The sequence below is a fragment of the Protopterus annectens genome, chromosome 1.part1 (assembly GCF_019279795.1).
Source record: "Protopterus annectens isolate FY-2018-M chromosome 1.part1, PAN1.0, whole genome shotgun sequence".
Taxonomy (NCBI): Eukaryota; Metazoa; Chordata; order Ceratodontiformes; family Protopteridae; genus Protopterus; species Protopterus annectens.
Window position 1 is genome coordinate 1,084,118,136 of NC_056726.1, and position 144,179 is coordinate 1,084,262,314.

Sequence of the window (144,179 nt, forward strand, 5' to 3'; positions counted from 1 at the left end):
CTAGGATTCAGGTTACTGGCTAAAGCTCTTGCCACCCTTATAGTGCCTTTTTTAGGCAAGGTTCAAAGGACAAAACCACCATGGTAACAGATAAAAGCATGCAAAATCTGAAGGTAATGCTACTCAATGCTAGAAGTCTAAACCTCAAAATGCACTCTCTTGAGGCATTCCTAAAAATGGAGAACATCAATATCTGTGCAGTAAATGAGACCTGGTTCAAGGCTCCAGAGAGCACCCCTGCAATACCAGGCTACAACTCATACCACACTTTTCAGCCACCAAACCAAGAACGAAACACTAAAGGTGGAGGAGTGTCAATATTCACCAAGGATTGCCCAACACAAAGCATCTGAAATTCTCCAGGTGCAACTAAAACTAGGTAAGACTGCAATCCAAATTGCAGCTTGCTACAGATCCCCCACCATGCCCCAAGATTCTCATTACATCTTTCTAAACATACTGGAAAATATTAAGATACAACCAAGCACCCTAATACTCAGTGATTTCAACTACTCTGCTATTAACTGGGAAAACTACCAGGGTACCAACACCTTTTCCAAACAGTTCTTAGAATTCATATATTCCAACGCCCTGGATCAACTAATTCCATTGTCCCACCAGGGGTCCAATATCCTAGACATGATCATTACCAACATGGGAGATAGATGCTCCACACCAGTAATCTCCCCCTCATTGGTCAGGTCTGACCATACACAAACCACTCTTGACATCTACATCCCACCCCCACCTCCCAGTAAGGAAACCTCCATAAAAAAACTACTCCAAAGCCAACTTCATGCTACTCAAGTCAGAAGTGACAAACCTCATGACACCCATGCAGATGGGATCTGAAAGTTCGTCTTCTGAATCCTACATTAAGGCACTGTACGAGCACATCCACTCATGCATGAATAGTGCTATCCCAAATAGAACCAAGATGCTATCCTCCAAAAAAAGACGCCAATCTGGTGGTCCCCTACCATAAACAAACTATACAACAGAATGAAGAAACTGTTGCAGAAAAGAGGAAAATTCTAGGATGCAAAAAAATCCCTTACCAGCATAGTAAGAAGCTGAGATCCCTCATAATGTCCTCAAAAACTAGTTACGAAAATAAAATTGCCAAAGATTCTAAAGACAACTACAAGGCATTCTATAGTTATGTCAAGAATCTAAATAGCAATGCTCAGATCTGCACTGAGTTACAACAGAATGGCATTAAATATACTGATCCCAAGGATATTGCGAATATCCTGGCAGATCGATTTAGTGCCAACTTCAACCCCCCCACCCCCTAAAGGGCCCATCTCAATACCAAAAGATTGCCAAATTCTGGTAATCACAGCCACACAGGTAGAAACTGCACTCTCCAAAGATACAAATACAGCATCCATGGGACCAGATGATATCCTGGGCTGTGTACTACATGAACTACAAAATTAATTGGCACCTCACCTAAGTGTCATGTTTAATCATATCCTCACCTCAGGCTTTGTGCCCACTGAGTGGCACACCGGTACAGTTATCCCACTCCACAAGTGGGAATCCACCTTGGATCCCAGGAACTACCGTCCCATCAGTCTGATAAGCCTGATCTGCAAGGACATGGAATGCATTATCATGGGACTTATAAACAAAGACATTGGCAACCTTCAAACACTGGACCTCATCCAGTTTGGGTTTGTGAAAGACCGATCTTGTCTCCTGAACCTGATTGACTTCTTTGAATCAGTCTCCAGAGCTGTGGACGAGGGCAGGGTGGTCCACACAGTCTATCTGGACCTCGCCAAGGCCTTTGACACCATCCCCCACTCTGGAATCATAGATAAACCTACTAAGCTGGGCATAAATCCCTACATTACTCGATGGGTTGCCCACTGGCTTACTGACAGAACCCCGACTGTAAAAGTAGCCAACTCCAAATCCAGCTCCAGACAAGTGACAAGTGGAGTACCTCACGGTTCAGTCCTGGGACCGCTCTTGTTTGGCATCTACTTCTCTGAAGTACAGGCCAACACTAAGGGACTCTGGCTACCAAAGTTTGCAGATGACTGCAAACTGGTAACCATTATTGAATCCCCAAATGATGTGGATACTCTACAAAAGGGCCTTACAGAAACAGATGCTTGGTGCCAAAGCCACGGGCTCAAGCTTAATGCCAAGAAATGTATAGTTATCCCCTTTTGAAAAAAACATGTATCCATGAATTACCACATAGGTGGCAGTACACTAAACACTGAAATTGTGTTTAGAGACTTAGGGACACAGGTGGACAGTGGTCTCACTTTCGATAACCACATCACCACAACAGTCAGGAAATCCTTCTATATGGTACACCTCACCACTAAGGGCTTTTCATCCAGAAAAAGGAAGTCATTTTCCCACTGTACTCATCCCTCATTAGACCCGTTATAGAGTATAACACCCCGTTTGGTATGTACCTCACAAGACATCTGCAACAGCTGGAAAGGCCATATAAATACCTCACTAAAAAAATCACAAGCCTAAAGCAGGTGCCATATGCTGACCATCTAAAAAAACTCCAGCTATACTCTGTGGCATATCATCTACTCAGAGGTGATCTCTGCTTAACATGCAAGGCCATGTCAAACCCTGAGCTGTTGGACATGCTCCACTTAAAGAAATCCCAATCCCTCAGAGCCACATGCTCCAGTGATCTAAACCTGGTCATCACGATGAACAAAACATGCTGGAGGGATAGGTTCCTGACCCAGAGACTCCCCATACTCTGGAATAGACTGCCCATACATGTCAAGCAGAGCGCCTCCTTGGCCCTCTTCAAAAGAGACCTTGACGATTGGATGGAAGATAGGAAATTCACCCCGGGGATCATGTCTGTCACCCTGCTAGACAGGGGTCCAGGGAAGTAAATATTGTGGGAAGAAATATCCAGGGAATTGTTATGGCTAGGCTTGTATAAGCCCGAGGGCTGATAGCCTAGTACCAACCTTTGAACCTATGAAGAATAGACATTGTAGCTTGAACAAGCAAATCAGATAAAATCATCTAAATCTAAATCTAACTGCAAAGCTAAATTAGCATCCCTAGCTAAGGACAGTCATAAGGCTTTCTTTAGCCATGTCCAAAATCTACAAATGAACCTGAGGAAATTTCCAACCTGCTAGCTGACAAATTTGGTCAAACGTCACCCCCCCGTTCCCATCAGCTATACCCCAAAGCATACCCGATACCAGTCCTCTACCTAGTATCACCAAACAGCAGGTCATAACCATGCTCTCCAAGGCAAAAAACATAGCTTTTCTTGGACCAGATAACATTCCAGTCTGCTTACTAAACCATCTAACACAAGACCTAGTAGAATCACTTGGAACTCTGCTTATCCACAATCTGAGCACTGGAATTGAACCAGCAGAGTGGAGAACAGTAGCAATAATCCCCTTGCACAAAGGGGCCCATCAACTGACCCTGAGATCTAAAGACCCATAAGTCTAACCAGCCCTATCTACAAAGTTATGGAAAGAATTATTATGGACCTTATTAACAAGGATATAGACAAACTGCAAACTCTTGACCCAACCCAATTTGGTTTCATTAAGGGTATATCATGCTTATTAAACCGGGTGGACTTCTTTGAGAATGTCATCAAAGCCTTGGATGAAGGCAAAACAGTACATACCACCTACCATGACATAGCCAAGGCTTTTGACAAAATTTCCTACTTAGCTATCACTGAGAAACTCCCAAGCTGGGGATTAACCCCTGCATCACTTAGTTGAGTAGCCAACTGGCTCACCAACAGAAATCAGACTGTGGAAGTTGGGGATTCCACCTGTACCACTAGAACAGTTACCAGTGGTGTACCACAAGGATTTGTGATAGGCCTTCTACTATTTGTAATTTATTTCTCGGAAGTCCAGATGAAAGTAGACAGCCTGTGGCTTACCAAGTTTGCTGATGATTGCAAACTGGGTGCAATCATTGAGTCCCCACATGATGTTAACATATTACAAATGGGGCTAACACAAACAAATGACTGGTGCCAAAGTCACAGACTAAAACTAAACACAAAACAGTGCCTTATTTACCCCTTTGGCAAAGGGGAATTCCCTGCAAATTATAATATTGACAGGACACCCTTAAGCTCAAACCCTTGGTGAGAGATTTGGGAACATAGGTTGATAGCAATATAAACTTCGATCACCATGTGTCCACAGTGGTAAGAAAAGCCTTCAGCGTTGTGCACCTCATAAGTAAGGGCATCACATCCAAGACTAAGGATGTTATAACTCCTCTGTACTTGTCCCTTATCAGACCACTAATAAAGGACAATGCTCCCTTTTGCATGTACCTCACCAGATACCTGCAGCAGCTGGAGAGACCACAGATGTTTCTCACCAAGAAAATTCAGAGCCTTCAAAACGTGACCTATGTGGAAAGACTGAAAGCCCTGTCACTGTACTCTGTATCTTATAGGCTGCTGACAGGTGACTTATGCTTGGCTTACAGAGCAGTCTCTGACCCTGGCCTAATGGAAATCCTGCACGTCTGCAAGTCACATGGGACAAGAGTCACTTGTTCCAAGGATCTCAACATAGCCTGTGACATTCACAGAACATGACATAAAGATAGTTATATCTCCCAGAGATTGACACTCCTCTGAAATAAACTCCGAATTCATGTGAAGCAGAGCTCCTCAATAACCCTCTTCAAGTGCAACCTAGACAGTTGGATGGGAGTCTGCATATTCACTCTGGGGGTGGCACCTATGTCCCTCTTGGAAAGGGATAGCTGGTGCTGATCATAGACTCGCTATGTGAATAATGACCATCTAACCAAGGTCAATTAGAGAGCACAGGTATAACATGGATAGGCTTGTAAAGGCCCTAGGACCATTAGCCTAGTAACCTCCTATGTATGTGTAAGAGAAGACATAGTAGGTGCAGCTTTATGTGATGGATGCTGGGGCATTTTACAGTTTGTTCTAGGAGGGATTGACAAAGTTTTCTTTACAGCCTCAGTATAAGTTATGGGCCTAGTAGTATTTTGACTGATGCAGTGATATAGAGGTATAATGTTTACTGATAGCAGACTGATGATAGACATTTGCCTCAGTGTTTCTTAAACATTTGGATCTCTTGCAAGTTGTAGTGTCAATTGGTAGCAGCAGTGAACATTCTGTAAGCATAAGCTAGTTTCTACACTGCCTTAGAACCCCTAATGCAATCAAACTGGCCATAGATGGGTAGATAGCAGACAGATGAACTATGCTATTAGAGGGTGGAGGACTGGGGATTGTTTAGTAGTAAGTGGTTGGAGAGAGACATTCTTATAATAGATCTGTCAGTTGTTAGTGAAAAGAGAATTTGCCTATCGATACTCCTGCGTATTACTACTGCTGGTCTAACCACTGCTTCATACAGCTAAGAATCAATGACTCTTTGCTCCTTCTTTTACCAGAAGAATAACAGTAGCATTAATCCAAAGCTATTTCCTAAAACATAGGTCACAGGCTTTTTGATGATTAGCAGTCTTGTCCCAGATGCTGCAGGGACTATAGTTGTGTTGCAGTCCTCTCCTGGTAGGTACTATGGCTAAGGCATTCAGGGGGCTGTAGTTCTGTTGTAGTCTCCTTGTAGATGCCATGGCTGAGGCATTCAGGGGACTGTAGTTCTGTTGCAGTCCTCTCCTGATAGATGTTATGGCTAAGGCATTCAGGGGACTATAGTTGTGTTGTAGTCTCCTGGTAGATGCCATGGCTAAGGCATTCAGGGTACTATAGTTCTGTTGTCATCTTCTCCTGTAGATGTCAGGGCTAAGGCATTCAGGGGATTATAGTTGTTTTGTAGTTTCCTGGTACATGCAATGCCAGAGGCATTCAGGAGACTATAGTTGTGTTGTATCTCCTGGAAGATGCCATGGCTAAGGCATTCAGTGTACTATAGTTCTGTTGTTGTCTTCTCCTGGTAGATGCCATGGCTAAGGCATTCAGGGGACTGTAGTTCTGTTGTAGTCTCCTGGTAGATGCCATGGCTAAGGCATTCAAGTGACTGTAATTCTGTTGTCTGCTTCTCCTGGTAGATGCCATGGCTAATGCATTCAGGGGTCTGTAGTTCTGTTGCAGTCTTCTCCTGATAGATGTTATGGCCAAGGCATTCAGGGGACTATAGTTGTGTTGTAGTCTCCTGGTAGATGCCATAGCTGAGGCATTCAGGGGACTGTAGTTCTGTTGTCTTCTTCTCCTGGTAGATACCAAGTCTAAGACATTCAGGGGACTGTAGTTCTGTTGCAGTCCCCGGGTAGATGCCATGCATAAGGCATTCAGGGAACTGTAGTTCTGTTGTCTTCTTCTCCTGGTAGATGCCAGGGCTAAGGCATTCAGGGGACTGTAGTTCTGTTGCAGTCTTCTCCTGATAGATGTTCTGGCTAAAGCATTCAGGAGACTATAGTTGTGTTGTAGTCTCCTGGTAGATGCCATGGCTAAGGCATTCAGGAGACTATAGTTCTGTTGTTGTCTTCTCCTGATAGATGTTATGGCTAAGGCATTCAAAGAACTGTAGTTCTGTTGTAGTCTCCTGGTAGATACCAGGGCTGAGGCATTTGGGGGACTACAGTTCTGTTGTAGTCTCCTGGTAGATGCCATGGCTAATGCATTCAGGGGCTGTAGTTCTGTTGCATTATTTTCCTGATAGATGTTATGGCAAAGGCAGTCAGTGGACTGTAGTTCTGTTGCAGTCCTCTCCTGGTAGATGCCATGCCTAAGGCATTCAGGGGGACTGTAGTTCTGTTGCAGTTTTCTCTTGGTAGATGTCATGGCTAAGGCATCCAGAGTACTATAGTTGTGTTATAGTCTCCTGGTAGATGCCATGGCTGAAGCATTCAGGGGACTGCAGTTCTGTTGTAGTCTCCTGGTAGGTACCATAGCTAATGCATTCAGGGGACTGTAGTTCTGTTGCATTGGCTAAGGCATTCAGGGGACTGCATTTCTGTTGTAGTCTCCTGGTAGATGCCATGGCTAAGGCATTCAGGGGATTGTAGTTTTGTTGCATTCTTCTCCTGGTAGATGTCCTGGCTAAGGCATTCCGGGGACTATAGGTGTGTTGTAGTCTCCTGGTAGATGCCAGGGCTAAGGCAGTCAGTGGACTATAGTTTTGTTGCAGTCTTCTCCTGGTAGGTACCATGGCTAACACATTCAGCAGCTCACCATAAGAACAAGACAAGCCGCACAACAACTGAGAATTAAAATTGAAGTAGTTTCCACCAAAATGGCAAATGCACTAGTCAGGGATGCATGACTTACACCTCCCAGTCATAGATCAATGACCCTCTGCTTCTTCTCTCTGCAGGGGTAAAAACAATAATTATAATCCCAAAATGACTTCTAAGAAGCAGCTATCAGGTTTTCCGGTGAATGACAGTCTATAGGAATTGTACAAAATAATGTTATTCTGCTCCTTCTCTCACCAAGAGCAAAGCAAGATGATTTCTGAGCACTGACTGCAAGCCTTCCAGTAATTAGTGGCCTTGTCCTCATTGCTGAAGATTACAAACATAGGATGGAAAAGGGCAAAAGGGCTTAGCATTACTAGATATTGCAGTATTATGCAGGTAGAAGTATGGGAAAGGAAAGGTAACGCAAGCTTTACTAGTCAATGAAGGGTCTACCTAGCTTGATGTTATAAGGATACTTCTGTGTTTACTGATGACAGCCAATGAGAAAAGAAAGGCAGAGAATATGGAGTTTAAATGTACATAAGATGTAGGCAGATAGACACCGGCTATCGACAACATACAGGAGAAAGACTGGAAAAAATCTGTTCACAAGGTAGCCTCTAGCAAAGTCTGATTAACCTCATTTAGTAAAGCTTTGAAATTATTTCCCATTTAAGTAAAAGGCATAGTATCTAGGCTTTACTTTGAGCAAAGAAAATTAATTACGTATTTTTCCTGATCTGTTTACAGAGATAAAATTGTAATTATATGTGCACATCTCAAGTATGCAAGATAAACTTTCCTTGATTAGAGGGACTGAAAAAAATGGAAGATGAATCATCTGCTTTATTTATTTATTTTTGTCACAACCTTAGCAAGAAAGGCCAGATTAATTTGAAGGGACAGTCTGTCCTTGTGGAATTCAGATACAGAGATTACAAGATTACGACGGCCAAACTAGCTGAAAATATTGCAACTATAAAAAGTTTTCTATGAAAGACATTTCAGCTGTCTCATGGCAACTCTCTCAAAAAGGCATGTTGTGAAGGATTCAAAATCAAAATGTAATTACCAAGGAGGAACAGTATCCTTTAGATGAAGATGGACTAGGAAAAGTCATCTGATAAAGATTTGACATGTGCTACAACTGGATGAGAGTTGTAACTATTTTGGAAATTTGAAATGGAAGCAAGCTGAACTTTGATAATGGAATAACTGTCACTCCCACCAAATAATTGTGATAGATTGCAAAATCTGAGGGAAAGAAGTGGTAAAGTGATCGAATGGCCTTAGTGACTGAAAAATCTTTGCATTACTGCTGGATTGAGAAATCACTCATGACATGCCAAAAGAACTTCTCTGATTTAATTCTTGGCTGGGGTGCCTTCTATGCTGAGTCTGCATGTCCTCCCTGTATTCGTGTGGGTTTCTTCCAGGTACTCCGCTTTCCTCCCATGTTGTAAACACATGCATCTGGAGTGTTTCTCCCCAGCCCTCTGCTAAAATTGGCTTTGTTCCAAGTTGGACTTTCCTGGTAAACAAATGTTAAATAAATAAATAATAGATCTGCTGAGCCCACTTGCAAGATAGTTGGCTTTCCTCAGAATAAGCATAGGGGATAGGATTTAATTCCTCCTTCCTTGTTCAAATGCTAAACTACTGACATGCTGTTTGTCTGAACAGAGATCATATTCAGATGGAGATGGTTCTGGAATTTTTTGTAATGTTAGGAGAACTGCTCTCACCTTCAAAACATTTAGGTGAAGATTGGTCTCTGATTCTATGTCCCTTGGACCATCCGAAGGGATGAGGCATCTAAAGTTATAACTGCTGTTGGCAGTGGAAGGGTCTGCCTTCTGAAATTGCTGGAGAAGTGAACTGCTGCCACAGATGACTTTTTTCCTGCTGAGTAATTAGTATTAGAGTGCTGGGATGATCAAAATTTGGAGATCAGTACAATTTTAGTAACCACTAAAGAACCCTGATGTAGAAGCATATGCACTTTACCATGCTTATGATTAAAACCATTAGACGCAAAAATCACAGAATCAATTATGCTGATGGTGAAGAGGTGTTGGGCTGAATTTCTGCTGGTTACTTTGCTGAGATGGCTTCCAATGAATAAAATGCATTGTCAGGTTGAATGTTTGACTTCTAATAGTTTACAGATATGCCTAAGGCCAAGAAGACCTTAAGCAAGTAATTTATTGCTTGTATGAGTGACTTCCTGGTATTAGTAATGGTAAGGAGTATCTAGAAACAGGAACAAGCTCATACCCCAAAGTCATAAATAGGCTCCTTACACTGCAGTTACTTTGTGAACACCTAGGGACTGTGATTAGCCCACAGGGCAGGTTTCTGAACAGATGGTGATTGGCCCCTTCCCAGAAGCACAGAAACTTCCGCAATGGGTTGGGAGGGTGGCCTAATGGTGAAGACATTTGCCTTATAAACACAAAGTGCAGGGTTTGAGTCTCACAAGGAATAATTGGCTAGGCTTAAAATGGCTCACAAGGGCAGTTAGCTTAGTACTAATCTATGAACCTATGAATACTTTTGCAGTTTTGATGCAGAGGTAGGCATTCTAAAGTCTGTTTGCTACATTCAGTCATTTGCTTTCTGCCATGACAAAATTTACTGCACTGTCGCCATTCTGAAGAGGGTCTTTTCAATGTACTAGTTTAGGCCACAGAGATCCAAAATTAGCCTGAGGTTCTTGTCTTTCTTTGGTACAAAAAAAACCTCTCAAATAGACTACTGACTCCCTCTGGTCTGGTGGGACCTCCTGACTAGTCCTTTTTAATGAAGAGACAATATTTCTCTTCTGGAAGTTTTCTTTTTTGATAGGGTGGAATTTCTGGAAGGGCCAAGGTTTGCTTGTACAGGGGTTGAGAACAGGGTGTTATATAGTCTCTGGATATTAACTGCCTTACCTAGTCATTCTACATGATGACTAGCAATACCGAGAGATGAAGAGATAGCTACTCCCAACTGAAACCACAGGTGAACATTAGGGTAAACCACCTCAGACACAGGTTTCATTTGCTCAGAAAGGGCTCCCACTATACCTTGTTCTGCAGACCTCCCCAACCTCTGGGTCTGTGTCCATTAAAGGGCCCACATCTGCCTCTGTCTTCCCTGTCTTTGGTGTAATCAAAAGACTTACATTGGGGTTTTGTAAATTATATGAATTTGGATCCCTTCTGATTCTTAATGGAAACTCATTGAGGGGTCTCTAATTTGGCACAGGGTTATTTATTTATTATTTATTTTATTTTACATTTGTTTACCGGGAAAGTCCAACTGGACATGTGTCCTTTTTCAGTGGAGGCCCGGGGAGATAAGCTCCAAGTCATATAATAACATAGAAGGAATTCAGACAAGTATTTTACAGAACATTAGACAAGTAGAATACAATACATCATATTACAAGACATTTGGTAGTATATCACTTGTAAAAGGCTGAACAATTTACATCAAACAATTTGTATGTTTTTAATTGTTATCATGAGGTAAGCTCTCTAACACAGTTGAGAGAAGGTCATACTCAGATATGCAGAAGGCTTAGAAAAATGAGTTAGGAGAGGGATTTGAAAGTGACTTAGTACTTGGGAGTGGTCTGTCCTGGGGGAATGCAGGGGCAGTGCCAGGAGCTTGCTAGGTGATTTTTTTAGGAATGTTTTGAATTGTTTTGGTGAGGTAATGCTTACTACAGAAGTAGACAGGGTGTTCCACAGTTTAGTAGTATAGTTAGAAAAAAGGCCTTCTCCAGCTGAGTTTTTAGCTTTTGTAACTTGTAGTAGATGTTTACTGTGGAATCCGTGGGATTTAGATGCAGAGTATGACTGGATTAGATCTTTGAGGGCTGAGGTTTTGTTAGAGTGGTGGAGAATTTTATGGGCTAGATTTAACTGATTGTAGTGAAGGAGTTGTGGGAGTTCCAGCCAATCAAGTTGTTTGAGGGATAAGCAATGATGTGACTTATATGGTGATTTTGTAGCAAATGTTGCTATTTTATTGTAGCAGGCTTCAAGTTTGGTAAGGTCTGATTTGTGAAGGTTGGTTAGGGTAGGGAATGAGTTTAGGAGTGTAGATAATAGGTGGGTTGTGGCAATGGTGATTCTTTTAGCATTTGTGAGAAACTGGGTGTTTCTATATAGGATGCCTAGTTTCTTGTGGACTTTTTTGATGGTTTGATCTATATGGAGGTCAAATTTCAGACTGCTGTCAATTACTATTCCAAGTAGCTTGGTATGGGCAGTCAGAGTTATTATGGTATTGTTTTTGGAGTAAATGTTGAAAGTTGGGGGATGCATTCTTAGTGGGGTAGAAGAGTAAGAGGTTAGTTTTGTTTGGGTTAAGTATCTGCTAGGAATTGGTTAGCCAGGTTTCCACAGATAAGAAGGCATCTTGGCTGATGGTTTGGAGTATTTTGAGGGAGGCAGCTGAGCAAATCATGGTTGAGTCATCTGCATATTGAATTAAGGTTGCATGAGGGGTTGCAGAGTGTAGTTGGTTGGTAAAGAGGGAGAATAGGAGGGGTCCAAGGATGGAGCATTGAGGGACCCCTATGGTGACTGGGAGAAGGTGAGAGATGGATTGTTGCCACCGGACAGCTTGTTGCCTATTTGTTAGGTAGCTCTGAAACCAATTAATAGTCATGGTGTTACTGTTGTGGGAGGAAAGGACATTCATGAGTTTGTTACGGTTGACCATGTCAAAGGCTTTTGACAGGTCAAGGAATAAGGTTGTTTCTATGTTGGCTAACTTTGTTAGTGAAGGTCGGTAGGGCAGTTGTACTGCCTGAAGGGCGAAAACCATGTTGAGTATAGATAGCAGGTTTTGTGAGATAAGGTGTTTCATGAGCTGAGAGTGAACTATTATTTCTAGGATCTCGGATAGGGCTGAAAGAATGGCAATGGGGGTGGTAGTTTGTAAGTTCATATGAGGTGCCGCCTTTGTGAAGGGGTAGTATATGAGATATCTTCCAGATAGAGGGCACATGTGTTTCAGTTATACATCCATTTATGAGTATGGCTATGGGATAGGAGATGGCATCTGCTGCAATATATAGGTTCATAGGTAGGTTCATAGGTAGGTACTAGGCTATCGGCCCTAGGGCCTATACAAGCCCAGCCAAAAAGGTACCCTGGCTTTTGCCACCCAAGAAAATTATTTTCCTGTGCCACTATCAAGCAGAGCCACAGAAATGATCCCCGGGTGAATTTCCTATTTTCCATCCAATCATCAAGATTTTGAGATAGTCTGTGGGAAGCTTATCGGCAGCTAATTTTGTAGGTTTGAGTTTTATTAGAAGTTTTTTGATGTAGTTGTTAGATACCGGATGTAGTTTGAATTGGCTGGAGGTGTCTTGTTTGGATGTACTATAGATGGTTTCAGGTGGGGTATGGTTGGTCTTAGACTGGTTGTTGGCTAGAGTTTGAATGGATTCTGTAAAGAAGGTATTGAATTGGGTAGCTATGGTTTCATTGCTATTAGTTGTTTGAGGAGTGGGAGTAGTGATATTTCCTGGCTGTAATATGTTTTTGACTGCAGCTCAGAATTTTTGAGGATTTTTCTGATGCTTGGTTTGGATATTTAGGTAGTATTTGGATTTGTCATTTTTAATTTGTTTCTTGGCTTTATTTCATAGTTCATGGATGTTTTGTTTATTGGTACAGTGACCAGGATTTATCTCTGGCTTTAAGTAGAGATCTGGTTTCTTTGGATAGCCAGGGTGCATACCTGGCCTTGACTCTAACACTTCTAACATGGGAGTTGAGGATATCTAGAAATGTATGATTAAAAGAGTGGGCATCCTCATCTAAGGGTGTTTGTTTGAGATGTTCCCAGTGGCAGTTCTTTAGGGCAGAGATAAAGTTTTCAGGATTAAAACTTTTTTATTTCTGATTGTATGGTAGGTAGTTTGGTGTGTTGGATGGATATGATTTCAAAGGAGAAAAGTCAGGCTGTGATCATTCAGATTGTCAGGGAAATGGTCTGAGTGGGATACTAGGTGGGGTGAGTTTACTAGAATCCAGTCTAGTATAAACACATGCTAGAGACCTTGTCGGTTTGAGTGGGAGCTGTAAAGATTCATGTGAATAGTAGGACTTTTTTGAGGAGCAGAGGAGTCAGCCAATATTGAAGTCTCCCCATGATGATGGTCTCTTAGGGGAGATGAGTGGAGCACCACTGTAATAGGTTTTCAACAGTAGAACCATTGTTACCAGGTGGTATGTATCCCCCTATAATATTGGGTTTTTGCTGGAGTTAAGATTTAATTTAGCAATAATAATCTCTGCGTTATCTGACTCTGGGATAGAGAAGTCATTGAGTTGTTGTGAAAGGTGTTTTTTTGTGTAATATGGCTACTCCTCCCCCATTTTTATTTAACCTTTCTTTACGCAGGCTGTTGTAGCCTGGGGGTGTGATTTCATTACTATTAGTATGAGATTTTAGCCAGGTTTCTGTTAATGCCACTATATCTGGGGAGTAGTGGGATAGTAAAGTGTGAAGATTATGAGTTTTGTTTGTTATGTTTCTTACATTAATGTTGAGTAGGAGAAGGGATAATTTGTTTCTTTGATGGTTGCATTGTAGGTTTGGTTGGGGTGGGAGGGGTAGTGTAGACTGAGTGCTGGTGAGACCAGGATTGGGATGAATATCTCCTGCTAGACCTAGTTGTTTGAACATGTAGTGATAGAGTTTAGACAGCTTATTTAGGAGCTTAGCAAGTTTAAGTGTGTTTTGAGATGTAGTTTGATGTGGGAGCACCCTGAGGGTATAATAGTCATTGATAGTAGTGTGGAAGAGGGCTGGGGCGACTAGAAATTGAAATGAGTAATTAGGTGCATGATAGATGGAGGTATGCCAGGGAGTATGTATGATATAATGTAGGGAGGTATTGTATGCTGAGAGTGTGTATAGCAGGAGCAGCCTAAACTAGATGTGGAAGGCAGAAGGGTTTGTTTCAAGCCTGTTATTGTTGGAGGGTGAGTTTATGTAGAGGTGAGGGTGAAAGATTAAAGGGATGCAGCTATATGGGATGCAATAAGTTAAGGAGAGGGAGTTCTAGTGGTTTAATTGGTAGGTGTGTCTGTGTGTGAATGGGATTGGTAGGTGGTAGGTGGGTGTGGCTATGGTACGTATAAGTTAACGTGATGTGGGAGGTGGGTGGGAATTGGTGGTCGGGTAGGGAGCGGAGCAGGCTCAGACCACAAGACCGAAGTTAAGTCAAGCAAAAAACTATCAGTTGGGTACTAACAGACAGGTAAATGTTTGTTAGTTTCATACACTTGTTAGAGCCTGTTACCTCACTTATTTTGTCATTAGCAGGGGTTATATCAGCATTCAGCAGTACAAATACTGGAAGTAAAATAGCTAGTCAGGGTATAGTAGTAACTGAAAGCTGGGCAACTTATGCAGGTACCTAGCGACTAGCTAGTGTGCATACCACAGATAGCAGATTTTATATTTAAACAAAAGTTAGCTGTTTAGGCTGTAGAACACATACACTTTTGCACGGATTTATCATGGGAGGTAGCAGACAGAATTCTTTGCTTTCTAATAACAGGAGTCAGGTGACAGACCTTAGAGTCAAGTACAAACTTTTCAAGTACAAACTCCCAGGTCCAGCGCTTCCTGGAATTTATCAGCTCAAATGCCTTGGATCAGCTGGTAAACTCCCCTACCAGAAGTGAAAACATATTGGACCTGGTCATCACCAACATGGGCGACAGGTGTTTCACACTGGAGGTAAACCCGTCACTGGTTAGATCAGACCATAAACTAATCACTCTGGATGTCCAGACCACACCACCACCAACAACCAAGGAAACCACAATGAAAAACTTTCCTATAGCAAACTTCACCTTACTTAAGACAGAGGTGATAAGTTTCACAGCCCCCACGCTAAAGGATAACAGTGGCCAAGATGCAGGAACCTTTACAAATGCACTCTGTGAGCACCTACAAGGATGCATGGATCGTGCCATCCCTAGCAAAACCAAGACTCACTCCCCTAAGAGAAGAAAACCAGTCTGGTGGACCCCTGCCATAAACAGGCTATACAATAGAAGGAGGAAACTAGTTCAGAAAAAAAGCAAATCCCAAGAAAAAAATACATCCCTGATCAGTATCAGTAAGAAACTAAGGTCCCTTATAAAATCCTCCAAGGCTAACTTCGAAAGAAAAATAGCCAACAATTCGAAAGATAACCATAAAGTCTTCTTTAGCTATGTCAAGAATCTAAGTGGCAACTCGCTGATATGCTCTGAGCTAGTGCTAAAATAGCAGAAAATATACTGAACCCACTGATATTGCCAACATCCTGGCAGATAGATTCAGTGCAAACTTCATCCACTTCTCAACCCCAAAAGGGCCCACAACAATACCGGAAAAGTGTAGTGTCCTGGAAATCACAGACGCACAGGTGAAAACAACCCTTTCAAAAGCCAAAAGCACAGCGTCAATGGTGCCAGATGGTGTCCCAGGCTGCATCTTGCACGAACTACAGAACGAACTAACCCCTCACCTAAACACACTGTTCAACCTCAGCCTCTCCACAGGCTACGTGCCCATAGAATGGCACAGAGCAACGGTTATTCCACTCCACAAAGGAGGGGCCACAACTGACCCTAGTAACTATCGCCCCATAAGCCTGACTAGCCTGGTCTGCAAGGCTATGGAGTGCATCATCATGGAACTCATTAACAAAGACATTGGGAACCTCCAAACACTTGACCCGACGCAGTTCGGCTTTGTTAAGGGCAGATCATGCCTACTAAACCTGGTTGACTTCTTCGAGACAGTCACCAAGGCCATAGATGAGGGGAAGGTAGTTCACACAGCCTACCTTGACTGCGCCAAGTCTTTTGACACCATTCCCCACTCTGGAATTATAGAAATACTCACCAGCCTGAACATAAACCTTTACGTCACGAGATGGGTTGCCAACTGGTTTACAGACAGAACTCACACGGTAAGAATAGGTCTGACTCTAAACCAGTCACAAGTGGTGTCCCACAAACCTCGGTAGTGGGACCCCTACTGTTCAGCATATACTTCTCAGAACTACAGGCAAACACAGGAGGACTATGGCTAACCAAGTTCACCGATGACTGCAAACTGGGAGCCATAATTGACTCTCTGGCTGACATGGGCATTCTCCAAAAGGGCCTTACTGAGACAGACACCTGGTGTCAAAGCCATGGTCTCAAGCTAAATGCCAAAAAATGCATAGTCATCCCATTTGGAAAAAACAAAACACCCATGAATTACCACATAGGTGGCAGCCCCCTTAATACAGAAGAGGTAATAAGAGATCTGGGGGCCCAGGTAGATAGTAATCTCTCCTTTGACAATCATATTGCCAAAGTAGTTAAAAAATCCTTTTATGTAGCCCATCTAATTACTAAAGGGTTCCCATCTAGAAATAAAGAGGTTATAGTGCCCCTCTACTCGTCACTCATCAGACCCATCATAAAGTACAATGCCCCATTTGGGATGTACCTCACAAGACACTTCCAACAGCTGGAAAGTCCACAAAAGTACCTCACTAAGAGGATTACTAGCCTCAAACATATGTCCTATGCAGACCGACTGGAAAAACTCCAGCTGGACTCAGTTGCATATCGCTTACTCAGAGGTGATCTCTGCCTGACTTACAAAGCCATGTCCAACTCAGAATTGATAGACATGCTCCACCTAAAGAAATCCAAGTCACTGTCAGCCACTCGCTCTAGTGAGCTAAACCTCACCACAACAATAAATAGAACATGCTGGAGGGATAGATTCCTGTCACAGAGACTCCCCATACTATGGAACAAAATTCCAAACTACATTAGGCAGAGCCCCTCACTAACACTCTTCAAGAGAAACCTTGATGAGTGGATGGGTAACAGAAAATACACCCCTGGGATCACTTCATTGGCTCTTCTTGACAGAGGTTTAGTTAATTAATCAATGGGGCGGCAAATGCCGACACACTCTGGCTAGGTTTATAAATGCCCTCGGGCAGATAGCCTAGTACCTACCTATGAACCTACGAGTTTGAATTTCCCGTGGTGTTTCATTTAGTATACACTGATGGGGAACTGCAAAACAGGGAGAGAATAGTATTATTAGTTATTTAATAGTATAGATAGAGAATTTATAGCATATAGATAGGGAGGTCAGAGATTAATGATGGGTGTAGGAGAGACAGTGAGGAGATGAGTAGGAGAGAGTAAGGATGTGCAAGCGTTAGGCTTAGTACAATTTACTAGGTTGTTATTCCAATTAGCATAAAACAATTTAAACCAGTAAGCAACAGTACAACAATATTTCTCTAAATGATTCTACTATAGTATTGCAGTCTTCATTAGTACAACTCACTATAAACTCCGTAAGGGGCAGACCAGCATTAGTTAAGTAAATATTAAATGGTAGAATTGCAAGTATAGGATCATAGATTAGTACTAGGCTAACTGCCCTTGCGAAACATTTTTAAGCCTAGCCAATTATCCCCTGTGAGATGCAAACACTGTACCTTGTGTTTGTAAGGCAAACACCTTAACCATTAGGCCACCCTCCAAACCATCAGAGTTTCTGTACGTGTTTACAGCAAGCACATGTGTTTTTTACCCATAACTGTATAACAGCACAGTAATACTCATTATTCAGTGGTTGCAAATATTGAAAAAAATGGAAGGAAATAAAAAGTTTAGAATGGCCAGGATAACAACACAGTTCCAGCAAGCGTTTGCAGCATGCACATGTGTTTTTCATCCTTAACTGCGTAACAGGCACAATGTTACTTGTTATTCAACAGTAGCAATAATGAAACAGCAGGAAAATATGTTATGCCTTCCTGCTCACACTTTAGCAATTCATCTTTCACAGCTGGCCTAAATAAAAAGGAGTCATCAAAGGGGGCAGCCAGGCACCTCATGGTAATGACTGCCCATGACACTCTAATCTCTCTGGTCACTGTGTTGTGCAGAAGGCACATTAGAAGGTGACATTCGGCATATTCCCAACTGTCATCAATAGCTATTTCCTCATCTCTGCTGTTTGAGGTCTTCTCAGAGAGCCAGGAGCCCCTTCCACTAAATCTGTCTGGAAGTGGTTAATATGAGTGGCATAATTTGATTCTCTTAGATCAAATGTGCTGAAGGACTAAATATGTTTCCCCTTTCTATCCATCCTCTGGACTCTTTATTTGGTGGATAGCTAGCTGCTGACTAATAGGACAGTAACACTGGTCACTGCTGCTATCAGGGAATCTACCAAAGAACCTTTGGATCAGTGCTGCCTGTCCTTAGCAGGGTGAAGTATCTTGTCCAGCTTTCTGGGGATGGATTTGATAGAATTGGGATTCTACCATGCCCTCCTGGTGGCCAAGTCTATTAGATAGTTGGCAGGAGGAACCACCCAAAAAGTAGAGGGTGCTGAGCAACAGGACTGAAACAACATCTTCTTATCATGAGGGAGTTGATCAATGGGCCAGAGTACCCTCAGTCTCCTCAGTTCTATTATTTCACCAAAGGTGGTATCTTCTGGAAAGGACTGGCATGAACCTTCTCAGTCCTCCAAGTTGGTGTCAAAAGTGAGAGGTTCCAAAGAGTAGTTAATGAATTCTCTTTTACAAATCCTCTTTCTTAATGTATTAGGTTAGGAAAATTTGAGTCATCAGGAGATTCTAAATGATGTTATATAGGCTGCTGGAGGCTATCACCATCACTCTGACCTTGAGACATTTAATTAGGGATCTGAGGCACAGATTTATGGATATTCAAAGAAGGAGATGCCACTGTTGAAGTCTGTGTCAATGTCCTCGGAGGAGAAGCTATGATCCTCTCTATCACCTTGAACACCGACCCGCTGTCAGTTGGTACCAGCAAATACAAACCCATCATAGACTCCATTCCAAATACAGGTATGAAGAGGGAATCACTGATGCCATTGAACCAGTCAACTCTGAGGAACAAATTGGTGCCAAAGAGTCAAAGACAGAAATTTCCAGCAGAGAAAATGGCACTAAGTGGGTTGCAGCAGAAGACTGACCCAAAGACTCAGCACCAAGCTCTCACGCTCAAGATTCTTTTGATGTTGAATGCCTCAGTGTTGAGTGAATCAGAAGCATTGGGTCTGGAACCAAAGTAGATAAATCAGTCAGCTCTAAATGCACAAATTCCAGATGATGTCCTAGCTCAGGAGACACTAGTCCTGAAACACGGACAGGGGATGGAGTAAAGATGGAGTGAGATGGGCTGCTCAATCCAGCCTTGAGACAGAGTGGGATAGAATGACACCCATTTCAATTTCAGTCTTAAGGAAGGCTGTCATAAAATGTTCCCAGTTCATAGCACTTGTAATCTTGAAGGACCTGACAGACAGCAGCCACAAAGCATTCTATAGCTATGTCAAGAATCTCTCAATGGCAACACCCAGATCTGCTCTGAGTTACAGCACAACGGCAAGAAAATTACAGAACCAACTGATATTGCCAACATCCTGGCAGATAGGTTCAGTGCTAATCCCCCCCCCCCTCACCCCCTAAAGGGACCATATCTATACAGGAAGAATGCAGAGTTCCTGTAATCACATCTATGCAGGTAAAAACTGCACTCTCTATAACAAAAAACATGGCATCCATGGGACCGGACAATATCGCAGGCTGTGTTTTACATGAACCTCAGAATGAAAAAGCTCTCCACCTAAGCACCCTGTTCAATCATAATCTCATGTCAGGCTTTGTGCCCACTGAATGGTGCACAGCAACAGTTATCCCACTCCACAAAGGGGGAGCCACCACTGATCCTGGGAACTATCACCCTATTAGCCTGACAAGCCTGGTCTGTAAGGCCATGGAATATATCATCATGGAACTCATAAACAAAGACATTGGTAACCTCCAAACTTTGGACCCCACCCAGTTCAGGTTTGTGAAAGGCAGATCATGTCTTTTGAACCTGATCGACTTCTGTGAGGCAGTCACCAAAGCCATAGATGAGGGTAAGGTGGTTCACACAGCCTATCTTGATCTCGCCATGGCTTTTGACACCATCCCCCATTCTGGAATTATAGCTAAACTCACTAAACTAGGTATAAATCCCTACGTCACAAGATGGGTTGCTAGCTGGCTCACTGACAGAACTCCTACTGTAAAAGTTCCAGACTCCAAATCTGACTTCAAACCAGTGACAAGTGGAGTACCACAGGGTTTAGTCCTGGGACCTCTCCTGTTTGGTATCTACTTCTCTGAAGTACAGGCTAACACAGATGGCATCTGGCTAAAGAAGTTCACAGATGACTGCAAACTAGGAGCCATAGTTGAGTCCCCAAATGATGTGGACATCCTACAGAAGGGCCTCACTGAGACAGATGCCTGGTGTCAGAGGCATCGCCTCAAGCTCAAGGTCAAAATGTGCATTGCCATCCCCTTTGGTAAAAACTCTATACCCATGAACTACCACATAAACGTCAGTCTACTCAATGCTGAATATGTGATAAGAGACCTTAGGACCCAGGTGGACAGTGGTCTCTCTTTTGATAATCATATCACCACAGTAGTCAGCAAATCCTACTATGTGGCACACCTCATCAAAAAAGGGTTCTCATTCAGGAAAAAAGAGGTCATTGTTCCCCTCTACTCAGCACTCATTAGACCTATTATAGCGTACAACACCCCTTTTTGAATGTACCTCACAAATCATCTGCAGCAGCTGGAAAGGCCACAGGAGTACCTCACAAAGAGGATTACTGGCCTCAAACAGATGCCCTACACTGACCGTCTCAAAAAACTCCAGCTTTACTCTGTAGCATATCATCTACTCTGAGGAGATCTCTGCCTAACATATAAAGCTATGTTAAACCCAGAGCTGTTGGACATGCTACACCTGAAGAAATCCCAATTCCTCTGAGCTACATGCTCTAGGGACCTAAACCTAGTCACCACAATAAACAAGACATGCTGGAGGGATAGATTCCTGTCCCAGGGACTTCCTATACTCTGGGGCAAGCTACCCATCTATGTCAAGCAAAGTTCCTTATTAGCACTCTTCCAGAGAAATATTGATGAGTGGATGGGAAATAGGAAATACACCCTGGGGAGCACTTCTGTGGCTCTGCTTGACAGGGGCACAGTCAATTAACTTTCTTGGGTGGTGTAAGCCAGGGAACCTTGTTGGCTAGGCTTACTTAGGTCCTTGGGCCGATAGCCTAGTAGCTACCTATGAACCTAAGGGAGGGAGTAGAAGGAAGCCCTAGACACAAAACTGGGAAGCACTCTAGCCAAGGAATGTTTGCTTGCTCATGGCCTGCAGGATTTATCAAATATAACAGTGATCAGCTTCAGTTGTGGAGATCTGTGGGGCGAGGAAGCTCTTTTTGCAGAGACAGGGAGGGATGGTTTCTGTCTTGGTAATTTCGGATCTGAGAAAGGACCAGAGACATCTCATTTTGTTTTCCTTGTATCAGAACCCTCTGCCTTCTCTCTTTCCTTGACTCTCTATTTTTGTTTGTATTTTTGGGCATTTTGGATGCAGGATCTTGGGGAACAAGTCATTTTGGAATTAGTTTATTCCTGTCAATTAAAGACCAGGGGTTGAAGGCCTTACAGATCAGATAGTCTGTAGACAACTGCTCTGGCCCCAGGCACACCACACAGAGGCTGCGTGTATCCTGTAATAAAATTTTCTCTGCACTCTGAAGACCTGTAGAAGCTCTTTTCCCGCATGTTCATAACTGAACAAGATAGTAAATATTTCATATTTTAAAAAAAGAGCACATGAATGCTGCACCCACCTAACACACTTTCAAAACTCTATGACTGTATGCAATAAACACTAAGTATTATTCATTACCTAAGCCTAGATCTACAACAATAACAACAACAACATTTCGTACTATAAACACAATCTTAGAAATGTTAAAGCAGTAAATGTCAGGGTTTAAAGCCCGCACAAAATGGCTGAGAAAAAACAGAGAGAAAAAGAACCACAAATGGAGAAACAGAAACTCAAAGGCCTTGATGAGACTGAAGAATGCAATATTAGCAAAACATTATAAAAGTAGATAGAAAAATATGCCTTTTATAAAAAAAAATTGAGAACTTTGCTTAATCAACAAGGAACCATTGACAGCTGATATTGGCAACTAGATCTGAGGAATGTTAGAGCATTAGGGAATTGTGGGAGAAAACATTCTTAAAGGAGCTCAAGGCTTCAGAGACTTAGTACTGCCATTTTGGATCTGAGTGCCTAAAGATCCCGTCAGCTGAATTGGATATACAGGATGAATAGGATCAAAAGAACTTATTAATTGTTTTATCAATTAATAGCCTGATGAAGTTCTAGATTTTTATTTTTATTTATTTTATTTTACAGTTTGTTTACTGGGATAGTCCATTGCGTCAAAAAGAACCCATTTTCAATGGAGACCTGGGGAGAAAAGCTCCATGAACAGCAATATAATATGAAGACAATGCATTTATATTTATGTAATAGTATTGAAGAACGATGGCATTACACAACATGACAAAAAAATCAACGATTGCAGTGAAAATACAGTCAGAAAAGCAAAAGATAAAATTACACACACACATACACACACACACACACACACACACACTCTCACACACACACACACACACACACACACACACACACACACACACACACACACACACACACACACACACACACACACACGTCAATTAAAATAAGAAAAATCCATTGGTGCATATTCCTGTTAAATTTGTTAGAATGTGAAATAACACAGGGATGACATTACAGTTTTACATGAAATCTTAGCAGAGTTAAAGGATGATGGGGGACAAGAACTGTTAATTGTTGAATGTAAGAAGGGGGTGGGTCAGTAAGAAAAAATAGAGCAAGAGTGGGAGCAAATGAGAAAAGTGAAGATGGTGGTAGTCAGAGACGCTCAGTATGATGAAGAGAAGGGAGAAGTAAAGGAGTGAGAAATGGGGAAAAAAGAGGTGAGTCATGTGGGATGAGAGCAGGAACATTTCCAGAGCATTTTGAGATGGGAATGAAGCAGGGTTTTAAAGGTAGAGTGGTTGCTGTAGTACAAATAAGAGGTGGCAGGGCGTTCCAGAGGTGAGCTAGGGAAAAGGATAGCAGGTGTTTATCTGGAGGACGAGCAGGCTTGTGCAGTTCAAACAAATTCTGGTTATTGGATCTTATAAGTCTGTAGGGTAGGCGCATTATGAAGGAGGAGGCAAGGGAGGGGCAGATGGAGGGTTAAAAGATGAGTTTATGGGCATGAGTAAGTTGAATGTAGGTAAGATGGTTGGGAAGTTCGAGCCAATTTAGTTTGTGTAGGGCATTGCAGTGGTGGGAGGAGGAGGAGGATTTATAGCCGGTAGCAAACTTAGAAATGTTGTTATAACAGGAGGATAGCTTTGTTTTTAGAGAAGATTGAAGGATGGTAAGAAGTGGGGCACCATATAGGAGAGAAGGAATGAGGAAGGTGTTTTTTGTGCATTTAAGTCACCCATTATCAACACCAATTCATGTTGTCCTGCTTTATCTAGTAGGTCCTGCAACTGCTGTCTGAATGCACTCATTTCCTCACTATCACAACCCTGCTGTGGGGCATAGGCTAAGATTATGAATACTGTCCTATCATTACACTGGAGCCTGACTGCCATGAGTCTGTCATTAATTCTGATGATATCCTTCACTGACTTCTGAAGCCTCTGTCACACCACAATTCCTACATCATTTCTAGCATGTTCCCCCACCTGAGTAGTAGAGTCTGGATCCCAAGCCAAGTGGCTTTGTTGCACTGCCCTTCCATCTTGTCTCTTGGATACATAGGATGTCCAGCCGCCTCCATATCATCATGTCATCCACTTCTAAGCTGCGTCCTGTCAGTGAACCTACATTAAGCGTAGCAATTCTTAGTTCATGTTTGGCAGGTTTTATGTCCAGCTTTCACTCAACAGAGCTATCCCAGGTAGGGCAACTAGACACCGGCCAGCCAGTAGCCTATTGACCCAGGGCTGCTGGGCTTTTGTGGCAGGCACACACTGGCCAATAGGGGCACATATACCCCTCCCACTGTTAGCATGGGTCCCTGGCGTGGGTCAGAGAGTAGGCCGGGTCCTCAACCCACTTATCACCGATAACTACCCATGCCCATTTTTTAGTGACAGTCAACATGACCGAATCACCTAGAGCCATATTTTACACCATTGAGTGGCTAGCCCAGCCACAGTGCACAGTTTGTGATCCGTGTTCTCCTATCTTGAGGATACTGCGCACCACAATAGATGCCTAAAGCGGTTGGTCTCTTTACAACTCTTCCCCCCATTGGGCACCATGTAGAGTCTGTGCTGCTGCCCACAGCTCCATTCATTGTTGAGTTTGAGATAGAAACACTCAGCATGTTTTTTGCACATGGGAGAAACCCCACAGAGACACAGAGAGAACATGCAAACTCCAAACAGGCATTAGTCGGAGGTCAGGCTCAAACCTTGTACCTTGTGCATTGGAGGTGAATATCTTAACCACTAAGCTATCTGGTCTCTACTCGGGACAGACAGAACAGGATATGAGGACTGCCTGAGTCCACATGGGTGGAGCAATGGGAATAAAGAAGGAGAAGCCATTCTAGACTTCTGTCTGGCAAATGGCTTGATAGTAGCCAACACATGGTTCAGAAAGAGAGACAGTCACAAGATCATATACAAGAGTAGCCAACATGCAACTCAGGTAGACTTCCTCCTAGTAAGAAAAAGGCACTGGGGTAGAATCCATGATTGCAAAGTCATCCCCAGTGAAACAGTCAATTCACAGCATAAACCAGTAGTTGCCACAATCAGCTGCAAGCAGTGGTCAGAGAAGGCTCTAAGGTCAACAGAGACCAGGCTGAAGACCTGGAAATTGACTGGAGAAAAAGTACAGCAGTTCAAGGAATTACTCAGGGCTCTAGCACCCCAAGAAGAGGAGGAAATAGGTGCAGTTGTAGAAGAGTGGCAGCGCCTAAGAACAGCATGTGTTAGGACTACAGAAAAGATATGTGGCCGAGCCAGGTATGGAAATAAGGTACATAAGGAAAACTGGTGGTGGAATGCAGAAGTGCAGAAAGTAATCAAAAGAAAGAAGGAGTGCAGGAAGAAGTGGGAGATTGAAAAGACTGACCAGGCTAGGAAGGACTACTGGTGGGCTAACAAAGAAACTAAGAAAGAAGTTGCAATAGCAAAGAATAGGGCATCAGATGCACTCTATCAGCTTCTGGAAAGTGACTCAGTAAGGGGCACAAAGAAACTATACCAGGTTGCAAGGCAAAGACAGAAAGATAAAGAAGATAGTCAGACACCCTTCATAAGGGATTCCAGCAACAACCTGCTTACCAGCCCACAGGACATCAAAGGCAGATGGAAGGAGTATTTCCAGCAGCTTCTGAATGAAGAAAACCCCACAGAAGCAGTACTGCCCCAGAAACAGCCTACAATGAGAGTAGAAGAGGAGCCCAGCTTAGAAGAAGTAAGAGCAGTACTAAGGAAAATGAAGTCAGGGAAAGCAGCAGGCTCAGACGAGGTCACAGCAGATATGATAAAGATGTTGGGTGAGCTAGGGGAGAAATGGCTCCTGAGGGTACTAATTGCAGTGTGGAGGGAAAGGCGTATTCCAGATGACTGGAGAATAAGCATACTCGTGCCAGTGTACAAGAACAAAGGGGACATCCACAACTGTGGACAGCACAGAGGCATCAAACTCCTACCACATTGCATGAAAGTTCTGGAGAGGGTGATTGATAAACGGATATGCAGAATAGTAGAATGTAAGATGGAAGATGAACAGTTCGGATTCAGATCAGGATGCAGCACAATTGACCCAATGTTTGCATTGAGACAGATACTTGAGAAGAAACTAGAGAAGAGGAGAGAGTCAGACTGTGCTTTCCTAGACTTGGAGAAAGCATATGACAAGGTCCCAAGAAAGCTGATCTGGGCAGTACTGCAGTGGTTTGAAGTCCCAGAAACATTGGTAGAATTAGTACAGGCTACGTACAAGGACCTAGTGACTCAAGTACGAACAGTGTTTGGCCTCACTGAGGGGTTCCCAGTGGGAGTGGGTGTACACCAGGGTTCAGCTCTGAGCCCATTGCTGTTCATACTGGTAATGGACTACATCAGCAAACAGGTTGGTGGGGTCAGAGCAACAAAGCTGCTGTATGCAGATGATGTGGCAGTACAGGCAGACTCTGATCTAGAATCTTCAGCAAAGGATAGGAGAATGGAATGCAAATCTGAAGGCACATGGGATGAAACTAAGCACAGATAAGACAGTGGTAATGGCAGCAGATTGGGGAAATCAGAAGAAGCTGAGAATAGAGAAAGATGGGAAGATAGTGGAACAGGTAAACAGCTTCAAGTATCTGGGAGGGGTGGTTGAGGAGAAGGGTAGTCTGAATGAAGAGGTCAAAGCTAGAATCAGAGGGGCTGCAGCCAACTGGCATAGAGTATCAGGTGTAGTATATGACAGAAGAATGCCAAAGAAGCTGAAAAGTAAGGTGTACAAGACAGTGGTGCGACCAGTACTACTGTATGGTAGAGAAATCTGGGCAGTAAAGGCAGAACAGTTGAAGAAGCTAGAGGTGATGGAAATTAAGTGCCTGAGAAAGGTGGTAGGATGCACACTGCAGGACAGGCGAAGAAATGAGGACATGAGAGCAGAAGCCAAAGTAGCTCCAATTGCAGAAAATATCAAAGAAAACAGATTACAATGGTATGGGCACATGTGTAGAAAAGCAGAACACAATCTGGTGAGGGAGATTTGGGACAGACAGGAAGAAGGTAAGAGGAAGTGAGGGCGTCCAGCAAAGAGGTGGATGGATTGTGTGAAAGAAGATCTGCGACAGTCAGGCATGAGTGTTGAAGAAGGTAGGAGAGTGGCACTGAATCGAGAGAGTTGGCGACAGTTAATATGATACCCTGACCCCATGTAAATGGGAAAAAAGGGATGATGATGATGATGATGATGATGAATGAATGAGGAAGGTGTTGGAGAGTACAAGCTTAGTAGTGGGAGTGATACAGCGGTTATGGCGGTAGAGCATGCCTAGTTTCTGGTTTGTTTTCTTTCTATTGGTTAGTAGGTGGGTATCAAATTTTAACTGTTCATCAATAAGGACTCCTAGAAGCTTTGCATGGGATGCTACCTTGAGAGAGGTATTGTTTTGACTTGTAATGGAGAATGATTTCTTGTTTATAATGGTACTTTTTATTGGGTCATAGGTAGGTACTAGGCTATCAGCCCTGGGGTCTATATAAGCCTAGCCAAAAAGGTTACCTGGCTTTCGCCACCCAAGAAAGGAGAAAATAACATAATTTAAATTGTTGATGCATTGAGTGATATGTGGTGTCTATCATCCAAGGTTCAGTATAAGAGAAAACATCCTAAATTACTTTTAAGAGAGTGGAGGTGGAAGTGGTGGAGCAGATAATCATAGAGTCATCTGCATATTGAATCAGTTTAGCACTAGGAAAGTTTTGGTGGAAGTCATTTATGAAAATGTTGAACAGTAGCGGACCCAATATGGAAACTTGGGGTACGCCTGTAGATGTATTAGGGAAGGAGGAGGTGGCTTTTTTCACTTTGACAGCTTGTTCTCTTTCAGAGAGGTAACTAGAAAACCAGTTGACAGAAGAATGGGATAGGTTTAGATTAGAGAGTTTAGATAGGAGAAGGTTATGGGAGATAGTGTGAAAGGCTTGGATAAGTCTAGAAGCAGGGTGGACACTAGACAACTGGAATCCTGGGCTTTGTTGATGGTTTCGAGGAAGAAGAGGACACTGGTTGTGGTACTGTGGCCAGGTCTAAAACCATGTTGTGTGGTGGTAAGTAGGTGGTTGTCTGTGAGGTAGGGTAGAAGTTGAAGGTAGATATGCTTTTCTAGAACTTTTGAGATATGGGATAAGATAGCAATTGGCTGGAAATTGGGAGTGTTGTTGTTATTACCTCCTTTATGAAGGGGAATGATATAGGCCTTTTCCCAGACTAGGGGTACATAGTTTTCTTGACATGAGCGGTTTATTAGAATAGAGATGGGAAAGGCGACGGCATCAGCAGCAGTTTTGGGGAAGTAGGAAGGAAGGTCATCAGGGGCACGTGAGCATGGTTTCAGTTTCGGAAGGGTTTTTTTTTATGGTGGAGATAGGAATGGGTTTGATAGTGAAGGAAGGCGGTTGGGAGGTGGTAGTGTTAGGGGAGGGAGAGATAGGAGGAGGTGGAAGTGAAGCTTTGCTGGGAAAGGAAGTAGTTAGTTTGGCTATAGAATCAATAAAGGAGGAGTTAAATTGGGTGGCTAAGGGGAGGTCTGGGACATTTTGGTCAGGGCAGGGGTTGTCTGTTTTGCCAGAATTGAGGGCGGTGGAGATGCCATTCCAGAATTTTTGGGGGTTGGTCTTGTGGTTATTTTGAAGGGTGGAGAAGTTGGATTTGTGGTCGGATGCAACAAGTTTTTTTACTTTGTTGTGTAGTAGCTTATATTCAGTCAGGGTGTTATGGGTTTTATTTTTCTGGTAATGTTTCCAGGCTTTGTCACGAAGATACCTAATGGTTGTAGTGTCTTTGCTTAACCGTGGGACAGTTTTACTTTTAATTCTTTTGGTTCTGGAGGGAGCAAGGATATTTAACAGGTCTAAGAATGTAGTATTAAAGTAGGCTACTGCATTATCTATGGAGATATGAGAAATGAAAGCACTTACCAATTGTTCTGTTAATCATTATTCTGATGAAAGTGAAATGAAGTTCCATATGGAAGAAACAAAAATGCTACCTAATTATATCACAGATCATTATTCTGGTGGAGTTCCAGGTGTCACAGAGAACTAGCTTGATGACATTCCTGCTGTGAGGTGTGAAGGCACTTACTAAATCATTATTCCGATGAATGTCCAGATGTAGGGAAGGAAAGAGTTTACTCATTGTTTTCTAGATAATAAGTCTGATGAATTCCCAGGTGTGAAGAATGAACACATTAATAATAGTTCTACAGTTATTTAGTCAGGTGAAATTCTAAGTGTGAGAAATGAAAGCACATATTAATTGTTTTAATGATCACTTGTCTTTAATAATCACTTTACAACCCAATGGTTTGAATATGTTCCAGATGGGAGGAACACAAGTGCTTACAAATTGTTTTGTGTATCATTGGTCTGGTGAAGTTTCAGGTGTGAGTAACAAAAGCGTTTGTTTAATCGATCATTAGTTTGATGAAGTTCCAGGTAAGATTAACAAATATGCTTACCAATTGCTTTATAAGTAAATACTCTGTTTGCCTTTTTGAGTTTTCTTCAACCCGTATTTTTTTTCTCATTTGCAGCACAAAGTATCATAACCTTCATGAGGCTATCCAAAACTAATTTTAAGTGGCCTGGCCACAACTCCCCAGCTCTGGGTCTTTACTATGATGCCAGAAGCAGCAATTATTTTCTTGGCTTGTTGGAGCATAACATTCAAATCTGGCTATCCCCTTCTAGCATTTCAAGGACCACCTCTTGCTGTACATTGACATTTTCTCTCATCCTCGCCGTCCACGAGGAGGTCCATTGGTTGTGAACATGACTTTCATCACCCATCTTTTTGACATGGCTCATTGCCATTTCTTCATTTCTTGATTAGGTTTCATTCTAAATTCATGTCAATGACCTTCCTATATGCACAAGTATACAAGAGAAGCTATTCTAATCATGGAATAGAACTAATTTCCCACAAAACCATTACCTACAATTTCCATGACACCCTCAGTACATACTTGGACTTTCAAGTTTCCTCCAACTACTTTGCAACTGACTGACTTAACTCACCCTCAAATGGTGAACAGTTCATAAATAAGCATTTTTCTTGACCCAAGTGTTTAGAACAAGTGGCTTCATGACTGATTACATGATCACAAACTCAGTCTTTGATCTTTAAGTCAAGGCATTCTGGTACAAGTACACTTATGGGCAATGGATATTTCCCAGGCTGATCTCACCAATGGTGGAGAAAACTGATTTGACAAGGGTCATTTTCAAGAGGTGGAAGCACTTTAAGTAACTACTGAAACCAATGGAAATGTCTTCGTCTGAGCAGGCAGTGCCAGAAAAAGCAATGAAATGTAACTGCATTCTACCTACCTAGTTCTCCTATCTCTATCTCTAGTGACTCTTAGTCACTATTATTATGGGTCAAGCTCAATACCTGCTAACACTCAGATTATTGTTGTTCTAAGCTAATGTTACATACAATGTTCTTCTTTCTTTCTTTTGCACATGTATTCTATTTTGAATCTAGCTTCTTTATAATATGTCTGTAATTTTTGTATTGCATTTGTGTTTGTAATTTTGTGACTTTGTACTGTGGAACTTTTCTCCCCGGGCCTCCACTGAAAACGGGCCCAGTGGACCTCTCTGGTTATCAAACTGGAAATAAATAAAAAAATAAATAGGATCCATTTTTACAGAAAAGGTCACTGCATTGGTTAAACAGTTTCTTTAAAGCAGAACTGAAGGAGCAGATGAGTTCTGTCTGGAAGTGCTGAATACGCCAACAGAATACAAATAACACAAATGATACTACAGGAAGGTAGCCAAACACAGAAAAACACTCTGAAACTTAGCACATTCATCATTTACTGTCACAAGACTTCTTCAGAAAAAAAACAGGTTTTGTCTCTATGGAGGGCATGATAAAAGGGAGGTAACTGAGGGCTTGTTGTGGGGGTGTTAGGATAATACTTTTATTATTGATGGCCTCTAAACTGTCTCTCTACATTATGCTCTGTTTAAGTCAAAAAAAATTTCAGATACCTAGATCCACTCTTTCTGGTGCCGTTTGTTTTGTACATGTGCAATGGATCTGTCAGGGCTGGACCATGGAAGCCCTGTAAGCCTTGCAAAGATCTTCTCTCAGCAGCTTGTAGTTGACTGAATATAAAGACAGAGTCTCTGGGTGATCAGTGTAGGACAGGGTACTCATGCCCTGAATTCTCTTGGCGAGAAACCATTCATGCCCTGAATTCTCTTTGTGAGAAATGTTTCTGCATTTGCCAACTGTTGCATGTGTCATGGCAGATACTAACCAAGGGGTTATTGTATTCAATGATGGGTCTGATAAGGGCAGAGTTGAGCGGTACTGCATCTTCCTTGGACCTGGATGACATACCGTTACTTGTAAGTTGGGCAAAATAGAATTATTTTCTTACTACCTTAGCTGTGTGTTGGTCAAAGGCCAGCTTGCTGTATACATATGTTCCCAGATCCCTTACTACTGGATTGAATCTTAGAAGTGTTTTATCGATGGAGTAATTAACTTGGATTGACAGTTTCCAAAAGACCCTTATAATGCATTTTTTTGGCATTGAGTTTTAGGCCATGGATTTGGCATTAGTCATTGTCTGTGTTACACAATCTTGCAAGACGTTGGTGTCTTGGGGGTCTTGGGGAAATCTATAATAGCTCACAATTTATAGCCATCTGTGAAAATGGTGAGCTAAAGCCCTTGAACTTCAGCCATGTCTTCTGAGAGGTTGATGGCAAACAGGAGTGTGCCCTGTGCAGACCCCCCTGGAGTACTCCAATGGAGACTGATCTCTTGGAGGAGGTCTCATTGATCCTGACTTCTTGGGTCCTGTCTCTGACCCAGCTGGCAATTGAGCGAGTTATGTAGAGATTTATGCCTAACTTAGAGAGCATGTTGGGAATTCCTGAGTGGGATATTATATTGAATGCCTTTGCTAGGTCAAACTGTTTTGCCCTTGTCCATTGGCTTGGTGATCCTCTCAAAGAAGCCTAGCAGGTTAAGTACATATGATCTTCCATTCAAAAAGCCAAACTGGGATGGTTCCAGTGTCTGTAGGGTGAAAAATGTCCTTGTTAATCATTTCCATGATAATTAATTCCTTGGGTTTGCATATTAGTCTTCTTAGACTGATGGGTCTATAGTTTCCTGGGTTAATTGATGGTCCACCCTTGTGGAAGATAATGACTACTACAGTCCACCATTCACTTGGAATGTAGCTGGTTTTGAGGCTGTAACTGAAATGTTTGTTATATTTAAATGTGATTAATCAATATCCATATACTGAATGGGTGATAAGTGTAGTTATTTGTTATGATGGTATGGCTCAACGGATATTATAAGACGTGGACTCAACACTGGAAGAGAAAAGTTGGACTCAGTAAGGCTTTATAATATATATTGGGATTGTTTGATATACATCTCAATATAGAGATATAAGATCTCTAAGAAATACTGGATTCAGACTAAAGTGATGCAATATAGCCTAGGCTGATTTTGTCCAGACTTGGTGGCCAGGGGTTGATATTGTCCAATACCAAATAAATATATCTGGGTTCATATATATGAATTAGCTCATTTAGTCCATTCAATATGGATATTTCGAATCTGATAAGGAGACTTTCCTCTGATCGGGAGGACTTGGCAATTTTTGGTATTGGGATGGAGCAAATATCAGAAAATGGGACAACACCAGTTAATAAAGATGATACATTATTTATTTATTTGTTTTATTTCCAGTTTGATGACCGGGGAGGTCCACTGGGCTCAAAGAGCCGATTTTCAGTGGAGGACCAGGGAGAAAAGCTCCAATAATACATAGTACAAGCTCCATAATAAGAAGTACAATACATAGTGGAAACAGAAACAAACTAAGCAAATTTTACATACAAAATGGCAAAAACTAAACAAAAGTTAAACAGCAGCTTGGAGAAGGATGTAAAGCATATTTACATGTTTAGTGGTTGAGAACAGTAGTACAAAGTTAAATTATTATAGAGGATTAAATCATCTGAGAATGCTATAGAAGTAAAATTAGCATGGATAAGTTCTTTATGCATGAATATTAGCATGAGTTAAATTAATACCGAGGTTTAAATCCTCTGAGAGTGGTATAGCATGAAGGCAGTACATAGGGTTAATCAACAGTGTGTAAGGAAGAACAAACTTTGTGTGTTATAAAGTATTTATGTATTAAGCAGGTTAGGTAGGTGGAGTGCAATTGCATTTCCATTTTTGGGAGAGGTAAAAATGCAGCTGGATTTTGAAGTGTGAAGCATTGTTTGCTACCTTAACTAAACATATGAGATCCCTTAGAAACAATGTGTGGCATTATAAGTTATTCAAAGCCTATATGGTTAAAGGAGTCACACCCAGAGGTCTGAAAATCAGAACACAACCAATGGTGGAGGATTCCTCCTCTGGGTATGATATACACACATCAGTATCCACAGGCTCACCAGCACAAAAGATGAGGAACTCCAGGAATTTCATGGAGTTAAACCAAAAAGGAGGAGGGGGAAGAAAATATAGGAAACGTAGAGAATATGGAGGGACTATTTCGGTTGTTTGTACAGAAACAATAGCAGGAAATGTATTTAATATTTCATCCTACCCTCTCTCCTCCTTGGAACAAAGTATTCTTAATAAAGGCTTATCATATATACTTTATATATACTGCTTTGTGTCAGAAGAATATTTTGCTAAAGATGTGGTTGAATTCTGTAGAATTCTTAACTTGAAGATATTTTTCCAAGATAAAGCAACCACTGATGTTCATGACCATTTTCAATATCATAAATCCACTTTTTTCACCTCCTATGGATCACAATGTACTATTATTTCAAAATTCTACCCTTGGAGATCTTCATTTCGACTCTAGGAATAGTCAGGTAAAAGCCAGTAATGTAACCAAGCAGAGATGACTACTGTTTCTAACTTAGCAGATAATCATGAGATACTTATTTTGAGATCTGACAAAGGAGGTGCTATGGTGGTACAAAACTGGGAACAATATGATAAGGAAGCCAAGAAGCAACTGGCAGATAACAGATACTATGTGAAACTTGCATACAACCCTACTAAACATTTTCAGAAACAGATAGATGAGTTTCTATCACTAGCTGTAGAAGACGGAATCATTACCGAAAATATCAAGAAACAACTTATGATTTTGGACCCTAGTAATCAATATATATATATTTTCTACCAAAAATACATAAAAATCTGCATAACCCCCCTGGAAGACCGATAGTATCTGGAAGAGGATCTATGACTGAGCCACTCTCCCAATATTTAGCTAAATATTTAAAACCATTACTTAAGTGGGTGAGGACTCAACTGAAAAATAGTACGGAATTCTTACAGGTCATCTCTGAAATGCAAATAGAAGATGAATGGATACTCTGTACCTTAGATGTCAAAGCCCTTTATACTAATATTCCACATCAGGCTGGCATTGAAGCACTAGAATACTAGTTATATAGGTCAGAAATGTATCCACCAGGCTTTAACACTCTTCATCTTGGTCTGAATGAGCATGTACTAACTAACAATTTCTTTTTCTATCATAATACATGCTATCTACAAATTAAAGGTACAGCTATGGGGGCTTCTTTTGCTCCTATATATGCAGATATATTTGTGGCATATATAGAAGAACAAATTATATATGATAGTTCCCATAATTGTACTTAGACCAGACAGACATTTGGAAAAATATTTAGATGATTGCTGGATGGTATGGAGATCGGATGAGGGACACCTGGCAGAGTTTGTTGAATATTTGGATGAAAACAAATGGGGGATCGAATTTACAGTAAATCATCACAAAAATAGTATTACCTTCTTGGATGTGATGATAACTAGAGCTTCAGATAACACCTTAACAACAGAAGTATATTGTAACTTCCCTGAATATAATTCCCTTCTACATGCCTCCAGCTATCATCCGCCTCACATATGTAAAAATATTCATAAATCTCAATACATGAGGGTGAAATGTATATGCTCAGAGGATGACTCTTATTTGCATTTCAGAGATGACTTGACTAAAAGATTTAAAGAAAGGGCCTAAAACAGATCATATCATACAAGCCAGAAACACGGTTAATGCTATGGACAGGGATACACTCCTACAATATCAAAATAAGCAGGGTAGAACCAAAGGCCAACTTAGGCTAGTGACAACTTATGGTAGAAATATTGGGGCATTAATTTATAGTGTGCAATGTAACTGGAACATCCTTAGGGCAGATAACAGACTTTCTGAAATATTGGGAGATGAATGTCAATTTTCCTTCAGGAATGGAAAAAACTTGGCGTCCTTCTTCAATCATTATAAGCAAGGTAAATATAAACCAAAAGATAGGTTAAAAGGTATTATTGAGGGAAAAGTTGCCAAAGGATGTTTTCCATGTGGTCATTGCACACAATGCTGTAGGGTACTGCAAACTAATGGTTTTAGTAGTAAAAACACTAGTGAAGTATTTGATATCCCTTTTTTTGTAAACTGCAGCTCAGACTGGGTTATTTATCTGGCCACCTGCAAGTGCTCTGCTTTCTATGTAGGTCAAACATCAAGAGCAGTGAGACATATAATATCAGAACACTTTAGTGAAATTAAAAATAAAAGAAACACAAATGCTCTGTATAAACATACTGAAACCCACAAAACAGCACCTTTCATTTTGTTATTATTGACAGAATTTTGGGAACAAAATATAATAAATATGGATGGCATGAACTACTTAATGCGAAAGAGAAAAAAGGGATTATTAAACTGGGAAGGCTTTTTTGCCCCAGGATTAAATGAACACCTGTAATTGGTTTTCAGGCTATTGACACAGTATATAAATGGTGGATTTTAATTGTATCTTTACACTTATGAAGGCTTAGAGAAGTATAAGCCGAAACCGGTCTGTTTATATTATACACTGATGTTTTGACTGTTGGAAAATATGTAATTTTACAGCTACCACTATATGCTGGTCATTTTTTTGGAATGTGTGGGTATTTTGAGACCTTGCAGACACCTTACTTCCAGGAATCCATTCTGGACTGTAACTGAAATGTGCCTGAAATGGTCCTGATAGGTTGTGTTTTAGATTGTTCAGGAGGAAACCATGAATGTTGTTGGGACCCATGGAGGTAGTATTCTTGGCTTTATTGAGTGATGCAAGCACCTGGCCCCTGGGGTGGTATGTTGGAAGGGATTACACATGGTGAAGTTGGAGGGGGGGGGGGAGTCTGAGTTGAATTTATCATCCAGTGTAGATTTGCTATGTCACCTTGCTCAGTGACGGTGGTACTGTTCACCATCAGTTCAACACACTGTTGTGTATTATCATTAGGTTTATGGATATATAAGATCATAGGATCATAGGAGATTACTAGGCTATTGGCCCTGAAGCCCTTATACGCCTAGCCAAGAGTTTAGCCCATGTTTAGACAAGTCATCACCCAAAGTCCATGTCCAACAGGGACATAGGTGGTGTATTTTCTGTTTCCCATTCAGTTATCCAGGTTGCGCTTAAAAATGGAGAATGAGGTAAGTCCATTTGATATCGCAGACCAGACTGCGGTTGCGCATATGGGTTACTTGAGTGGAGCTTGACTTATGGATTTGCAACAGCCCCATCCAGGCGAGGTCTGAGATTGCTTTCTATGCCAGACAGAGGTCACCTCTCAGGAGTCTGTATGAAACTGAATAGAGAAATAGGGCTTTTAGCCTATGTGTATAGGGCAGATGTTTGCAGGACTGGATTCTCTGTGGTCTCTCCAGCTGCTGCATGTGCTTTACGAGGTACATGCCGAAGTGGGCATTGTACTCAATGATTGGCTTTATAAGGGAAGACCACAGGGATTTTATGACCTCTTTGTCCCTGGATGAGATACCCTTACATATGAGATGGGCCATATATAAAGCTTTCCATACAATGGAAGCAACATGGTGGTCAAAAGTCAGGTTGCTATCAACCTGGCTGCCCAAATCCCTCACTACTGATTGTGTACTTAGGACATTGTTATTAATGTGATAATATGTTGGGACATCACTCTCCCCAAAACGGATGATGATGCATTTTTTGGCATTCAGCTTGAGGCCATGTTTCTGGCACCAGTCATTTGTTTGGGTGAGACCCTCTTGGAGGACATCCACACCACTTGGGGAATTGATGACCACACCCAGCTTGCAGTAAGCTACAAACTTGGTCAGCCATAGCCCATTGGTTTTGGCCTGCACCTCAGAGAAGTATATCCCAAATAACAGAGGCCCCAAGACCAATCCCTGGGATACACCGCTCATTTCAGGTCTACTGTTTGAGGTGGCTTCCCCTATTTTGATTAGGTGGGTTCTATCAGTGAGCCAGTTTGCTACCCATGTGGTAATGTATGAATATATAGCTGAAGAATGCCTTGTGATTGTCCTTGGCATGACAGGCTATCTTGAAGTTATAGTTGGTCTTGGTGGACTAAATTGGACCTCTTCGTTTATTGTTTAGTTTATTTAAGGGAGTTGCATTTCCTGATTTTCTGGCCATGAATTTTCTTCTTTCATTACATATACCCTATTTAGGTGACAGTTCCACCAGTGGGGTTTGTTTTTTTTATTCGGACTGTGGTTTCCTGTGGTGTTCCCTAGCCGGTTTGTTTCACTGGTTTTTAGCTACGTACTTAATAGGATGTAATTTCCCTTAGAATAGTTCCTAAATGTTCATAGGTTCATAGGTTCACAGGTAAGTACTAGGCTATCTGCCCAAGGGCATTTATAAGCCTAGCCAGAATGTGTTGGCTTTCGCAACCCCCTTAGATTAGTTCCCTGTGCTTCTGTCCAGCAGAGCCATTAGTTCCCTGCGCCACTGTCCAGCAGAGTCATTAGTTCCCTGTGCCACTGTCAAGCAGAGCCACTGCAGTGATCCCCGGGGTAAATTTTCTGTTTCCCATCCACCTGTCAAGGTTTCTCTTGAAGAGTGTTAGTGAGGTGCTCTGCCTGATGTATATTGGAATCCTGTTCCAAAGCATGGTGAGTCTCTGGGATAGGAATCTATCCCTTCAGCATGTAATATTTATTGTTGTGGTGAGGTTTATATGTTTAGAGCGTGTAGCTCTCTGGGATTTGTTTTTTTTTAGGTGGAGCATGTCCATCAATTCTGGGTTGGACATGGCCTTGTATGTCAGGCAGAGATGACCTCTGAGTAAGCGGTATCTAACCGAGTACAGCTGGAGTTCCTTGAGTGGGGCTGCATAGGGCATCTGTTTGAGGCCAGTAATCCTCTTGGTGAGGTACTTTTGTGGACTTTCCGCTGTTGCAGGTGTCTTGTAAGGTACATCCCAAATGGAGCATTGTATTCTATGATGGGTCTAATGAGTGATGAGTAGAGAGACACAATAACCTCTTTTGTTCTAGATGCGAACCCTTTTGTGATTAGGTGGGCCACATAGAAGGATTTTCTAACCACCTTGGCAATATGATTATCGAAGGAGAGATTACTATCTACTTGGGTCCCCAGATCCCTTATTACATTTTCTGTATTTAGGGGACTACCGCCTATGTGGTAGTTTGCAGGTACTTTGTTTTTTCCAAAGGGGATGACTATGCACTTTTTGGCATTTAGCTTGAGGCCATGATTTTGACACCAGGTATCCATCTCAGTAACACCCATCTGGAGGGTGTCTGTATCAGCCAGAGAATCAGTTATGGCTCCTAGTTTGCAGTCATCTGTGAACTTGGTCAGCCATAGTCCTCCTATGCTTGCCTGTACCTCTGAGAAGTATATACCGAACAGGAGGGGTCCTAGGACTGAGCCCTGGGGGATGCCACTTGTAACCGGTTTAGAGTTGGACATAGAGCCTGCAACTCTCACCATGTGGGTTCTATCCATGAGCCAGCTGGCAACCCATCTCGTGACGTAGGGGTTTATGTTCAAGCTGGTGAGCTTGTCTATAATACTAGAATGGGGAATGGTGTTGAAAGCCTTTGCGAGGTCTAGGTAGGCTGTGTGGACCTCCTTTCCCTCATCTAATGCCTTGGTAACCATCTCAAAGAAGTCCACCAGGTTTAGGAGGCATGATCTTCCCTTAACAAAGCCAAACTGGGTAGGGTCCAAGGTTTGGAGGTTCCCAATGTCTCTGTTAATGAGTTTCATGATGATGCGTTCCATAGCCTTGCAGACCAGGCTAGTCAGGCTTATAGGGCGATAGTTTGTGGGGTCCGTTGTGGTTCCACCTTTGTGGAGCAGGATAACTGTTGCTGTGCGCCACTCTGTGGGTACGTAGCCTGTAGAGAGGCTGAGTTTGAACAGTGTGTTTAGGTGAGGGGTTAGTTCATTTTGGAGCTCTTGTAAGACACAGCCTGGGACCCCGTCCGGTCCCATTGAAGCTGTGTTTTTGGCTTTGGATAGAGCTGTTTTAACCTGTGCGTCTGTGATTGATGGGGCCCTACATTCTTCTGGTATGGTTATGGGCCCTTTAGGGGGTGAGAGGGAGGTGAAGTTTGCACTAAACCTGTCTGCCAGAATGTTTGCAGTATCAGTCAGTTCACTGTATTTTGTGCCATTCTGCACTAACTCAGAGCGGATCTGAGGGTTTCCACTTAGGTTCTTGACATAGCTAAAGAACGCTTTGTGGTTATCTTTGGAGTCATTGACAATTTTTCTTTCGAAACTAGCCTTGGATGATTTAATGAGGGATCATAGTTTCTTTATGATACTGATCAGGGATGTCTTTCCTTCTTGGGATTTTACTCTTTTCTGTACTAGTTTCCTCCTTCTGTTGTATAGCTTGTTTATAACAGTCCACCAGACTGGTTTCCTTTTCTTGGAGGAGTGAGTCTTGGTTTTACTTGGGATAGCATGATCCATGCATTCCTGCAGATGCTCATAGAGTGCCTTTGTAAAGGTTTCAGCAGCTTGGACAGCATTGTCCTTAAGCATGTGGGCTGTGAACCTTTCCACCTCGGTCTTAAGTAATGTGAAGTTTGCTTTTGAAAAGTTTTTCATGGTGGTTTCCTTGGTTGGGGGTGGAGGTGGAATGTGGATATCCAGAGTGATGAGAGTAGTCTGAGAGGTGAGTTCAGATGGTAGTTGGTTCCATAGTTTACCAACAGAGTTACAGAACAAGGAGTCACCTGCTGAGTTGGTAGACTTGGTTGTATTGATCAGCAGTTTATTTGAGGAGCATAGAGCCTTGAGATTATTGTAAGGGGTAATGAGGCTAGACAGTATTGGAGTGTTGCTGGGTTGATATAGGGTCTTGTGGGTTATTGTAAGTTGGTGAAACTGGAGGTGGTTAAGAAATTCTAGTCAGTCTAGTTGTTTTAGATTCAAACAGTGATCAGTTCTGAAAGAAGAGCCTGTAGCAAATCTAGCAATATTATTATAGGATGTTGCTAGTTTGTTGAGGTTGTTTTTGGAGAGATTGGTGTATATAGAAGCATAGAGTAGAGTGGAAATTAAGTGAGTTCTGGCTATAGTGGTCTTGGCTACTGGTGTAAGTAAGGGTTTGATTCTGTAAAGGGATCCTAGTTTTTTGTTAACTAATTGTACTGTGGTGTTTATGTGAGTGTCAAAGTTGAGGTTGTTGTCGATTGTCATTCCTAAGAGTTTAGTGGCTGGGTTAGGAGAACCGTTGCTGGATGTGAAAGTGAAATGTAAGGAGGTGGACTTTTGGATGGGTGTAAAAAGTAGCAGTTTAGTTTTTTGGGGGTTTAAGAGGAGGCAGCGGTGTGAGAACCATTGTTCGACAGTATTAAAAGCTTTTTGGGTAAGAGACTGAAGTTCAGATTGAGAAGTGGCAGAACAGATTATAGTAGAGTCATCTGCATAATGAATACAATTGGTGTCTGAAATAGCTGTTTGAAGATCATTAATATAAATGGAAAATAGAAGTGGGCCTAATATGGAGCCCTGTGGGACACCGAGGGAGATAGGAAGGTGATTAGATAGTTTATTTTGCCAGAGTACAGCCTGCTGTCAGTTTTCTAAGTAGGATGTGAAACAATTCATAGATAGAGGATCACGTGAAAGGGAATTAAGTATGTGTCGAAGGAGTTGGTGGTTGACCATGTCAAAAGCCTTAGATAAATCAATGAAAACTGCAGGAAAATAATATTTTTGTTGCGTTTTTTGTTAATACAGTTTGTGAAGGATAGCAGGGCTGTGGTGGTACTGTGATAAGGTCTGAATCCATGTTGACAGTTGGCAAGTAGGTTATTATGGAGTAGGTGGTTATGTAGTTGCTTATGGATGCATGTTTCCATTATTTTTGCTAGAGGGGATAGTAAAGCTATGGGGCAAAAGTTAGAGAAGTCATTCGAGTTTCCCCCTTTATGTAGTGGGATGATATGAGACATTTTCCAGATAGATGGGACAGTTCCTTCACTTATGGTTCTATTTATCAGAATGGAAATGGGATAGGCAATGGCTTTAGCTCCTTTTTGCAGGAATTCTGCTGGGAGTTTGTCAGCTGAGGGGGTAGTTGGTTTTAATTTTTGGGGAAGGGAGCAGATAAAGGAAGTAGACACGGGTTGTAAATAAAATGATAGGGGTGGGTTTGTAGTAGAAGCAGCCAGATTAGAGGTGTCAGAAGATAGATGGATAGCAAGAGTTTGTATAGTGTCTGTGAAGAAAGAATTGAAGGCATTAGCTGTTTGCGTGGGATTTTCTGGGTTAGATCCTTGTGGGTTGAGTGTGTTAGATTGGCCTGGGTAAAGAAGCTTGTTAATGCTAGTCCAAAATTTTTGTGGTTCTTTGTGGGAGGATTGCTGTAATTGGAGTTTAAAATGATTTTTGTCTAGCAGGATGGCTTTTTTTGTACTATTTTTATGTTGCCTAAAGGTTTGGTGATCTGTAGGATTCTTAGTAGTATGCCTTTTTGCTCAGGATTTGTTTCTGAGAAGGATTTTTTCCCTAGTATTTTTAGAGAGCCAGGGGGCTGGTTTAGCTTTATTTCTAATAGAGCGTATTGGGGCGTGGTGGTCCAGGATGGTTAAGAATGCGGAATTGAAGTACTTTACTGCTTCATTTAGGGGGAGATATTTTAATGGGGACCAATTACATTGTTTGAGTTCTGTTTGGAAAAGTTCTGGGTTAAAGTACTTTTTGGTGCGTACTGTTCTGAAAGTGTTAGGGAAAGTTAGGTTGGTTTTATGTCTAATAATATAGGTAAGTGAATGGTCACTTAGGTCATCTGGAAGGGTTCCTGCCGTATAAGTTTGATGAGGACTATTAGTAAGTATCCAGTCCAAGGTACTTTCTTTGTTATTGAGTCTATTTGTTCTTGTAAGGGAGTTAATAGTTTGTGAGAAGCCATAAAGGTTAATATGGGTGGTGGGGTTTGTATTACTGCAGGAATTCCAATCGATATTAAAGTCTCTTAGGACAATGGTTTCTTGTGGGAAATTACTAGAAAGCCAGTTAAGGATATACTCGAGTGCACTAATGTTATTTCCTGGGGGAATATATATACAAATGATATTTATGGCTTTACGTGTGTTTACCTGAAATTTGGAGATAATTATTTCAACATTATTGTCCAAAGGTGGGTTAAGATTAATAGTGCTAACTTGTAGCTCTGCTTTATAGAGGATTGCTACCCCTCCTCCCTTTTAGGCTGTTCGGTCTAGTCTAATAATATTGTAACCAGGTGGGGCGATTTCATTGTCTTTAATGGTAGGTTTTAACCATGTTTCAGATAAACATAGGATGTCAAATAGGTGGACATCTAGGAGGGCATGAACCTAAGCAATTTAGTTGCAAATGCTGCATATATTAAGATGTGCTATAGAGAGTGAGTTGGAAGGTTTGGTAGGTGGTAGGGTACTAGATTTGTATTGATTGCAGCTTGCAGTGGTTAGGGTAGAGTTAGGACCAGGGTTGGGATGAATGTCACCATCTAGTAGGGAGTGTAGGAGTGTAAAGTGTTTAGGCTGAGGAGGCTTGTAATAATACTCAAATAATTTTCTAGGTTTTAGGTTGGAGTACTTAATGTGTACTAGTCTGTGATATTTGGATAGTAGGTAGCTGGGTTTGCAAATTAAGTTTAGGAAGTTAGGAGAGTTATCTAATGTTGGTGTAGACGTGTGTTTTGAGGGGAAGAGAAGGGTAGAGTAAAGTGGTTGTTCATAGGAGGTTAAGAGATAGGTGCTGGTTAGAGGAAGTAAGAGTGAGACCAAGATAAATAGATGTAATTGGTATGGGATGATAAATAGAGACATTATGTTGGTTTGTGAGGTGGGAGAAATTGGGAGGTAGGTTCTATAATCAGGTTAAGAGTGTGTTAGTAGGTGTGGAATTATATGAGGGAGGGATGAGAGGCAAGGTATCAGTGGGTGTGTTGTGAGAAATGTGGATGGGAGTGATAATTATGTGATTTGTATGACTGGAGTAGGTGTAGTGGGGGTGTGTCTTTAGAGGAAATAAATGTAGGAGCACTGGGGTGGTTGGGAATTGGGGGTACGGTAGGGGAGCGGAGTGTGCCCGCAGGGCGAACGAAGCAGGTTCAGACAGGTAAGTGAGAAGTCAGCAAAAACCTAACAGTAAGCAGCTAACTGCTGGCTACCTTAGTAGAGAAGGAGTAGGTCTAGGAGGATAGGTAATAGTGGTCATGAAGGTAAGTGGTAGCAGAGAGTAAAGGTAAGAGAAAGTAGCAGGTAGAGATAGGGCAGGAAGCCAGTTCACAAGCAAGGGACAGAACATTAACTTCTTTAGATAACAGGGAAGGATGGAAGATTTAGGTGCTATCCTGGTTTAGAATGCCATCTAGTGGACAGAAAGAGTTAAACAACAGAGGCAGGTGAGCAGAGAGAAATGTTTCAAGGTTTGGGAAGACTCCTAGGGATAGTAACAGGAGAAAGCACAGGAGTGATAAAAAACTTCTAAATGCTAAGGGATAGAGAGGGGGAATGGCTGCTGTGTATCCTGGCTAAGTTATCCTATAATACATACTCTAGATATTTAGCAAGTGTTTAAAAATTACCACTTTATTTGATAACACATACTTTCTTGCCTCCTAGTGAACAGGGTTCATTAAGCAGGATGACAAGTCCTTATGCTATAGAGGAGTTGTAAGGATTTGGTTTGCAGGTAGTCCTTTCACCAGGTACGTATGTTCACAAGATATTAGTGTAGGATATAGGTTTCAAACAGAGTTTGAGATGATGGGCCAGGTACACTCAGCAGCCGGGGGTCAGATCCATGTTGTTGATGACCAGGTCCAATTTGTTGTTCCTTCTGATGGGGGGTGTTGACCAGTTGATCCAGGGCATTCAAGTTTTTAAATTCTAGGAAGTGTTGGGCAAGGGAGTTAGTACTTGAGTAGTTCACCCAGTTTATGTTTGGGTAATTGAAATCATCCAGTATTAAGGTATTTGGTAGGACCTTCATATTTCCCAGTGTCTACAGAAATTCAGAATGGGGGTCCTGGGCCATGGTGGGTGGGTGATCTGTAGCAAGCTAAAATTTGGATTGCAGTTTTGCCCATTGTTAGTTGCACATGGAAGATCTCTGATGCATTGTGCTGCACCACTAACCTGGAGGTGTGGGTATCCTTGATGAATTTGGATACACCCCGCCTGTTGTGTTTTGGTCCTGGTTCTTTGGCCGAAAGGTATGGTATGAGTTATAGCTTAGTAGTGCTGGGGTGCTCTCAGGATCCTTAAACCAGGTTTCTGTTACTGCACAGATGTCAATGTTCTCCATACTTTGGAGTGCCTCTAGTGCATGCATTTTGAGGTTCAGACTTCTGGCATTGAGTAGCATTACCCTCAGTTTTTGGTTACTTGTGCTATTTATGGTGGTGGGTTTGCCTTTTGAGCCTTGCCTAAAAAAGGCACTATGGGAGCGGCAAGATCCTTGGCCAGTATTCGAAAGCCCAGGGGTGACAGTTGCAAGCCATCTCTTGAGAAGCTGGTTTAATTGGGTTTTCTGGGTTGATTTTTACTTCAAAGGAGATAGCTTCATAATCAGACCTCAAGTATTGAGGATGTGACATGTGGGGGGGGGGGGTGCAATGCTCTCGCATGTTAGTGATTAACAGATCCATTAGGTTTAATCCTCTAATTGGACTGAGCACTATCTGTTCAAGGGTGTTTGAGTTAATAAAGTCCAGGAAGCATTCTGAGTCTGAGGCAGTGTAAGCTTACCATTCTATAGAGAGGTAGTTAAAGTCACCCATGAATAGAATGTTCGGTTGGATGGTGAGTGCCTCTAATAGGTTTAGATAAGAGTCATGAGAATCTAGGGGCATAGATGGTGACTTGTAGCTATCCATGATATGGTGAAGGACCTTGTTTATGGTGACTCGCATGAGAACGAGCTCCATGGTACCATCCGGTTTAACCAAGCTGGAGGTATGTTTGTTGCTAACTTAGATTGAGACACCTTCACCTTAGGCCCAGTCTGTGCTGTTTTTTGGTCTAAATGTGTTTAAGGATATGCAGCCTTGTACTGCTAGAGTACTTTTTAAGGCTTTAAACCAAATCTCAATCATGGCACAGATGTCTACATTCTCCAAAGTGAAGAGGGCTTGAAAGGAGTGGAGATTTTCTTTATGCTCCTTAGCACTGAGCAACAACAGCTTAAGGTTGTTTGGACCCATTTCACCATATTGATAGCTTTCTCTTTTTCACAATGCCCACAAAGGGCTTTAAGGTGGTGGATAAAGTTTTAACCAATATCCTAAAGCCTAGGGAGACAGGTGCAAGCCCGTGTTCGTACTGTGGCATTACTCTTGGTCGAGGAAGAATGCTGCTTAATGCAAGGCTCATACCTATCTGTGACACATATTCTGTGAGATTCATTAAATCTTTTCATAAAGTCCAGTGAAGTATGTCTCAGGTCATTTGCAAACACATGGATTATGATAGAATCATATTAGTACCTGGAGTGCAGTGACCTGAGTCTGTACGTGATATTGTGAATCCTGGCTTCAAATAGGCAGCTAATGGTTACTTTCTCCTTGTCTAACTTGGTGAGTGGGGCCTCTGTGTGTTGTACAATGGAGTCCACAATGTCAAGAGTATTAGGTAAAGTGCATGCTGACCTTATATGCTTTGTTCTTGGGAGACCGTTGTGTCTAGGCTTATGTGAGATGTTTGGTGTTGTTTTTGGTGTGTATTTTAGTGATTACTGAGGAGCAGTGTTGCTCTTAGGTGGATTTGGAGATCTTTAAGACTTGGGAAGGTTTCTTTTAAATACCTCAGAATAATACAATCTGTGTGTGTGGTGAGCAGCTTGTGTGACGGCTGTCATGATGGTATCCCTAAGAACCTCATTTGAATGTGAGGCAATTGTTATTTTTCATTAGGATACCCAAGTCTATCAAGCTGGCCAGAGATATTTAGAAATTACATATCCATGTTGTTCTCTCCTATACTAGGATGGACTGATTAGGAATAAGGATTATGGACTGGGCTTTAATGGGGTCTCCTCTGGTACTCTCTGGGTTAAAGGGCAAGATGATATATAGCTCTAGAATATGGTAGCAGCAGCTGGAATGTCCACAAATGTTTCTTACAAAAAAGAATACAGAATCAATATAGCTCTTCAAAGCTTTATTCTACACAATGCCACACCATTTCACAGCTTTCAGACATAATCCTAACTTAATAGGGAAATTGTACTGTCTAGATGTTTGCTACTATAAGTGGCTTAATTAAGTGGTGTCTTCTGGTTTTACTATAATCTAATATCTAGATTGTGTGGTTTTCTTGCAATTGAGCTCTAAAACCAGAATTTTTACATTTAGAGAGTTTTCTGACTGTACTCTTATGGCAGAATTGTGCTATAGCAAACCTGTCTGAGTTGGGGGCTGCTGGCTGAAAACGTATTGTATGTTTTCCTGACTGGTCTGTAGGCATCCCTGTTGTAAAACTTGTTTTTCTTATTCTATATAAGCTGTGTTTGTGCATTAAACTGTTCATTACACAGTGGCATTTATCAGAGCTCTGTATAGACACAAATTCTTACAAGTTAACAATCCCCTTGCAGTAACTATCTCTGCAACCTTCCCCAGTCCCCTAGTCTGAGTTGTGCACGGAGCAGCATGACCTTGTTGGATTGCTGCAGCTCACACTGAGTATCACACCCATTCTTTGTCTGTGTGCTCTTATCCCAGTCCAGTTAAATCTCTCCACTCTTCTCCCTCATTAAACCCATAGTAAAAAACCTTAAACCATAGATAGGCACTTTCCTGCTATCTCTGTGGCCAACCTGGTGGACATGGGCATCCTGATGCGATGTAGTAATCATCTCATGTATACTGACAACCGCTTAATCCTGAAACAAACAAAAACACAGTATGTGAGAGATGTAGTTATGCTCTGGAAATTGAGACACAACTCTCATATACTGACAAATCAAATGACAAACAAGCTGTCGGAACACACACATCATTTCCATCACTAAATAAGGTCTCAACACATAAGCCCACATATACAGAGGTGCTCACAGGTAACTTAACAAAACCTCAGAGGCTTCCTGTAACCATCAGAAACCACATGCAAACAAAACCAAGTCAGCACTAACTACTACACATAAAAATACACATCACATTGTTTCCACAAGCAAGCCCCTAAGGGAAAACACCACACATTCAAACATCTTATTCATAGGAGACTCCATTATGAGATACATGGATGCACCTCTCACCAGATTGGATAAAGTGGGGTTTAAAGTCAGTTGTCTATCATGGGCCAGGATTCACAGATCATGTAGGCACTCAGGTCACTCAACAAGTGCCTGTATTACTCAGTCATAGTCCATGAGGGTGTGAATGACCTGAGATGTACCTCCTTTGACTATATAAAGAGAGACATGATGGACTTCTCTGAATATGTGTCCCAGATGGGTATGAGACTCGCACTGATCAATATTCTACCCTCACCAAGAATGATGCCACAATACAAACAGAAAATGATTGACTTCAATAATTGGCTTAGTTACTGGTGTCATTCCAAGGGGATCCAGTATTTGTCAGCCTGAGAGGACATGATCAACAGACAAAGCTGCTTTGTTAGAGGTGGTCTGCACCTGCCACCACTAGGCTTTTGAATACTGGACAAGGCATTACCCACCCCATAGTGCCTTTTTAGGCAGTGCCAAACCAACAGACCTACCAATGTAACAAATTCTTCTCATGCTAAACTGAAGGTACTACTACTAAACGTTAGCAGCCAACAACAAACTGCACTCCCCGGAAGCTCTTCTTGCTCTGCACAGTGCTGATTTTTTTTATTTAGTTACATTTTTCATTTGTTTACTGGGAAAGTCCAACTTGGAATGAAGCCAATTTTCAGCAGAGGCCCAGGGAGAAACACTCTAGAAGCATGTCTTTGTAACATGGGAGGAAACCAGAGCACCTGGAGAAAACCCACATGAATGCAGACTCCACACAGAAGACACCCCAGCTGAGAATCGAATCAGAGAAGCTCTTGCTGTGAGATGACAACACTACCGCTGCACCACTGTGCCGTCCCAATGTCTATGCCATTACAGAGGCATGGTTCAAGGCTGTGGAAAGCACCCCAGCAGTACAAGGCTACAAAGCCTACACACATTCAGACCACCCTCTGCAAAGTAAAAAATGAAAGGGTGAGGTGTTTCTATTTACATAAAAAGCAATCACAGCTCAAGACTGGTCATGCATGATGACTTGCCTGAGCTACTACATGTCCATGTCTAGCTGACCACAGGCAAACCCCCCACCATATTATCACTAGCTGCAAGACCCCAGCCATGAACCATGAAAAACACTCTGCATGCCTGAAGGTACTAGAATCACTTACCATTCAGCCCAATACACTACTCATGGGTGATTTTAACTACCCCTCCATAAACTTGGAAACATACATGACCACTAACATGCAGGGTCGGAGATTCCTGGATATTGTCAATGCAAATGCTCTAGAAAGTACAGTTGTGTACACTTACCATAAATGTAGATGTTCAAGCGTATTCACTGTTGCAGTCCTCACATAGGGGTTATCTGGCTCCTGGTAGCCCTCAGTTAGCCCGAATACCAGAGTCCTTGGTATATGACGTCGGCCGCCGTCGGTTGTAAAACTGATGTCAGTACGTCAGGTATAAAGGGAGGCAGCCAATGCCATTTCCTCAGTTTTTCTTGCCTTAACTGTCAGGAGCCCCTAAAAGAAGGCTAACCCAGGAAAGGTAGCACCCTGGACACGTCATACAAAAAATAAAAATCTATAGTCTGTGCCTTAGGAAAAAAAGGAGGAATGGAAGGTGGGAAACCAGGACTGCAACAGTGAATACACTCAAACATCTACATTTATAGTAAGTGTACACAACTGTACTATGTTCTTCATGTTTCACTGTTGCAGTCCTCCCATATGGGTTGATTCCCAAAGTCCAGTAAAAAGACAAAGGGGGAAGGAAGGATCACAGATTAAGGGTTGGTAGGGAGGCCCTGCAAAACTGCAGAGGCAAAACCAGCTCTGGATGTAGAAAACAAAGGTAGATTGTAATGCTTTGTGAAAGCATGGGCAGAAGACCAAGTAGCTGCTTCTAGAACGTCCTTAATAGGCACACCTCTCAAAAAGGCTGCAGAGGTAGAGGCTGCTCTAGTAGAATGGGTCCTAATACCCTGAGGGGAAACCTTCCCATGCTGCAGGTAACAAAAGTGAATACAATGAGCAATTCATTTGGAGATGGTTTGTTTTGAAATAGCTTTACCCTGAGCCCTAGGAGCAACAACTAACCAATAACTGTTCAGATTTTCGAAAGGATTTAGTCCTGTCTAAGTAAAATCTCAGCTGTCTATGCACATCAAGAGAGTGCAGAATCCTTTCCCCCTTTATTTTGGGGATTGTTGAAAAATGTAGGCAGGTGAATAGACTGGTTAAGGGTTAAACTGGAAACAGCCTTAGGCATAAAGGAGGGATTGGTTCTCAGAGAAACCCGATCGAAGTGAAAAATAATGAAAGGTTCTACTGCCATTAAGGCTTGCAGCTCAGATACCCTTCTAGCTGAAGTAATAGCTAAAAGGAAAGCAGTCTTCCAGGATAGAAACTTCAAAGAAAGGCAGAGTAAGTTTTTCCAGGGCAAAATTAAGATCCCAAGCAGGAGTAGGAGCTCTTCTGGGAGGTCTAAAATTACTAGCTCCCCTCAGGAACCTGCTTCATCAAGCATGAGAAAAAATGGGTTGCTCAAAAGAACAATGAGCCGAAATTGCGGAAGCATGAATTTTGATGGAAGAAAAGGAAAGTCCACCATTAAGCAGTCCTGCTACATAGTCAAGAATGAGGGAAAGAGAAGGATGAGAAGAGTCTCCACCTTTAGCCATCATCCAAGAGCAAAACCTCTTTCATTTATCTGCATAGGATTTCCTGGTGCTAGGCCTCCTGACCACATGAACAACTTCAACCACCTGCTGGGAAAGATTTAAAGTATTAGCCAGGCAGTTAAATGCAGAGTTTGAAGATGAGGATGAAGGAACTTTCCCCCTCCCTGAACCAACAGATCTGGTACTAGGGGAAGATGCCAAGGTTGAGCCTGGGAAAGGCTACGAAGGAGGGGCCAATCCGGAGCTATCAGAATAGCCTTTGGTTTTTTGTCCCTTATCTTTAGCAGCACTCTGGGAAAAAGAGGCAGAAGAGGGAATGCATAACCAGAGATGTGTCCATGGGAAGGACAACGCATCCACCCTCCAAGCTTTGTTGTGAAACTCCCTGGTGCAGAAGGATGGAAGGAGATGATTGGTGTGAGAGGAGAAAAGATCCACTTGTGGGGTGCCCCAATGATGAGTGATGTGATGGAAAATGTCCCTGTTGCAACTCGTGAGGATCCAGAGCATGTCTGCTCAATGATCCGCCAAGGAGTTTAGCATCCCTTGAAGATACTGGGCTATGAGATGTAAGCCCATGGAAGATACTGGGCTGTGAGATGTAAGCCCATGGAAGATACTGGGCTATGAGATGTATGCCCATGGAAGATACTGGGCTATTAGATGTAAGCCCATGGAAGATACTGGGCTATTAGATGTAAGCCCATGGAAGATACTGGGCTATTAGATGTAAGCCCATGGAAGATACTGGGCTATGAGATGTAAGCCCATGGAAGATACTGGGCTGTGAGATGTAAGCCCATGGAAGATACTGGGCTGTGAGATGTAAGCCCATGGAAGATACTGGGCTGTGAGATGTAAGCCCATAGAAGATACTGGGCTATGAGATGTAAGCCAATGGAAGATACTGGGCTATGAGATGTATGCCCATGGAAGATACTGGGCTGTGAGATGTAAGCCCACGGAAGATACTGGGCTGTTAGATGTAAGCCCATGGAAGATACTGGGCTATGAGATGTAAGCCCATGGGAGATACTGGGCTATTAGATGTAAGCCCATGGAAGATACTGGGCTATGAGATGTAAGCCCATGGAAGATACTGGGCTATTAGATGTAAGCCCATGGAAGATACTGGGCTATGATATATAAGCCCATGGAAGATACTGGGCTGTGAGATGTAAGCCCATGGAAGATACTGGGCTGTGAGATGTAAGCCCATGGAAGATACTGGGCTATGAGATGTAAGCCCATGGAAGATACTGGGCTATGAGATGTAAGCCCATGGAAGATACTGGGCTATTAGATGTAAGCCCATGGAAGATACTGGGCTATTAGATGTAAGCCCATGGAAGATACTGGGCTATTAGATGTAAGCCCATGGAAGATACTGGGCTATGAGATGTAAGCCCATGGAAGATACTGGGCTGTGAGATGTAAGCCCATGGAAGATACTGGGCTGTGAGATGTAAGCCCATGGAAGATACTGGGCTATGAGATGTAAGCCCATGGAAGATACTGGGCTGTGAGATGTAAGCCCATGGAAGATACTGGGCTGTGAGATGTAAGCCCATGGAAGATACTGGGCTATGAGATGTAAGCCCATGGAAGATACTGGGCTATGAGATGTAAGCCCATGGAAGATACTGGGCTGTGAGATGTAAGCCCATGGAAGATACTGGGCTGTGAGATGTAAGCCCATGGAAGATACTGGGCTATGAGATGTAAGCCCATGGAAGATACTGGGCTATGAGATGTAAGCCCATGGAAGATACTGGGCTGTGAGATGTAAGCCCATGGAAGATACTGGGCTGTGAGATGTAAGCCCATGGAAGATACTGGGCTGTGAGATGTAAGCCCATGGAAGATACTGGGCTATGAGATGTAAGCCCATGGAAGATACTGGGCTATGAGATGTAAGCCCATGGAAGATACTGGGCTATTAGATGTAAGCCCATGGAAGATACTGGGCTGTGAGATGTAAGCCCATGGAAGATACTGGGCTGTGAGATGTAAGCCCATGGAAGATACTGGGCTGTGAGATGTAAGCCCATGGAAGATACTGGGCTATGAGATGTAAGCCCATGGAAGATACTGGGCTATTAGATGTAAGCCCATGGAAGATACTGGGCTGTTAGATGTAAGCCCATGGAAGATACTGGGCTGTGAGATGTAAGCCCATGGAAGATACTGGGCTGTTAGATGTAAGCCCATGGAAGATACTGGGCTGTGAGATGTAAGCCCATGGAAGATACTGGGCTATGAGATGTAAGCCCATGGAAGATACTGGGCTATTAGATGTAAGCCCATGGAAGATACTGGGCTATTAGATGTAAGCCCATGGAAGATACTGGGCTATGAGATGTAAGCCCATGGAAGATACTGGGCTATTAGATGTAAGCCCATGGAAGATACTGGGCTATTAGATGTAAACCCATGGAAGATACTGGGCTATTAGATGTAAGCCCATGGAAGATACTGGGCTATTAGATGTAAGCCCATGGAAGATACTGGGCTATTAGATGTAAGCCCATGGATGATACTGGGCTATTAGATGTAAGCCCATGGAAGATACTGGGCTGTGAGATGTAAGCCCATGGAAGATACTGGGCTGTGAGATGTAAGCCCATGGAAGATACTGGGCTATGAGATGTAAGCCCATGGAAGATACTGGGCTATTAGATGTAAGCCCATGGAAGATACTGGGCTGTGAGATGTAAGCCCATGGAAGATACTGGGCTATTAGATGTAAGCCCATGGAAGATACTGGGCTATTAGATGTAAGCCCATGGAAGATACTGGGCTGTGAGATGTAAGCCCATGGAAGATACTGGGCTATGAGATGTAAGCCCATGGAAGATACTGGGCTGTGAGATGTAAGCCCATGGAAGATACTGGGCTGTGAGATGTAAGCCCATGGAAGATACTGGGCTATTAGATGTAAGCCCATGGAAGATACTGGGCTATTAGATGTAAGCCCATGGAAGATACTGGGCTGTGAGATGTAAGCCTATGGAAGATACTGGGCTATTAGATGTAAGCCCATGGAAGATACTGGGCTGTGAGATGTATGCCCATGGAAGATACTGGGCTATGAGATGTAAGCCCATGGGAGATACTGGGCTATTAGATGTAAGCCCATGGAAGATACTGGGCTATGAGATGTAAGCCCATGGAAGATACTGGGCTATTAGATGTAAGCCCATGGAAGATACTGGGCTATTAGATGTAAGCCCATGGAAGATACTGGGCTGTGAGATGTAAGCCCATGGAAGATACTGGGCTGTGAGATGTAAGCCCATGGAAGATACTGGGCTGTGAGATGTAAGCCCATGGAAGATACTGGGCTATTAGATGTATGCCCATGGAAGATACTGGGCTGTGAGATGTAAGCCCATGGAAGATACTGGGCTATGAGATGTAAGCCCATGGGAGATACTGGGCTATTAGATGTAAGCCCATGGGAGATACTGGGCTATTAGATGTAAGCCCATGGAAGATACTGGGCTATTAGATGTAAGCCCATGGAAGATACTGGGCTGTGAGATGTAAGCCCATGGAAGATACTGGGCTGTGAGATGTAAGCCCATGGAAGATACTGGGCTATTAGATGTAAGCCCATGGAAGATACTGGGCTATGAGATGTAAGCCCATGGAAGATACTGGGCTGTGAGATGTAAGCCCATGGAAGATACTGGGCTATTAGATGTAAGCCCATGGAAGATACTGGGCTGTGAGATGTAAGCCTATGGAAGATACTGGGCTATGAGATGTAAGCCCATGGAAGATACTGGGCTATTAGATGTAAGCCCATGGAAGATACTGGGCTGTGAGATGTAAGCCCATGGATGCTGCTGTGGACCATTGTCTCATGCTTTGTTTGCAAAAGGGGTAAGAGTGAGCCCCCCCCCCTTGCTTGTTGATGTACCACATGACTGTGGTATTTTCTGTCCTGATCAGCAGAGTCCCAGGGTAGAGTAGGTCCTTGAAAGCCAGCAAGGCCTCCTGAACTGCCATCAATTCTTTTAAGTTTATGTGCAGATGAATCTGTTGGGTGCTCCAAGTACCCTGTATGCCCCTGCCCTCCAGATGAGCCCCCCCATGCAACATCTGAGGCATCGGTGGTGAGAGTCTGGCTGGCAGGCAGTGAGAGGAAATGCAGACCCTTGTTCTGAGAACAGGCTGTCGCCCACCAGAGGAACTCCATTTGTAGACAGGGAATCAGGAGAAGAATTAGTCTAAGTCCTGTGTGTTGACACCAAAGATTCTTGAGGTACCATTGAAGTTTTCTCATATGCAGCCTTGCATATGGGATCATCAAAATACATGAAGCCATGAACACCAGTGCTTGCAGGAATTGCCTTGCAGGGAGCTGGGTCATGTTTGCCAAGTTCATGAAGTAAGCGGAAAGATCTTCTTGCTTCTGTTGAGGGAGGAATACTATCTGGGTGGCTGTATTCAGACTCGCTCCCAGGAAAACAATCGATCTTGAAGGGACCAACTTTGACTTCTTTTCATTGAGAGTGTAACCCAAAGAGGTGAGAATGTTCTTCACAAAATCCAAATCCTTTTCTAGTTGTTTTGGGGAGTTTGCTTGAATGAGACAGTCGTCCAGGTAAGGATAAATTTTAATATTTCTCTACCTGCAAAAAGCAATGGCTGGAGCAGGCACTTTGTAAAAACTCTGGGAGCAGTAGATAAGCCAAAGGGCAGTGCAGAGAATTGAAAGTGCTGCTCCCCAGCCCTGAAGCAAAGGTACCGCCTGCATCTTTCCCTTATTGGGATATGCAGATCAGCTTCCTTGAGATCCAAAGTTACCAGCCATGAATCCTTGCCCAGCAATGGTAGTAGTTGTTGAAGGGTGAGCATCTTGAATTTGGGAATCACCGGAAAAGTGTTTAGAGTGGACAGATCCAGAATAGGGCACCAGGTGCCTCCTTTCTTGGGAACCAGAAAAAGCCTTGAATAAAAGCCTAGGCTGGTCTGATTTTGCAGGAACTGGCTCTATAGCTCCCATGGCCAGTAGAGAAGAAATTTGAGTTTCTACCTCTGCCCTGAGAGTTCTGGATATGTCTGGGTATCCTTGTAAACAGGGAATGTGTGAAAGTAAAACTTGTAACCTTGGTTTACTATATTGAGAACCTATTTGTCATCTGTGATGGCAGACCATACCTCTGCGAACCTGGCCAACCCCCCCCCCAAAGGAAACCTAGGGTCTGCAGAGGTAGGCACAAGAAGTCCGGAGTCATTGAGAATGTTTGCTTTGGGAAACTGGCTTAGAACTCCCCAATTTAGCAGAAGAAGAATTCCATTGTTTAATCCTTTGAGGAGCAGAAGCCTTCCCTCTGGAAGATCTGAAACCCCTAGGCCTAGAACTACCCTGCTTGTCAGGATCAGGAAAGACCAATTCTTGGAAGGATAATGTCTACTAAACCAAGGAGGCTGAACCTGAAGGAAATATTTTACAGCTTGCATAGATTTTGCCTTATCCTCCAACTTCTTTAGTACCTTCTCAGCCTTATTACCAAAAAGATTGTCCTTGTGCAAAGGAACATCCAGCAATTTAGATTTAACTGGTTCAGAAAGAGGCTGCTCCCTGAGCCAAACATGTCTTCTAGTTATGGAACCAGTGGTTGCTGCTCTGCAGGAAGCCTCCAAAGTGTCAAAACCACAATGAAGTGAATGCTTATTAACTAAAGTGGCAGAATTCAGTAAATCTTGTAAATCTTTGTTCTCTGTCATGGAAGGAATATCTCCAAGTTTAGCCTTAATAGCCTCCAAACTATGCTGCTGATACTTAAGCATGTGAAAAAGACAATTCATGGATCTAATGGCAAGAGTTGCAGAAGTATATACTTTTTTACCCCAATTGTCCAAGGGCCTAGGTTCCTTATCAGAAGGCACAGTTTTTAGCAAGAGTAGTCTTAACACCCTTGGGGCCTTGAGAAATAATCTCAGGATCAGCAGTAGGGTTTTTAAAAAGGAATTGATGAGATTCAGGAACCCTGTAATACCTATCAGGTTTTCTGGGGGCAGGAGGGACAGAATTAGGAGTTAAAGAATTTTCCATGACAACATCATCCACAATTTCCAAAACTGGAGGTATAGCCAGAGGCTTATGCTGTGGCAAATCTAAAAATTCCCTGATTCTTTTCTTAGACTGTGGAAAATCCTGACATTCCCATTTAAAATGCTCCCTAAGAGTATTCAAAGTATCCCCAAAGGAAAAATCTTCTGGATGGGAAGCAGAAGGGATAGAGTCCTCAGCATCAGAATCCTCAAAGCCAGAAAAAAATTGAGAATTTTCTTCTTCACCAGCAGACATACTAGAAATCTCAGAATCTGAGACAGACAAAACATCAGGAGATAATCCCCTAGCACTCTTTGAAGGGGGGGGGGTGAGAGCCCCTAATCAGGGAAAGAAGATCACCAGCCATCTTTACCAACTGGGACTGAGGTACAGGAGGGGAGGTTGATGCCTGCTTGTGAGTAGGTTTGTGGCTGGAAGGTTTACTAGCAATCTGGAAGGACTCAGAAGGTCTAGCAACCACAGAAGTCTGAGTTAAGGTAGTCAGTCTGGTTCTGGTCTCATGTTGCAAAGAACAGGCGTCAGAAGCCGGTGCCTGCAAAGCGGCTCCGGACCCATCAGAGGCGGCAATAAGCGGAGGGTCTGAAGATGAAATAGCAGCCTGCGGCATGGAAGATTCCATAAAGGTCTTGGTAGATGCTTGCGGCTGAAAATCTGCGGACTGCAGGGGCTGCAAAAGCACCTCTCTGACTACTGTTGTGCTGACAACCAATTTTGCTGGTGTGTCATCAGTATATTTAACCCTAAGCCTGTTGCGGTCTGTGTCTTTGTGTTTCCTGGGTATATCCGAAGTCGGGAGACCAGAAGATGCCATACTGACAAACTTAGGCCAGATTCTGAAATGCTTTTACAAAACCTTAGCTCTACAGCGTATGGTACACGGGTTAAAGGAAGCACAGAGAGATAGCAATTAGGGACGTTGTGCTCAAGGCCCAAACAAGTTATACAATAGGAATGGAAATCACGATGCGGAATCCATTTTCCACAGGCAAGACAGTTATTAACTTTATCTGGCATTCGTCAAAGCAAGAAAAGAGGATACCCAATGGGGTACTTATTTGAAGGCGTCTTCAACTTGGTAGTCGGAAAGTGAAACGAAGGTAAACGGCCGACTGGCACTAGTGTGAATTGCATCTGCTTTGGGCTCCACGGCAAGAAAGACTCAGGAAATGGTGTCGGCTGCCTCCCTTTATACCTGACATATTGACATCAGTTTTACAGCCGGCGGCAGCCGACGTCATATACCAAGGACTCTGGTATTCAGGCCGACTGAGGTCTACCGGGAGCTGGATAACCCATATGTGAGGACTGCAACAGTGAAACATGAAGAACATCAGTTGGTCTGCACTCCTATTAGGGGCTCAAATATCCATGACATAGTACTCACAAACATGGGGGCGGGCATCTCTCCCAGCATAATGTCCTCAATGGTAAGATCAGATTATAAATCAGCCTCCTTTGGAATAAATTTAATTGTAGACAAGCCCTAAAACTCTAAAGAATTTTTCCAAAGCAAATGACCATTTATTAAGTGATAACACATGTAATTTTAAAGCTTCCCTAATCTCAAAAACACAGAGCTCTATGCAGGAGGATACATGAATGCCCTGTACAGCCACTTATACAACTGCATAGAAACAACAATATAGGTTCATAGACCTTTTTAAGCCTAGCCATGCATCCCAAATCTCTGACAAGTTCTGGTACCCTTGATAAATGTATGCAGAGGCTTGGGAGATGAAACATTTTCCAGCCAGGGGCCTGAGAGATGAACCATTTATTAACTGCCTGTGTCCATTAGAGACATAGGTGCCAAACCAGGGATGAATTTCCTGTTCCCCATCCAGTTGTCCAAGTTACACTTTAATTGGTTTAGGGAGGAACTTTGTTTCACATGGATGGGGAGCCAGTTCCAGAGAAGGGGTAGTCTCTGGGATACATGTCTGTCTCTCCAGCAGGACCTGTTTATATTACAGGAAAGGTTTAAGTCTTTAGAATGAGTAATTCTGGTGCTGTTTGTTTTGTGGATAAGCAAAAAGTCTATCAGAGTGGAGTCTGTCAATGCCCTGTATGCCAGGCATAGATCTCTACACAAAAGCCTGTAGGAGGCAGAATACAGAGATAGGGCCTTGATGCAGTCTGCATAGGACATGTTACTTATGCCCTGTATTCTTTTGGTGGGGAACCTCTGTGGCTGTTCCAATTATTGGATATGCCTTGTTAGGTACATACCAAAGAGGCATTGTACTCAATGAGATATCTGATGAATGCCGAATACAGTAGAACAATGACTTCCTTGAACCTAGATGCTATACCTTTGTTTATAATTTGCACAACATAGAATGATTTCCTCACTACTGTAGACATGTGATGGCCCAAGACTAAATTACCGTCAATGTGTGTCCACAAGTCCCTGACTACTGGGTCAACTCTTAGTGGTGTGTTGGCAATGTGATAGTTACCAGGAGTGGATGCTATTGTGCATTTTGTGGCATTTATTTTTAGTATGTGACTCTGACACTAATTGTTTGTGTCAACCCTTTTTGGAGAACATTTGTGTTGGTGAGGGATTCAATGAGTGCTTCTAATTTACAATCATCTCCAAATGTAGTCAGCCAGTGGCCATTGAGATTTGCCTTGACTTCAGGGAAGTAAATGTCAAGAAATGAGCAGTCCCACGAATGATCCCTGAGAAACTCTGCTTGTGACTGGCCTCTTTTCAGAGTTGGACTCCTCAATTCTAACTTCCCAGGTCCTATCTGTGAGACAGATGGCTATCCACTGAGTGATGTAAGGGTTTGTACCTGACCTCTTGAGTTTTTCAACAATGTCCAAGTGAGATGTTGTTTTAAATGCCTTGGCCAGGTCAAAGTAGGCAGTGCGAACTATTTTCCTCTCATCCATAGCTTTGGTGTCCTTCTCAAAGAAGTACACATGGCTTAGTAGGTACGTCCTGCTCTTGACAAAACCAAATTGGGTTGGTTCCAGTGTCTGGAGGTTTCCTATGTCATTATTGGTCATTTTCATGATAATTCTTTCCATGGCTTTGCATATGAGACTAGTGAGACTTATGGGTATGTAGTTTCCAGAGTATGTAGATGTCCCTAAACCACGAAAAAACAAAACAAAAAAAAAAAAAACACAGCCACAGATAAAATAAGCAATTTAATACAACAATAAATAAATAAAACACTCTGGCACCTCAGCTCAAAAGCCTTCAAAGGAGTCAACTCTCTTAAACAACTTTTTTTATCTATGTAGATGTCCCACCTTTCTGCAGATGGGTGACTGTTGTTCTCCATTCACGAGGCATGAAGTCTGTTTGGAGGCTACAGTTAAATGGCAATTTCAGAGATACTGATTGGTTATATTTCCTACTATTTAGAAGGATTCCTGCAATGTTATCTGCACCCATTGATGCAGTGTTCTTGGCCTTAGAGAGCATTACGGACTTGTCCCCTATTGATAGCAGGGGAAGTCATATTTGGTGGTATTTCCTGAGGAAAGGTTGAGGGTGGGAGAGGGGTAAAATTGGATCTAAATTTGTCAGCCAGTAGGTTTGCTTACTTTTGTGGCTCAGTATAGGTGGCTCCATTAACAATTACCTGACTGATCTAAACCCAGGTCTAGCTGGAAAATGAAATCACCCTGATGAATCCCTGGCATAAATAGACTGTATAATAGAAGAAAGAAATTCCTGTCTAGAAGTAAGACAGAGAGAGAGAGTGCACAACAGAAAAAAATCCCTCATTAGTGTCAACAGCCAAATCAGGAAACTATTCAAGTCTTCAGAAGCTAAATACAAGGCTAAAATAGCCTCCCAGGCAAATGACAACCACAAAGCATTTTTAGTTATGCCCGAAATCTTAAGGGAAACACTCAATAATGTGTTGTGCTGGCTGTAGATGGCAATACCTATCCTCAGCCAGAAAGAAATACCAAACCTGCTGGCTGATAAATTCAGATCAACTTTCATCTCCCTCATCACCTTCATTCACTCCCCATGAAATGCTCCCTACCATTCCATTGCCTGGAATCACAAAAGATCTTGTCATCACTGAGCTCTCCAAAGCCAAAAACATGGCATCAATGGGCCATGATGGAATCCCAGGCTGCCTACCGAATAGCTTGAAACATGACCAAGCACACCCACTTGAATTGCTATTTAACCACAGTTTCCACATAGACTTTGTCATGGTAGAGTGGAGGACAGCAACGATCATCCCTCTGCACAAGGAGGGACCATCAAAGACCCAGGAAATGACCAACCCATAAGTCTGATCAGCTTCATATCCTGGGCTATGGAAAGGATAATCATGGAACTGATTGACAACAACACAGAAAATCTCCAGAATCTAGCCCCAACCCAGTCCAACTTTGTCAGGGGAATGTCCTGCTGCTTAGTCTGGTGGACTTCTTTGAGTAGGTCACCAAGGCTATGGATGAGGATAAGTCAGTGCATACCACCTACATTGACCTGGCCAAGGGATTTGACACAAAGCAACATTTGGCTATTATACATAAATTCACAAAACTGGGCATAAACATCTATGTCACTAGATGGATGCCAAATGGCTCCCAGATAGGACACATGTTATTAGAGTTGGAGAATCCACATCCAGCAAGAGGCCAGTCACCAGTGGAGCACCACAGGGCTCAGTGCTGGGTGCCCTCCCATTTGAGATATACTTTTCAGATGTCAAGGCAACTGCAGATGGCCTTTGGCTGAACACGTTTGCTGATAAATGCAAGTTGGGGGCAATTATCATAACTCCAAACTGCTGTATGGTAGCAGTGAAAAGGGCAATGACCATAAAATGCAAAGGTGTAAAAAATGTCTTTTCAATTGAAGCAGACTGGAGGCAAATTCAAATCATTTAATGTCACAATAAGTTATATTTTGTACCTTTGCATTTTATGGTTAATGCCCTTTTTGCTGCTAACACACAGGAATTTGGAGTTATTGGTCTGCTGAGTATTCCTGGTTTCCCATTTTGTTTTTAGGCAATCATTGACTCCCCAACTGATATTGATATCCTGCAGAAAGGACTGACACAGACTAATGATTATTGTCAGAGCCATGGCCTCAAACTAAATGTAAAGAAATGCATAATAATACCCTTTGGAAAATAAAAGATTCCCCTGCAAATTACAGCATTGATAGCATCTCCTTAAGAGCTGACCCAGAGGTGAGAGATCTGGGTACTCAGATAGATAGTAATCTGACAAATTACAGCATTTATAGCATCTCCCTAAGAGCTGCCCCAGAGGTGAGAAATCTGGGTACTCAGATAGATAGTAATCTGAGCTTTGACAACTATGTGTCCATGGTGGTGATTAAATCCTTCTATGTGGCTCAGCTTATAGGTAAGGGCATGGTATCCAGATCTAAAGATATCATATTACCACTGTACTCAGCCCTCATCAGACCAATAATTGAGTACAATTTACCCTTTGGAATGTACCTTGTCAAGCAACTACAACAACTGGAGCATCCTTAGAGGTTTTGAACCTAAAATACAGGGTATAGCCAACATGACATATGTGGACAGATTAAAAGCCCTATCACTATATTCAGTTTGCTACCAATTACTGAGGGGTGATTTATGCCTGACCTACAAGGCAGTCTCTGAGCCTGCCCTGATCAAAATGTTGCATATTTGCAAAACTAACTGAATGAGGGTTATCTGCTTCAAGGTTCTAAACGTGATCTATGACATGAATAGATCATGCTGGAGAGACAGATACATGTCCCACAGATTGCCCCTCCTCTGGAATAGACTTCCTGTTCATGTAAAGCAGAGCCCTTCCCTGACTATCTTCAAGTGCAATCTGGACCAATGGATGGAAAATCATAAATTCACTCCTGGGGTGGTGCCCATGTCCCTTAAGGATAGAAGCAGTCTGTAAACAATGTCAAAAGCCCACTTGTTGACTGTTGTTATCTTTCCTCTAGGGATAGAAAATTGGGTAAAATCTGGGTAAAACTGGCTAGGCTTGTAAGGGCTCTTGAGTCATTAGCCTAGTAATTTCCTATGAACCTTTAAACCTATGGCACTGCTAACTGCTCAGTGGGCAACACTGCTCAGACTTGCCTGATATATCTCAGACAAGAAAAGCTTGCAAACTGACTCCTATGCCCTATAGCCAATACGTAACCACACACTGATATCCCTGGGGTGCTTCAAAACCCAGACAGTCCAGGTAAACACGTTCTGCCACAAGATGGATGTTCCTGGAATTTCCGAATGTAAAAGCACAGCAAAGCAGCTCTCATATACAGACTAAACAGCAGCCAACTACCAACAACCAAGTCCCTGGGTAATTCACCCTTCTGCAAGGTGATTTGGAGCCAAACAGAGAAATGACTATTTTTGCCTCAAAATTAAATAAATGTGTTAAAATGCCCAAAAACAGTAGTGACCACTATATAAAGCAAGTACAGGCACAGTAAACCAAGAAAATATTCTTAGCTTTGCTTGGACGGCTCTAGATGCAATTGAAACACTGCGCTGAAGACTCAATCATGAGTGATGATAATGCACTGAAAACCCGATCATGAGTGATGATAATGTGCTGAAGACCTGATCATGAGTGATGATAATGCACTGAAGACTCGATCATGAGTGATAATAATGCACTGAAGACCCGATCATGAGTGATGATAATGTGCTGAAGACTCAATCATGAGTGATGATAATGCACTGAAGACCCGATCATGAGTGATGATAATGTGCTGAAGACCTGATCATGAGTGATGATAATGCGCAAGACCTATTCACACCCAAAATACTTTGTATGTGCTGAAGACCCAATCATGAGTGATGATAATGCGCTGAAGACCCGATACCACCCCTAATACTTTGTATGCGCTGAATTCCCGATCACACCTCCTAACACTTTGTATGCGCTGAAGATGCAATCACACCTCTTAACACATTTTATATGCATGGAGGTTGCCCCTTTTGCCTTTCCTCAGCTATGCTTCTATATGACAATGGCGTACCCAATAAATATAACATTTCTGGGATATGTTGCAGGTTTATGAGACCTTAAATGTACAGGCTTTCTCTACAGGTGATTCCCAGTTGTGGCTGTGAATTTAGTATTTGTACTATGTGACTGAGGTAAGCTACCAGGATGACTATGTGATTTCTTTACTGCCTCAGCATATGTTCATAGGTGTTCACTAGGCTAACGGGAGAGGGGGCTGGCATAATGGTTAAGGTATTCACCTTAAAGATACAAGGTGCAGGGTTCAATTCTCACATGGGGTAATTGGCTAGGCTTAAAATGGCCCACAGGGGCAGTTAGCCTAGTATCTATGAATTTATGAAAGGCATTTTTAAGCCTAGCCAAGCATCCCAGATCTCTGACAAGTTCTGATACCCTTTATAAATGTAAGCATGGGCCTGGAAGATGAACCATTTACAGGTTACCTGTGCCCATTAGAAACATAGGTGCCAAACCAGAGATAAATTTCCATTTCCCCATCCAATTGTCCAAGTTGCACTTGAATTGGGTTAGGGAGGAACTCTGCTTCATATGGATGGGGAGCCAGTTCTATAGATGGGGTAGTCTCTGGGATACATGCCTATCTCTCCAGCAGGTCCTATTTGTATCACAAGCAAGGTTTAAGTCTTTACAATGGGTAATTCTGGTGCTGTTTGTTTTGTGGATATGCAAGAGGTTCATCAGAGTGGGGTCTGACAATGCGATGTATGCCAGGCATGGGTCTCCCCTCAAAAGCATGTAGGAGACAGAATACAGAGATAGGGCCTTGAGGAGGTCTGCATAGGACATTTTACTTAAGCCCTGTATCCTTTTAGTGAGGAACCTCTGCGGACATTCCAATTGTCAGATATGCCTGGTTAGGTACATACCAAAGAGAGCATTGTACTCAGTGATAGGTCTGTTGAATGCCAAATACAGTGGAACAATGATTTATTTGGACTTAGATGCCGTACCTTGTTTATAAGTTGTGCAACATAGAATGATTTCCTCACCACTGTAGACACGTGATGATCAAAGTCTAGATTACTATCTATGTGTGTCCCTAAGTCTCTGACTACTGCGTCAACTCTAAGGGGTGGGCAACACTGCTCAGACTTGCCTGATATCACTCATAAAATCATCCAAGGCCAACTTTGAGAGAAAAATCACAAATGACACAAAAGACAATCACAAGGCCTTCTTTAGCTATGTTAGAAACCTGGGTGGAAACTCCCAGATATGCTCAGAGTTAGTCCAAAATGACACAAAATACACTGAACCCACTGACATTGCCAACATTCTGCCAGACAGGTTCAGTGCAAATTTCTCCTCCCCCCCCCCAAAAGGAGAAATAACTATCCCAGCAGAGTGTAGCCTCCCTAACATCTCAGATGCCCAGGTGAGAGCCGCCCTCTCTAAAGCTAAAAACACAGCATCAATGGGAACGGATGGTGTCCCGGGCTGTGTGCTACATGAACTCCAAGAGGAACTAAACCCACACATAAGGCTGCTGTTTAATCTTAGCCTTACCACAGGATACGTACCCAAAGAGTGGCGTACGGCAACAGTGGTCCCACTTCACAAAGGCGGTGCTTCTACGGACCCTGGAAATTACCGCCCCATAAGCCTGACGAGCCTGGTCTGCAAAGCTATGGAGAGAAACATTATGGAACTCATAAACAAAGACATTGGGGACCTACAGACATTGGATCCTACCCAATTTGGCTTTGTCAAGGGCAGATCCTGCCTTCTGAACTTGGTCAACTTTTTTGAAACAGTCACTAAGGCCATTGATGAGGGTAAGGCAGTTCACACAGCCTACCTTGACCTTGCAAAAGCCTTTGACACAATACCCCACTCGGGCATCATAGACAAACTCACCAGCTTAAATGTAAACCCATATGTCACAAGATGGGTTGCAAACTGGCTCAAGGACAGAACCCACAGGGTCAGAGTTGCTGGAGCTATGTCAGACTCTAAGCCAGTCACAAGCGGTGTCCCACAGGGCTCAGTCCTGGGACCCCTCTTGTTCGGCATTTATTTTTCCGAGGTACAGGCAAACATAGGAGGATTGTGGCTGACAAAGTTCGCAGATGACTGCAAACTGGGTGCCATAATTGATACTCCAGCGGACACAAACATCCTTCAGAGAGGCCTCATAGAAACGGATAATTGGTGCCAGAGCCATGGCCTTAAGCTAAACGCCAAAAAATGTATAGTCATACCCTTTGGGAAAAACAAGGTACCGACAAATTACCACATAGGCGGTAATCCATTGGCACGGAAGAGGTAATCAGGGACCTAGGGACCCAGGTTGACAGTAACCTCTCATTTGACACTCACATTGCCAAAGTGGTTAGGAAGACCTTCTATATTGCCCACCTTATCATGAAGGGTTTCACATCTAGATCAAGAGAGGTCATTGTGCCCCTGTACTCTTCTCTTATCAGGCCAATGATTGAGTACAATGCCCCATTTGGGATGTATCTCACCCGACACCTGCAGCAGTTGGAAAGACCCCAAAAGTTCCTCACCAAGAGGATAAAGGGTCTTAACCATATGTCATATGCTGCCCGACTGAAAAAACTCCAGCTCTATTCAGTCGCATACCACCTACTCAGAGGTGATCTGTGCCTGACGTACAAGGCCATGTCCAATCCTGAATTAATGGACATGCTCCACCTCAGAAAATCCAAATCCATCAGAGCCACGAGAACAAGTGACTTAAACCTCAACACAGAAATAAATAGAACGTGCTGGAGGGACAGATTCATAACCCAGAGGCTCCCTACACTCTGGAACAGAATCCCAGTCCATGTAAGGCAGAGCCCCTCACTGACTCTATTCAAGAGAAATCTCGACGAGTGGATGGGAGATCGTAGGTTTACCCCAGGGGTCATCTCTTTGTCACTACTAGACAGAGGCATAGTAAATTAAACCCTAAAAGGGCGTAGTATTCTCATCCTAAGGGGTGGTGTAAGCCACATACACTCTGGCTAGGCTTATAAATGCCCTAGGGCAGATAGCCTAGTATGAACCTATGAACCTATGAACTTAGTAATACTAGTATTGCATTTATGGAATCAGAAATGAAGAAACAATTTAGCACTCCATGTGTGAAATTAAAAAAAAAAGCTTTTCATTCATTTTAAAGTGTAGCAAACTGCCAGCTACATTTATAGCAAGCATTTGCTTCACTTTAAAATTAAAGAAGAGCTTTTTTTTGGATTTGCTTTGGCAGTCTAAACTGAAGAGCATCAGCACTGCATGTGTGTCATAAAAATGGAGCATCCTTTGGTAACATTCTGCAGTTTGTCACTTTCAGAAGAGACTTTTTTTTCTTCGTCTTCTTGTAGTTACCCTTACTTTTGGAGTATCAAATCAGGGAGCACAGCTTTTTTTTTTGTTTTTATTTCTTTCCCAAGGAAAGTGGATTGAATAAAGAACAGTCCTGGCTGCCTTGATCCTTAAATTATGAACCCCAGATGAGGGACTAGACCTTGTTTTTTGTTTGCTTTTCAACTTTGAGTTGAGGATGCAGGTGCCAATTTGGAGGTCGGCGTCAGGTTAGCTGGCTACACCTCTGTTTGATAACATTCAGACACAAATAACAGGTTGTCAAAGGATAAGATGACAGTTACTGCTTCTCTGATGCAAGGACTAGGCATGTCATTGGGACCCTTAGGTCCCTTCACCAACGAAGATACAGTTTTAACCTTGTAGATTCCCTTGGGGGGATGAACAGTCTTTGGCATCCCACCTAGGGGGAGATGGAAAGGAACATTGATGAGCTTTGTGATCATGTTTTCAAACATGGAAATGATCGGACATTGAGCAGGATTCTACCATCACAAGAATGATGCCTATATTCAAGGATAAAATAATTTAGCGTACACAAAGGGATAGTAAATTGGTGTCAGTCTAGGGGGGGATGTAAAGTGTCGGCATTGGATGCAACAGTCAATAATAACTGTCTGGTGGTCCCCTGCCATGAACAAACTGTACAATAGAAGGAAGAAACTCTTGCAAAAGAGAACAAAATCCCACAAGTGGAGGAGCTCCCTGGTCAGCCTCAGTAAGAAGCTGCGATCTCTGATAAAATCCTCCAAAGCTAGTTATGAAAACAAAATCACCACTGATTCTAAAGACAATCACAAAGCATTCTATAGCTATGCCATGAATCTCAATGGCAACACTCAGATCTGCTCTGAGTTACAGCACAATGGCACTAAATATACAGACCCAACTGATATTGCCAACATCCTGGCAGATAGGTTCAGTGCTAACTTTACCCCCTCTCACCCCCTAAAGAGCCCATCTCTATACGGGAAGAATGCAAAGTTCCTGTAATCACGGCTGCACAGGTAAAAACCACCCTCCAAAGCCAACAACACAGCATCCATGGGACCAGACAACATACCAGGCTGCGTTCTACATGGACTACAGAATGAACTCGCACCCCACCTAAGTACCATGTTCAATCATAGCCTCACCTCAGGCTTTGTGCCTGCTGAATGGTGCACAGCAAAGGTTATCCCACTCCACAAGGGGGGAGCCACCACGGACCCCAGGAACTACCGCCCAATTAGCCTGACGAGCCTGCTCTGCAAGGCCATGGAACGTATCATCATGGAACTTATAAACAAAGACATTGGTAATCTTCAAACTCTGGATCCCACCCAGTTAGGGTTTGTAAAAGGCAGATCATGTCTCCTAAACCTGATAGACTTCTTTGAAAAAGTCACCAAAGCCGTAGACAAGGGTAAGGTGGTTCACACAGCCTATCTAGATCTTGCAAAGGCTTTCCACACCATCCCCCACTCTGGAATTATAGATAAACTCACTAGACTAGGTATAAATCCCTATGTCACAAGATGGGTTGCCAACTGGCTCACTGACAGAACCCACATTGTAAAAGTAGCAGACTCCAAATCCGACTTCAGACCAGTGACAAGTGGAGTACCACAGGGTTCAGTCCTGGGTCCTCTCCTGTTTGGTATCTACTTCTCTGAAGTACAGGCTAACACAGAAGGTCTTTGGCTAACTAAGTTCACAGATGACTGCAAACTAGGAGCCATAATTGAAACTCCTAACGATGTGGATATCCTACAAAAGGGCCTCACTGAGACAGATGCCTGGTGTCAAAGCCATGGCCTCAAGCTCAATGCCAAAAAGTGCATTGTCATCCCCTTTGGTAAAACCTCTGTACCCATGAACTACAACGTAGGTGGTAGTATACTTAACACTGAAAGTGTGATAAGAGACCTTGGGACACAGGTGGACAGTAGTCTCTCCTTTGATAATCACATCGCCACAGTAGTCAGGAAATCATTCTACGTGGCACACCTCATCACAAAAGGTTTCTCATCCAGAAAAAAAGAGGTCATTGTTCCCCTCTACTCATCACTCATTAGAGCCATTATAGAGTACAATGCCCCTTTTGGTATGTACCTCACAAGACATCTACAACAACTGGAAAGGCTGCAGAAATACCTCATGAAAAGGATTACCAGCCTCAAACAGATGCCCTATGCAGACTGTCTCAAAAAACTCCAGCTTTACTCCGTCACATATCGCCTACTCAGAGGTGATCTCTGCCTAACATACAAAGCTATGTCAAACCCAGAGCTGTTGGACATGCTCCACTTAAAGAAATCCCAATCCCTCCGAGCTATATGCTCTAGGGACCTAAACCTTGTCACCACAATAAACAGAACATGCCGGAGGGATAGATTCCTGTCCCAGAGACTTCCCATACTCTGGAATAAACTACCTATCTATATCAAACAAAGCTCCTCATTAGCACTCTTCAAGAAAAATCTTGATGATTGGATGGGAAATAGGAAATTCACCCCAGGGATCACCTCTGTGGCTCTGCTCGACACTGGCACAGGAAAATCATTTTCTTGGGTGGCAAAAGCCAGGGTACCTTTTGGCTGGGCTTGTATAGGCCCCAGGGCCAATAGACTAGTACCTACCTATGAGCCTACCTATGAATCTATAAACCAACCTGCTTTGTTAGGGATGGTCTGTATCTTTCATCCTTGGTTTTCACATACTGACTAACACTTTTCTTACCCCTATAGTGACTTGTTTATGCAGAGTTTACCTGATGGACGTGCCAACATAGCAGATTCCATTGTGGATAATTTTAAGATAGTTTTGCTGAATGCCAGAAGCCTGAACATCTGAGTTTGAGTTCTTCCTTACCCTTGAAGCCATCAACATTTATGTATTTACAGAAATCTGGTTCCTTTATAGAGACTGCAGTCTCTCCACTCCAGTTTACATTGCTTGTTGTGCACTCAGATCCAATAGCCACTCTGGGGGAGCATCTGTATTTATTTGTAATCCCATTGCTTCTGACCAGATTTTACATAATACAGGTCAGAAACTGGTTGCAGTCATAGTCACACTCAGTAAAAGTATCACATTATATCCCCAATCCATGAGCCTTCCAAGCATGCAGAATGCCTTAACCATTTAAAAAAAGTTATGGATAAACCAGGTACCTTTCTTGAGAGTGAATTCAACTATCCACACATTAACTGGGGTTGGCATAATGGTAAAAGTCTCCACCTCATACACACAAGGAACAGGGTTTGATTCTGTCCTCACGTTATTGGTTAGACCCTTAAAGACAGTTAACCTGGCATTCACTTGTGAAGCTATATGTATGGCATACATGGCTAGGTTTGAAAAGGCCCTGTGGGTTGGTAGCCTGGTACACACCTATGAATAACAAATATACCTAGATATTTCTGTACTTTGTAAATGCCAATGCCCTTTATTAAATTGTTCCTCTTCTTGAACTTGTCCTCACAAATGTTTTTCCCAGTTTCACTTCCTCACTTCTTTCCCCCTTCCTAGTCAAATCTGACCATCTCACAATGACAATCTCTATGAAATACTGCTTTGTGGCCCCTAATAACTCTCTAGGCAATTTGTCTTCAGACCATTTCAATGCTAGCCAAAACACATATTCAAAATTCCCTCCAACTTCCGGGAGAGCAATACAGAATAGTCTGGGAGAGAATTTGAGGCTGCCCATCCATTTATCTGGGTTTGCCTTGAAGGTGGCAAGGATGCTACTCTGCTTCACATATAGTGGAAGGTTGTTCCAAAGGTGAGGGATACATTGTTTGTTCCAAAGGTGAGGGATACATTGTTTGTTCTAAAGGTGAGGGATACATTGTTTGTTCCAAAGGTGAGGGATACATTGTTTGTTCTAAAGGTGAGGGATACATTGTTTGTGCCAAAGGTGAGGGATACATTGTTTGTTCCAAAGGTGAGGGATACATTGGGATATGAGTCTATCATGCCAACATGTCTTATTTATCTGCTGATGAAGGTTCAGTTCCTTCAACTGAGTATTTGTGGAATTGGAGGCCAAATAGAGATGGATCTTTCATGGCATGAAAAGCTAGGTGTAGATCTCCACAGAGGAGTTTGTAAGACATTAAGTACAGAGAAAGGGCTGCCATTCTCTCATGATAACTAATATTTTTGAGGCCACTGATCATTTTACTTATGCATAGGTTCATAGGTAAGTAAGTACTCAGAGGCCTCTGAAGATGTGTGAAATGTTTAGATAAAAACATGCCAAAAGGTGCATGATATTCAATAATGGGTCTAATAAGATATGAGTAAAAGGGAATTAAGGCTTCTTTGGACCTAGTCAAGATACCTTTGGAAATTAGATATGCCAAATACAATTTCTGAATTATAGTGGAGACATGATGGTGAAACAAAAAGGAGTGATCAACAAGTGTGCCCAGATCCCTTACAACAGTGTCATATTGGAGGGGTGCATCACCTATATGGTAAGTGAAACTCTTTTGTTTACCAAAATGAACTCTGCTACATTTTCTTACATTTAATTTGAGACCATTGTCCTTGCTCTATTTGTTAACATGGTCTAAGCCACGCTGGAACATGTGTGAGTCAGCTGAAGATCGAATAGCAACACCCACTTAACAGTCAATCATTAATTAACCACAGGCCAGTAGTCCTGCCCTGAAGGACTGAGAAATATATACCAAATAGGAGAGGGACCAAATCCAAGCCCTATGGTGCACCACTGGTAACTGTTTTGGTTTCAGAAGTGGCACCTGCTACTCTAACCACATGGGTTCTGCCAGACAACCAGTTAGCTGTTCACCGCAAAATATAAGGATTGCTATTCAAATTTACAAGTCTATCAATAATGCTTGCACGTGGAATAGTGTTAAAGCCTTGGCCAGGTCAAGATAAGCTGTGTTCACTGCATAACCACTATCCACTAATTCAGTTACTTTTTCAAATACATTAATGAAGTTAAAGAGGCAGGACCTTCCTTTGAAAAAGCCACATTGATGAGGGTCCTGGTTTGAGAGATGTTTAATGTCCAGATTAATGATGTCTCAGATAATGCACTCCACAGCTTTACAACTGATGCTAGTGAGACTACTGTATCTGTAGTTAATAGGGTCATTTGGAGTCATCAAGGACTGCAGAATCATTTACTATATACTGTTCATATTGGTCATCACAAATGGCACAGCTCCATAGCAGTAAACTTAACTGAGGCTGTTGCCTACTCCTCTAAGTGTTTCTCCTTCTTGGACAGATGCACTGAGGCATCCATTCCAATCCTGTCTAAGCAAAATGGAAAGTTTAGAACTTTAGTCTGACAGTTGGTGCAGGGGGTTAAGGGTGTGAGCTGGAGTTCCTATGGTACAGGGTTTAATCTCCTCAACCTTCAATTGCATACTGTGTGAACTTGAGCAAGTCACTCAACCAGGCAGTACTTAAAGGCAAATGGAAATTTGGTCTAAACTTTTCAATGGTCCTCTAGACTGTAAGACTAGTAACTACCTATGAACTCAATAAAACCCATATGGTGGAACTTCCACATCAAAAAAGTCTATAATAAAATCAGCTGTTTTGTTATCACTAAAATTGTCCACCTCATCGTTATAGAACAGTATTTAAATCTAGTAAGTAGTCTCTTAAACTTACCTTTTGAAAGTGCAAGGACAGTTAAGAACTGTGCATTGCACCTAATTGAAAAGATAATCATAAGGATTTTTTCAGCTATATTAGGAAGGTTGGAAGTAATGAACAATATTGTACTGAACTATTCTCCAAGACTACCACCTTCTCTGACTCCAAGGGCATTGCTAATATTCTTGCAGACAAATTTTCATCCAATTTCACTCGACCCTCGTTCCTCTCCATCCCCTGTCATTCCTTCACACATTCTTCTGTTGAAATCATTCTGGACTAAGGACTTTCGGCACATTCCTAACTTAAACACATGTTTCCTTGGATCCTGAGAATGTTCCTAGAAGTCTACTGAGATATGTAGTGTCAGCTAGTAAAACTTCTCTATCAACTCGTCAACCTGTGTCCCTCCAATGGTTATGCCTCTGAGATGTGGAGAATAGTAGTTGCAGTGTCCTTACATAAAGGTTATCCCTGTACTGACCCTGGGAATTATATGCCTCTTCCTCTCATTAGTATAATTTACAAAGATAAAGAAAGTATTGTAAATCAACTAATAAGCAATGATATAAATTACCTTAAATTCTTGGATGAATATCAGTTTGGCTTTGCAAAAGACACATCATGCTTTTTCAACCTGTTTGTGTTCTTTCAGAGGGTAACTGATCTCATTGATAAAGGGCATATAGTCCACACTGCTTATCTGGTCATTAGCAAGGCCCTTGACACTATCCCCATGCTAGGATTATTAACAAACTCTCTCAAATTAACAACAACCGAACTATAACTGGATCAGGAATTGTCTGTCTGATAGAATCTATATTGTAAAGGTTGGGGATATTTGCTCTAGACTTAAATATGTTAGCAATGATGTCCCACAGGGCTCTATCCTTGGTTCCCTACCTGATTTATATTTCTGTGAAATGAAAGCCAATATCAAGGGAATATGGCTAACCAAGATTGCTAATGATTGCAGAACGTGGGTGGTTTTCAAATCCCATTTTAATGGATAAATTCTGCAGCAAGATCCAGACCAAACAAATGTTTGGTGTGGTAATCATGGCCTTACTGTCATCACCAGGGAATGTGGCAGAGAATCCTGCTGTAAATATAGTATCACTGCCTCTTATCACATAGATATCTTTCTATTTATACTGGGACTTGGGTACATATTTTGATTACAGAGTCTCTTTTGACCATTGTGTTTCCGTGGTGGTTAGAAAACCCTTCTACCTTGTAGAACTTACCTTTGTTGTATCTCTTCGGGGTCCAGAGAAGTTATAGTGTGTGCCACTTTTGTCATCTCTTGTTAGGCTTGTCATCAACTATAGCATACCCTTTGGCATATACCCCACTAAGCATCTAAACCATCTTGAGAGACTAGAGGATTTCTGCAGTTCTGGGAAGATAAACTCTGTTGACTAGAGGTTTTACTGTTTCAAGCCTTCGTTTTCCCTGATATTTTATAATGCATGCGCAGTCAGCCATTTTTGTCTTTAAGACTCCTGGAAAGATGCTTATTGTGGTATTTCACTGATCAATACTGACCAGTTTCAGGTTTCCTGAAGCTAAAACCAAACAAAGCATTTGGATTCTACTTTGCATCTGGGGAAGTACATTTGGATTACTACAATTATTTAAATCATTTTTTTGAGGATCTTATTTTGTTCTGTATTTCCTCTGAATTTGAAGTTACAGCTATTACTTGAATGCATTTTACTGTTTCCACTGCTACGTCAAGTCAGTACTGTGCTGTGCCCAAGTATTAAAAATTTTCAGGAGATTCTCTCATTGCATTTTACTATTTCTTCTACAAATTTGAAGCTACAACCAGTAGTTCATGCTCTGGGCTGCCTGTTAAACTGTGGATGACTTTGCAATCATTGATTCTGCCTTTTCCTTACTAGGAGGAAGTCTACCTTAGTTGCATGTTGACTACAGAGCTCTGGCATTTGATCTTGTGACCGTCTCCCTTTCTAAGCCAGTTGACTGCTACTATCACATAGAAGTCTTGAATGGCTTCTCCTTCTTTATTGTGGACTCAATCCATCCTCATATCCTGCTCTGCCATGATATGTGTATTCACCCACCAATTTGTGCTGTCCTCAGGCACACACTCTGGCCATTAGAGGCACATACACCCCACACCCCACCCACGGGTCCCTGGTGTAGGTCAGAGTAGGCCAGGTCCTCTACCCCACTTATCACCCATGCCTATTTTGGCAACATTAGTCAACATGACCACATCATAGTGAGCCATATTTTATACTGTCAGATGGCTAGCCCTGCCATGGCACACTGTGATCGGTGTTCTCCTATTGTGAAGATACTCCGCACCACAGTAGATGCCCAAAGCAGTTGGTCTGTACAACTCTTGCCCCTATAGGAAAGCATTCAGCATGTTTTTTCAGAGTTGGGAGGAACCCCACAGAGAGAACATGCAAACTCCAACCAAGCATTGGTTAGAGCTCAGGATCGAACTTTGCATCTTGAGCATGGGAGGCAAAGACATTAACCATTATGCCGTGTGGTTTGTGCCGTCTACTTTGATTTTTTATTTGCTTACTCCATGCACTTCCTCTGCTCTCCACACAGCAATCTGGAGTATTTTGTTTACATGATGCCTCCCTGTGGCCTCACATTGTTGTGGTGACAGAAGATGTGCATTGCTGTAGCATGTTGGTTGTGACAGTTTTTTTTTCTCAAAACCATCTGTATTATTATTATTCCTTTACTCCCAAAAATCATTTACTCTTGTTATTTATTTTCTATTCCTCTTTTTTTTGCTTTGTATATGTATTTCTACTGCCACTGAAAATTCTCTATAGTGAGGTATCAGCTCTGAAGTTTTCTTGGCATTATCTCTTTATATCAAACTGGCTGTTTCTTTTATGCTGTGAACCACCCTGATTTCAGAGCACATAGTCGGATTATTTGGCGTTCTCCCAGATATGAACTGGCAAACATTCTTATTAATAAACATTCGGAGCAGTTATCTTACACTTCGGAATCTGGTTCACTGTACTTACTGAGTTATTATGAGTTTAAGAATTACTACAGATGAAGCATAAAAACTCTAAATTGTAAGAATGATGCCAGTGAATGGGCAGGATTCACGAAGCCTCTGTGTAAGAGTTATAACTCATACACGGAGGCTGCAGTTAAACGGAGTGATGTCAGCATGCTCTGCATATTCATGAGAGCATGCTGAATCACACTTAAGGCCAACACGGTCCATGTAAGACAGTAGGGTGTGTGTCCGTAGGCCGAGCCCTGTAAGCGGACACGCCCCCAGAAGAGGAAAAGTCCCCAAAGTAAACACCCATGACAGAGTCCACGAAAATGTGAATAAACAGAACACAACACATGCCCCCACAGACTATGAACAGAAAACATATACATAAACATGTTATATATTTTTTTAAATTGTAAAAATGTTTAACCATGAGTGCGATCGTTTGCGCGGGCGTGCCAGTAGCGCAGCTACAGTTAGCAGTCAGTGGGAAAGCATATAAGAACTAAATATGCAAAATAAGCCAGGAAGCAATAGCGTAGCGGTAGAGATGATGGCTGAAGAGCAGGCATTCATGGTTTGAGCCCCCACCACACCAATTTTGTTTTTAGCAAAATAAGCAGGAAACAAGTCCCTGACAAATATGTACACATAAAACCACAATTTATGTAAAATGTAATGAAATAGCCCATTTATATTGAAGAAATGTGAGGTAACAAAAGAATAAAAAATGCCAGATGTGCCCATAGCTGAGCTACAGTTTAACAGAGTGAGTGCATCTGCCCGTAGATGAGCAGTGGTTTAACTGGTGCAAAATGAGTGCCCGTAGCTGAGCAGTGGTCTAACACACTAAATCTATGTGCCCCTAACTGAGCTGAGCGTAATATGCGTGCCAATAGCCAAATGAGGCTTAAACCAGCGTACCCCATTTGCGCGGAGCTGCGCACAGCACAAACAAGCTAACTGACGGGCAACGTTGAGCAAGCCGTATCAAAACTGCCTTTACACAGACACACCCCTCAGCATGTCTAGACAGTCATGAAAAATAAAAAGCAGTGGCCAGGTTCGAACCCAGGATACTATACACCATAGTCAAGGTACAGAACCACTAAGCCATGACAGCAGTACCTTTAAATGCAATAATAGCTAATATATAGGAATGAATACAAACTGGAGCATGACAATGCAGGTTTACTGAAGTTGATACAATTCCAAAATGGCCAATCACAGATATGTGCGGGAAAAACTGACTATATAAACCCCATAGGCGGGAATGCACAGCATAAACAATTGTAGAACTGACCTGCAGGCAGAATGACAGGAGTAGGAGAGGATAGTTGCTTTCGAGCACAGAGGTGGGGTGTTGAGGAGTCCAGGTACATGGTCTGGCTCCTAGTCCATAATCATGAGGTCTAACTCATGCAGGGCCAGGTCCTCTGGGGAGCATACAGGGCCGAGGCGTGGGACTGGTTGGCTCATGATCTCACCAGTGCCACAGGGATTCCAAGGACTGGTGAGCAGGTCCATCACCACCATGCGGACCTGAAAAGACGCAAGCAGGACCAACTGAACCTTTGGTTCCAGGAGGCCCGGCAAACACCCAATGCCCCACTACTGAGTAAGTTACATTTAATTATGTATGTAAGAAATTAAACTAGCTGATATTATGGAGATGTGTATTCCAATATTACTTCATTTATATTACAGCTGCAGGTGTCCGTTCTGCGAACCACAGAGCCTATGGCGATAGGCTGGTGCGGTTGCGCCACCAGGCAGGTCAGTAATCCACTACCAGTAACTGTAAAGAAATATAAAAGTATGACAGTCAGCAAAAGAGTGCAGTGTAGTCAGTAAGGAATAAAATGTGCAAGTAACAGTGTGAAAGTGTCTGCAAGTATTGCTTGATTACAAAAGTGTGTTTTAGCCTGTAAGTTAAACCGAAAAATGAAACTGTCTGGCATATATTCTGAAATAAAAATGCCCTACCTGTAAGAAAATAGTACACAACTTGCAGCAGGCTGAAAATATAGCTGCAGAAGATGATGAAATCACATGTGTGAAATATATCCCTGTTGAAATACTGAAACATGACAGAAGTGAGACTGCTGGAAAGGATTGTAATAACTACAGGTAAAACATGTCAATAAAGCCTAGAAGTAAGTACCATCCTGAATAGTAAAATGAAAGCAAGTGAGAGAGTGTGAGAAAGTGTCATGAATCCAGCAATACAGTAGTAATAACCCCTGAATAAAGTATACTGCAGTCATGACAGAATGAAATACATGTGAGATTCCAAACCAAACAGCGAAATCTGTTCAAAGTGTTGCTGCATCTGGAATGTGTATCCCAAAATCTGGATATGTTGCTCTCAGTCTGCAATATGCAGATAAGATGATTCTCTGATATACCAAACATTCACACTTGTCTACAGCTATAAAAAAACAAATGTAGCAGGATGATGTAGCTGAACAAAGCTAGATATGAATGTGTATGAAGAACAATAAAATGTATATTGATGTTGCAGTAACAGTCCTATCACCAAGTTGAAATAGTTATCATATAGGAAACTGTAGTTAGAACAGTAGTGTGTATATAACTGTAGCTATTAGAAATGTACAGCATATGTATTGTTATTCAAAGGTGTTAATATTATTTTCTTTACCCCACCCTATAACAACATATAACCCATTCCACATGAAAATGGTATGTGCAATCACAATTAACACCCCTGGACGTTTGTCCTGTTGGGTCATATATATTTGCATGTCCATTGATGCATCTGCCCTGTTCATATATCCACACCTGATGGCCTGTTGCCATCAATTAACCCTGCATGTTGTTGGACTGTGTATTTCTGTTCAAATTGTGCATGTGTTATGCACGCTTTTCAATGGTGTGAATATCTGGGTGTTTGGTTAATGGGAATACTAATGCATGCTGTTATAACTAATTGTGAATGGTATTATATGTCACTAACCCAAACTGTCATGACATAATGCAAAACATAGGATGACAGGGAAGGCGGGTTCCAGCGGACCCACCTCTCCCACCTCAGCTGGCGAGTGCACCTGGCACTAGTGCCGAGTCCAGACCCTCCTCCAGTGGCCTTGTGCCACCTGCGGGTGGAAGCACTGCAGGGGATGGGGCTCACCCCCCCCTCTGCAAGTGTGGCCGGAGGAGAACCACCACTCACCCTCCGTAGCGTCCGGACTGTGGTGCGTAGGGAGATTCGGGACTCTGTTTTCGAGCCCCTATGCCAGCTCGAGGCACAGGTGGCACAACTAACGGGCATGCCTGTTGCCCAGCCTACACAGCCCCCAGCATAACCCCATCCTGGGCAGTGAAGGAACAGTAGCAACTGCCTATTGGTGGGGATATCAGTTCCACTGTTGCCATCTGTGGGCTCATGGGCTCTGGATATCCAAACCTCCGTCCCCGTCGATTGTGTAACCCCCCCACCCGTGTCATACACCGCCCCTGTATGCGTCTTGTTTGTCTTGTCTGTTTATTTACCCAACCTACCTCCCCAGCTGTACCGACTTCCTTCACCTGACATACCACTCTCACCTGAAAAAAAAAAAAAAGGACACTCTGTACCCACAAAAAATTATGCCCCATACATAGCTGCCCATTCCGCACACATGTCTGCTGGACATGGAACCTACCAATTACAATTGGCTGTACAACAAGTATTGTTGTTGTCCTGATACCTCTCTCAGGGGTGGAAGGTTTCAAATGTCACACCAAATTACATACATATGCACAGCTGTTGCTGATGAAGAAATGGGCAGCTATGGGTCTTACCTACATCCCTCCTGCACATCCCAAGCTTGTTTCCCTACTGTCTTACCCTCTTTGTGACCCCTTTTTCACCACTTTCCTGTCTCCCCATTTTCTTTTCTTTCAAAGAAAATAGCGCGGGTGTGCGCCAGAGTAAGCACAGTTAAGTGGTTGTAAGCGGGTGTGCGCTTGTGTGCGCGGAGCTAACCACCAGTGCGCATGCGTGAGCTCCGCGCAAACCAGCGCTAACCCGGTTACAACTGCTTAAAAGTGCCTTAATCACTTTGATTGACAGGTCCTGTACTCAGTTCAAAAGCAAAATAAAATCCCACCGTCAGTCCCGAACCCCGGAAACATTAGTCTGTACGACCTACCACTAAGATATGACACTTATACAAAAACACTGTGCTAAAATAAATATAACATGTAATAGTAGGAATGAATGTAAAGGGAATATAGGATGTGTAGTACCCAAAGCATGTCATTTAAAATTATTGTCAAAACTACTGGATTTCCATAATAGTAGTGTGTGAACAGAAGCAGCCATGCTAGTTGGTAGCTTGTAGATAATAAGGTCAGTTAAAGTACATATATAAATGTATGTATATGTACATATATATATATAAATATATATCTATATATAGTTGTAGGAGTCATTGTGCATACACACTTGCTACAGGGAACATGAGAGAGGAATGGAGAAATGTGAATATACAACACAGCCTGAATCATGAAAGAGATACTAACCTCTACACTCACAGAACACTGTCCACAGCATAACAGCATGGTCTCCGCCCTCACAATCTGAAAGGGCAACGCCTATCCCACATACCCTTTTATAGCACTGACCTGAAATCACAGTGAGAACTGCAATCAGTACACAACTGGCTGTATGCAATTAGCAAATGCTGGCTTACAATTGGTGCAGAGGCCATCACATGGACCTATGCAGATACCTACAAAAGCATCCAGTGCTAACACTCCCCACATGCAATACATTCATTGCATTGTCTGTAAGCAGACAGAGGGAGAGTGAGAAGTGAGAGAGAGAGAGAGCAAAAAAAAAAAAATACACTGTGACTCTGTCACCCGAAGCTGTCAGCACTGACAGTAGCAGCAGCAAGCAGAAGCAGTGGTAACGCAACCAGCTGCGACAAACACAGGTAATGCAAAGTAGCAGGTTAATAGTGTGCATACTGTGAACCCTCCAAATGTGCCATAGGTCTGTATCCATAGGTATGTCCATGTGATATGTTGTGTGTACGTAGTTCCACCAAAAGGGGATGACCATACATTACATGTCAATCAGTCTTAGGCCATGATCCTGTCAGCAGTTGTCTGTGCGTTGGCCCAGCAATGGCTGTAGTGACTGCTTTGAAAGGTCAGCCAGGTTCAAAAGGCAGGATCAGCCCATCCCAAAGGCACACTGGCTGGGAACAAGTGTCTGCAGGTACCCGATATCACTGCATATGCATCCCATACTGCATAATTCCATAGCTTAGAAGACCAGGCCCATTATGCATATGATGTGGTAATTCCCAGGGTCAGTCAAGGTGCCCCCTTAGTGGTGTGGGACCACTGTTGCTGTATGCCACTGTCCAGGTACATATCCTGTAGTACGGCCAAGATAAATTATCATTGTTATATGCAGTTGTATGTCCTCTTGGAGGACCAGTAGCACACATCCAGGGATACCACGAGGTCACAATGATGCTGTGTGTTCTTCTCTGCTGAGGGTGGCCCTCGCCTGGACATGTGAGGTGATAGGGAGGTTACATCCAGCTGTGATAAATATTTCAACTGGTGGGGGAGAAGGAGGGGGGATACGTGCACCGAACATGTCTGCAAGATTGTTGCCAATATCCGTGTGTTTTGTGAATGTTAAGTAGGTGTGTATTAACACAGAGCATATCTGAGTCATGTGGTCCATATGTGTAACATAACTGAAGAAAGCCTTGTGGTCATCCATAGTGTATGTGTCCATTTCCCTCCCAGAGTAGGCCGTGGCCGTTGTTATGACAGACCGTAGCGTAGTACCAGTGCTGACCACAGATGCCTTCCCTAAATGTGAATGTGCTCTGTCCTGCAGTAGCCTCCTGCTATTGTTATACAATCTGCCTCTGTCTGGGGTCCACCGGACAGGATGCCTAACCTTTGTGCATAGGGTCTGAGTTAGAAATGTGTGTGCAAGTTCCATGCAATCTGTGGCATGTCCGTGGTAAGCATTTGCAAAGGGGTCAGCAGTGTGGCTTGTGGCTTCCACTGGCACAGTGTGCTGCATTGATACCATCTTAGTCCCAGCAAGTGAATAACTTTCTAATCACATACATATCAAAGTAGTCTACTGTGCTGGTGGTGGTGGTGGGATATGTATATCCAAGCCAAGTAACATCTGTCCACATCACAGAAGTGGATGGTGTCCCACATACAGTACCTTGGGATGAACCCCCAGAGTGAGGTTGTGCATTGCACCTGTCAGTGTGTGCTGACCGATGGGGCATGCTACTATGTTGTGTGGAATGTGGCAGGTATTGTTGCACAGGTGTTGGCTGAGCACTGATATCTGGCCATGTACCTGTGTATCCACCACGACACACACACACATGCAACATATGGGAGTAGTAGTATATCACTACACATGAGTATCATGTATAGTATGTGTGCCATATATTGCTGACATGGTCTGCTGATATCCTGTTTTTGTTCTCTTCCAGGGAGATAGCGCGACAGCGTAACACCGCCTACTCTGTGGCGGAAGATGAGGAGATCCACCAGACCCTGGTGCAGGAGTATGACATCCTGTTTTCCCGCACCAGTCAGAATCAGCAGGAGAGGGCCGCACTGTGGCAAGACCTTGTCCGTAGGGTAAATGATATTGGCACGCATAACAGGACATATGAGCAGGTACGACATCACTGCAGTGATTTAATCCGAAGTGTCCGGCAGCGTGCATCAGATATCCACAGACAACAGGTCGCCACAGGAAGTGGGGTGGCCACACATCCCCCCCTCACCAGACTGGAGGGGCTACTCCTAAGTGTTGTGGCTCCAGCCCCGGAACACCAACAGCAGTACACCTGCATTATGATGGAGGCTGGTTCCACACAGCAGCACGACATGGAGTGTGCAGGTAATATGCCATATGTACACTTGAATGATCTGTACACTGTATCATATGCAATATCAATGGCACAGTTGTGCCCACTGACATTAATCTCATCATTTCTGCAGGTCCCTCCAGGGTTACAGCAAGGCAGGCCATCCATGCTGGTGAGTGTGTTTAACATAACCTATAATAGTCCTGATAATGCTAGTAACAGTAGTGTAACTCAGTAGTGCTCTGTGTGTATACTGCAGGGTGTGCATGTGTGCATGTGTGCAGGTGTGCCTGTGCCCATGTGTGCATGTGTGCATGTGTGCAGGTGTGCCTGTGTCCACGAGTGCATCTGTGCATGTGTGCCTGTGTCCACGTGTGCATGTGTGCATGTGTGCATGTGTACACGTGACCACGTGTGCATGTGTGCATGTGCCCATGTGTGCATGTGACCACATGTGCATGTGTGCATGTGTGCATGTGTCCATGTGTGCATGGGTCCACATGTGCATGTGTGCATGTGTCCACGTGTGCATGTGTCCACGTGTGCATGTCTGCATTTGTGCATGTGTGCATGTGTGCCTGTGTGCATGTGTGCCTTGTGCATGTGTCCACGTGTGCATGTCTGCATGTGTGCCTGTGTCCATGCGTGCATGTGTGCCTGTGTCCATGTGTGCATGTGTGCAGGTGTCCATGTGTGCATGTGTGCATGTGTGTATAAGTGCATCACTGATAACAATGTCTGGAGACTGTAAACTGTGTTTCCTGTCTTCCTCCCACAGGTTCTGGGGCTGCTCTGGTGACCTGCAGCAGGGAACCTGAAACCTGTGCCACGGCTACTGGTAATGATGATATTTGTGTAATGGTACAGGAAGGTGTGTCAGGGTCTGCCATTGGTCAGCCAATTGACAGTACACAGCTGTCAACCCAATCATTGCGCACAGTCATCCTGCCTGTACATCCTTTGTCACCATTGTCCCTAGGTGATGGACAGGATACAGTGGGCATAGACCAGGATAATGTGGTATCTGTGGCACATGCGTCCCCACACAGCAGCCATGGGCAGGGTCCTCCGATGGTACCACACAGACAGTTGCCCATGGGTTCTCGTGGGAGCATCCGTGGGCGTACTGCCTCTGGCTGACGTGCCCAAAGAGGTCTGTCAACCTCAACTATGTTTCGGACTGTCATGCAGGCACAGTCACATATGGAAAGGTACACCAGACAGGGTCTGAGGGAGCGGAGAGCATGTCGCACAGCCATGACAGACAGTATGCGTGACATTGCGGATGCTATCCGTAACTTCACCGATGTCATAGACAGACGTAGTGGAGACATATTACAGCAGTTCCACAACCAGATGTCCATGAGCCAGGGCAATGGTGGGCGTTTGCGGTGTCGACGTGGCCGTATGCCGGCAGCAGCAGCAGCTGGCAGTCGGCGCGGATGACAACAGGCTCGCGCATGCCCCAATAGTGCCAGCAGCAGCCCCAGCAATGCTGGGTCTGTGCTGTCATCGGAACGCCCCAGGAGACCACGTGCACGTGGCTCTGGACAGTCCCAACAGGGACTTGTGTCCAGTCAACACACTCCCGCTTCTGATGACAGTACCCAGTCTGGCTTAGTACTGGATACGGTCCGTAGCACCCCTGCCAGGTACAGGTACTGTGTCCGTGCACACAGACACTGATCTGTATGGCCTGCCAGGTGCAGTCTGTGGCTGCCCATAAACCCCTGTATATGGCAGCCATGAGGTGGAACTGTGTGCGTGCATACACACATGCGAAATGTTAACACCTAGGGCGACCACATACACGCACACACTGCACCAACACTGCCCCACCCTGTACTGCTGCCCCTCACCAACACACATACACACACATGTCAATTGGTGGTATCAGTGGCTGACTCAGGCATACCTAATCCACACCCTGTGCATATGATGACACTGTGCCACCTCCTGCAATCTCCAACATCATTGCGGGAACAGGTAAACACATTGCTGATGCACAGGGTGACTACATAGAAGTGTATTAGTAGTATCATGTTGGTAACAGTACAGTGTGCTGCTATGACTGTGTGTTTATCCCAGCATGCCTGCTGCAGTAACTGTATGAATGTCCTGAATTGTTATCTGCACCCATAGTACATACCAAAGTATAACAGCTGCACATAATTGCATGCCGTTGGTAGGGTTGTCAACAGATAGCCGCATACATGGGTAGCACAGGGGGAAAGCTAACGCAAGTAGTGATATGCAATGGTGGACATGTACAGTAATGGTGTCAAGTTGCCCACAACGACTATGCCATGTGGATGTTCGCATGTAGATATGTGTGCAGTACCAATGTAATCCAAATCACAAATAAGTATGACATAATATCAGTTCTACCATGGGCATCTGCACTGCGTATTCCTGGGTACATGTTGATAGTGCCTACTTATTTGCATTGTTACTTACTGTTATTGTTACCCCTTCTTTGTTGTACAATGCACTACTTCCAGCCCTGTTTACTGTAGCTTTGTTTGCATGCATGTTTGCTTGGGGTTCCCTGGAACACTGCTTACACCTGCAATGTAGAGTTACAGTGCTTCTGTAGACTTCTAGTGACATCTGCATAGCGTACGATACATATGTCAACTTTACACATGACAGAACATCACTGTCTGTCCTGTACGCATGTACGTTGCCTGTGACACATTGCACACGTCTTACCTGGCATTTACCCATGTGTGCAGTCATATATGTCAGTGCTATGAAACAGTAGCGGTACACCCACACATACACACATTCAGTATGTTGTTCCCCCATTGGCCCTATGTGTTGGTACTCACCATGGCAATCACACTACTAGGGTAGCATGTGCAAAGGAAACCTGTGAATCGCCTCTATGGTCCAGTTGTGGTTTATGTGAGTCATGTGTCAATGTCACAGCTGCCACATGTATGCAGTCAGCCATCACCCTTGGTCAGGAACGTACAACACATGTGTGGGATGCCACCACACAGCCAATCTGGGGACTAGTCTCTCTGAACCCAGTAATGCCATACCCTGTCAGATGGCATGTCATATATACTACATCCTGGACAAACGTCAACCCCAATCCCTGCTGCTACTATTGATAATACCCCTGAAGATGTTCCTGAAAGTTTTGATCAGTTCTTTACTGAGAAATTTCAGGCCCTAGCTAGCCATCTACCTCCTAGCTCCCCTGGTCCTGAAAGTAGCACCCCTAGAAAACTACTTGCGTTCAGCTGCTAACCAGTCGCCACTTCACTTCTCCGTACCTTGACTGAAACAGTGAAACCCACTACACTTTCTGCTGATCAACTCCCTGCCGAGTACCTATCAAAACCAGATGATGCTATTGCTTACCCCGTCTCAAAGGTAATCAAAGGAACCATGGTAGAATCTAACTTTCCCACCATCTGGAAAATGTCATATGTAATCCCACTTCACAAAGGAGGCAGCTCTACTGAATTCTCCAGTTATAGGCCAATAGCTATACTCTCTCCACTTGCAAAGATTATGGAAACTTTCATCATAGACAATTCATGCACCACCTAATCCAAAATCGCATTATGGGCAGACACTCAGCATGGCTTACGTCCTCATCACAGCACTACTTCAGGCCTCCTAGCTTTTACTAACACCATAAACCATACTTGCAACACTAATTATATATCCTCAGCCCTCTTTTTGGATCTTTCCAAGGCATACAATATGGTTGATCACCAACTTGTACTCCACACCCTGCAAACACTGTCTAGATACTGGAGCCTTCCAATGGTTTCAATCCTACCTGCATGGTCGACAGCAGGCTGGCCTCTGGCAGAACAAACTCTCTAACCTTCTACCTAACACCCTCAGAGTACCACAAGGCTCTATACTAGGGCCCTTGCTGTTCTCCATCTTCATTAACGACCTTTATACTGTCATCCCAAAAGTCAGCTGTATCCAATATGCTGAAGACTGTACTCTGATCTGCTCAGCCACATCTCCAGTAGAGTTATGGTCAGCTACCCAGACCACCTTTAATACAATAGAAAACTGGCTTTCTGAACATCGTCTGATCCTAAATCCCAAATAAACTAAACTGTTGTTATTTCACCAACACGTAGGTCTACCACTTTCACCGTTACCATAACATCAACTGATGGCACAATAACCTCCCCTGACCCATCTCCAAAACTATTAGGTGTCATCATAGACAATAATCTCAAATGTGACCTACATGTTAACCAGATTATCAAAGCCATCAATAGAAAACTAGGGTCACTTTACAGAATTAAAGCCTTCCTAGCCACTCCAGCTAAAGGTGCCATAGCTCGCTCACACCGTGTTTCAACCCTTCTGTATGCATCCCCTCTACTCTCGAATATGAACAAGACTGTCCTTAACAAACACTCAATTTGCTACAACCACATTGCCAGGTTTGGCACTGGGCTGCCTTTTAGGGCACATCATTGCATCAATCTAAATCAGCTTGGTTGGCTTGCAATACCCAGCCTAATACAGTATAACCAACTGATTATGGCCTATAAAATCCTCTATAATGCAGACAATACTCCTGCACTTCAAATATTATCACCCCCTATAACAATCCTAGACCGCTTCGATCCTCTAACAAATTACTACTTCAGACTAGCAAGTTTAATAACACAGCCGGTGATTCTCTCTTTGCAAACCCTGTAAGTAGATCCTGTAACTCCTGTCCACCTTAGGTCAATTTAACAGTAGACTCAAACAACATTTGTCACTTAACTGGCTATGTCAATGTATCAAGCCTGGCTAACTCGAATGTGTAAACTCTGAGAACCACTTTACTGTGTAATGTTAATTTAATCCTGACTTGTACTCAGGACTAACATTAAACTGTGGAACATGTTTGACTTGCTTACTTATGTAATCTCTGTAAATAATCTGTTTGTAATATGTAATGCTAGTATTATGTAATGCTGTATCTGCTACCCTCGTAGCTTGTCTCCACGGGCCTCCCCTGGAAATGGACATGCATCCAGTCGGACTATCCCAGTCAACAAATGTAGGATAAATAAATAAATAAATAAATAAAATATATTACAGTGACTACAATACAAGTCAGACATTGACATGAACTGACAGCATGCTGAACACACCGGGGCATACGTGGGGACTCAGAATAGCAGCCTGCCTGGGCATCACACACCTCCGCAGCTGGCACACAGGCATATGTTCCGTCAGAACAGAGCACATGCCACACATGGCACGCACATCCCCTGTGCCACACACTCACAGCCTGTAGGGCTACACAACACACCTGCTACAGACGTGTCAGGTACCCGTCTTGTGTGCTGCACTGGGGTCCCGCTCAACAGGCTGTATCTGGTGAAGGTCACAGTGATATGCCTCAGGGGCACTATGGTCCACCACAGCACACATGCATACAGGTCAGTCAGAGGCATGGACAGATATGACTCACTCGTTGACCATGGCAGTATGGCTGCCTGAGACATACCTCCCTGGACTACATGATAGGGAACATAGAATGGAGCTCTCAGCATGTGGCACAGGCCAGTATGAGCCTGATGTTGGTTGCCAACATACCCTCACCAGGTATTCTACCACTATATGTGGGAAGGGTGTTGTATGTCTACATTATGCTCAGTCTCCACTGCCATTCATAGGGTATCCACTGGCTGTCAACATGTGCTTACATGCTAGGGAAGCCACAATGATGTGCAAGGGTAATCTTGCACGTGACATCCATGGCCCGATGTATAATGGCAAAGCTCCTTGGTACACACATACTGGCTTATGCTGCAGGACATGGTTTACATAGCCACCTCTGTGGGTATCACACAGGTTAGGACACTAACAGTGCTGCTACACAGCAACAGCAGTGTACACCGGAAGATGCATGCACTAGACACTGCCCTCAGCATGGTGAACTGCAATGTCTGTGCAGTACCAGATTCATGATTCATGGCTCACAGGTGTTACCCATCACTGACAGGTTATGCCCCATACCATGCCTGTCGTCCCCTACACATGTAACACACATGGATAGGGTGGTGGTATCCCAAGGTAACACAGATACACACACCTCCAGGTTGTTGGCACAGCACAAACCATCAGGGCCTACTCATGTGCAGCTAACAGTGTGTCAGACTGCCGTCTGGTTCATAGCCTGGCACACACAACCCTCCCATACACAGGAAGACCACCTATCCTCCATAACATCACTGGCAATATGACAGTCTCAAGAACTGTGTTTATATGGCCGGACTGCATCCAGCCAAACATTGTGTGTGAGCATTACTGTAGCTACAACACACTAGTTGAAGGGTTCACAGCATGTGGTCACTGAATTGCAGTGGAATGACATGTTACCACTACCACAACAGGTGGGAACATGCAGCACCTGTACATCGACTACATGTACACTATATGGCCCAGACCAGATGTGTATCCCGTGCTGTAGGTCTTTCACCATAGACACCCACACTGTATAGAGACATACCACATGCGGACCCTGCACAGTAAGACACAGTCATATTGATATACATTGCAAATACCATTTATCCACTCGAGGCATGTGTCAGACATGGTAACTACTGCAGGTCACAGGTATTTATGTGTATGTGTCACACACAGACATCATGTGTGCAATGCCATTGCTGGTATAGGCAATGGCATGCATTGTTATGTACAAACACCCACACAAGGAATACTGTGTGACACAACCACACGTGACAGTTGTGGGTTACCAAAACATGCCTATCTGTACTCTGACAATGGTAATAGACACAGTAGCAGAGCACACTATTGGCATTACTAGCCAACTAGCCCTGTTTGGCTGTGCTGATAGTGTGATGACATCCCCTGTGTTTACTGGGGGAGTATGCAGCATCTGGTGTATTGTAGTATTTGCCAAAAGGATCTGTTCTCTCACACTTGCATTTACACACACCCTACTACCCCCACACATGCACACTTGCCGGATTCATTCCCCTACCTAACTAAGTCATGACACGTAAGAGAGACGCATTAGCAAAGCGCACTATGCGGTTTACTAGATAGTTCCTCTTGTCTGGCTGTACTTATAGGGTGCTGACAACATCAGTATTTTGAAAGGGTAATGTGCATCAGGTAGTGTGATCTCCTGATTGCCAAAACTAACATGTGTTTCATATGGAAATGCACACACACAAACTCCCCTCATCCAAACACACATGTCATTTACGGGTTTCAAACTCCTACCTAACTACATTACGATACTCGGGAGAGACGCATTAGCAGAGTGCGCTATTCACATTACTGGGAGGCTTCCCTTGTCCTGCTGTACTTATAGGGTGCTGACATCATCTGTGTTTAGAAAGGGGAGTGTGCATCCTGTAGTGTGTTCTCCCAGTTGCCAAAAGGGACATTTCCCTCACACATATTTGCACACACACACACTAATCCCCCTCATCCAAACACACACACACTTGCCATTTGCACGGTCCAAACCACTACCTAACTATGTTATGACACTCGAGACGGACGCATTAGCAGAGCGTGCTATTCACATTACTGGGAGGCTTTCCTTCTCCTGCTATACTTATAGGGTGCTGACATCATCTGTGTTTAGAAAGGGGAGTGTGCATCCTGTAGTGTGTTCTCCCAGTTGCCAAAAGGGACATTTCCCTCACACATATTTGCACACACACACAAATCCCCCTCATCCAAACACACACACTTGCCATTTGCAGGATTCAAACCACTACCTAACTATGTTATGACACTCGAGACGGACGCATTAGCAGAGCGTGCTATTCGCATTACTGGGAGGCTTCCCTTCTCCTGCTGTACTTATAGGGTGCTGACATCATCTGTGTTTAGAAAGGGGAGTGTGCATCCTGTAGTGTGTTCTCCCAGTTGTCAAAAGGGACATTTCCCTCGCACATATTTGCACACACGCATTAACCCCCCCCCCTCATCCAAACACACACACACACTTGCCATTTGCAGGATTCAAACCACTACCTAACTATGTTATGACACTTGAGGTAGACGCATTAACAGAGCGCACTATCCGAAATACTGGGCATCTGTTCTGCACCTGTAGTATTTCTAGGGTGCTGACATCTTTATTTCTACAGAGGTATGTAGATGTAGTACTACCTGTCAGGTGGGGGATAGCATATATATGCATTTGCAGCCACCTACGTCAGGGTCAGATATGCACATTGCACTGGCAGGTTATGTTCTATACCATGCTTTGGGACCACAGGACCTGTAACACACAACACAACCAGTCCAGAGCACCACACCCACATCCAGGACACACACTTAGCTTCCCTGTGAACAGTGCCAGGATATGCAGGTATTCACATACACCATTCCAGTTGTTAACATCAGGTACAGGCATATTGTGTGTGAGAACTACTCAGGCCTCTACCACTTTACCCTACAGCCACTACAATTTGTGGGTCCATGTGCTATGGCAGAACCACACACCACAGCCACATGGGTGAATACATATTGCACCTTTCCATCTGCAACGTGGGTATTCACTGTTCCACACCAGAGGTAGACCACCATTGTTGATATCTGACCATACCCACCTTTCCCTGGACATCCATATCTCATCTCCACCCCCAGGCAAGGTTGTCACTGCACACAAACTGTGTTTAGCACAAGCAGACTCTACACTTGTGTAGACTGGGGTGGATGACTTCAGAGGACCCATGCTGGAGAAGTATACTGGCCACTCAGCATAATCCTTGACAATTGCATCCTATGAGCATGTGTACAGTTTGCATTGGTCGTGCTATCCCACATATACCCATGACTGCTCCACAACAAGACACCTGTCAGCTGTACACCGGCCATATATGCGCCGTTCAACAGACAGAGTGATCTAATACATTGCAGAGCTGTAGCCCACAGAGGGAGGACATCTATGGACAGCTCCAGCATGGCACTTCATTCACACATACTCATTACAACACAGTGTTGACAGTGGAATCATCCAGAGAATGCAGATAGGGCTCCCCTCAGTCTGTTATTGATGGACACCTACTGTCAGAGATCCTCAGCAACCCTCTCACAGCACACACCGACAACATGGCTGTGGCTTAGCACATTCAATTCCTGAGACCTCCACGGTGCCCCTGCTTGACAGAGGCACAGCTCACTAGCCTCACATGTTGCCTTCTGTGACCTACTTTACAGTGGCACGGTAGCCTACTATCCTGGGGATGCAGATGCCAAGCACACTCTGGCTGAGCTGTCATTCCCTGGGGCAAGAAGCCTAGTATTGACCTCTACACCCATATGTTCAATTGTCGGATGCACAATATTTGTTGTGCTGTTCTACTGTTTGCAGGTCTTTATTGCCATAGCATTCCCTGTTCCTATGACCAACTTGTGTATCTGTGGCAGATGTTTGCATATGACGGCGATCCACTATATCGCTTATGTCTCTGTGGTCATTTACTGTGTGCACTGGTCTGATTGCTGTGTTGTACTTGGTTCCTGGACTGACACGTACAATACCAGATATGTGTGTCCAACTGCTACATGGAGATATGGCCTAAGTGTGTGAGCATGCCCAGTTCAGCCTTTCTATGGCATGTTGACTGACATATGCCTCACTTATCAAAGTGTGCGAGCATGCCCAGTGTGAGCTTTCCATATGTTGCACTTTGAAGTCCACCACATATTTGGGTGTGTGTGACCTTCGACAATATTGCACGTTTATGATTGTGTGTTGGGTGTCATGTTGTGTACTAACTGGCCAACTGTTTCATGTCTGCCACAACAGGGATTATACTGTGCCTGCAGGAATTGCATGGGATACTTTGCAGACAGTTCTCAACATACTTTCATAATGACCTAACACTGTAGTACCGTATAGTGTACTGGTTCGGTACTTTCACTGTGGTTTACAGTATCCTGGGCCTTAGTCCTATGACTGCTTGACATCTTCATAGTGAGCACAACAGACTGTGTAGGGGCCAGTTGTGCACATATGACCATGTTGCAATATGTTCAGATATGGACAACCTACACCAGGCTCGTCCAACATTGCTAGTGTATTCCACAACATGGGTGGACATTGGCAAACACTAGCGATGTTCCGTAGGCCATTTCTGATGGTAGTCACAGGGTGTGTTTGTCCTTCGACAGACATTGTAACTGGAGTTTGCCATTACATGTGTCATGGTTGGTATACTGTGCCTCCATCTACCTCTGACATAACAGTGATTCCCAGGGTAGCCTACCATCTCCCATACACTCATCAGGATGCCTCTCGAGGGGTGTCGATATGTGGCTCTCTGGCTGACCTGTACCAGGAGTTTACTGAAGTGTGGGGGTGCCTTCTGTGTTATGGATCATTCTGTACAGCTTGTCCTATGTATGTCAGTGCTGGGGTTCAGGTCTCTCATGTGCATAGCTCACTGCCATTCAGATTGTACAAGGTGCAACATGTTCATTCATTCCAGGTTGGACATGGCTTCATACATCAGGCACAGCTTTCCTGTAGCTGGGAAGGATGGCGGTGTGTGGGGCTGCAGTTTGTTTACTCAGGCAACACATGGCATCTGTTCATGCTCTTTGCTACCCCTGGTGGGGTACTGTTGTTAACTTTACAGTTGATGGAGGTGTCTGCTGCGGTATATCCCACAGGGGCTATTGTAGTCAGTTGTGATGCTGATGGAGGATGGCTGCAGAGCCACAGTGAGTTCCCCTTATCTACATCTGCCAGCCTTCATGTTTGGGTGGGTATATGGTACATGTTTCTGCGAACACTACAGCCACATGTTTGTCCAATGCAGGATATTTATCACCTTTTCTACCCAGGTCTCACATTACATGTTAGGTACCTCATGGGTTAACACCTGTGTGGTAATTTGTGGGCACTTACTGTATATCCACGGTGGTTGTCTATACACAGTTCTGCAATTAGCTTGCTGACATGGCTATGGCTACAGTTGTCTGTTTGTAGGTGGCCCTTTTGTGGGTTGCTTGTGTCAGCTGGGGGTCGGATATGGTGGGCTGTTTGTACTCCTCTGCATACATGCTCAATCACAGTCCTTCCATGTTGGCCTATACCTATGGGACATGTATACAGAACGGGGGTGGGGGGGCCAAGACCAGGCATTGTGGGATGCCACTCATATCCGCTTTGTAGTCTGACATGGATGCGGGATGTCTGACCATGTCAGTTCTGTCCTTGGTCTGCTTTGCAACCCCTCTACTGACATAGGGGTATATATTTAAGCTGGTGAGCATATCCATACTGAACACGTACGGTATTGTCTAGAAGCATGTGCACGGTCCAGCTACGCTGTGTGGACCACATAGCCCTCATCAATGACCTTAATGACTGCTTCAAATGGGTCAGACATGTTTAGGGGCCGGTTCTGCAGTTACAACAGCCACAGTGTAGGGTCCAGTATCAGTAGGTCCACATTAGCCTTCTGTCTGTGGTACATATTGATCCTTTCCATAGCTGTGCAGAACAAGCTTGTCAGGATCCTGGGGTGGTAGTTTGGAGTATCCATTCAGGCAACACCTTTGTTGTGATGGACCACTGTTGCTGTACACTGCTCTTTGGGTACATATCCTGTGGTAAGGCTGACATTGGCCAGTAGTGTGATTTTGCATTCCATTATTCTTGGGGTCCATGTTGGCCTCAGCACAGGACACCATCACATACCTTTGCTGCTGTGTGTTCTGCTTTGCAGATGATGGCTGTTACTTCAGCATCTGCAATGTCAGGGGACCATCTGCTGGGATAGGTATTTTGCACTCGGGGGGGGGGGGTGTTTGCACTGCACCTGACAGGTTGTATGTTAGCAATATGTGTGTGTGTTTGGTATGTTGTTTGTAATATCTGTGTGATTCGGAGCATATCTGTGGATGCCTAACATGGTTCCTACCATCAGTTGGGTAAGCCTTGTGATTATCCTTAGTGTCCTGTACGTTTTGTATCTTTATAGGTTCATGGGTTCATAGTAGGCTAGACACCCTAGGCCATTAGTAAGCCTAGCTAGAGTGTGTGTGCCTTTTGCCACCCCTTGCTATGTTCAATTATGGCCATTTATGAGGTTCTTCACTGTGCCTCTGTCTGGTCGTGACACAGTGGGGACCCCCAGTATACATGTACGGTCATCCATCCACTTGGCAATATTCCTGTTGAGGGGTGTCAGTGAGGGACTCTGCCTACCATGGATTAGGATCCTGTTTCTGGGTTTCTGTTTGCAGGTCGTAAATCCCAACAGGAGAGAAGGGGACCATATAGGCACTATTGAGATGTTTGAATTAAGATGGATACTGAGACTAAAAGCCCATGTTCAACCTGGACTCAATTCGGTGGTTAGTATCCGTCCTGTCCTTTTAGGATCCTTATGACATGCTTGTTACCTTCTTTGTTCCCTCTACCTACTCATATTATACATCTACAAATATATATAGGTTGCTACACATTTTTTGAACATACCCTGGCCTTTCGATTATAGCTTTTTACATCATATGCCAGCTTTCTTGGTGTTTTTTTTTTTTTTTTTAAACATGGTCTAGGTTTACATACTGGTGTATTTTTGTATTTTGGTAATCACTGTTTACCATATAATGGAATAGTACACATTTATATGTACTGATTGTATGAGTTTATGCCAACATATAATTTTTGAGTATATATTGACATGAATATGGCATTATTTATTGTAGTAGTTCAACTACTAGATCAATGTATGATTCCAGGCAGTGCAATTGATATTGTTTGAAATGTGCAATATGAAATTAGATAAGCACATAGAATATGAGTATGAATATATACTCCAAGCATATATTGATGCTATGTTTTAATGTGATGCATCCTTAGCGTTTTTTGAATTTTGATAAATTCGTTATATATTTTTATACTTGATGTTCATTGTCAGCCTGTTGATGTTGGGCATTTATAAATAGGGTTTTATTGTTCTATATATCTTTAAGATAGCGTTGAACACGTTCACGCAAACAGCGGAACAATTTTAACCTAATTTTAATATGGTCCACCATTCCTTATGAAATATGGTTCTTTCTACTTAGCTAATATAACTCTTGGCTAAGGAGTAAATTATTAAAGGGCAAATATGTTATATTGAAGCCCTCAAACAATACATCTGCGTATATTAATTGATTCAGCAGATGTTGTCTTCGATCCGTAGTGACATACAGAATGATGAATTTTGTCATCTGGACCTATAAATGATGAACAGAGTAATTTTTTAGAGTGTGTTTGGATTATGATATATACTATATGTTCTTATAAACGATTCTTATAAATTTTGTTGGTGAATGACTTTGGAGCACAGTTTGGTAATTGAGTTTACGTGCTTGAGTATGGGTGCTATAAAACATTATGAATCTGTCTTTTTAAATTGCAGAATGATTATTGTTTTAATTATATGATTATTGGTCTATTAATTGTTTAATTGATATTTGTTTTCTGTATATAAGCAGTGAGGTTTCTTTGTTTAATTGTAACCTGATGAAGCGCACCTGTGTGTGCGTGAAAGCGCTCGTTCTACAATAAAAACATTTTTACTTTTCATGGTGGTTCCTTGCAGTTTTACTTATCTCCAGTTTGATTCGGAGCATATCTGTGGATGCCCAACATGGTTCCTACCATCAGTTGGGTAAGCCTTGTGATTATCCTTAGTGTCCTGTACGTTTTGTATCTTTATAGGTTCATGGGTTCATAGTAGGCTAGACACCCTAGGCCATTAGTAAGCCTAGCTAGAGTGTGTGTGCCTTTTGCCACCCCTTGCTATGTTCAATTATGGCCATTTATGAGGTTCTTCACTGTGCCTCTGTCTGGTCGTGACACAGTGGGGACCCCCAGTATACATGTACGGTCATCCATCCACTTGGCAATATTCCTGTTGAGGGGTGTCAGTGAGGGGCTTTGCCTACCATAGATTAGGATCCTGTTTCTGGGTGTGGGGAGCCTATGGGTTATGTATCTGTCCCTCCAGCACATCCTATTTCATTATTTGTTGAGGTTGACATCTCTCACTCTCACAGCTCCGATGGCTTTGAGTTTTCTGGGGTGGAGCATGTCCATTACTCCTGTGTTGGACATGGCCTTGTACAACAGACATACAATGCCTCTGTGTAGGCAGTGTGTGACTGCAGTCAGCTGGGGTGTCTACAGCCAGGCAGCACATGACATATATTTCACACCCTTTATCCTGTTGGTGGGGTAACTATGAGGTCTTCCGAACCGCTGCAGGTGTCACGTACGGTACATCCCATATGAGTCATCGTACTAGATTATGGGTCTGATAAGGGAACAGTACAGCAGCACAGTGACCTCTGTTGATGTTGATGTGAATCCTTTCATGATACGGTGTCCAGTATCAACAGTCTTCATAGCCACATTGGCATTGTGGCTGTCACATGACAGATTAATGTCAACCTGTGTCCCTCGGTCCCTGATGACTCCTTGCATACATAATGGTTTGACACCTATGTGGTACTTTGTGTGTACCTTGTCTGGTATTTGGTGGGACATTCATACTGTCCAGTGTCTTCGGATGTCTGGGTGGAGTTCTTGTGTGTGAGAGTGTGGTCTGTCGCATGCTACAGACTGTACAGCAGTTTTGACTACAGTTATGTGCACATGGGTGGTGTCCGCTGCTTTGTGCATTGTCAGTTACCTGGCTATATGGGTGTCTGTGCTGCATATGGATACTCACCCTCCTTTGATGTCTTGGTGCAGGTGTTGGGGCCATAACACATGATATGTGGTATAACCTAGTAGTGCTGGTGTGCTATCACTAGGCTTGCAGCAGGCTTCTGTCACTGGACAGACATCAATGTTCTCCATAATAGGAAGTGCCTCAGGGGCATGCATATTGCAGTTTACACATCTGGCATTGTTCAGCATTACCCTTATGTTTCCTACCACTTATGTTTTCTAGGGTGGTGGGTAGTCTTTTTGGCCTTGCCTACATACGGCTCTATGGAGGAGGCAAAGGCCTTATCCAGTATCCAGATGCACACGGGTAACAGCTGACAGCCATCCCTGTAATAGCAGCATGGCTTGTCATGTTTGACATCTCAAGCAGACACACATTAGACCCTCTTGGACTGACAGCTGTAACTGTGCCAGCTGTTAAACATGAGCATTCTGTGTTTGTACTGTGGCATCATTCTTGGTGAGGGTTGGATGCTGCACATAGCCAGTGTCATCCCGCCCTGGGGTACATACTTGGAGGGACCATCCATGTCTCATTTGATGTTGACCAGGGAGGTACATCTCAGGTAATTCACACCAGCATGGACACTGAGTGCATCATATTTCTGCTTGCTTTGGGGTGACCTGCGTACTTGTGTTAAGTGGCATTTTGTGGCAGCCTAAAAGCAGCTTACTCTACCCTTTCCCTTGTTCAGTCTGGTGAGTGGGACAGCTGTGTGTCTGCCTATACAGACACCTATTACGACTGTATCAGGCATGTTATTTCTCCTTTGGGCCTGTGACTGTTTGGCACACCAGCTTTGCGTACTATTCGTTGCATGTGCTATGTTTGAAGGTTGTGGTTGCTTGTGATCTACTTTGGAGGCTTCTGTTGGTGTGGTGTGTTTGTAATTAAGGCCTCCGGGAATATTTGTCTGTGTTTATGTGTTTGGTTTACAGTTGTGGTAGGTATATGTGAGACTGGGTTTGTGGTGTATGTGGTTACCTTCTCCTCTTGACTAGTGTTGACAGTACTGAGTTGTTGGAGCTCAACCTCTGGTTTGGATACATGGATGCATCTATCACATATGTTTGTATTTATTGGGGGGTGTTGTGGTTGTCTGTGTACTTGGTACTGGCGTCACATTGCCTCTGGATTCACAGATTATACTTGTTGTGGCTGGACTTAGTGGATTGTATGTGTGGACATATGTTGTTGTCATACTACTGGTCAGTGATTACTTCCCTTTTTATGTTTACTCTATCATGTGGTAACTTCCTCATTCTCTTGCATGGTTTGGTAATGGCTGGAGGCCAGCATGCCAGATGCCTGCGTGTATGGCATTGTGTGTTGTTGTTATTTGTGATTGCATACTCCAAGCATTCCTGGCTGTGTTCATGGAATGCCTGTATAACATGTTCTGCGGTGTGTCCCATATTCTGCACTTGCACAGGGCCTTTTGTGGATTCAACATCGGTTTTTAGGGCTGCAACCTATACTTTACACATGTTTTTCACTGTGGTATTCTGGCCAGGGACTGGGGTCAGGGTGTGTATATCCAGTGTGATTACTCTATGGTCTGGTCTTACCAGGGAGGGGTACACTTCTCATCTTGCCATCCAGTACACATGTTGCTGATTATCACATCCAGTATGCTTACCCCTCTTGTGGGAGTAGTGCATTGTTCCTGGGCATTTTGGTTTATGGAATCTGGGTAATTTTCTCCTACTGTGTTGGTGCTAGTACAATGCTACCGGTGTATGTCTGGGTATTTTCAGTGAAGCAATATAATGCGGTTTGGGGGGCTTGATATATTCATGTATTCCAACATAGGCCAGGTGCTGTTCCTGGTATTAGGACAGTGGTCTGCAGCAGGCTATATACTGCGAGGCAGTTTTAGCCATTGGTATTTGACCATGGCTATTCCATGCTGCTTCTTGTTGTGGTACCAACATGGGGGTGTGGTTATCCTTGCCATTTCTTGCTAGTCACCCTCCTTTTGTAGCTTGTTCCATGTTTTGCGGCTCTACAACACAGTATGAAGTGTGACCTGGTAGTGTTAGGGTGCTGATGTGAGCCTTGCCCAATTCTCTATTACAGGACTGGTATCTACATTCTCCTTACTGTGTGCGTTTACACTGCACACATCTTGCTGTTTATACATCTGTCATGGGGTAGTATTACATCTAGGTTCCTATCCCTTGTAGAACCTATGAAGGTGGGTTTGTGTTTTGAGACTTACCTATTCAGGGCATGCTGTGGGTACTGACAGCCTTTGCCGGTATCCATGGGGCATGGCATGATAGGTGCATGCCACCCATAGCAGGTGGTGCATCATGTCAAACTCCGCATATCTTCCCAGCCTGTAACACATTGGCTCCCCTTTGACTGACTGCATTACTTCAGCCAATTATTGTACTTGATCTTCTTGTCTTCATAGTGTGGCATCATGCTTGGTGAGGGTGAGATGTTAGGCAGGGTCTTCATGTTTGCATATACTAGATGGTGTTACATTGCTTAACACATGGCAATCATGCCTCAGGTGGTGCTGCAGGGCTGCCTCTGTCGGATGGACATACTACACTCCCTGTACATGTTTGAGAGCAGGTTGTGTCATGTTAGGCATCCCTGTTACTATATGAGTGAGTCAGAGAGGGGTATCATTCCCAGGGTTCCTACTGAGCCAGTGTATGTGCTATGCGTTGCCTCTTTGCCAAGGCCAGGGCATACTGGGCACGCCTCCTTCTGCCTACTGGGGCAGGCTCAGGTTGTTCCTCCTCCAAGTCACGCTCTGCCTGTGATGGCCTTGGCAATGGTGGGGGGCTGTTTGGCCCAGCCCTATGCTGGTCCTGCTGCAGCTGTTTGTGCAAGATCATATTATGTAGCATAGCACATACCATGACAATTTGGGTACATGTAGTTGGTGTGTACTGCAAGGCTCCACCAGATGTGTCCAGACACCGTAACCATGACTTGAGCAGCCCAAACATACGCTCTATTACATTATGTGTTTGTGCGTGTGCCTCATTATGGTTTTCCTGTTCAGGTGTGTGTGCGTTTCTGATGGGTGTCATCAGCCACGGCTCCAGTGCATAACCTGCATCCCCCACTAGGTGTTCGTGTGGGATGTCCCCATTGGCAAATGTCTGGTACAGCTGCGTCAAATGCCAGATGTGGGAATCGTGATAACTCCCAGGGCAGCCAGCACACACATTCATTATTATGCCCTGGGCATCACACACGACCTGGCAGTTGATGGAGGGGAAGCCCTTGCGGTTAATGTAGGCCCTACCCCGCTCACCGGCTGGTGCTTTGATGTGTATGTGCGTGCAGTCTATTGCACCCAGTACCTCAGGGTATTCCGCTATTTGCTGGAAGAGACGCATATTGCTGGCCAATACCTCACGGGCATTGGGGAAATATACATGATCACCGACATGTGCTGACATGGCATCCAGGAACTGGTGTAGTACCCTGGAGGCTGATGCCTGTGATATCCCCATCATATCGCCAGTTGGTCTCTGGAAGGTACCTGTTGCTAGTATTCTTAGGCCAACACATACCTTGGTTTCCACTGGGATGGGTTCCCCTCTGTTGGTTCTGTGGTGTGAGGTGTGGCCTGCACAGCTCAACAATTTGCTGCAGGAGCTCTCTGTCCACTCTATAGCGCTCTACTATCTCCAGCTCATGTAACCCATGGTAGGTGACCCTAGGCCTGTACACTCTTCTTCGTCTCCTCAGTGTGGGTTGTCTGGCACCATCTGCATTGTCACCACCCTCAGCAAGTTGCCTATGTCTCATTATGACAGCTATGGCAGCCCCTAACATTTCTGCTCTGAGTGAAGCTTTTTCAGTTTTCACTTCTATTAGCTTACTCCTGTCTTGCAGTGTCTCTTAATGGAAACATCCTGCACTACTGTTTGCAGAGTTTTAAGTGCTGGGCTTGGCTACTATTCTGCCTGTGTAATTGCCTGCTTCTAATTGTTTTCACCTGCTAGCTTCAGCAGTTATCCCTGCTAGCTTCCTATGAATTGTGTTGCTTCCTTTTTCCTCTCTGTTTCCTCAGGGGGGAGCAACGTGCATACTATCTGAAACACGCTCACAGTGGCTTACACGCGCACACGTGCTTACACGGTTCAGAATCTACTTATTCGGGTTTAAATGTGCGTGCACCCGCGCAAACACTGTTACACATCTGCCAACAGCCTCTAACATACTCAGCCTGCCCTACACATGCGCACACCCGTGCAAACAGTGTTAAACATCTCCCAACACGCTCCCACATGCTCACTCTGCCTTACACGTGAGCACACTGTCCTATTCGCGCTTCATGGCGTGCACACGTGCGCATGCACGCCCAGCAAGAAACTTTGGTGTAGGTAACAGTGTACACCTTCCATTTCTTGACTTTCCATGACTTATCTAGTGGCACACCTCTTTCCATGATCTGTGCCTGTCATCTTTCATGTTACACTGGCCTCCAATGAACTGCATTTCTTTCTACCATTCCCCCCTGTGATGTCACCTATCTCCTACTCTATTCCTCCCCCTTATGTATCTCTTACACTACTCAGACTGTGCTCATTTGCTATGTGACTGTGAGATTCAGTATCCGAACCCTCATTTACATGAAATTGCCTACTAATGCTTAGTTACATGTCTTAGACTCAGCTTCCCCCCCTTAGCAACCACTACACGGTGGCCATGTTGTTTTTTTTTCTGCTGGTCCCTGCTTTGTCATTCCATGTATTGCATGAAACCCACATTTGTGGGTTTATAACCTTCTTTTTTATGGTTTTATACAGCGCAGCCCGTTTGCGCGGGGCTGCGCAAATATATATAATTTTATCATTTTGCCATCGGGTTGTATTGCCAATGGCCACATATATGGCCATTGGCATGCTGCCTGAGTCATATGCAACCTTTTTTTGGAGCTGACATCGCTCCGTTGTGGAATTTGCAGAAATGTACTCAGTTGTCAACTGAGTACATTTCTGCTGCTAAAACGTCTCATACACGGACTGGTTTCTGCTTCGTGGATCGCTAATATACCTCATTCGCATACCTTTCGGATGCAAGTGAGGCATTTAGCATGTCCACACCCAGTCCGTGTAAGAGACGTTTTAGCTGGTCTCTTACACGTGCTTAGGGCTGTTCCTGGATCGCGAGGCTTGCATGGAGTGTTGCACATCTCTTACACTCCGTGCAAGCCTTCGTGAATCCTGCCCAATGCCAATTGTTTCTTAATAATGTATTAAGTTAAAAATTCCTAATTTAGTTTATTTATTTATTTATTACAGTTTGATGACTGGGATAGTCGACTGGGCCTGGAAGAGCCCGTTTGTGGAGTCCCAGGGAGAAAAGCTCCACAGGATATAAACAATTTTACAATAGTTATACAAAAGTAAATAAAGTAGTAGAACAGTGACAAATACAGAGATAATATACAATTTGTTAAAAAAGTCATAACATTTCTAATCCTAGGTAATGATTTACAAAAGTGAGATTCATGTAGTCTAAACATTAAAATACAGGCATTTCAGATGAAAACAAAACATGTAAGTAAAACATTTATGTACAGATAAAAAGGAAACAGTAAACTATAACAATTTTTTTCTGTAATAATCATTTGAATACCTAGCATGACTGAGGACAAGAGGTTCTCATCCATTCCTTTTTTCACACTGCTTTTATTGTAAAAAATACCAATTTAATGCCTGAACATCTGTACAGTAAATCATGTAGATGTCTGCGGTATAGGAAATTCATGGTTGTTTATTGTATGGTGTATGTGAAATAACCTGCATGGCATATAAAGCTATTTATTGCATTAAGTCATTGCAGTAATAACGCTAAATATTATTATTAATCTGAAACAATAGGAAGAACTATTCAGAAATATGTAGAAATAATTTTCATGAAAAAGCACTCCTTTATACCTGTAATTTTAGAAATGAGCTTTTAAAGAAAACAACATGAAGGTAATAATTAGTTTAATAAAGGTAAAACCTCAAGGGAGCAATGTTTTCTTAGCTTGTTTACAGCATCGGGTAGTAACTGAAATTATAAAAGCACAAGGCTATTTTTCCAGGTTATAAGTCTATACTTTACAAAGAGCATTGCTATTGTGTGCATGATGTAGTCTGTTCTCATAACTTGCTAAAATATACACACACACACACACACACACACACACACACACACACACACACATATCTCTCTCTCTCTCTATATATATATATATATATATGTATGTATATGCATATATATGTGTTTGTGTGTGTTTTATATATATATATATATATATATATATAGTGTATTGAAAATAACTTTTTATTGCAATGCACCTTTCCTGACAAATTACTAAATGAATGATGAAAGCCCTATACATGTTTTCAGAGGGGCCCCAAACCCCTTAATATCATAGGTTACACAGCTAATATAATGAATGTTCAAGTGTAAATGTTCATACTGCTGGCCATAAAGCATGTTTCTAGTGACTTTCTTACTTTAAGTATTCGCCTTAACAAAGGGAAGAAATGTGTCATACTGTGCTTGTACACAAGTTAATCTATAACATCCTCAAACAGAGTACCAGAGAGGAATCCAAGAGGCCCTGGTCTGTAACAAAATGGATTAAATTGTATGTGGACATGATTATGAGTTCTGTATACACTTTGTCATGTACCTCACCAGGCGCCTACAACAAAAAATACAGGGTATAATCAACATGTCATATGCAGACCAATTAAAAGCCATATCATTGTAGTCAGTTTCCTACCGATTATTAATGGGTGATCTATGCCTGACCTACAAGCCAGTCTCTGACCCAGCCCTGATGGAAATGTTACATATTCACAAAATTAACTGCAAGTGGGCTTCCACCTCCAAGGATCTAAACCTGATCTCTTGCAGAAATAGATCATATTGGAGAGATAGATATGTGTTCCAGAGATTGCCCATCCCTGGAATAAGCTTCCTATACACATGAAGCACAGCTCTTCATTGACCATCTTCAAGTGTAATCTGAACCAATGGACAGGAAATCAAAAATTCATTCCTGGGGAAGCCCCCATGTCCTTTATCCGGAGGTGGTCTATAAAAATGGTCAAAACCCTACTTGCTTACCCATGTTATCTTTCCCCTAGGGATAGAAAATTGGGTAAAATCTGGGTAAAACTGGCTAGGCTTGTAAGGGCTATTGAGCCGTTAACCTAGTAATCTTCTATGAATCTGTGAACTCATTATTATGGATGTCAGAACAGTAATCATAGCAAATACATTTGGGAGTTCTAGTACAGGTGTTCAAGTCCCTTGTACTAACCTATGAACCTATGAACTAACCTATGAACTAACCTATGAACCTATGAACTAATCTTCTAGCTCATGTGTGTAGCTGCTCATGCTCAGACTCAAATATGAGGTTGGGAAAGTAGCTAATGCACTTACCTGAATACATTATTTGAGTTTGAGCAAGGTAAGTGCAACAGCCATGGGGAGGGAGTTTAGATTAGGCAGTGATCATGAAGGAGACTTAGGTTTACAGAGCAGAAGGAGAACATTAGGGTTAGAGAACGCTAGGAGAATGTTAGGTTTAGGGAAACATTGGGGACATTAGGGTCAGGATATACCATCAAATATAACTCCCCCTACTATCACTAGGGAGCAGGTCCTTAATGCTCTCTCTAAGACCAAGAACACTGCATCAATGTGCACAGACAATATCTCAGGATGCCTTCTAAATAGCACGAAACATGACCTATCAGGGCCTCTGGAATTACTATTTAACTGTAGCTTCCAAACAGGCTTCATGCCTCATGAAAGGAGAAAAGCAACAGCCATCCCTCTGCACAAAGGTGGGCCATCTACAGACCCTGGAAACTACAGACCCATACATCTCACTAGTCTTATATGTAAAGCCACGGAAAGAGTTATCATGGAAATAATCAATAGAGATATAGTAAACCTCCAGACACTGAACCCAACACAGTTTGGTTTTGCCGAGGGCAGATCATGCCTGCTCAACCTGATGGACTTCTTTCAGAAAATAACCAAAGCAATGGATGAGGGAAAAATGGTTCACACTGTCTACCTTGACCTGGCCAAGGTATTTCACACAGTACCCACTCGGGCATTGTTGACAAACTCAAGAGGTTAGGTACAAACTCGTATGTCACCCGATGGATAACCAACTGGCTCACAGACTGGACCCAGGCAGTTAGAATTGGGGAGTTCACCTCTACAAAGAGGCCAGTCACAAGTGGAGTCCCTCAGGGATCAGTCCTTGGACTGTTTCTTTTTGGTATTTACTTCTCTGACATTAAGGTCAATGTCAGTGGTCTCAGACTGACTAAATTCGCAGATGATTACAAATTAGGAGCTGTCATTGAATCCCATGCTTACATAAATGTTCTCCAGGAGGCGTTGATACAGACAAACTGGTGTCCGAGCCATGGACTAAAACTAAATGCCAAGAAATGCGTAATGGTATGATTTGGAAAGTGATCAACCCCTGGTAACTATCATATTGACAACACACCCATTAGAGTTGACCTAGTAGTCAGGGACTTAGGGACACACATAGATAATAATCTAGCCTTTGACCATCACATGTCTACAGTAGTGAGGGCATCATTCTATGTTGCACAACTTATAAACAAAGGTATGGAATCTATGTACAAGGAAGTCATTGCTCCACTGTATTCAGCATTCATCAGACCTATCATTGAGTACAATGCCCCCTTTAGTATGGACCTTACCAGGAATATTTAAGAATTGGAATGTCCACAGAGGTTCCTCACTAAAAGAATACAGGTCATAAGTAAAATGTCTATACAGACTGCCTCAAAGCCCTACCCTTGTATTCTGTCTCCTACAGGCTTTTGAGTGGGGATCTAAGCCTGGCATACAGGGCATTGTCAGACCCCATTCCGATGAACCTTATGCATATTCACAAAACAAACAGTGCCAGCATTACCCATTCTAAAGACTTCAACCTTGCCTGTGATATCAACAGGACCTGCTGAAGAGACAGGTATGTTTCCCAGGGGTCTATATTATAACATTGAAGTCTTACAACCAACTTCAAATGTAAGCACCAAAAGACAGCAAGAAACTACGGACCAACCTGCAGAAGTGTGCAAACCAAATACTCCACAATAAAACCACTGGTGTATCAACGTTGTAGAAAATGCTGGTAGTCCACAAAGTAAAGCAAGAAAGTTTATTGTAAGACAACAGAAAGCTGGTAAGCACTTTCGTCCTCAACAAAAGAACTTCATCAGACAAATTAAAATCAAACACAGGGGAGGTGCATTGGTCTGCCTTACTAGAAAAGAAAGAATTATACTGGCAGTTGTTATTAAATGCGAACAACTGGCCAGGTTTAAATGAATCCCTCTCCATTAATTCCCTTTTAAAATTGTGAGCTTTAAACAGATGATTATTTATTTATATATTTATTCATTGCTCTTTTAAAAAATTGTGAAGTGGATGATCTTTTTTGTATATCTTGTATATATATATTTTTTTATATCTATTAACATGTATTTATTTAACATGTTGTCATTGACATCATAGTTGATATTGCCCTTTTAAATTTTTGTCACTTAGGGGGAGTGGCTACTATCATGTGAAGCACAAAGGGAGTCTTTAAAATGTGTTCTGTGTTTGATTTTAATTTGTCTGATGAAGTTCTTTTGTTGAGGATGAAAGCCCTTACCAGCTTTCTATTGTCTTACAATAAACTTTTTTGCTTTACTTTGTGGACTACCAGCGTTTTCTACAGCATCAATATACCAGTGGTTTTATTGTGGAGTATTTGGTTTACACACTTCTGCAGTTTGGTCACAACTTCAAATGTGATAATATCAAACCCAGCAGAGCGAACGCTGGAAATAGCGAAGTTGCAGAACACCAAATACTTTCCTAGGGAAAGTATTCGGTGGGCCATTTCTGCAGCTTCACTATTTCCTCGACTGTGGAGCGAAGGTTACAGACTGGGTTAAGGTAAGTGTGCGAATGAAGGTGTGTGCGATTGGGCACAGGTTAGATGAGTTAGGGTTAGGGTGTGGGTCAGGTAAGTGTGCAATTGTGTGGCTGAGAGGGTTAGGGTGGGGTAGGTGAGTTAGGGTTAGGGAGCGGGTAAGGTGAGTGTGCGATAGTGACGGACCTTAGGGTTAGGGTTGGGTTAAGGTAAGTGGATAGCTAGTGGTGTATATATGGTTTAGTGAGGGTTTTGTGTGTGTGTGTGTGTGTGTGTGTGTGTGTGTGTGTGTGTGTGTGTGTGTGTGTGTGTGTGTGTGGATTATTTATTTTGGTGTGCTTGTCTTGTGTGTATGTTTGTCTGAACAGCAAATTTTTTCCCTGGGAAAAAAATTTGCTATTCTGACTGTTCGGTTTTCTGGTGTTTCGCTCTACTGGGTTCAATATTATAACATTCGAAGTTGTAAGACTTTGATGTTATAATATAGACCCGTTTCCCAGAGACTACCATGTCTATGAAACAGGCTACCCATCCATGTGAAGCAGAGTTACTCCCTAACCCAATTCAAGTGTAACTTGGACAGTTGGATGGGGAACAGGGAACTCATCCCTGGCTTGGCACTTCTGTCTCTAATGGACACAGGCAGCCTGTAAATGGTTCACTCCCAGGCCCCTGCTTGTAAATGTTTCACCTCCCAAACCCTGTTTAGACTTATCAAGGATATCATAACTTGTCAGAGATTTGGGATGCATGGCTAGGCTTAAAAAGCCCCTTGTAGATGTTAGCCTAATAAACACTTATGAACCTATGAATCCATAAGTGTAGTTTTAGATTTAGGGTAGTGATTAGGGATTTCATATTTAGGGTGGGGGAAGTGGAGTTTTAGGGTAAAGGAGCAAGGACTTCAGTTAGGAACTGCATGACAGTTTTAGGGTTAGAGTTAGAGCTCTGGTAGGGCTGTAGTGTTTCATAGGGCTAGATGTTGGGAAGGCTAAGAAGTTAAGGCAGATCAGGCTAGTGGGAGTTTGAGCATTTGCCTTTTCAAACAGGTGGCAGCAAACAGGAGTGCCATGAAGTACCAGCATGTGAGCACCTGTAGGAGACCCATATTTAGTATTTCACTCTGATCAAAAACTAAGTAAAGAAAATAAATAAATAAAATAGGAACATGACTTTAATGAAAAGCTATTTTAATGCCACATTGAAAATGTGACAATTACTGTTAATTTCCAGGACACGCGTTCCACAGCAGCATAAAATTATGAAATACATTGTTACTGTATCACTTGGATTGAGAAGATCCTCTTTGGTGGGTTCTTGGTTGCCTACATACATACCAGCCACAATCTGTTACTTTTGTTTATTCAAAAATCCTACATTTGGCAATGCCCATGACTCTTGCCTGATAAGCATTGTATCACAAGCAGATGCCCACATAAATACCTGTATCCCAGAACCCACCAGTTCAGCACATGCTATGAGCAGGCATATTTCTGAAAATTAAGATACAGCAGAACAGTTATGACATTACATCAGTATATAAACAATATCAAGGGATATACTTGTCAACTTACTGGGAACTCTAACAGCCAAGGTCAGCGAAGGCAACATCTCTCAGCAGAGGATAGATAAGGGTATTTATGGTCCATTTAAGGACAGTCTTCTCATAAATCAGCTGCTACTGTAAAATATACCTATTATATCTAACACTGAAGTCCATTCTAGATCAATCCTTAGCTGGGATGAATTTTAGGCAGTCACCACAACAGCATTAGGAGCCACGAGATCTTTGAAGCACTGACCTCAGACAGCTACATGCCACTTCCTGGAGATGACCTGACTTCCTAAGTCATAGCCAGACAGTCATGCTTTGCAAAGATTGCATCAAAGTCAAAGTGGCAACTTGAATCATATAATAAGGGCAGGGAGCCCTCTGAAGGATTGAGATGTCTGCCAGCAGATGATTACTGGCCTGATGTTAAAAAAAAATGCCTTCAGCAATCAGCTAGGAAACTCTCTAATAATCAACCACAAGCCCTTCCTCACATGGTGCAAAAGATGTGAACAGCTGGTCCATCTCCCTGAATTCTCATACCTGATGCAGGTAATACATAGGCTGTTGCTGTGGGTCTACTTCTAAATTTTGAATTTTTAAGACTTCGAATTTCTTATGGTCGAGACCATAAGATCAAAGTTTTGAAACTTCAAAATGTACAAGAGCAAGCCCCCCTGCACCCACCACACCACCTGCTAATTAAATATAGCAACCCCGAGATCACACTACAGGGACGAAAACAGTAAATATGCCATTCTGCACTGTATGGTGAACTCTATTTAAATGGTTTGAAGTTTCAAAACTTCGATCTTATGGTCTCGACCATAAAAAATTCAAAGTTTTTAAGCTTCAAAATTTAGAACTAGACCCATTGCTACATATCCAGACTGTAGAGGGTTCCTTCTTCCCTGGATTTGGTTGGCATAAAGAAAACAGGGAGGTGAGTGAACTGGTGTAGTCATATTTCAGATACCACATTTGGAAGGAAATGCATTTTTTATTCTAAGAGGAGTCCCATCTTTGCGAAACAGATATGGTTCCCAACACATAAGGTGCAGAAGGACCAAGACTAATCTGCAGAGAGGTGATTGCCATCAGAAACCTTATTTTCCAAGAAATTAAACTCCTGGTTTCTGAGCTAGCAAGATCAAATGGCAAACAGACAACCATGTGAACCATGAAGCTCAGATCTCTCAGAGATGAAAGATTCTTCAAACAGGAACCATCTTTTTATGGAACACAATGCTGGGCAATGCTGAGCTCCAGAGGGTCAAAGCTTGTAGAGAGACAGAGATGATTGAAGCACGTTGACTGTGGAATAGAAATATACTTGCGTTAACTGGCTAAGCCAACTGGACAACAAGAGTATCTTTTTAGGGTTGACTTAGTAACAATGTTGGGCTAAGTTACTTTCACAAGGTGACACATATATAAATGTTGGAATCAAACCCAGGGCAGTTCCAAGACCTATGTCTAGCAACACTTAGTCTTAAACATCTACACCGATGTTGGCCCCTAAAATAGGCAGGTGTGTGAAGCTGATTAAGAGTATCTGAAAACTTACTGAGTGAGGCCATAAGGAGTACTATGTTGTGTACTCCTTACTGAGTGAGGCCATAAGGAGTACTGTGTTGTGCACTCCTTACTGAGTGAGGCCATAAAGAGTACTGTGTTGTGTACTCCTTACTGAGTGAGGCCATAAGGAGTACTGTGCTGTGTACTCCTTACTGAGTGAGGCCATAAGGAGTACTGTGTTGTGTACTCCTTTCTGAGTGAGGCCATAAGGAGTACTGTGTTGTGTACTCCTTACTGAGTGAGGCCATAAGGAGTACTGTGTTGTGTACTCCTTACTGAGTGAGGCCATAAGGAGTACTGTGTTGTGTACTCCTTACTGAGTGAGGCCATAAGGAGTACTGTGTTGTGTACTCCTTACTGAGTGAGGCCATAAGGAGTACTGTGTTGTGTACTCCTTTCTGAGTGAGGCCATAAGGAGTACTGTGTTGTGTACTCCTTACTGAGTGAGGCCATAAGGAGTACTGTGTTGTGTACTCCTTACTGAGTGAGGCCATAAGGAGTACTGTGTTGTGTACTCCTTACTGAGTGAGGCCATAAGGAGTACTGTGTTGTGTACTCCTTACTGAGTGAGGCCATAAGGAGTACTGTGTTGTGTACTCCTTACTGAGTGAGGCCATAAGGAGTACTGTGTTGTGTACTCCTTACTGAGTGAGGCCATAAGGAGTACTGTGTTGTGTACTCCTTACTGAGTGGGGTGAAAAGGGATACTGCTAGTCATGCACCTTATTGAATGAGGCCATATGGGGTACTGCTATGTGCACTCCTTACTGAGTGAGGTAATAAGCATTACTGCTATGCATACCCTTACTGAGTGAGGACACAATGGGTACTGCTATACATACCCCTTACTGAGTGAGGCCATAAGGAGTACTGCTATGCCTGGAATGACAACCATTTTTACTTGCAGGCATACGCCTCTCAAAGGAAAGGCTTTCTAGTCAAAACTATCACTGAGACCTCATATGACAAACCTACCAGCATCATCTGGTGTATGTTAGGAACCAGGCCATGAGATAGAGCCAGATGTCACTCCAACCATGAGGGATCTCCTTAGGTCCTTAGGTTAGACTAGGGGAGTTGCTATGATTCCCACAAACTTTAAATCCTAAGCCACTCCCTTCCTGGCTAAGAAGTAGAATGGAGAATTAGCTGCAGTCTTTCCTCCTTGAAATTTTTAATGAGATCTGGAAAGAGTAGAAAGACTGTCCTTCCTTGCTGTTTTGAACTAAGCAGAGGACCTACATGATCACTTAGTGATTAAGACCTCTGGCTCACAGCTTCATATCCTGGCATTAAATCCTGAGTAATAGTTACTGTGTGGAGTTGACATGTTTTCCTCATGTCTATGTGGGTTTTCTTTGTGTACTCAGGTTTCATCACTATTTTGGTCAGTTGCCAATTCTAACTGTCCTTATGTGTTGCAGTTATTGCCCTTTTGGTCCTGGTATTTATTTATCTAAACTAGACCAGTCAATTTATATTGTTAATAAATTTAAAAAAATCTGAAAAAATAAAGGACCACATATGTCAATGACAGAGAGAAAACTAAAATAAATAAATGTATTCATTCATCTGTTAATTAATCAATTAAAGGATTCCATTCTCTCTGTAATGACAATGAGAGAAAAACTGGAATGAATGAATGAATTAATTAATTAAAGTACTGCACTCTGTCCAGTGACAAAGAGGACTGTGGCTAGAGTTGCCTTCATTCACAAGATCTTGATCAGACAAGGCTTGGAATTTTCGGCTGTAGACGTCTGGATGAGAGAGTCTCCACATCTGTTACTCATTCACTTCTCCTCGGACATGAACCCCTGGAAGAGAGAAGACCCAGTCTATGGATTAATACCAAGTGCATTTTACTTCCCTCCATCAAAGGTACATTTAATGTTCTCTTCCTTCTTTAGTTCCCATAAGGTAAATTATTATATGATGAGGCCCACAGGATCCACATCTAGAAGCATACCTTTCAATTTCTTCTCTAATACCATTAGAGCAAGGAAGACTGCCTTCACCTTAAAATGGTTTATCTCTACCTCAGTTTCCTCTGGATACCATACATCCTGCACTCATGCGACATCCCCTTCACTGTGGACACATTCTTCATTTTACTACTCTTTTTGTATAGTGACCATACTCTCTGTACTGTAGCCACACCTTTTTGGCTGCATTGTGACCACATCCAGTGTGCCCTGGGTTCGCTGTATTGCAACTAATTGGAGGGCTAGATTGGCTGTCAGTCTACAAAAGAAACATCCGTATTCATCATCTGTGACAGGGTGAGTTGCAGAAAAAGGAGTAAAGGAGCGCTGCCAGAAGGCTGCTGGGAATTTTCCAACACTTCAGGATCTGACAACAAGGGCTGGACTGCAAGAGAAGGTCAATAAGATTATGGTGATTCTAAAGCAAACAGATCACAGTCAAGATCCAACTCCCCAGGTGTAGAGATAATGCTGTAACCCCCCCTCAGGTGTAGAGATAACACTGTAACCCCCTCAAGGTGTAGAGATAACACTATAACCCCCAGGTGTAGAGATAACACTGTAACCCCCCCAGGTGTAGAGATAAATCTGTAGAAAGTGGGAACCAGTAAAAGCTGAGGGTGAAGAAGAGCATGAACTGGATGTGTGCTCTTTATCTTCAACTAGGCAACCAAGGCTATGAATTCTGGGGTCCCTCATAAAAAAATGGGGCTAATGTACAATGAACAGTATCTAAGTCAGTACAGAAAAAATCCATCCACTGAGCAAGAGTCAGACAAGACTTCATCCAGTTTATAGTCAATGATAAGAACAACAACTACAGGCATGCTGACAATGTAGTTACTTCAGTGGACTTCCTTGGTATGCCTAGCAGAATCGGTCACCTGGGAATGAAGACAGTAGACATTGGGAGAGCATACTCATTCAAAGGTACAGCCACCACGAGCAGCCTTTTCATGAAGACCTTTACACTGAAGAAAGCTCAAATGTCAGTTCATTGAATGGAAAAGAACAGAATCATAGAATTATTGAAAATTCAAGGCAACTGGGTCATGTGGCCATTTATGTCTGGACAATACCCACCCTTAGACCTTACCTTGCCATTAAAACAGTAATATGCTAGTCATGTCAGAGTGAATTTGTGAACATCAATTATCTAACTTCTTTTAAAGGAAGCTAGTGTGTCACATTACTTCATGTAGAATTGAGTTTGTTCCAGAGACGGAGTAGTTGTTGCATGATAACTCTGTTTCTCTACCATGACTTGTTTATTTGCAAAAGCAAGTTCAGGACTCTAGTCCTATTGCTCTCTGGGTTGAAGGTTGGCAGGGGGTTGAGGGTAGGCATAATGGTTAAGGTGTTTACCTCACAGACAAGAAGTACAGGGTTTGATCTCACTAAGGGGAAATTGTCTCGGCTAAAAATGGTTCAAAAGGGCAGCTAGCCTAGTACTTACCTAGAAGCCTATGTACTGGACTGTTTGATTTGTGGAGATATAACAGATGTCAGACTGTTGGATCCCTAATGGTCCAAAAAACAAGGTATGATCACCCCTGGGGAGACTGTAGTACTCTGAATACAGGAACAGAACCTCCAGCCTCTCATGGTAGTTCTTTTAGGCTTATGATCTTTACTGTTAAGAACTTCTGGCATATCTCCAACTGTCTAATATGTCTAGAAAGATACAACCCAAAAGGTGGAATTGTGTATTTTAATTGGCCTGATCAGTGCTGATTGTAGATAGGAACTGACTTCATTCGATCAAGATAGATAATCCAAGATGTGATACCATTTGTGATAAACTTTACGGGAAAACAGATTTCCTAACCACTTTTGCGACATGATAATCAAAAGCCCTGATCAGTGTCTTGCTCTTATGAATGACAATAGACAAAATGCTGACAGGAGGCACAGCATGATGTCCAACATGCACATTATTGTCCTGTCAAAGCTTAGGCATGTGAATAAAGGACTTTTTGGTTTGAAGTCTGACAGCCACATTATTGTTCTACTGAAGTTTAGGCATACAAACGTAGGACTTTACTTATGACAGAAAGAACTGAAATCTGAACTGCATGAAGGGCATTGAAGAATCGGTCAGGTCTGGAAGTATGTGTTTATGTAGCTGGCATGATACCTTAGTACATTAATACGAGTGAATGACTTCCCCAGGGATCATAGGTTCATAGGAGGTTACTAGGTTAATGTCCTTGGGGGCCCTTACAAGCCTAGCCAAGAGTTTATCCCCAAAAAAGAAACCTCAGTCAGCACCTGTCACTCTGTCAATGAGAGACACAGGTGGAACCCCTGGGACAAATCTGTGATTTCCCATCCACTCATCAAGGTTGTGCTTGAAGAGGATTAACGAGGTGCTCTGTTTGATATGTATGGGAAGTCTATTCCAGAGATGGGGCAGCCTCTGGGAGACAAACCTGTCTCTCCAGCAGGGCTTGTTGATGTCACATATTAGATTCAGGCCTTTCATGCAGGTAATGTGTGAGGAGTTAAACTTGCAGATATGGGGCATCTCTAGTAGGGCAGGGTCTGAGATTGCCTTGTAGGCGAGACGCAGATCACCCTGAGCAATCTGTACGATACCGAGTAGAGTGATAGTGATTTGAACCTGTCTACATAGGACAGGTGTTGGAGGTCATAAATTTTCTTTGTGAGGTTTTTCTGTGGCCTTTCCAGTTGGTGCAGATGTTTGGATAGTTACATACCAAATGGGACATTATACTCAATTACTGGTCTACCATGGTGTAGATGGGAGGAGAAATGATGTAGGGGCTATCCTTAAGGAACAGTATGTCAAGAGTGTTTTGGATGTCAAAAGAGTGACAGACAGAGTGATGTTTATGTAGCTGGAAATTGATGGTGTAATGATGAATGTTGTTAGTGCATTTGCTCTGCAAATTGGGTGTGCAATGGACGAGAAAGAAAAATGCTGGTGTGAGTTGGATAGGTTCATAGGTTTATACTAGGCTATCTGCCCTAAGGCATTTATAAGCCTAGCCCAAATTTTTGTGGCTTACGCCACCCCTTATATGAAAAAATACTGTGCCCATTAGTTTGTTGTGCCTCTGTCCAGCAGTGACACAGAGATGATTCCCGGGGTAAACCTACGATCTCCCATCCACAGGTCAAGATTTCTCTTGAACAGAGCCAGCGAGGTGCTCTGCCTCACATGGACCGGGATTTTATTCCACAGCATAGGGAGTCTCTGAGTGATAAATCTATCCCTCCAGCACATCCTATTTATATCCGTGCTAAGGTTTAAGTCGCTTGCTCTAGTGGTTTTGGTGGATTTGGATTTTTGAGGTGGAGCATGTCCATTAATTCCGGGTTGGACATGGCCTTGTATGTCAGGCACATGTCACCTCTGAGCAGATGGTATGCGACTGAACAGAGCTGGAGTTTCTTCAATCTGGCAGCATATGACAGATTTTGGAGTCCCTTTATCCTTTTGGTGAGGAACTTTTGGGGTCTCTCCAATTGCTGCAGATGTCGGGTGAGATACATCCCGAATGGGGCATTGTACTCGATCATTGGTCTAATAAGTGAAGAGTACAGGGGAACAATGACCTCACTAGATCTGGATGTGAATCCCTTCATGATCAGGTGGGCAATGTAGAAGGTCTTTCTAACCACTTTAGCAATGTGAGTGTCAAAAGAAAGGCCTCTGTCAACCTGGGTCCCCAGGTCCCTGATAACCTCTTCTGTGCTTAGTGGATTGCCACCTATATGGTAGCTTGGGGTTACCTTGTTTTTCCCGAAGGGTATGACTATGCATTTTTTGGTGTTTAACATAAGGCCATGGCTCTGGCACCAACTATCTGTTTCCGTGAGTCCCTTATGAAGGATATCCGTGTCCGATGCACTTTCCACTATGGCGCCCAGTTTGCAGTCGTCTGCAAACTTTGTCAGCCAAAGTCCTCCCATGTTGGCCTGTACTTCTGAGAAGTAGATGCCGAACAATAGGGGGCCAAGGACCGAGCCCTGTGGGACACCACTTGTGACTGGCTTGGAGTCTAACATAGCGCCAGCAACTCTAACCCTGTGGGTTCTGTCCTTTAGCCAGTTTGCAACCCATCTTGTGACATATGGGTTTACATTTAAGCTGGTAAGTTTTTCTACAATACCTGAGTGGGGTATTGTGTCGAAAGCCTTTGCAAGGTCAAGGTAGGCTGTATGGACTGCCTTTCCCTCATCAATGGCCTTGGTGACTGTTTCGAAGAAGTCGACCAAGTTCAAAAGGCATGATCTTCCCTTGAATAAGCCAAATTGGGTCGGGTCCAATGTCTGCAAGTCCCCTATATCTTTGTTTATGAGCTCCATTATGATCCTCTCCATAGCTTTGCAGACTAGACTTGTTAAGCTTATGGGGCGGTAATTACCAGGGTCCATAGAGGCACCGCCTTTGTGGAGTGGGACCACAGTTGCCGTACGCCACTCCTTGGGCACATATCCTGTGGTAAGGCTGAGATTAAACAGTTGCCTTATGTGTGGGTTTAATTCCTCATTTAGCTCATGTAGCACACAGCCGGGGACACCATCTCGTCCCATTGATGCTGTGTTTTTAGCTTTAGAGAGAGCAGCTTTCACCTGTGCATTTGAGATGTCTGGGAGGCTACACTCCGCTGGGATAGTTATCTCTCCTTTAGGGGGGAGAGGGGGGTGAAGTTTGCACTGAACCTCTCTGCCAGTATGTTGGCAATGTCTGTGGGTTCAGTGATTTTTGTATAATTTTGGACTAATTCTGAGCATATCTGGGAGTTTCCACCCAGGTTCCTAACATAGCTGAAAAAGGCCTTATGATTGCCCTTTGAATCCATGGCAATTTTTCTCTCAAAATTGGCCTTAGTTGATTTTATGAGTGCTCGTATTTTTACTAATAATGATCAGGGTGACTTCCCTTTTATGGATTTTGTTCTATCATGTAATAGCTTTCTCCTCTTATTGTAAAGTTTGTTAATGGCTGGGGTCCACCAGACTGGACGTTGCCCTTTGTGGAAAGAGTCTTGGTTTTATTTGGGATTGCCTGATCCATGCAGTCCTGGAGGTGTTCATAGAAGGCATTTGTAAGGGCTTCTGCAGCTTGGGTTGTGGTTTCCACTGGCTCAGGGACCTTGAAGGATACCACACCAGTCTTGAGTAGTGTGAAGTTTGCTTTAGAGAAGTTCTTCACTGTGGTCTTTTTTGTTTGGGGTGGGGCGGATGTGAATTTCCAGTGAGATTAGTTTATGATCAGATCTCACCAATGAGGGATATACTTCCGGTGTGGAGCATTTTGTCCCCATGTTTGTGATAATGAGATCTAGTATATTTTCTCCTCTTGTGGGAACAGTGACTAGCTGTTCCATGGCATTTGAATTTATGAACTCCAGGAACCATTGGGCTAGAAAGTTAGGGCTTGAGTAATGTTCCCAGTCTATATTCGGGTAGTCGAAGTCACCCAATATGATGGTGTTTGGAGATACATTTATACCCTCCAGTGTCTTCAGGAAGGCTGTGTGGGGTTCCTGAGTTAGAGAGGGTGGCCTGTAGCATGCTACAATTTGTAGAGCAGTTTTGCCTATGGTTAGTTGCACCTGGATGGTTTCCGAAGCTTCGTGCGTTGCCACCAACCTGGAGGTGTGGGTATCCTTTATGAATATGGATACACCCCCTCCTTTTGTGGTCCGGGTTTTGGGGCCGGAACGCATGATATGAGGTAAAACCTAATAGTGCCGGGGTGCTCTCAGGAGCCTTGAACCAGGTTTCAGTTACAGCACAGACATCGATGTTCTCCATACTGAGAAGGGCCTCAAGTGCGTGCATTTTGAGATTTAGACTTCTGGCATTGAGCAGCATTACCCTCAGTTTCTTCCCATTTTTGTTTTCTAGGGTGGTAGGGTTAGAATTTGAGCCTTGCCTAAAAAAGGCACTATGGGGGTGGCAAGAGCCTTAGCCAATATCCGAATCCCAGGGTGACAGGTGCAAGCCGTCCCTTGCGAAGCAGCGTGGCTTGTCAAGCATGTCATCCCAGGCAGACAGACACTGGATCCCCTTTGAATGACACCAGACATTAAGCCAGTTGTTAAAGCTGATCATCTTGTCTCTACATTGTGGCATCATTCTTGGTGAAGGAAGGATACTGCTCAGGGTCAGGGTCATACCTGCCTGGGCTACATAATCAGAGAGCTCCTCTATGTCTCTTTTTATGTAGTCCAGGGAGGTACATCTCAGGTCGTTCACACCAGCATGGACAATGACTGTGTCATATTTGTACTTGCCGTGGAGTGACCCGAGTGCTTGTGTTATGTGGCGGATTCTAGCGCCCGATAGGCAGCTTACTGTGACCCTCTCCTTGTTCAGCCTGGTGAGTGTGACGTCAGTGTGTCTGACTATGGAGTCACCTATGACAAGTATGTTTGGTGTTGTATTTGGCCTTAAGGGCTGTGACTGCTTTGCACACTGCTTTTGTGGTTTATGTGTTGCTTGTGGGGTGTCTTAAGGTAGCAGTTGTTTGGGTGTCTGCTTTGGAGGCCTCTGCTGTTTAGGTAAATTTTTACTCACAGCCTCCGAGTATGTCTTTGTGTGTTTATGTGTTTGATTCAGTGGTGTGGTAGCATTATGTGAGGCTGGTTTTGTGGTGTGTGTAGTTGCCTTCTCCTCCTGTCTGGTCTTGCCAGTCCTGAGTTGAGAGAGCTCAGCCTCCAGTTTGGCTAAATAGCTGCATCTCTCGCAAGTATTTGTGTTATGTGGGAGGAGGAGAGGGTTGTCTGTGTACATGAGGCAGTTATAACATTGCCTCAAGATTCCCGGATTCACCAGCTGGACCGGAGAGGATATTGACAACTGACCTTTGGACATGCTAGAATAATATTGATGAAGTGGTGATGACTGTACCCAAGGGTGAGAGAGTGATAATTGGAACAGTTTCAATGGGCATGAAGTGATGGGTAGGTATGGTGTTAAGGAGGGCAATGCATAAGGTCAGATGATAGTGGATTTTGTGAAAAAAGATGGACATGGCTGTGGTAAACATGTATTTTAAGAAGAGGGAGGAGCATAGGGTGACGTACAAGAGTGGAGGAAGATGCACACAGGTGGATTATATCCTATGCAGGAGGACCAGTCTGAATGAGATTGAAGACTGTAAAGTGGTGACAGGGGAAAGCATAGTTAAGCAGCATAGGATGGTGGCTTGTAGGATGACGTTGGGGATCAAGAAGAAGAGGAGGAGGAGAGTGAGGGCAGTGCCAAGGATCAAATGGTGGAAGTTGAAAAAGGATGACTGCAAGGTGGTGTTCATGGAAGAGTTAAGAGATGCACTGGGTGGCAGTAAAGAGTTAACAGATAGCTGGGCAGCCACAGCAGAAGTGGCAAGGGAGACAACTAGAAAGGTACTTGGTGTGACATCTGGACAGAGAAAGGAGGACAAGGACACATGGTGGTGGAATGAGGAAGTACAGGAGAGTATACAGAGGAGGAGGTTGATAAAGAAAAAAGTGAGATTGTCAGAGAGATGAAGAAAGTAGACAGGAGTACAAGTGTGTGAAGCGTAAGGTGAAGAGAGAGGTGGAGAAGGCTAAGGATAAGGTGTTTGGAGAGTTGTATGGAAGGTTGGACACTGAGGAGGGAGAAAACGACCTGTACCAGTTTGCTAGACAGAGGGACCAAGCTAGGAAAGATGTGCAGCAGGTAAGGGTGATAAAGGATAATGAGGGAAACATACTCACAAGCAAGGAGAGTGTGTTGAGGAGATGGAAAGAGTACTTTGAGGGGCTGATGAATGAAGAGAATCAGAGAGAAGGTTGGATGATGGGGGTAGTGTAAAATGAGACTGTGCTACCTTAGAACTGAAACTTAGAAACTAGAGAAATATTAAAATATATAATATAAGAATAGCTTTTAAGGCTAACCTACTAATCCAAACTTTCATTAATTAAGAAACCAACTCACTAACAAATAACTAATTAACTAACAAAAGATCTACCACTAAACATCTATCAGAAGAAATATTAGTAAATTAGAAATTGAAACACTTGTTAACCAACATCGCTTTCATACCAAATCAATATTTTAAAAGGTTTCTGTGTAAAAACATATAATATTAATGAACCTGAGTATAAATCTACAGGTGATAACCTAAGTAGGCTGAAAACCATAGCTGTATTTGCTAAGGTGGAAATACAGTGAAAAATGTTAGAAATTAATAGTGAAAGATATTAGAAATAAAGGATTAAGGCCCTGGGAATCTTTTCTAGTGTGGCATCTAACTAAGAAAGCATTTAGTTTAAATAAGTATACGTATCGGAAAACCATACCAGTGTCATTATTTAAATTGTAAAATATTTACAAAGTTTGATATTTGTTTATAACAATATTAACATGTATAAAATTAACGTGTAATGTCAGCATTACTCAGTCCTAGATCAGACTTTTAATAATCTTTTAAACAGTGAGGCTGTTTTCTGAGTTTTAGTATGCTTTTTATGAAGCAATAATAACTAAGCCCCAGTTTTCTAAAAGAGTTGTTTCAGCTGCACGGTAGTTCAGTTTTTTTAAAAGATTAGGGGTATCTCCTTCCAGTTCCAAAAGGTCCACATGATCTCTACTTTCAAATTTAAAGCCAGTGTGTCTTTTGTGAAGCTGCAGGTGTCGAGCCAGTGCATTATTCTTTCACTTAGCTCTAATTTCAGAAGGATGTCCAGAAATCCTTCTTTTAAGTCTGTTGAGCATTTCCCCACATAAAATGCTTCACAGACATTGCAGTTTGCTCTGCAAATCACCTACATTAAGTTACCATCACCTTCTCCACTGGTTTTAATCAGTTTCTTTAAATAAGGGCAGAAAAATGTCTCCCTCCTGTACGTGTTGACAAGAAACACAGTTGGCTCCACACTTATTGGTGCATGTGTCCAATGGTCAAGGCCTACCTTCAGCCCAACTACCAATGATGCTGTGATAGTCAACAGTAAAAGTCAAGATACAAATGTCTTTAGATTTGTTGTCCATTGGATTCTGTAAAATGCTCCTATAAGGACTGTTAATTGCTGATGAATTTGTACTTTTTAGTTCAATTATAGGTTCCAGAATGCTTCTTAACATATTGCTTTCATATTCCCTTACCAAAAATAATTTTCAAGATCATTTAGGTTCTTAAGGAAAGGTTCCATTTTCATGGTGATCCTGGCCAACCTGTAGCCATGGGACTTAACATTATATTTTGTCCTGGTAAGACTGAGACTCTTATTATATAGCTGGAGATTTACTCTGGTAGGTTTCCTGTAAAGATCAGTGTCCATTTTACCTCAGTCCAAGTCTCTAGTAATCTGCATATCTAAGAAGACTGCTGAGGTGAGGCTGTGGGAAGAGACGAAATGCAGGACGCTGTGGTTTGATTCAGATAGTTTATAAAATCTTTTAATTTAGCACTGACTCCATTCCACACAATAACAATGTAATCAATAAAGCACAGTTACACTGTGATATGTTGCATGTATCCTCTGTTATTAAAAACACAATTGTCCTTCTACTTAAAAGACTATTAAAAGTCTGATATGGGATTGATTAATGCTGACATTACACTTTATTATTTTATTTATTTATTTATTTATTTGCAGTTGGTTTACCAGGATAGTCCATTGGGCCAAAAGAACCCGTTTTCAATGGAGTCCTGGGGAGAAAAGCTCCAATACAGACAAAAATTAGGTGCATACAAATATAAAAATATAAAAATACAAAAAGATTGTACAGAGTAAAAACATAAAACATTTCAGTTCAAGATCTACACACTAATATTTTACATGCTAGTATTGTTATGAACAAATATCTAATATTGTAAATATTTTACAATGAAAATAACTGACATTGGTGCTGTTTTCCGATACTTTTACTCATTTAGACTAAATGCTTTCTTAGTTAGGTGCCACACTAGAAAAGATCCTCAGGGCCTTAATGCTTTATTTTTAACATTTTTCACTGTATTTCCAACTTAGCAAATACATATATGGTTTTCAGCCTGCTTAGGTGCTCGCCTGTAGAGTTATATACATGTTCATTAATATTATGATATGTCTTTTACACACAAACCTGATGAGGCATTTATTTGGTACGAAAGCGATCTTTGTTAAAAGTGTTTCAGTTTCTGGGTTACTAATATTTCTTCTAATAGATGTTTAGCGGTAGACTTTTTTGTTAGTTAATCATTTTATTAGTGAGTTGGTTTCTTAATTAATAAAGTATGGATTAGTAGGTTAGCCTTAATAAGCTGTTATTATATTATATATTTAAATGTTTCTCTCGTTTTTAAGTTTCAGTTCTAAGGTAGGACAATCTCAGTTTACACTATGGCGTTATGGAGGAAGGGGGACTTGGTTAAAGGAATGGGTTTAATGCTTTTATTTCTCTTAACAGAACCATCCTCTGTAACCACTCCCTTGCTCCAAATAACCTGATTATATATAAATTGATGAATATCTTTAATACTTTTCATTATACTCAACTAGGATCACTTGTTTGTGTGTCTCAATAAAGTATATTCCATTTTTAATTCAACTGTGAGCTACCTACTGTTTTATTATTTTGTAGTATGTATTTTAAAGTTTGAATTTTATTAGTGAACTGGGTGCATAACATATTTCAAGGAGTGAACTTCACACCCTCCACACTGCAAAGTTTCTGCTTGGTTTGTTTTTGGCCCAGTATAGGTTGCATACTGGGTTTTCTGAGACCTCGAGGGACACCAAGGATTTTTCTTTTTTTTTGCTTTTTTTTAATGTAATACAAACAGAAATTGCAAAATGACATGTCAGAGAAAAAAAAAGTACAGTTTTGTACCTACCATAAATGTAGATGTTCGAAGATCCACATTGCTGCAGTCCTGACACTTGGGTAGTCCGCTGTCCTCGGTCGGCCCGAATATCAAAGTATAAGGCTGACGTCGGTCAGGGCGCATTTGACTGACATCAGGACGTCAGGGTACAAATGCGCATGACCGACGTCATATCCTCAGTCTTTTCTTGCCCCAGATGTCAGAAGACCCAAAAAATAAAGGTCAAAACCAAAAGATAGCAAACAACCAACCAACCACCCTTGCACTAACTATATGTACAACATATACAATATACACAAAATGTACAACCCAACCCACACAACCACCTCAAACTACAGAGGGGAAGGAGGGAGGAATTGGACTGCAGCAATGTGGATCTTCGAACATCTACATTTATGGTAGGTACAAAACTGTACTATGTTCTTCATCTCACATTGCTGCAGTCCTGACACTTGGGTAGAATCCCAAAGCAGAGGTAAGGGAGGATGGCTAACTACAAGGAAGCAGGAGCTGCCAAAATGCCCTGCAAAACAGCAGTGGCAAAACCAGCCCTGGACTTAGAGTAAAGTGGCAGGTGATAATGCCTAGAGAAAGTATGCACAGAACTCCAAGTAGCTGCCTCCAAAATATCCTTGGTTGCCACTCCCTCAAAAGCTGTTGAAGTGGCAGTAGCCCTAGTGGAATGAGGCCTAATCCCAGCTGGAATCTCCTTGCCATGATGGGAATAACAGAAAGCAATGCAAAACCCAATCTACTTAGAAATAGTTTGTTTTGACACAGGCTTGCCCTGAGAACTCAAAGCAAAAGAAACAAACAACTGCTGAGACTGCCTGAACCCTTTAGTTCTGTCCAAATAATAACGCAACTGCCTGTGAACATCTAAAGTGTGCAAAATCTTTTCCCTTTATTTTGGGGATTTGCATAAAAGTAGGCAAATGAATAGTTTGGTTTAAAGCCACACTAGAAACCACCTTAGGCATAAAGGAAGGATTAGTACGTAATGATACCCTATCCTTATGGAAAATCAAGAAAGGCTCAACCGCCATGAGGGCCTGTAATTCAGAAACCCTTCTTGCAGAGGTAATGGCCGACAGAAAAGCAGTCTTCCATGATAAATATTTCAACTCAGCAGTAGCTGCAGGCTCAAAAGGTTGTAGAGTGAGTTTCTCCAACACAAAATTGAGATCCCAAGCAGGAGTAGGAGCTCTTCGTGGGGGTCTTATATTCTTTGCCCCTCTAAGAAATTGCTTGAACAAAGGATGAGAAAACAATGGTGGGTCGCAATCATAGTGAGCAGAAATTGCTGCAGTATGAACTTTAATAGAAGAGAAAGACAAACCTTTGTCTAGTAACTCAGTAAGATATTGAAGAGCCACACTCAAATTAGGCTCAGAAACATCAAAATCTTTGCTGCACTCCAAAATAAAAATCTCTTCCATTTATCTGCGTACACTTTCCTTGTGCTAGGCCTTCTAGCTTCCAAAATCACATTCAAAACTTGTTGTGGAAGTTGAGACCCTCTATGGTTCAAAACAGAATATGCCAGGCTGTCAGGTGAAGAGAGTGAAGTTTGACATTGAGCAAATGGCTGTCCTCCTGTGACAACAGGTGTGGAACCGAAGGCAAAGGCCATGGAGGCTTCCGTACCAGACTTCTCAGTAATGGGTACCAGTGCTGTCGAGGCCAATCTGGAGCTATTAAAATCATCCTTGGCTTGTCCTGTCTGACCTTTAGAAGTACCTTTAGGAGGAGAGGCAGAGGTGGAAAGGCATACACATGAAGATTGTTCCAATTGAAAGAAAGAGCATCCACTTTCCAAGCTGTGGGATGAAACCTTTTTGTGCAAAACTTTGGCAGCTGATGGTTTAGTGGAGAAGCGAACAGATCTATGTCTGGAGTTCCCCATGACACTGTCAATTTCTGAAACACATGAGGATCCAATTTCCACTCGTGGGGATCCATAATTCGTCTGCTCAACACATCTGCTAAGGAGTTCTGTGCTCCTGGCAGAAACCTTGCCTGAAGATTGAGTTGTAAACTGAGAGCAGTCTCCCACAAAATCATTGCTTGCCTGCATAGAGGATAAGAATGAGTTCCCCCTTGCTTGTTGATGTACCACATGACAGTTGTGCTGTCTGTTAGAATCAACACCTGTCCTGGAAGAAGTAATTCCTGGAAAGCTATTAATGCAAACTGGACTGCTAACATCTCCTTCATGTTGATATGTAGATGTTGTAGTCTGACAGGCCACTTGTTTTGTATCCACTTTCCATTTAGATGAGCTCCCCAAGCTTTGTCTGAGGCATCTGTCGTTAAACTCTGACTCGCCTCTGGCCGGGTCACAGAGAGTCCCTTGTTTAGGTGACATTCCTGAGCCCACCACAAAAATTCCTTTTGAATGCAAGGTATTATTTGAATGACAGTGTCCAGATCCTGGCAGTGCTGTGTCCATACATTTTAGAGATACCATTGTAGCTTCCTCATATGCAGTTTGGCATTGGGAAGCACCAGAATACAAGATGCCATGAACCCTAAGGCTTGAAGGACTGTCCTTGCAGTCAGCCCGGACCGATGAGATAGTTGATGGAAGTAAAGGGATAGACTCTTTTGTTTGTCCGGGGTTAAAAAGGCCATCTGGGATGCTGTATTCAGTCTCACACCCAGAAAGCACATGTCTTGAGAGGGTACTAGACTGGACTTTATTTCGTTCACAGAATACCCTAGGCATCTTAGCACTGCTATCACATATTCCAAATGATGAAGAAGCTCTTCCCTTCCTTGAGCCAGAATTAGGCAGTCGTCCAAATAAGGATAGATCTGTATTCCTTTTAGTCTGAAGAAAGTTATCACTGGAGCCAGAACTTTCGTGAACACTCTGGGCAGTAGATAAGCCAAAGGGCAATGCAGAGAACTGATAGTGAGAAGTCCCAGCTCGAAAACACAGATACTTTCTGCAACTTAGTCTGATAGGAACATGAAGGTAAGCCTCCTTGAGATCCAAAGTTACCATCCAATGATCTTTGCCCAGCAGAGGTAAAAGCTGCTGTAACGTCAACATTTTGAACTTGGGAATGTCCAGATAAGTGTTGAGGATAGATAAATCCAAAATTGGTCTCCACGTGTTCCCCTTCTTTGGTACTAGGAACAGGCGAGAATAAAATCCTAGGCCCACTTCTGGCAGAGGAACCGGCTGTATGGCCCCTGGTTGGAGCAACAGAGAAACCTGTTTGTGAGCCTCTATTCTTTGTTGAGGAGGAACGTCTGGCATGCCTTTGAAAGGAGGCAAGGTATGGAAATAAAACCTGTAGCCGTGGTGTATGATATCCAATACCCATCTGTCCTGGGTAATTAAACTCCAATTTTCTTTGAAAAGCGCCAACCTTCCTCCCAAAGGTGCTGCCAGATGAGCAGGCTCTGGCAGCTGAAAAGGTAGGTCATTGGGTCCGCTTACGAAAGGACTGACCCCTGCCCTCACCCGAAGCCTGTGCAGGAGAACTCCCTGTTCTAGGCCTGAAAGAGCCCTGAGCTCTGCCTTTACCACGTCTAGATCTACCCCTAGACTGGGAATCATAAGAAGGATACGTCCACCCCTTAGTAGGCCAATTTCTACTAAACTTTGGAGGCTGGACCTGCAAAAAATCTTTAACAGTCTGCATAGACTTAGCCTTGTCTTCCATTTTCTTTAAAACTGTCTCAACAGGAGGACCAAACAACACGTCAGATTGTAAAGGAGCATCTAAAATCCTTGTTTTAAGATGTTCAGACAAATTCATCTCAGCCAGGCGTGCCTGCGAAGAACTGACCCAGTGGCAGCCACCCTAGACGAGGCCTGTACAGCATCAAAACCACATTGCAAAGAATGCTTACCCACCTGTTCAGAAACATGCACTAAATCTTGCAACTCTTTACAATCAATACCTACTGCCAGAGCATCAACCTTAGACTTCAATTGTGAAAGGAGATAGTTTTGGTATTTCAACATGTGAAACTGGCAATTCAGAGCCCTCATAGCAAGAGTGGAAGAAGTATAGACTTTCTTTCCCCATCTATCCAAGGCCCTAGCCTCCTTGTCTGCAGGAACCGGATTTTTAACAACAGAAGCCTTAACACCTTTAGGCCCCTGGCTAACAGTTTCTGGGTCTGCCCTAGGACTCTTAAAAAGATACTTATGAGCTTCAGGCACCCTGTAATATCTATCCGCTTAACAGGAGCAGGAGGCAAAGAATCAGGATTAAGAGAAGCCTCTGTAAAACATCTTCCACTACATCCAAAACAGGAGGTATAGCCAAAGGCCTATGCTGGGGTAAAACAGAAATTCCCTAAGCCTTTTCCTGGAATCAGAGAAGTCCTGACCTTCCCACTTAAAATGCTCCCTCATGGCATGAAGAGTTTCTGAAAAAGAAAAATCCTCAGGAGGAGTAACAGAAGGAGTAGAATCATCCACATCAGAATCGGAATAAGGAGAGTACTCCTGCAAGTCTTCAGCCGAAGACTCTGAAATATCTGAAGCCTGCTCAAAACCCCCCAGCTCAGGCTCCACCCTAGGTCTCTTATCAGGAGGGGGCATAGAACCCCTAATTAAAGTAATCAAATCTTCTGCCATTTTAAGCATATGCTTCTTGGGCACAGTACCTGAAGAGCCAACTTTGAACTCGGTCTGAAACTTCTAAATCGAAAAATCTCAGAACGCCAACCGGCACTTGCAATGCTGCTTCTGCATCGGACCATGCGGCAAAAAAGACTGAGGATATGACGTCGGTCATGCGCATTTGTACCCTGACGTCCTGATGTCAGTCAAATGCGCCCTGACCGACGTCAGCCTTATACTTTGATATTCGGGCCGACCGAGGACAGCGGACTACCCAAGTGTCAGGACTGCAGCAATGTGAGATGAAGAACATCAGAGTTATGGCACATTTAACAAGGGTGTCAGAGGAGAAAAAATGATTGAATTACAAAATTTGAGGAAACAATGGAGACTAAGGAGGCATACGGTATGGATAGGTACTTGTTTATATTTTAGGATATAGTTTATCATGGGATTGAGCAACAACAGAGCCAGATTTTGGCTAGGAAGTCATTCAGAATGGTTTTAAAGGACTAGAGGGAGAATACAGATCTGATAGATATATATAAGGAGTTCCAGGTCTAAGCAATATCGTATAAGAACAGGCCATGCCCAGCAGATTTGATAGGTTTGTGGACAGAGCAGAATTATCGGTTATTGGATCATAATGACAGATTGTGAACATAGTTGTGTAGATTGGTATTTAGTGACAGCAAGCAGATGGATGCTGGATGTTTCTAACCTATTTAGTCTTTTTAGTGCAATACTGTGGTGGATTCTACAAGGGGTATTTGCTGCACATTTCTCCACTTTATTATAGCATTGTTCAAGTTTTGATTTTTGTGATACCTGGAGGTCAGTAAGGATGGGACCGTCATAAAATGGTGATTATTTTTTATTCCCCTACTGGTAATTACAGTGACTGGTGTGGGGGCTGTGAGTGATGGACAGCAGCTACATACGTTTTTCACTATGAACAGGATCTTATTTTATGGTTGCTCCTCTGGCTGACTGATTTTTTCATTTTTCTTAGTAGGACATCCGTTAAACTGAACCCCTTTTAAGCACAGACTTTTTGGGATAGATTTCTTATCTTCTACTCATAGCTCTCAAGTGTACCTCATTATGAGGAACATACCTCATTTGAGGTCTTAAAAAGTTCATGTTCCTCGAAGTGCCCTCAAAGTTCCACATTAAAAGACTAAGTCACACATTCAGTGTTAGGAATTTTTTCAAGTGAAATCCATTGTAAATAGAAAAGAATCATATAAATTCATTAAAAGATCTTTTCTGTAAGTAAAACCAGCATATTTTAACCATCCTATGACCCTCCTAGTTGAAGATGTTAGTATGCCATTAGTATGTGTTCCATATTTTGCCCATTTGTTCCACATTATGAGGGCTAATGTGCCTCATTTTGGGCATGGAAGGTTAAGAGCTATGCTTCTACATGAGTGTATATATAGTATTCAGATGGGGTCTTTACATTCATTAGTAAAAAGAAAGAATTATTTTCCGATATCCACTTGCGATACTTGTTTCTGTATACCCACCTGTTCCTCTCTCGTTATACTTTTGTATCACACTGTCTGCATTATATTCTTTGCTTTAATATCTAAGTCACACATAATTTTTATTATTTATTGCTAGATGACATGATGCCAGAAGACATTATCTGCATATTAGCAGATTAATTTAGCTTTAACTTTACAGCCTTAACTCCTCCAAAATTTTGACTACACATTAACCTGCCCCCCATCTCAGATCACCCAAGGTCAATTCCTGAGGGCTCTCTCTAAGGTCAAACACACTAATTGCATGGGTCCATACAATATGCCAAGTGTATTTCTTGTTAGCTTCAAGAACAGGCTTACAGACTTGGTACTAAAACTCAACCTGTTCATCCTAAGTTTTACTACTAGACTCATGGCAGAGATGTAGAAAACTAATGTATTCATCTCATTCCGGGTCTATATTACATTATCAAAAAGTAATTTGATCGAATGGGATTCTACATCAAAATGCTGATCATCGAGGTGTTTATAGTGATATCTCTGTTCAGTGAAGATTGCAAAATTTTCCCTTTCCTCACTGTAGTGCGATCTCAGAGTTGGTATATATAATTGGGGGGGGGGGGCACAGCCCCCCACAACAGCAAATTCAATAAACGGCATTTTCAATGTAAGTGCCATTTGATTGATTTATGTTTTGATTATGTAATATAGACCTCCTCACTCCTCAAGGAAATACTGCCTACTAACCCACAAAAGGATAGACCTAACTGCCTAACCAGCCTCGTTTATAAAGCAATGGAAGACATTATTATGGAACTTATCAGCAGTCTACAATCCATTGACCCAAATCAGTTTGGATTCATTAAAGGTACAACCTGCATTATAAAATTTGGTGGCCTTTTCGAACAAGTCACTGATGTGCTGGATGTGGGCAAATCAGTCATCACTGCTTACCTCATCCTGATAAAGGCCTTTGACACCATACTACATTCCAGACATTATTGACATGCTAATCAAACTAAATGAAACCCTTTTCTTACCTGCTAGAAAACAAACTGGTTTAGTAACAGAATTTACATTATTAGTGTGGGAGCACACTCATCAAAAAGGGTTGTTACTAGTGGTGTCCGCAGGGATCAGACATTTTTTTATTTTGCTTCAGGATTTACTTCTGTGATGGCAAGATCAGTAACGAGGTTTATAGCTGACTATGATTGAAGATTACTGAAAAACTATGAACTGTCATGAACTGTCTAGCTGACTCCCAGATTTCTTAGGAAGGTCTAACACATACAAAACAAGCTGTGCCTGGACTATGGCCTTAAACTAAATGTGAAGAAATGTAACAATGTGTCATTTAGCAAACATAAGCACTTGTGGAACTATCACATGGATGGACGCACCTTGGAAAGTTGATAGGGACACTTGGGAGCTGGGTTCCTTCTTTGAGAATTAACTTTGGTTATCATCTATTCACTATCTTTGTGAAGTTTTTTTTTTAATCTAGCTAGATTGATTACAAAGGGTATATCTTCCAGGTCATACATCAATATTTCTCCATTAGCCAACCCATACTAGAATATAAGGCCTTATTTGTATTAATCTGTCTATACATTTGAGTCAGATGGAAAGACTGCTGCGTTTCCTCGCTACAAGATTCCAGGAAATATCTTTGTTCTGCTATACAGACCATATGAAACAGCTTTCTGTCTTCTCAGGTTCCCTACACATCCTTGAGGGAGCACTTCTGCCTTGTTTACAATGCCCGGATTCGGTCCAATGTGACCAAAACAAACACTACCTAGAGAAGAGATAAGAGAATGAAAACTTCCACTACAGCATTATTAGTAATTGCTGACCCAAAAGATATTTCTTTCAAAGAATCTATCTCTTATGGAACAGAAGTCTCTTAGATGTAGGCCAAAGTAGCTCCCTAAACATCTTCAACTGCAACCTGATTTGATGGGAAACTGTAAAGCCATCCCTGGTGTGGTTCTTCAGTCCCTCATTGAATGGAGATACAACTAGATAGTCCTTATTTCATGTCATAGGGTACTAATTCATAGAGAAGTAATTCGTAGGGTACTTATTAATAGGGTAGTAATTCATAGGGTAGTAATTCGTAGGGTACTAATTTCTAGGGTACTAATTCATAGGTTACTAATGAAACTGGATCTTGAGACACAGCTAAAAATTATCTATTTAATCTGCAGATAAGTCTGAACCTATGAACACAGTGCCTCACCAACCAATTTGTTTATATGCTTAAGCCAAAACATGGGTACAAGCAGTTAGCCATAACATTCAATTGCATTCAATTACATAAAACATAAAAAGAACAAGTAAAGCAGTGTATAAAATACATTATAATAAGATAGAATAAAAAGCATGGGACAACGAGGTAAATTGAAGTAATAAAATAGATGGTTGAATTATAAGATAGGTCAAGGAGATACGATTTGGGACCCTGAAGATATTTTATTGACATAAAACTAAGATACTGAGATATAAGGATTTCCTAACTATGGAAAAATGATGATTGCCCACATAAGTAAACAGGACTCTTATGACCATATCTGTCTGATGAGGAGTGTCACTTAAACATATGAGGTGAGAACAGCCCTTTAATCAAATCCTACACTTTTTTCATTTACCTTCAAACCCTTTCAGTATACCTGGTAGGGGCATATCCCAGCACATGCTGGCACAGTTTAATATCAGTGGATGACCGGATGACATACCCAGCTTGCAGTCATCAGTATACTTGGTCAACCACAATTCAGTGGTCTTGTCTTAGATATCTGCAAAACAAATTCCAAACAGGTGAAAGCCTGGCACTGATACCTGGAGTACTCCACCAGTTGTAATTTTACAATCACAGAGAGTACCAACAACTCTCACTACCTGGGATTTGTTGCACAGTCAGTCTGCAATACAGTGGCAAATTAATTGGTTTACATTAAGTGTGTCTAATGTTTGTCATTGGATGTGGGTTTGTCATAATGGTTAAGGTCTTTGCCTCATAGACCAAAGGTATAGGGCTTGATTCTGATCTTGAGTTATTGACTAGGCATAAAACTGCCATTTAGCGCAGTTAGCCTAGTATTCAGCAATGAACCTATGAACCTAAAAGCCTTGGCCACGTCAAGATAAGCAAAATGAGCAGATTTAACACTGTCCAGAGCCTCTGTAACTTTTTCAGAGACATTTACTAATTCAAGAGACAGGACCTACCCTTCATAAAAACAATGAGTGGGGTCTAGTCCAGCTAAGTTTCCTCTATGTATCCAATCAGCCCATACCTCCTACCTAACAAGTATATGGATTCCTTATGCATTAAGTAAAAACACCATTCCCCCTATGAGACTTCAACTACCACTTTATTAACTAGGATACTTATATGACCTCAAACATGTATGCCCAAAAATTGTTTGACTTCATCAGCTACTCCACAACCCAACAGTGGACAATAAAATCCTGAACTTGACCCTTTACCAATATGGAGCAGTTTTACTCCATGTCAATCATTACTTTCTCCCTGGACAAATCAACCCTCAAATCAGTGTCATTCACAAAAACATCAGTATTCAGAGATTATGCAAAGGCTAATCTGTTAAAACTGAGTGAGGACTTGAATACAATCAAAATCCCTGTTCCAATCTGATTACCTCATTGCTTATGTAGAATCTTTTACTGCATAATTCTGTGCACATGTAAAGAGCTACATAGATGTATCTGTTCCCATTCAAAGTGACTACAAAACCAAATTTAAGAATACATTCATATTGTAGAAACCAAATATAAATAGACTCTGTAATTAAAAAAAAATAATTGCACCCAAAAATAAATTAAACTCTCAAGATACTAAAGACATGCTTGCTAAATGGAACTAGGAACACCATAACCTGAAGAAATCAACCAAAGCCAGTTATTAGGAAAAATAACTAGATGGGTGAATAATAACCACAAAACTTTGTTAGCTATGTTAGAAACTTAAAAAACAATCCTGGCACAGAGCAGTGCTAATAGTAAATTATATTACACATTCAGACCCAGAAGATGTAGCCAACCTCTTAGTGGACAGATTTAGCTATATATTCCTAGATCCTCTCCCCACATCTACACCTGCCCTTCAAATCACAGAATAATAAGTCCTTATGACACTATCCAAGGCCAAAAACACTACCTCCATGTGGCCAGTTAACATTCTGGGCAATATACTGGTCAGCCTGAAACAGCGCTTGTCAGACTACCTACATAGGTTATTTAATACCAGCTACCAAACAAGCTTCATGCCAAATAAATGGAAGACAACAGCAGTCATGTCCTTGCAAAAAGGTGGGGCATCAACTGACCCAGGTAACTATAGGCCCATAAGCCTTTCCAGCCTCATCTACAAAGCTATAGAAAGGATAATTATGGATTTATTAAACAAGGATATATGTAACCTACAAACGCTCTACATAAGCCAACTTGGATTCATTACCTGCAGATCCTGCCAATATAACCTGGTCAACTTCTTTGAAAGCTTTACTGAAGCAATGGATAAGGGCAAATCAGTACACTTTGTATATCCAGACCTTGAAAGGAGTTAAACACCATCTAACATTCAGGCATTGCAGATAAACTCTCTCTGTTAAAGTTAAATCCCTCTGTGACTCACTCGATGGAAAATTAGCTCACAAATGGAGCCCAGGACATTGGGGTGAGTGACTCTACCCCCTCTAAAGAACCTCTCACAAATAGAGCATTCCAAATTTCAGACTTTGGGTCTCTCCTCTATGACATTTACTTCTTGGAGGTCAAAGAAAGTTTTAAGGGTATAAGACTGATGACTGTAAACTTGATGTGATCATAAACTCCCCAAATGACACCAAGATCCTCCAACAGGGCCTTTCCAAAACAAGTAGCTGGTGTCAAAACTATGGACTAAATCTAGATGTCAAGAAATGGATAAGAGTATCCTTCAAAAAGCATGAGTACCCTTGTAACTATCACACTGACAACACACCCATGAAGATTGATCTCATAGTGATGGATCAGGGAAACTATGTCATTGATGACCTGTCCTTTGTTCACCACATATCTACTACTGTAAGAAAGTCTTTCTTCATTTATCACACTGACAACACACCAGTGAAGATTGATCTCATAGTGATGGATCAGGGAAACTGTCATTAATGACCTGTCCTTTGGTCACCACATATCTACTACTGTAAGGAAGTCTTTCTTCATTGATCACACTGACAACACAACAATGAAGATTGATCTCATAGTGATGGATCAGGGAAACTATGCCATTAATGACCTGTCCTTTGGTCACCACATATCTACTACTGTAAGGAAGTCTTTCTTCATTGCACGGCTTATTTCTAAATGTATGGTGTCCAGCGCTAGGGATGTAATTATTCCACTTTACTCAGCTCTCATTAGACCGATAACTGAATATAATAACTGAATAGAATGTTCCTTTCAGCGTGTACCTCTTCAAACACTTAACACATCTGGGACAACTACAATACCTTCACACTAAAAAATGAATGGCATAAGTCATAAAATCCATTCAAACTCCCTCAAAGTTTTGTCCACCTTCTAAGCATCATGGAGGATACTAAGAGGTGACTTCTGCCTTGCATATAGACCCTCGACCGACTCTATCCTGTCAGATCTATTTCACACTGACAAGGCAGGTGGTAGTATAAACAATCCAATTAAGGAATCCCAATCTCTTTTGCAACATACACAGACCATGTCAGAAGTATAGAAAAGTATCAGACAGAATACTGCTCCTTTGGAAGTGCCTTTCACTCCACATAAATTAAATTCAATGAATGAATCTCTTACTCTATTCGATGAAATGTGGATGACTGGATGGGAAGCCATAAATTCACCCCTGGCTTAGTACCCTTCCCTTATGGAAAGGTAGCATTTTTGCTTCACAGCAAGAGGTTCTCCGGTTCGATTCTCAACTGGAGTGCCTTCTGTGTGGAGTCTGCATGCCCTCTTTACATTTGTGTGGGTTTTCTCTGGGTACTTCGGTTTCCTCCCATGTTACAAAGACATGCGTCTGGAATGTTTCTCACTGGGCCTCCGCTGAAAATTGGCTTTGTTCCAAGTCAGACTTTCCCGGTAAACATATGTTAAATAAATAAATAAAATAAACATAACCTTGTTCTGCTCTCCCCTGGGTTGTTTAAATATAAATAAAAAAGGTTAAAAATGACCATGGAAATGTAAGGCCAGGCTTCTTAGGATCCTCACAGATCAATAGCCTCATACGTGCCTGTGACTATGAACCTATTAACCTATATCTGCAAACTAAATATCAAGCAGGAGAGGGCTAAGAAGTGATACATGCAATACACCAATAGTTACAATGTTGAATTCAGAGATGATCCAGCAATTTTCATTACTTGAGATTGCTGCATAGCCAGTTTGCAATCCAGCTGACATTGTAATGGTTTTAATTTTGTCTAACTTTCCAATAATACATAACATGGTGGATAATGTCAAATATCCTGGCAATTTCAAGATAAGCAGTGTGTACAGAATGACCACTGTAAGAAACCTGGAAGCTGAAACTAAAATTAAACGAAGCATTCTGGCTCCATTTTGAATCCAGGGAAGCACATTTAGATTACTGCAATTATCTTACCCTTTAAATCAGTTTTGTGTAGTTACTTCTGTGAATTTTATTGTGTTTATTTTTTTATTTCTGTCATGGTTATTTGTTTAAGCTGAGGTTAAAACTATTGATTGAAGGCATTTTACTGTCTGCACTGTTTTTTCTCCAAGTCGGTTCTGTGCTGTACCTAGATATTTAAATCAGTTTTGAATGTCTGCTCACATTTTTTCTGCATTTTTTACTATTTCTTCTCTGAATTTGAGGCTACAATAGAAATCAAACTGATTTTTTACAGTTTGCATTGTTATTATTCTGTGCTCCTTAGCAGATTAATCAGCAGTGCTACATCTGCGTGCTCCGCTTTAGTATTTTTCGCACTTAGAACAAACAGCCAGTGCTCCTAGTGGATTAATCAGCAGTGCTACATTTGCATGCTCCGCTTTAGTACTTTTCGCACTAAGAACAAACAGCCAGTGCTCCTAGTGGATTAATCAGCAGTGCTACATCTGCGTGCTCCGCTTTAGTACTTTTCGCACTTAGAACAAACAGCCAGTGCTCCTTAGCAGATTAATCAGCAGTGCTACATCTGCGTGCTCCGCTTTAGTACTTTTCGCACTTAGAACAAACAGCCAGTGCTCCTAGTGGATTAATCAGCAGTGCTACATCGGCGTGCTCCGCTTTAGTACTTTTCGCACTTAGAACAAACTGCCAGTTTTAGCCAGCTGTGTGAGTTATTTAGACCTTGTGTTCATTAGACCTAGCGAGAGTGGGAAATGGTTTCTACAGTTCTGGGTTGATAAATACTGTTGAATAAAGCTTTAGCTGTTTCCAGCCTTCACCTCCCTCCTTGGTATTTTGTATTATACATACAGTAAGTCATTCTTATCTTAAGACTCTTGGATGTTGAAGCTAAAACCAAACAAAGCATTTGGACTCCTGCATCCAAGGAGGTACATTTAGAGTATGGCACTTATTTTACGATTTAAACAAGTTTTATTTCACACACCTTTTCCTTATTGTGGTTTAAAACTTGGTGGCTTTTATACCGCCCACTCTTACTGTATACGTGGTTCTGGAAACTTCTCCGTCTCTCATCTCCCTGCTCATTTTGCTAATCACTAACAGATCAAACTGGGAAGGCCCTCCCCTTAGACTGCTACAGCTTGAGTTAACCTCTATTTCATATATTTTCTGGCTTATATCACATATTTAAGTAGCACTTACAATTGTCTTCATTTTGATGCATGTATTTCTGCATTTTCTGCCACATATCTCATTTTGTATCTGAAGTACATAGGTAGGTACTAGGCTACCGGCCCAAGGGCCTAAGTAATCCTAGCCAACAAGGTTCCTGGCTTACGCCACCCAAGAAAGTTAATTTCCTGTGCCCTTGTTGAGCAGAGCCACAGAGCTTTACCAGAAAGGCTCATCCAGACTCTGCTACACTCTGCTGTGAAGGAAAGGTTAGTTTGCTGTTATTTTTTGTATTTCTGTATTGCCTTTCTATATTTTGAATACTGTAGTTTGTTTTCTTTACCTTGTGTTTTGCTTGCATTCTGTTTTAACAGCATATTAAAACTTCAAAAGAGACCACAGCTCTCTCTGTTCTGAGTCAGGCAGAATTTTTTCCCTCCCTTCCACCCATTTAAGTTGTCTTGTTAAATACCACTGTCTTTCTAGTTGCCCGCCTCTTATGTTAATCTGACCATATATCTCATTTCTCTCTACTTTCACTGGCTTATGTGAGTAATCACAAAACCATCACTTTTGAAATCCCACCCCTTCAATTATTTAAATTTATTGGCCATCCTACAGTATTTCATAGTACCAAAATACAAAAGTAACCACCCCTTTCAGTCCATCTTGCTGTTTTAAAATAGTAACTCTCCACTAAACCTTAACTTTTTAAACAGGTAAAACTCAAGTTACCTACTTTCATATCTAACTTCTCTAGTGCACACTGCAGAGTGCATTCTTTTCAATCTTACCTTTAAGCATCCCTGTTACTAGCACTTTCTCTAATACCTAAAAAGATCATCTCTACTTGACTCCAAGTAGACTTTTCTCTATCTGTTAAACCTAGCACTTGCTCCTACAGTACTTATTACCTTGATACGGCACTCTTATAGATAGCACCCCAAAAAAGGCAAACCCCCATTTCTCGGTCACCCACGTCCCCCGGAATCTCTTTTAAAGTTTTTTGTCTAGTCCTTCTAGCATGTCGAGGGATCAGTTGCTAGTGTCCTCTCCTGCTCAGCTGGTGAACCTGGGAATATTGAGGCAATGTTACAATTGCCTCATGTACACAGACAACCCTCTCCTCCTCCCACAAAACACAAATACATGCGAGAGATGCAACTATACGGCCAAACTGGAGACTGAGCTCTCTCAACATAGGACTGGCAAGACCAGTCAGGAGGAGAAGGTTACCACACACACTATAGACCCAGTCTCACATAGTACCATCACAACCTCAAATCATACACATAAACACACAGACATACTCGGCGGCTCTGATCTAAAATCTACCAAAACAGCAGAGGCCACCAAAGCAGACACCCAAACAACCACCACCTCAGAACACAACACCTGCAACACATAGACCTCACAGTCAGAGTGTCAAACAGTCACAGCCCTTAAGGCCAAACACAATGCCAGACACACTAGTCATTGGTGACTCCATAGTCAGACACACTGACGTCCCGCTCACCAGACTGAGTAAGGAGAAGGTCACAGTAAGCTGCCTGTCGGGCGCTAGAATCCGCCACATAACGCAAGCACTCAGGTCTCTCAACAGCAGGTACAAATACGACTCAGTCATTGTCCACGCTGGTGTAAACGACCTGAGACGCACCTCCTTGGACTACATGAAAAGAGACATTGAGGAGCTCTCTGATTATGTAGCCCAGGCAGGTATGACCCTGACCTTGAGCAGTATCCTACCTTCACCAAGAATGATGCCACAATACAGAGATAAGATGATCAGCTTTAACAATTGGCTTAAACTCTGGTGTCATTCAAAGGGGATCCAATGTCTGTCTGCCTGGGATGACATGCTGGACAAGCCATGCTGCTTCGCAAGGGACGGCTTGCACCTGTCACCCTGGGATTCCGGATATTGGCAAAGGCTCTTGCCACCCCCATAGTGCCTTTTTTAGGCAAGGCTCAAATTCTAAACCTACCACCCTAGAACACAAAAAAGGAAAAAAACTAAGGGTAATGCTGTTCAATGCCAGAAGTCTAAATCTCAAAATGCACGCACTCGAGGCCCTTCTCAGTATGGAGAACATCGATGTCTGTGCAGTGACAGAAACCTGGTTCAAGGCTCCTGAGAGCACCCCAGCACTATCAGGTTTTACCTCTTATCATGCGTTCCGGCCCCAAAATCCGGACAATACCAAGAAAGGAGGGGGGGTATCCATATTCATCAAAGACACCCACACCTCAAGACTGGTGGCAATGCATGATGCATCAGAGACCATCCAGGTGCAATTAACCATAGGCAAGACTGCTCTGCAAATTGTAGCATGTTACAGGCCACCCTCACAAACTCAGGAACCTCACGTGGCCTTCCTGAAAACACTAGAGGGGATAAATGTATCACCAAACACCATCATACTAGGTGACTTCAATTACCCTAATATAGACTGGGAACACTACTCAAGCCCAAACACCCTAGCCCAAAAGTTCCTGGAATTCATAAACTCAAATGCCATGGAACAACTAGTCACCATCCCCACAAGAGGAGAAAACATACTTGATCTCATCATCACGAACATGGGAGCACAATGTTCAACACCGAAGTATACCCCTCACTGGTGAGATCAGATCACAAACTAATCTCGCTGGAGGTCCTCATCCCACCCCCACCTGAAATAAAAAAGACCACAGTAAAGAACTTCTCGAAAGCCGACTTCACACTTCTAAAGACTAGTGTGGTCTCCTTTAAGGCCCCGAGCCGTGGAAAACAGTACTCAAGCAGCTGAATCACTTACAAATGCCTTCTACCAGCACCTGCAGGACTGCATGGATAAGGCAATCCCAAGCAAAACAAAGACTCTTTGTACCAAAGGCAAGCGTCCAGTCTGGTGGACCCCAGCCATAAACAAACTCTACAACAAAAGGAGGAAGCTACTACAAGATAGAGCAAAATCCTTAAAAGGTAAGACACCCTTGATCACTATAAGTAAAAACTAAGAGCTCTCATAAAATCATCCAAAGCAAATTTTGAGAGAAAAATAGCTAAAGACTCAAAAGACAATCATAAGGCCTTCTTTAGCTATGTTAGAAACCTGGGAGGAAACTCCCAGATATGCTCAGAACTAGTTCAAAATGATGTGAAGATTACTGATCCTACAGACATTGCCAACATACTGGCTGACAGGTTCAGTGCAAACTTCTCCCCCCAAAAGGAGAGATATCTATACCAAGCGATTGCAGCCCCCCAAACATCTCCAACGCCCAAGTGAGAACTGCTCTCTCCAAAGCAAAAACACAGCATCCATGGGACCTGATGGTGTCCCCGGCTGTGTGCTCCACGAACTCAATGAGGAATTAAACCCACAGCTAGGACAGCTGTTTAATCATAGTCTTACCTCTGGATACGCACTCCAGGAGTGGCGCACTGCAACTGTGGTCCCACTTCACAAAGGCGGTGCCTCCACCGACCCTGGAAATTACCGGCCCATTAGCTTGACAAGCCTTATCTGCAAAGCCATGGAGAGGATCATAATGGACCTCATAAATAAAGACATAGGGAAATTGCAGACTTTGGATCCATCCCAGTTTGGCTTTGTCAAAGGCAGATCATGCCTTCTAAACTTGGTTGACTTTTTCGAAACAGTCACCAAAGCCATTGATGAGGGAAAGGCAGTCCATAACTTGCAGCAGCTGGAGAGGCCACAAAAGTTCCTCACCAAAAGGATAAAGGGTCTCAAACATCTGTCCTATGCTGCCTGACTGAAAGAACTCCAGCTCTATTCAGTCGCTTACCGCTTGCTCAGAGGTGACCTTTGCCTAACATACAAGGCCATGTCAAACCCAGATTTGATGAATATGCTTCACCTCAAAAAATCTAGATCCGTCAGAGCCACAAGGGCGGGAGACTTAAACCTCGACACGGCTATTAATAGGACGTGCTGGAGGGATAGATTCATCACCCAAAGACTCCCTATGCTGTGGAATAAAATCCCGGTATATGTGAGGCAGAGCACCTCGCTGGCCTTGTTCAAGAGAAATCTTGACCAATGGATGGGAGATCGCAGATATACCCCAGGGATTACCTCAGTGTCACTGCTCAACAGAGGCACAGCAAAATAATGGGTATAGTTCCCCATACTAAAGGGGTGGCGTAAGCCACAAAACTATGGGCTAGGCTTGTAAATGCCCTCGGGCAGATAGCCTAGTATGAACCTATGAACCTATGAAGTGATTCCCGGGGTCTATTTCCTATTTCCCATCCACTCATCAAGATTTTTCTTGGAGAGTGCTAATGAGGAACTTTGCTTGACATAGATAGGTAGCTTGTTCCAGAGTATAGGAAGTCTCTGGGACAGAAATCTATCCCGCCAGCATGTCCTGTTTATTGTGGTGACAAGGTTTAGGTCCCTAGAGCATGTAGCTTGGAACGATTGGGATTTCTTTAAGCGGAGCATGTCCAACAGCTCTGGGTTTGACATAGCTTTATATGTTAGGCAGAGATCTCCTCTGAGTAGGCGATATGCTACAGAGCAAAGCTGGAGTTTTTTGAGACGGTCAGTGTAGGGAATCTGTTTGAGGCCAGTAATCCTCTTTGTGAAGTACTTCTATGGCCCTTCCAGCTGCTGCAGATGTCTTGTGAGGTACATTCCAAAAGAGGAGTTGTACACTATAATGGGTCTAATGAGTACCAAGTAGAGGAGAACAATGACCTCTTTTTTCCTGGATGACAACCCTTTTGTGAAGAGGTGTGCCACATAGAAGGATTTCCTGACTACTGTGATGATGTGATTATCAAAGGAGAGACTACTGTCCACTTGGGTCCCAAGGTCTCTTATCACACATTTGGCATTAAGTAGACTGCAGTTTATGTGGTAGTTCATGGGTACAGAGTTTTTACCAAAGGGGATGACAATGCACTTTTTGACATTGAGCTTGAGGCCATAGCTCTGACACCAGGCATCTGTCCACATCATTTGGGGACTCGACTATGGCTCGAAATTTGCAGTCATCTTGCGGACTTCATTAGCCAGAGGCATTCTGTGTTAACCTGTACTTCAGAGAAGTAAATACCAAACAGGAGAGGTCCCAGGAGTGAACCCTGTGGTACTCCACTTGTCACTGGTTTGAAGTCAGATTTGGAGTCCACAACTTTTACAGTGTAGGTTCTGTCAGTGAGCCAGTTGCCAACCCACCTTGTGGCATAGGGCTTTATACCTAGTTTAGTGAGTTTAGCTATAATTCCAGAATGGAGGATGGTGTTGAAAGCCTTGACGAGGTCAAGATAGGCTGTGTGAACCACCTTACCCTCATCTACAGCTTTGGTGACTGCCTCAAAGAAGTTTGTCAGGTTCAGAAGGCATGATCTGCCTTTCACACACCCGAACTGGGTGGGGTCCAGAGTTTGGAGGTTATCAATGTCTTTGCTTATGAGTTCCATGACGATACATTCCACGGCCTTGCAGACCAGGCTTGTCAGGCTAATAGGGTGATAGTTCCCAGGATCAGTGGTGGCTCCCATTTTGTGGAGTGGGATAACTGTTGCTGTGCACCATTCAGTGGGCACAAAGCCTGATGTGAGACTATGACTGAACATGGTGCTTAGGTGGGGAGCCAGTTTGTTCTGAAGTTCATGTAAAACGCAGCCTGGGATGTTGTCCGGTCCAATGGATGCTGTGTTTTTGGTTTTAGAGAGTGCAGCTTTTACCTGCATAGATGTGATTACAGGGACTCTGCATTCTTCCTGTACAGATATAGGCCCTTTAGGGGGTGAGAGGGGGGTAAAGTTAGCACTGAACCTATCTGCCAGGATGTTGGCAATATCAGTTGGTTCTGTATTTTTCATGATGTAACAGAGCAGATCTGGGTTTTGCCATTGAGATTCTTGACATAACTATAGAATACTTTGTGGCTGCCCTTAGAATCAGTGGAAATTTTGTTTTCATAGCTAGCTTTGGAGAATCTTATAAGGGATCTCAGCTTCTTACTGAGGCTGACCAGGGAGCTCCTTCACTCATGAGATTTTACTCTCTTTTGCAACAGTTTCTTCCTTCTGTTGTATAGTTTGTTTATGGCAGGAGGTCCACCAGATTGGCTTCCTTGTTTTGGAGGATAGTGTCTTGGTTCTGTTTGGGATAGCATGATCCATGCACTCGTGTAAGTGCTTATAGAGTGCATTTGTGTAGGATTCAGCAGTCGTAACTGTATTGTCCATCTGCATGGGTGTCATGAAGTTTGCCACTTCTGTCTTACAAAGCATGAAGTTGGCTTTGGAGAAATATTTTACCATAGTTTCCTTAATGGTGGGTGGGGGTGGGATGCGGATATTTAGGGTGATTAGCTTATGGTTGGATCTGACCAACGAGGAGCTGATTTCAGGTGTGGAACACCGGTCACTCATGTTGGTAATGACTAGATCTAGGATATTGTTGCCCCTGGTGGAGGAGTGAATAAGTTGATCCAGGGCATTGTAATTTATGAATTCCAGAAAGAGTTGAGAGAAGGAGTTGCTACATGAGTAGTTTTCCCAGTTAATGGGGGAGGGATAGCTGAAATCATCCATTATTAGGGTGTTTGGTTGAACCCTAATATTTTCCAGTATATCAAGAAAAGAGGAGTGGGAATCTTAGGGCATGGTGGGAGATCTGTAGCAAGCTACAATTTGGATTGTAGTTTTGCCCAGAGTTAATTGCACTTGGATAACCTCAGATGCATTATGCTGCGCAACTAGCGTGGAGGTGTGGATATCCTTAATGAATATGGACACACCTCCGCCTTTGGTGTTCTGGGCCAGGTTAGATGGCCGAAAAGTGTGGTATGGGTTATAGCCTGGTAATGCAGGGGTGCTCTCTAGAGCCTTGAACCAGGTCTGAGTCACTGTACAGATATCAATGTTCTACATTTTAAGGAGTGCCTCAATTGAGTGCATTTTGAGATTTAGACTTCTAGCATTGAGTAACAATACCCTCCGTTTTTGCTTGCCTGTTTCTGTTATGGTGGTGAATTTGTCATTTGAACCTTGCCTAAAACAGGCACTATTGGGGCAGCAAGAGCCTTAGCCAGTATCCTGAATCCCAGGGGCAACAGGTGCAGGCCATCTCTGGCAAAGCATCGTGGTCTGTTGACCATGTCATCCCAGGCAGACAGATACTGGATCCCCTGAGAATGACACCAGAAGCTTAGCCAATTGAACTCAATCATTTTGTTTTTGTACTGTGGTATCATTCTGGGTGATGGCAGGATGCTACTCAGGGCTAGGGTCATACCTGCTTGGGCCTGGAGAGCTCTTCCATGTCTCTTTTTTCATGTAGTCCAGGGAGGTACATCTCAGGTCATTCACACCAACATGGACAATGACAGACTCATAGTTGCACTTGCTGTGGAGTGACCTAAGTGCATGGGTTATGTGGCGGAACCTGGCAC